The following is a 121,896-nucleotide window of genomic DNA, read 5'->3' as shown; positions in this document are numbered from 1 at the left end:
CACATTTCTTGCACCCATATTTTTTTTTTTTTTTTTTTTTTTTTTTTTTTTTTCTTTGGTAAAGCCAAACCCCAAAAGGACACAGCACACAAAAGAACCCAGGGCGGAGGAGCTTACTTATCCTCAGAGGATAACGGCATAGGATTGGAATTGTCACATAGGATTAAAAAAACAAAACAACAACAACAAAAAACAAAACACAACCCTCGCCTCCCCCAAACCCCACAAGTCACAAGAGTCCTGATCCACTCCAGCCAGCCTGCTGCCGCACCTGTTCCTCAGGATCTTAACTGAGGGTTGGTAGAAGGACTAGGCCCACAGGGTTCTCTTCATTTTGTTTATAATAAAAAAATTTAAAAGGGATATTTTAAAAGAAAAAAAAACTGAAATTCAAATTCTGAAAATATCTTGCCTTTTTTATTAATCATGTCATCTAACACCAATTAAAAAAACAAGTATGTGAATGTGATATAAAAATACGATCCCAAGATTAACACTTTGTTGCAGGCACAGTTATCTCACAGAATACATGTTTAGAGGGCCGGGAAAGGAGTCTGGTTCTGTTTCTTTAAAAAACCCACAGCAGTGCAAGTAGGGGGGGGAGGGGAGGTTCTTTAGCAGCAAAATGTCCGAGTTCTCTAGACACATCGAAAAACAAAACAAAACGTAAGCTCAGGGGGAAGCTGCCCAGACCCACTCGTCACTAAACACTTCCGCTTGCCACAGCCCCAGGTGGCGACAGGCGAAGGGCGCGCTTTACTACACAAGCCATGGTAAAACTCGTCCCTCACACTCTGACTGTTGTCACTTAAATATATGTACAGGAATCCTCTTCTCGTCTTGTCCCTCAGATCTCCACTGTTTGGTCACGCGGGGTGGCTCTCAGGATCTGGCCACACATGGTTACAGGTTGGAGCAGCCGCTTCCAGGCGGATGCTGCTTTGGCCTGGCTGGCTGGCATGGCGGCTTCCAGCTGAGGAGCACGATGGGGCCTTAGTGGTCACTGCTCTGCTTCTCTCTCATCCATGCCTGAATCTGCTCCTTCAGCTCTGGCACTGAGGGAGAAAAGACGGGGATTAACAGTCCAGACAGACTCTTGAGCTTGGAAGGCTGTCTAAGTGGAAGGAAGGCTGTTCGTTCCTGTGGACACTGCAGACTGTGGAAGGAAAAGCCATGGACGGGAAGACATTGACAGCGAAAGGGAGCCGAGTACGGTGTGGCTTTTCCATAGAAAGAGCCTAAATTGGGTGCTTTCTGGATCTGATGTCCCTTTTACTGGTGTTGGTGCTGGGGACTGAGCCTGGGGGCGAATACTCGCTAGGCGAGGGTTCTGTGGGTATAGGCCTAGTCATCTTTTCTTTTTTGTTTGAAACAGTGTCACAACTCAGTTGTCTGGGCTCGCCATGAGCAGGCTATCCCCTTCCCGCTCATCCAGCCCAGTAGCTGGGATTACAGGCCTCCAGGTGTCGAGCTTGCACTCAGTCTGGCTCATGGTCTAGCTGCACTCCCTGGCCCTGACATCAGCGCAGCAAGGCAAGGCGGCCTCCTTACCTGGTTCCAGCATGCTCTCAGTCAGCATCTGGCGGTTGAAGGGGTCAGTGGGGGAGTTGAGCAGATGCCGCAGGATGATAGAGCGGTCCATGATGGTACCAGAGGGCAGTCTCACGGGATCGGTCATCAGGGTGTCCATCAGAGGGTCTGTGGAGACAGAGGGGACAAACTAACCCAAAGGTGGAGGCTAATCCTGAAGAACAAAAGCAGATGGTTCCTACCAGGAGACACTCAGGGAGGTTGTGGAGGAGCAGCCCTCAGTCCCTACAGCTAAGAGAAAGTAGCACGCAATGAAAGGGGTGAAGTCCCTGCCTTCTGTTGTTGCTGTTGGGAGGAGAAAAGAGGAAAGATGGCCAGCCAGGCAGCAGGCTTCCAGAGCAGAACCCTTTGCCTTGGAACTGAACTCCGTCCTTATAATGGGAGAGCTGCCTTTAAAGTCTGCATGGTTTCTGATGAAACCACAGTAGGCATGGTCAATGTAGGATGGACACTGTCACTATCTTCAGACACACTAGAAGAGGGCACTAGATCCCATTACAGATGGTTGTGAGTCACCATGTGGGTGCTGGGAATTGAACTCAGGACCTCAGGAAGAGCAATCAGTGCTCTTAACTGCCGAGCCATCTCTCCAGCCCCAGATTTTCAACATTTTAATCTACAATATTAACTAAACTTGTACACGTAATTTTAGACAACTGTCAAGAATCAGCTATAGCGCCTTTAATCCCAGCACTTGGGAGGCAGAGGCAGGTGGATTTCTGAGTTCGAGGCCAGCCTGGTCTACAGAGTGAGTTCCAGGACAGCCAAGGCTACACAGAGAAACGCTGTCTCTAAAAACCCAAAAAAAAAAAAAAAAAAAAAAAAAAGAATCAGCTATAGCACACCATCAAACAATGAAAAACACAGACAGTGGTCACCCTCGCGGTTTGGATGAGAATGACTCCTCGAGGTTTGCATGTTAGAGTGCATAGTCCCCAGTTAGCAGAATGGTTTCAAAAGGATGAGGAGGTATGGCCTTGTGGGAATGGGTGTGGCCTTGACAGAGGAGATCTGTCACTGGGAGTGGACGTCGAAGTTTCAAACCCCTTGCCAAGCCTCCTTGCCCCCTCTCTGGCAGCCTGCCTCGATGCATGAGAACCAGCATGGAAGCTCTCAGCCCCATGCCTGCCTGCCTGTTGTCATGCTCCCTGCTACCCTGGTCATGGATTCACCCTCTGTAACTGTAAGCAAGTCTCCATTTAAATGCTTTCTCTTGTAAGAGTCGCCTTGATCGTGGGATAGCTTCATAGTGACCAAGACAGCCCTCTTAATGTCCCACACTCCAAGTTACACCAAAGACGTGTACACGAGCACTTGGACGAGCACTTGGACTTGCCTCTGAACTCGTCTGGGGCATCGCTGTAGTCTATTTCTGCCCGCGCATTCTTTGCCACGATTTCCTCCACTTTCTCTGCAAGAAGCTTAAACTTTTCTATTGCGATGGTGGATTTGATTCCTGCCTTCCGCATCTTTGAAATGACTTCTTCAAACAGTTCCTTGCTGTAGGATCGCTGCAGATGAAGAAAGGTCACATGAGATGAGAATACACTTGAGAAGAAAACAGGCCAAAAACGGCCAAGTGCGGTCTGCTTGCTCTTTCGCTCCTAACAGCTGGAATCATACATTCCGTACTCCCATCTTCCCCACACACTGTATCGTGTGCAATGTTGCACTGGATAGAGTTACAGATGCAGAGACAGAATCACATGTGACAAGGTCATGTATGGAGAAAGCTGCAGGACCCAGGAAAACAGGAAGTTTTTAGATTTTAGGAGCTAGCAAGCATTTATAAGAAAATTGGTCACTAAAAAGAGAAGGAAATGAGGTTATTTCAGTTTGTGTAGGGCACTGTGCCCTCAGAGCCCATGAGACAAGGTGAATTCTAGTTTTCTTACATAATGTGAGCACAGATGAAAACCAAGCATAGGCCACTGGTACCGTTCATTCTTAGGGTGAGCTTCGTTCTAGTCCCTGCCCGTTCCCTAGGCTCATGTGACCTGCGTACGGTGACCATCACATGTGTACTCCTACCTTCCTAGCACTCAGAGGCTAGAAAAGGAGGATGGGAAGTAAGTTCAAGCCCAGTGCAGGCTACATGGTGAGGCCAGACCTCTACAGAGGCTGAGCATCGTCGCTCACTCAATCCAATACCTCCACATTTCCCACGGCATTGGACCGCTCCTATAGGCAGGTGATTGAATCTGGTTGTAGACAACATTTGCAGGAGTGTGAACAGTGGATAATGAACCCAGACAAATCTGGACAGGAATTCAGGCTCCATCGCCTCCCACTCATGCAGTCTTACGCAAATCCCTAACCTGCTCAAGCCAGATTCCTCAGGTGTGACATGGACAGCGACTTAACTCTGAGGGACCTACTGAGTAACAATCACCAACACCACAAAATATGCAAACCTACGTGTTTTACAGTACCCCTTTGCTGACATAGGACACGATACAAATAGAGAAGAAGGGGACTGGGTCCCCTGAGGCCCTGGGACACAACCACAGTCTCTAATCACACCAGGCGACCATAGAACACACACCAACAAGTGAACAAATGTCCATGAGTTTGCTCAAGTGAAGATGCCTCCTTCAAATGCCATCTTTCCCTCTCTGCACACCTGAGACTCGGTGACAGCACAAGAAGGAGCTGGATGCCAGGCAACCGAATTCCATCTTCTCCGATGCTCCTCGACTAGTGTAAGAGCGATGGACCAGCTACAATGGCTTACAGGAGCTTCTGCTTCACTGTGGGGGCTCTGCAAGCCTACTGCTCATCTGGGACCTAGTGAGCATGATCCACGCCACTGACATCCACACAGACTCTTTCCAGTTGGCTGAAACTCCTTAATCAATCTCCCCCTGCCTCTCCTCCCGAGTGCTATACTTCAAAGCTTCCAATTCTAAATAACCACACAGGCCTGCTGCTTCTGTGTATCTGCCCTTCCCTTCCCTGCCCACACCTGTAACCCCAGCCCTGGGGAGGCTAACAGGAGGAAACAAGAAGCATCAACTCGTGAACAGTTGTGCAATAAGACTGTAATTAAAAAGGCAGTGTATGGTTGTACACACCTTCGAGCTCTAGCACTTAAGAGGCTGACACTGGAGGATCTTGGGTTCAAGGCCAGCCTGTCTCAAAAAACAAAACAAAAACCAACCCTCCCCCCAAAAAACCTAAGAAAGCAGGAGTAGATTCAACTCTTGTTTTTAACATTGGATTGGCTATAGGCAGTGACCTTGTGAGACTGTCTGAGGATGGGTAACTTACGGCATGAGTCATAATGGGATATGCTGTGCATGCAAAGATAGAGACATGGAAACCGACATACCACATTCTGAACATTCAGGTAGAGGGTGAGAATATGGTACAGGGTTAGACTGCCAGTCACACAATCTCCCTCAATCCTACACTGTGTGAGCCTGGACATGCCACTCGGCTCCTCCGTGCCCTGCATTCCTTACTTTACAACAAAGGGTTTAATAGAAACTATGCCATGGAATTAACGATTATCAAATGAATAGTCAGAAGTGGTACACAGGAAACGTGTGCCATTACTGTGCTGAAGAACTGCCCAGATGTCAGGTGTGGTGGCACACATCCATGTGTTCAAGAGGGGAGTTTGAGATTAAGAGTTCAAGGCCAGCCTAGTCTACATGAGACAGAATGTTAAAAGACCTGGGAAGAAAACAGCTTTCAGAGACTACAGAGGAAAGGAACCCTTTCTTTTTTCTTCATAGTCTTTGGCTGGACTAAGGGTTGAGCCTAGGGCTTTGCACGTCCAGGTGCTCTACCACTGAGCTGCACGCCCAGCTCAATTTTGTTCTCAGAGATGGTCTCAGTAAGTCCAGGTTAGCCTTGAACTCCTGACCATCCTGTTTCCAGCCTAAGTATTTGGGATACAGGCTTGTGCTACCAAGACAGGCAACAGGATTGCCTTCTGTGACATCACAGAAGGAAGGCCTGTCCTGGAGGCTGTGGAAGAGCATGAGCTGACCTGATCCCCAAGGCTCTCAGATAAAGGCACTGGCTGGAATAGCAGCTGGCAGGCAGGACACTTGGGAAGACCTTATTTCCAGAGACACACAAACAGAGTTTGGAAGCATCTGCTTGGGGGTCTGAGGGATCAGGGGCAAGCTCTGCTGTTTTCTCCCAAGGAAGCATCAGTGCATCTCCTGGACCAAATGTGGCCCTCTGCTTCATGGTTACTGCATCAACTTCTAAAAACAAGACTTTAATAAAAGTCCTGCTTTTACTGAATTTGAGGTGTGGAGAACTTACACCCCCCCCACACACACACCCCAAGGGGGGGAACGCCCACAGGGTCTGCTGTGAAGGTGCAGACCACAGATCCAAACCACACAGCTCAGTGCCAGGCCTCCCCCAGTGCTCACCTGGTCATCAGCGATGGCTTTAGCAAAGCGAGCACAGTCCAGCTGTAAGTAAATATCCGTCAGCTGGTCCAACAGCTTCTTTGGCTCAAAGCCATACTTCTCCGGGTTTTCAACCTTCAGGTCCCGGCACTTGGGTCCGCAGAGCTGCTGTAGGTTAAAGTTCAGCATGGCTGCTAATCGGGGACCAAGTTCCTAGGAAATGAAGGATAACAAGACAATTCAAGCTGCTGGGAAAGTTGAGGACCAGAAACTCCCAACTCGGTGGAGGCCTGGGAATTGGCTGTTTAATCTTCAGAAAAACCGCTGAATTGTGCTGAGCTGCACAAGCTAAAGAAAGCATTGGAATCAAACATTTTTCACCACCATTGATCTGAAAACCCCTATAATGGAGTGGTTCGTGCATGCAGACGAACACCCACGAAGTCTTCTGGAATGACACACTTGCACTTACATGGCTGTGAAGCCTCAGTTCCGCATTCCCCCATAAACGTCTCACATTCCTGACAGTCAAGCATACGCTATTCTAATCTACTTACTGAGGAGACAGAGGACAGTGACATTTGTCAACAACATAAGTTGTCAGTGTGATGAATTCAATAGCCAGAATATTAAGAACAATTCCCACAGAGTCTGCAGGACAATAGTCCCTGCTACAGCTGGGACAGACATGGCTGCTGAGCTCAGGAGAGAGCTGCTGTAAACCAGATATCAAATACTGACCACCAAAAACATTCTTTAAATAATGAGGTCCTCATAAAACCATCGGGTCCACACAAATCTGACACACACTCAGTGCTCCAGAGCTTCCTGCTGTGGAAAGCACAGCTTTATGTAGTCAGTGTTGGGAAGCTAGGGGCTGGGAAAGTGCTTAAGCAAGCAAGGAGGGTAGAAATGCAGGCTGAAGAGATGGCTCGGCTTTTAAGAACACTTGCTTCTCTTTCAGAGGACACAAGTTCAGTTCCCAGCACCAACATCAGCGAGCTCATAAGTGCAGATAACTCCAGCTCCAGGGACTCTAATTCGCTCTTCTGAGTGCCAAAGGCACGGGCAAAAAAAAGCCATTGTATACAGTGTCCCCAGTGTACCCATGCATAAAGACAAAACACCATGTGTGGCCAATTCCAGTCAGATCTTTCTTTTTGTAAATAAAGCTTTATTTGAATATGGTCATTCTTTTGTAAAGAAAGCCTTATTGGAAAATAGTCGGGCTTGTCTATAATATGTAGCAGCATATTTTCCTGCAAGTTGGAAGGAGTTAAGGTGGGAGGAGTAAGGAGAGGAAGAGAAGGAAGAGGAAGAGCTAGGGGAGAGAGGACCAGAGAAAGGGGAACATGGCAGCGGACGTTCACGTGTCTCTAGCAGTAAAAGGTAACTGATATATGTAGGTTAGGTATTGGGTTACACCTCTAATTGTGTGGGCATCTTGTTATTGAGCATTACCAAGTACATAAAGCCTTTGGATAATTTAAGCATTAGAGTCTCATTTCTACTGGGCACTGAGTGGATGTCGGGATGGTCTGGGCTCAGACCCCCTCCCCCCCCCCATTGTGGAGACAGCCTGGGAGACTGGCAGAGTCATCTTCTGGGTGGCAGGGCCAGCGTCTCTGGCTACGTGAGCTGCAGCAGCTGCGGTGAGAACATGCTGCTGCTAGTGACCTCAGGCCTAGCCTAGTCGGGGACATGGCGGCTCCGTAACTACAAGTCAGATTGGATGCCGTTGTTTTTAAATATTACCTCAACAGTCTATGTCCAGGCTATCGCAGAAGCACAGCCGAAAAGTTGTCAGAGTCATAGTCTCCAACATCTTTAACCGCCTTCTCTCTGGTCTTTGTAGGAAATGCTAGTAAACCCCTTTTGCACATCAGGGAGCAGGGCTGTGGACCAGGAGCTGCTTCCCTCTCATTCCCTTGCTGCTGTGCTTACATCTGCTCATCATGAAACAGGAGAAGACCCACGTCTCAGGCTGCAGACAGGCCCCTGTGTGACAATGCCTCTGTTGGAGGCAAGGCAGTGACTCATGTCACAGAGCAGGGAGGAGGCATGGAGAACTGGAGGGAATACACACGAAAGTTACTGCGTTCCAGGGCAAAGCCACACACGTGCAAATGCTGCCCACGGACCTTGGCTCCCCTTCTCAGATTCCTTGTCCCTGAGCACTGTCACCCCACAGGGTACCTCAGCTCCTTGCCAGGGGTGTCTCCAGTTATACAGGTCAGTCTCAACCTCAGAATAGGAGCAGGCCTTGAGTCTTGGCAATCAGGTTGAAACTGTGGCTGTCTTTAATCTACTGTGAGCCCAGTCATGGTTCTCAGGAGCCGTTGGCGCCCTCAATGTTGCTACAAAGCTCCTTTAAAAGCAGCAAAGGTCTTTTACCTGTTATTCTACTCAATGTCCTCCAAATCATACTTTGTTACCTTATACTTTAGGATATATAAAACACAGAAATCAGAAACAATGACTGTGTCACAAATCCTGATCCAAATGTGCTGAGTAATCAGAAAAGAAAGTGATCCTCAAGTGAGCATTTTATAGTATATATCAAGGGGCTTCATCTCAGTCCTGTGGAGTACCATGGAATGTGTATCAATAGATGGAAGAGAACAGAATTAGAGCTCACTCACTGGCTGTGGTGGTTACCATAGCCATGTGCGGAGTTGTAAGTTCTGCACACAGCACCCCAGTTTCTACTCACTGGCCTCAGGAATGGCTTCTGGACTTGCTTGGTGAGGAGATGGAACATGTCCACGGTTTCAGTCGCCAGGGCAAGATAAGAACGGGAAACACGCTCATCCTGGGCAAGCTGAGACTGCCGGGCCTGCTGCTGATCCTAGGAAACACCCAACAGTTGCCAAGGAAATCTCAGTACCCGCCGTCTACTCATAGCACTGGGCCAAGTGGAAAGGAAAAACGGTCGGCTCACAGCTGCAGAGGGTGACAGGCCAATGCACTCTGAGATGGAGGTAATAGCCACACCAGCACAAGGACCAGACAGCTCACGTTTGTTCCTTCCAGGACAGGTCCTCTGGTGGTCTTGGCACCTTTTGGTTACACCTAGCTGGCCCATGCTAAGCACAGACCACTGACCTACACCCCAGTCCTGGCCCATTACTGATCTCTCCTGAGCATCAGTGTTCTCAATGGTAATAGCCACAGTTAGTTCCTGGGAGGATGAATTAGACCGGTGGTTCTCAACCTTCCCAATGCTGTGGCCCTTTAAAACAGTTCCTCATGTGTGGTGACCCCAACCATAACATTATTTTCATTGTTATCACGTAACTGTAATTTTGCCACTGTTATGAATCACAATGTATATATTTTTGTAGACAGAGGATACCCATGCACACTCTGGAGCTACAGAGAAGGGTTCACTGCCTTTAAAAATGACTTCACTTAAGTCATCATTTAAAAAAAGATGAGACTAGGGCTGGAGAGATGGCTCAGTGGGTTAGGGGCACTTGCTACTCTTGCAGAGGACCCTGATTTAATTCCCAGCACTTACATGGTGGGTTACAACCACTTGTAGCTCCAGTTACCAGGGATTTGAAGCCCTCTTCTGGCCTTCCCAGGCACCAAGCATGCATGTGGTACACACCTGCACTTGCAGGCAAACACCCACACACATAAGTGCCTACAGATGGTTACTATGGTTACTATCTCCATCAGGCTGCTGCTCCACACAACTGCCAGCACAGTCCTGCCGCAGAATGGGGAAAGATCAGCAGAGCGAAGAAGACACCGCACTCATCAGCTGAGGTTTGTTTTTTGAGACAGGGTCACATGCAATACAGACGGCCACAAATAAGGTACATCTCGAAGGAAGATTTTATGATCTCCTACAAGCAAGCCTGAAGGATCTCATTGTTACCACCTCCTCAGCAGTAAGATTACAACTGTGTGCCACTACATCCGGCTTCAGCCCCTACCCCAGGGAAGGGCAAACAGCTGGAATGGCTGCTACAGCCCAGCGAGTACCCTCTGGGCTGGTGCTACAATCCGTGCCTGGTGGAGACTCTGCAGGAGGCTGGGGAACTGGCCACTTCTCCAGGGTTAAGAATGAGCCTATTGAGAGGAAGCTGCACTGGGAAGGGAAGAGGAACAGCCAGGCCTCAATGGCCTCAGTGTGAGTCTGAGTATCCCAGCCTTCATTTGGAGAGATTATGTAGGCTTAGTCTGAGGCAACACAGACAGGGAATATTAAGGGGCCATGGAAAGAGAAAAAAATGTTGTATTCTGGAATTGGCCTGAAACTATAACACAACTGATGAAATAAAATTTCCTATAGACACTAGTACTCTGGACAAAAAACATCTCAAAGATGTTAGAACAGCAAACTGTTCTTGCTTAGGGCCAGAGTGTGGGCTGCCTTGAGTTTAACTGTGTTTACAGCTTCTCTCATGTTTACAGCTAAGCAGTGACCCTCACAATTCTTTTAGGGATGAGAAACAAGCAAACCAGCTTGTGTGTGTGTGTGCACGCTCACATGTATATACAAATGCTGGGAAACAAACCTGAGTCCTCTCTCCACCCCTTCATCCATATATTTTATTTAAATTTTAAATATTAACCTTTATCCCTTGCAAATTACAGCACTATAATTTAAGCCACAGAAATGCACACACACAGACACACATATGAAATCTCCATTTTGAAAGTATCCAAGACTAAAGGATAGGCTCACAACTGAAAACAGAAAAACATCTAAGAGAGCCTTCTCTCAAAATGCTTGTGCTTAAATCTAAAGGATGTAGATAAAGCCCTTTATCTTAATAACCACACTAACTTTGCTTCCGGGTCGCTGATCTTGAATTCATCTCTGCACAGTAGCCGAGGCTCTGGCTCCTGTCCCCCCCAAGCACAGGTATCTGAGGGGAAAAGGAACACCTCAGGGTGCTGGAGGCTATGCTGAGCTATCCACCCCCCAACCCCACCCCACCCCCGTATGTCTTTATGCACGGGACTGAAACACAGCAATGGCCCAGAGAGACTCCCAACTCTGTTGGAGACTTTGCTTAATAAACTATCATAGCCCTTGAACAGACACACAGAAAGGCTGACAGTGACCTGGGGAGGCTTTGGGGAGAGAAGAGTAAGGTCAAGAATGATGTGGGGGTCAGTAAGCCCCAGCCAGGTTTTCAGTCTGGATAAATAGCACTATAGGAAGAAAGTCAGTGCATGCCAAAAGGAAGTGGGGGAGTAGCTGGAAAGGGAGTAGCTGGAGGGGAGAGTAGCTGGAGGGGGAGACAGGATGTTAGGAGCTAAGGGCAGAAAGTGCACACGCCTGCTGGGATACCTGGCCTTTGAGTGAGAAGGCATCCCCTCTGCTATGTGCTAGTAAGGGTGGAGGCTGGGAGGTCAAGAGCCATGCTCCTGTAATAATGTGGACAGCACAGAATGGTGACCTGGAAGTAGAAGGAAGAGGCCACACGCACTCCTCCTGACCTTCCTGCCTCCATACCCCAAGTACTGCCATTACAGGGGTACACAACCGCATCCAGTTGATAGGGTACTAGGGATTGAACCCAGAGCTTTATGCATGCTGGGCAAGCACTCCACCACGGAACTACAGCTTCAGCCCATGGCGATAAGAGAGTCTAGATGGGGATAGGAGACAGACTAATAATCATGGGCAACCCAGGAAATTGTAGAACGAAGCTGCCATTGATTAAAGTCATTGTGCGTCAGAGAGGAGACCTAGAGGACAATGTGGAAAAGTCAGGACTGAGGCAATTAGGGGACAGCCAAAGTAAAGCAGGCCCTACTGCTCAGGCAGGCAGCAGGAGCGCTCCACGCAGACAGCTATATTTTGCAGTCTTTAAAATACAGATATTTAAAGCCCTGGAAAAGATGAGATCACCTGGCAGTGACTTCAAGCAGAGGGTCAGGGAATGTGCTGGAGTGTTTGGCTGTGTGAGGAACAGGGGTGGGGGGTGAGGATGATGGAGACGGAACAGACTGACACACAGGAAAGACACACATTGCTGGTGTTAAATGAACAACAGTTTCTTACAGAGATCAGCTTCAGCATCCGGCTAGTGCCCCACTGAGAAATTACCCAGGGGCAGGGGCGGGGATACTGAGAAGCAGAGGACTGAGCTCAGGAGCTACCATTGCTCCGAGGCTGGAGGATGAGGAAGTAAAAGGCAGCCAGGAACCTCAGGGTCAAGGGTCAAGGAAGAGATGTATGTGAACAGACCTTAGAGTCAACTTGTGCCTTAAAAAAAATCCATTAAGGGAAAAATCAATAGTATTTGTCTCAAGTAAATGCCCTCGTGGTGACAGAGAGAATGGGCTTCAGGCCCAGAGCCCAACTTCTAAGAGCTTAGTTGTTGTGTCTAAACCACACAGGAGGGCTAACAAGTGCAGCAGAGGCAGAGTGAGGTGGGGCTGCGTGGGGCACTGGCCATGTGACGGTCTGGATAGAAGAGCAGTCCAACACACTAAGGATGGTTGAAGACTTTAGAAATGAACCCAGGGCCACAGGAGAAGAGACAGTGGGAGAAACATAGGACCTAGTAGAAAACTTCCATTATTTCAACAGCAGCAGAGGCAAGGGCTGTGGGGTCCTGGCTACAGGGAGAGCCAGGCGTTCACGGAGCCCCAGGCAGAGTGCTAAGGAAGGAGCAAGCTGTGAAATTCTTACCACAGCTGAAGGAATAGCTGTGATGAAACCTCTCTCGCCCAAGCTATGGGCCACACCCCTTAATTCTAGCAATCAGAAGGCAGAGGCAAGTGGAGATCTGAGTTCCAGGGGAATCAGCGTCACACTGGGGTGAGACTGTCTTAAGAAAAACTTCCCTTAAATGTTCAATGTCCTACAGTGAAGACTTAAAAAGATTTATTTCTGTATATGAGTACACTATAGCTGTCTTCAGACACACAAGAAGAGGGCATCAGATCCCATTACAGATGGCTGTAAGCCACCATGTGCCTGGTGGGAATTGAACTCAGGACCTCTCTAGAAGAGCAATCACTGCTCTTAACCACTGAGCCATCTCTCTAGCCCTAGTGAAGACTTTATGACTCAACAACAAGACTTCAACACTGCCTCACAGTGAGCTTAGCACTGCCCCCTTCCCACTATGTTCTCCCCATGAGGGCGGGACCCTGTGGAAAGCTGCTTTGATTCTGAGCTAACCCAAGCCCACTATGACATTCCCAGGAGTTGTCAGGGCATCCCAGGTTACCAGGAACCACCTGAATGGCTTCTACTGAGTCAGGAGAGGGCAATGCACTGTTGCTGGTACAGCGTGCATTGCTCATGGAACTTGGCAACTTTTCCTAATAAAAACCAAGATCAACAGAAGAAAAACAGCTCCAATAGGGTCCTAGGTGATCCTCAGACATCTATAGAGGCCTTGTGAGCAAACCCAATTCTTGCCCAGCAGACAGAAGCCTGAGACTTATTTCCTGGCTGCCACACAAGTCTTAAGGCATAACATATACAATTAAACATTTCTCTCAACTCCCTTTAAATTAAAAGGCAGAGAAAGGATCCATGAAACACTGGGAAAGGCTTCTTGTTTCTTGAATTTAAGATATTATTTTAAAAATATTTTGGTGAAGCCGGGCGGTGGTGGCGCACGCCTTTAATCCCAGCACTCGGGAGGCAGAGGCAGGTGGATTTCTGAGTTAGAGGCCAGCCTGGTCTACAGAGTGAGTTCCAGGACAGCCAAGGCTATACAGAGAAACCCTGTCTCAAAAAACCAAAAAAAAAAAAAAAAAAAAAAAAAAATTTGGTGGTAGTTTTAGAATCTAGGGCCTCCCCACATATTAAGTTTGTGTTCTACTTCTGAGTTTTACCTCAACCCTATGATGTGTCTATGTGTGTGTGTAAGTATCTATGTATGAATATATACACACACATAAATATATACTACATATATATGCATATATTTGTTTTTACTTATATGAATGTATGTGTGCATGAATGAGTTTATGTGTATTCTGTATGTGAAAGAGTCCTATGAAGCTATAAGGCATCAGACCATCAGAACTGATTTACAGGCAGTTGTGAGCTGCCTGATGTTGGTGCTGGGAACTGAAGCTGGGCCTTCTGGAAGAACAGTGAAGTGCTCTTAACTGATGAGCTATCTCTCCAGTTCTCAACACCAGACTGTTTTTGACAATGTGAATCTGGCTTTGAGGGGAGGCCTGATAGCCAGGCTTAGTAAAGTTAAGAAACATTCTTGCCTGAAACTCAAGCAGAGAGTGAACTTTTTCTCCTGGGGGTTGGGGGCACCACTGGGGACCATAAGCATGCTACAGAAGCACTCTGACCCTGAGCCACACCCTCGCCCCAAGTCTTAGCTTCAGATAAAAACCATGCAGGCGCAGAGGCTGCCCTCACCCGAGGCAGCTGGTCCCACTGCTCTTTGTTCTTCATCTCTTCTTGCACTTCATGGATCCGCTTCAGAGACTCCAAACTTTCGTCCAGTAAAAAGGTCGTGTCATTTATCAGCATATTGATATACCGAACGAACTGCTTTCCAGAACTGAAAGGACAATGAGACAGTGTGGTAAACATCTGGCTGGGCACTGAGAACGTGAGCCTCCTCAGGTATCAGCCAGACTTCTTGTGACACTGAAATCTTGTCACAGATGACTTAGCTGGAGTTTAAGGACTGCCAATCAACTCCCTCCTTAGATTTTCTCTTTTTGGTGGTTGTTTTGTTTTGAGAAAGGTCTTCCTCCTACCTAACTACTTTCCTGCTTCGGCATCACAGAGCTGGGACAACAGACAGGTACCACCAAGCCCTACAACTCTTCTTTCTTTCTTTTTTTGGTTTTTTGAGACAGGGTTTCTCTGTATAGCCTTGGCTGTCTTGGAACTCACTCGGTAGACCAGGCTGGCCTCAAACTCAGAAATCCGCCTGCCTCTGCCTCCTAAGTGCTGGGATTAAAGGCGTGTGCCACCACTGCCCGGCCTTACTACTCTTTTCATTCCCATTCTAGTGGCATGCAGGACCAACCATATGGCTGGTAGGAGCCAGAGGATAAATAGTCCAGACTTTCCCAAGCTGATTTCCTTGGCAGTTTACATCTGGCAACAATTTACATAGTTACACAGTGAAAAAGTAGCAAATGCTTAAATTCTTCCTGCTGAAGAGGTTCACAGCACAGAGCTGTGTGCTTTTAAGTAGAGGAAACTCTTCCAGGCTGGAAAAGGACCAGCACCAAGAATTACTCAAACACAGAAGACGGAGATTACTGATAAAGTTATCCCTTTCACAAGGCACATACACTGAAGGAAGGTAGGAACTCATTCTATAGACCCACAGCTTCAAGTCTAAGGGGACCCCTGCTGACAGCTGTAATGAAGGCACTTACTGGTGAACTATGAACTCCTGAAACTGACAGATTCGTGGCAAAAAGGGAAGGCCCAGTGTACCCAGCAGGTGTACCTAGGGGTGCAAAGCCCATGCTGGGAAGAGAGGGGCCCATGTACAGGAACAGAAGGACTCAGTCTCAGGAATGTGGGGACACCAGGACTTCCATTTTCAAAAAGCAGTGTGGACAGGTGCAGCTCACACTGCTGGCAACACTGACTGGTAACTGAGTTAACACAGGACAGCTAGACTGATAGAAGACCTGCTATGCTACTGGAAGAAACTTCCTTTGTGTTCATTGAACACAAGGGTTCAATGTTCACACCCATCTTTCCTAAGTACTCGCAAATAATTTAGAGGAATGACTATTGACCAGGCTTACACAGGCCCTGCAATTTCAAGCTTGCACATGGAGAGTTACTGACATGGCTTGGCACATAAGCATAGCAAATGAATTAAGTGCCAACTGTAACCTAAGTGCTTCTAAACCTCATGTTTTCTTAACATTTCTGAGTCAGTCAGATAACATCACTTAATAGGATATCATTCAGAGAAAACACATTAATCACTTCACATATGCATTTTTCTAGAACATTCCCCAGGTAAGCCACTCCCAGCGTCAACAACTGTAAAGTTAAGACAATTGCGTAGGTGTCCACGCTGAGAAGCGCCTTGTGGCTACTTCAGAAAGGCGGAAACCAAGAAACCAGCCACAGGAACCCACTGCGAAGGCCTGCTGCCTCCTACCTGTGATTTGCCAGAGAGCAAGCTGAGCCATCAGAGCCCCGTACTCACTTGAACTCCTCCATGAAGGTGCCGTGGTGAGCTATGTTCTGCCAAAGGCTTTTAAAAATAGTGCTAATGTGATAGCGGATTGTGAACTTGTCATAGAACTCGCTGGTGGCTCCAGTGTGCTCCACATCTAAGGGAGAAAGACAAAGGGACTCAGAAACACCCTCTCTGACCTCCAGATGCAGTGACAGCACAGGACAATGGAGCGGGGAAAGTGCTACTTGTATCTCAGATGGAAGGCACAGGAGAAATTGTGACTTAATTTTTCTTTTCTTTTTTAAAGACTGGGTGTCATTATATAGCCCTGGACAGTCTGGAGTTAGAGAGAGTTCTTCACCTCCCAGAGTGCTGTGGTTAATGTGCACTTTTCCCTCACAATCTAATTTTAAAGACCAAAGTTTCACGATAAAACTCTGCAATGGATACAACATCTGCAAGAATGCGCTAGAAAGCCAGTGTCTTTAGGACACTGTGACTCCCGCATCTGCTCCCATTGTCAGCTATTAACTTAAAGAAATTCCACAGCGACTCACATGTGCATCTCTGGGCAGAAAAAAAAAATTAGGTTAAATTTTCTATGTACCTCATACCTGACTATCATTTTAAGTGCTTTTGTACCAGACATGTTTTTCAAGCACATCCTAAAGAAGAGAGATGTACACTGACAGCTCACTCTCACGGCTCACGTGCCCACCAGCAGGCCTTAACTCTAAGAGAAAAACCAAACCTGGTTATGCAAAGGGATAATAGCATAAGCATGAGAAGTTCCAAATTTATTACAAAAAGGTAAAGGCAGTTACAGCTTAACAAAGACATACAGGGAACTAAAACAAGCTAGCTTTTTAGCACAGCACAGCGGTTACTGGCTGAACAGAGGTGAGGAGTCAGGAGAGCAGGCACACTGCACGTGACTCTCTCTCTGAAGACAACTCAGTAGTGGGTGTGTGGTTCATGCCTGTAGTCCCTGCCCTGAGAGGCCACTCTGGGTACATGCTAAAGTGTCTTAGCGGTCAAGCCACATCTACCAACAAGTCTGCCAACAGCAGCACAGCGACGAGTAAGCCTTCCACTGGCCTAGCAGTTCTGCTCAAGAAAATGCCCACTGGATGTCCAAAGACTGATTTCCAAGCATGACAAACAAAATACTTCATTTATTTTTATTTTTATTTTTACAATACTGGGAATTGAACTTAGGGCCTTGAGATGTTAGGCAACTGCTCTACCACTGCACCACACAGAAGTACTGTTTTCGACTAGAAAAATTATTAATAATCCAGATGTCTAGGACAAACTTGCTTTATGCACATAGCTGAAACCACAGTTATGTATGCAGGACAGTGGTGGTACATATCCGCCTTTAGCCCCACACTGCAGGCGGAAGCAAGTGGATCTCTGAGTTTGAGGCCAGCCTGGTCTACAGAGCAAGCTCCAGAACAGTCACAGCTACACAAAAACCCACAAATATGAAGATAAATGTACAGCTTGGATATAATGACAGCTTAGCCAGCAAGATGGCTCAGTAAGAAATGCTTGCCACAAGCCTGAAGATCTGAGTTCAATCCTCATGACCCACATGCTGGAGGAACAGAAATGACGTCTATTCATGCAAGACACCTGCACACATACACGCACACACAAATATAAAACAAATATAAAACTCACCACAGATATAAAGTAAATATTACACAGGCTCTGACACACAGATGCTACTCTGGGACATTTATACTCACTGGGTGCTGTCTGTCACAGTGCTGTGGGTTGGGCATTTATACTCACTGGGTACTGTCTGTCACAGTGCTGTGGGTTGGACATTTATACTCACTGGGTGCTGTCTGTCACAGTGCTGTGGGTTGGACATTTATACTCACTGGGTGCTGTCTGTCACAGTGCTGTGGGTTGGACATTTATACTCACTGGGTGCTGTCTGTCACAGTGCTGTGGGTTGGAGATTTATACTCACTGGGTACTGTCTGTCACAGTGCTGCGGGTTGGACATTTATACTCAATGGGTGCTGTCTGTCGCACTGCTGTGGGTTGAACCCAGAGCCTGGTACACATTGCACAAGCTCCCTAACCAAATTCTGCCTTTCTTCATATTTTCTGTATTTTCCAAAGTCTACATTTTGGGAGAAGAAAACCCAGTTGTTTAATTTAAAAAAAAAAAAAAAAGTCTAAAAAATTCCTAGCATGCTAAGACCTGACAGCATTTATGTAGACTTATTAAACCGACTCTTCTTTGGATGAACTAAGTGCAACTTTACTATGTAACAGTATGAATGCACCGGGCAGTGGTGGTGCACACCTTTAATCCCAGCACTTGGGAGGCAAGGGCAGGCGGATTTCTGAATTTAAGCCAGCCTGGTCTACAGAGTGAGTTCCAGGACAGCTGAGGCTATACAGAGAAACCCTGTCTTGAAAAACAAAAACAAAAACAAAAACAAAAACAAAACCCAAAAAGCAAAACAAAAAACAAACAAAAAAACCAAAAAACAACACCCCTCCCAAAAGTGTGAACACAGGTGTCAGCAGTGTCAGCAAAGCCTGCAGAGGACAGAAAACTGGAGCCAGCATAGCCATACTGTCATCTACGGCTGCCGCACTGTGGGCTGCGTCCCATCACACCCCACACTAAGCCACTAGTGTCAGCCCAGTGCCCCTCAGTACCCTGTCCTCACACTTCTGCTTTATTTGCTCCTAAATGTCCCTCAAACTCATACCGCTCAGGTTCCAATTCCCAAGTCCTCACATGGACTTTTGCTAATCTCGTAAGCCTCACCCTGTCCTGGAACTCAGCATGTAGACCAGGCTGGCCTGCATCTTAGAGAAAGAGAGATCCTCCTGACTCAGCCTCTTGACCACCATGGTCAGCTGAACAGGCTTCCTGCCGCCATCTCCCAGCTTCACCCCAGTGTTCTTTTCCTGTCATCCTCAGCTGAGAGCGACTGATGCTCATGCCTCCATCTCTCCCACAGAGCCCTGCCTAGACCACCTTTCGTGAAGTAATCCATTTTCTCCCACAGACTGTCCCATGTCTGCCTCCATGAGGATCCTGGTGTCCTCTCACAGTAGGCCTCCCACAGACATTTGCTGAATTAGTGATGGAGTCTGCCCTGCCTGTGCAGCCAGTCAGCTCTGGGGAAGGAGAAGGATGGAAATAAATCTTGATGCAGCCATAGCCTTCAGAGCCTCAGAATTCTTCCTTAGGGAAGAATGTTAGGATTCACCCTCTTATTTTGAAGTCTAATTTTATTTTTGAAACAAGATTGTGCGTAAGCACCCCCATGCTCCATGGACAGAGAGATGCTGGTCCCTGCAGTTGACCCTGGGATATACAACTCTAAGTCCTATCTTGGGGGCAGCCTACTGAGACAGGTTCTACTGGGCAGATCTTGGTGGGGTGCTGGGCAGGCCGTGGGAGACTGTGAAGCTTCTGCAGGGTCAAAGCTCTAGCAACCACGGAAGAACGGCAGAGCGGTCAAGCACACTTGTGCTAGAATCCAGCTGCCGGGCACCTGTCACTCACTAGCCGTTAACCTTCAACAAGCTTCCTGACCTTTCTAAGCTCGAGTTTCCTCACTTATAAAATGGAGGTATTTATAGCACCCATCTTTTCGATAGCTACTCGGATCAAGTAACCACAAGTGGCAACTATTATTAGGAAAGGTGTCACCTACTCATGACTATGGAGGGACTCAGGCCAGAGGGCACTGTGCTCCATGACAGAGAGAAAGGGCAGATGATATCCACCCACATGCTCTTCAGGCATGCCAGTGTGTGGGCTTGCTCTCCCTCTTACACACACACACACACACACACACACACACACACACTTTTTATTAAGCTACAGTAACAGGTCCACACCAACAACTGAATACTAATTACATTTAACAAAAATATATTTTTTTAAATATTAATACATACCTCCTGTGGAATGTGGCTATTACTTGGATTTTTCAATACATTTTTTTGTTGTTGTTTTGAGATAGGGTCTCACTAAGTATCTCTGACTGGCCTGGAACTCCTTATATAAATCAGGCTGGTCTCCAACCTGCAGTGTGTAATGTACCATACAGTTCCTGTTCTGAATACACACAAAGCATCATTTGTACCTAAATATCCTGAGCTCGTCCTGACCATGGCTAGGAGACCAATGGACTTCCTCCGCAAAAGATGTACAAGTGCACTGGACTGTCGCCAAAGAAAGGATGTTATCAAAATATTTAAGACAGCATGTGCTTACTTCAGACATGAGAGTCTAAGTAGGCAGAGGAAGAAACATCAGATGTAAGAGGGAGAAACTTATCAGATGTAACAAAGTAACAGTGACAAAGGGAAAAGTAGGTAGCCTTAGAAGGTGGGAGAAATGGCTACCACTGAGCCCAAACAGGCAGCAGGACTCTAGTGTCCATGAACACTGGGAATCCTCAAACAGGCCACCCTGTCTGTCAACAGCAATGGGCTGTCTTTTCTGTAGAGCTCGGCAAGGTCTACTAAATGCCAGACACTTGACTGTGTGGCCACAAAGTGCCAGATTCTACAGATGAGAAGGCGGGTGCATTCCGAGGAACCCACAAACCGGGAACTTCCACCAGCACAGTATCATGCCTTTGTTAGCAGACAGATTAACCTGACAGTTCAAAAGTCGAATTCTGTCAACTAGAAGAGGAGGCTCTCCTTGCAGCACAATCTCCAGGCCCCGTCATTTCCAAGTGTGACTGAGCACAGCACAATACGCAGCAAATGTCCAGAGCTCAGTAAATGGGATAGACTAACGGACGTGAGAGACTCCCAGAGGACCCCAGAATGTTCAGCTTGCTGGCGCGGTGAAGCCCAATAAACTTTGTTGTTGTTGTTTTCTTTTCAGAAACTGAAGCTAGCCTCAAACTTGCTGCGGTAGTCAAGGATGACGTAGAATGTTTGTATCAAACTTTCTCTTGTTCCTACTCTTTGAAAACTTGACTACAGGATGGTGTCATAATCAGATGCTGTAAACTCAACAGCAAATGAACCAGGTTAACAACTCAGGTGAAAATATCAGCTTGGACTAACAACAACAAATAGTGTAAACCATCGGAAGCCGCACACACAGTGGCCAGTATGAGCTCCGAGGCCGGGGGAGAAGGCTTGCAGCTCCTGTGCTGAGCTGGGGCTGGTAAGTGATTTGCATAAGCGGATGTCGGAGCCTTGATGGCAGGATTATTTATTTATCTATTTGTGAATTTAGGTCACAGATTTAGATTTACTCTGAAACAACCTTGTCTCAAGTCACGTTACCACATAGGAGGCACACTCTGAACCTACCTGTATAGAACTTCATAAGGGAAGGTACCAGCAATTTGGTAGAGAGAGGATGGTTCTCAATCATCTCAAAAAACTTCTGAGTTCTCGGCTGAACAGAGGGGTTGGTCATAAACATGACCTCCACCAGCTTGGCCACTAGGTAAGGGTTCCGGATGTAGTTCTGGTTGCACAGCATGACCACGAGGAACATGACAATGTCCTGAGTGCAGGGCTCGTACAGCACCTGAGGAGAGTATCTGCAGAGAGGCAAGAGCCTGAGGTGAGAGCTCCACAGGGAGAGAAGGAGACTCACAACACAGGAGAAAGATACTGGAGTGCATGGTTCAAAATGACGTGAACCCTGGAACCTCACAGATTTAAAGTAAACCTGAGTGCTGGCTGTACTATGCTTTAGAAAGTAAGCAAAGGCAATAATACCTCTACTTCCCAAGCACTGGTATTATGGGAATGCACGACCACGCCCAGCTTTGCAATGGACAACCTGAGTTCCAACTCTAGGACCCAACTGTTAGTAGGAGAGAAACAATTCCCACAAACTGCCTTCTGACCTTCACAGGAGCTCTGTGGCACTCAAGGACCCCATGCACACACAAATAAATACATGTAATTAAATTTTTTAGCCAGGCAGTGGTGGCACACACCTTTAATCCCACCACTAGGGAGGAAGAGGCAGGTGGATCTTTGAGTTTAAGGCCAGCCTGATCTACAGAGTGATGAGTTCCAGGACAGCCAGGGCTACACAGAGAAACCCAGTCTCAACCATCACCGGATCCCTGTAAATGAGTGCTCTCTGCATGTACACCTGCATGGCAGCAGGGGGCATTTGATCCTAGGATATATGGCTGTGAGCCACTGAATGGTTGCTGGAATTGATCTCTAGCCCTTGGGAAGAGCAGTCAGTGCTCCTAACTGCTGAGCCATCTCTCCACCCCCTGCCCCCAATTTAAAAATAAAGTTCGAATTTTAAGAAATTAAAAATTAGAAATAGCTGAGGAGTGTACAGACAACAGTCCAGGTGACCTTACATGGATAGTTGGTTTTCAAAATGTCAGAAGTCCATAGAATTGATGCTACAAAAATTTATATATTAATGTCCATTCTGATTAGAGACCTGTCTGCTCCTGACAGCTTCCTATTGTGGATTCTAAGAAGAAACTGAGCATCCTTGGAGTTATGCCAGTTGTGTGGTGACAGCCACTAGGCAAGAACTGCCTCTCTCCAGCTACAGACAAATTACTGTCCAGAAGAGGACACACATGCAGAATAGTCGACTGATTATATCTGCCTAGACAGAGTAATCAGCCCTTAATAATCCTGCATCACTAAGGTCTGTCAGAGGACTCTGGGCCAGAAGGCTGAAGATTTGATGCTCGAACGTTCGGTAGTATAGGGGCTTCTCAGGTGTTCAGCAGTCTCTATAAATTGGCTAAGTTTTAGAAGCTACGTTTAGTGCTTCCCATAACTTCAGTTAACTCAGTCATTCTGGATTTCTGACGGGGTTGAAGACCCATAGTCTCATAGCCAATCCTGGCTATTTACTTTGAGAGAAAAGATCTGAGTAGATAGCTTTCAGCTGACATTCATTCTAAAGACAAAAAAAAAAAAAAAAAAAAAAAAAAAAAAAAAAAAAAAAAAAAGCCAGGATCAAAAGTAAGTGTTTTAGTTAGAAGAGATGACAGAGGTGCTGGTTAGTCAACAAAATGATGGACTGGGTATTAGGACTATCTTGTACCTCACTGGTACAATTAGGAATAAGTATGCTCTAACTAACTGTATTTTGAGAGAAAAGTTTTACTTAAACAGGAAGAGTGATATGTACGAGGAGCTAAGTGGGAAGGAGTACTAAGAGGAAGAGATGGAACAAGGAGAGAAGATGAAGAAGAAGAGAAGCTAGGTGATGGGGGGGGGGGGGGGATGGAGGCAGATGTTCACATGTCTCCACCAGTCAAAGATAGCTTTTATATCTAGGTTGGGTATTGGGTTACGCTCCTGATTGAGCATTACCAAACTTATAAAGCCTTTGATTAACATTTTTAAAAAATTGTATAAAAGCAAAAAGGAAAGGGGGGCCATGGGACAGAGGTTTTCTAGGGAGGGGAAATGGGGAAAGTGGATGGCATCTTAAATGTAAATAAAATAAGAAAAAAAGAAGAGAAAGATCAGATAAATATCCTCATCTAGATCTTATGATAAATATCCCCAGTAAGAACTATCTCCACTTATCTCAGGTCTTATGAGAATGTGTAACCTAATTGACCAGGTACCTATCAACACCTTTCCGGTTGGTTCTTTTCAATAAATTTTAAGAGTGACTGAAAAAAAAAATTTTTTTTTTAAGTGAGTGTCTTTAAGTGTGCTTAGAATCAACTTTAAAATGTGATTATTGAAATTCTAACACTGGGTTTACTCAGCAATTGAACCTTTAATCACATTTAAATTTCTTGCCATTCCTGCACATCACCTAGGCTTCACAGCAGAGCTGGACCTGGTGGCAGCCAAGTAGGTGAGGTAGGTGGCTCTGCTGTGGTCCCATCTGGAGAGACCACCCCCGCCCCTGGGTGGCTGCAGCACTCAGGAGAGGCCCCTCCACCGCTGGAATGAATGCAGGAAAGTGGCAGGCAGGCAGGCTACCCGACTCAATCACCATCCAAACCCGTGTTGGATCGGCCCACCCCAACATCTACCTCATCTATGAACTGGTGGAGCATAGGAAAGGGCTGGTCCTGCAGACCCAGAGCTGCAGGATCTCCATGACACAGGGCAACAACAGGATATCTGAGAGGACCCTGTACTGACGGTGGAGAGGAAGCCAGGGGCCTCCAATCAGCCCAGTGACTCATTAGAATGAATACTGGCAAGTAAAGAGGTAAGGACAAAAGTTATACTGTGTGACACATTGTGACACAGTGCAGCTTCCATGATGATAAGTTTTTATGTTTTATTTTATTTTTGTTTTCTACTTCCTTTGGAAGGTAGGTTACAAGGGTGAAGGGAGGGTCCGAGGGGACAGGGAAATGAGCAGGACTGGAGTGCATGATGTGAAAATCACAAAGAATCAATAAAAAGCTGAGAAAAAATTTCTTGCCATTCAAAAATCCACATTATCACTACTGACTGGGCCTGCATGGGGATGGCTTGTCTGTTCTTCTGCTGAATGAGGGAGAGTCTCACTTGTAGACCAGGCTGGCCTGGAACTCACAATGCTCCTGCCTGAGCTTCCAGGTGCGGGAATTACAGGTGTGCACCACCAAGCTCAGCCGGGGTAGCTTTTAGGACATAACACAAACTTGTTTTTTTTTTTAACTTGGGATTTGTGTTGTTGCTGGCCTATGCCACTTTTGACTTTGAAACCAGACTTCACAAACATCCCTCTGCTAACCAGTGCCATTCCCAGGATGCTATGATGAGGAGTCACCTCTCTCGGTTCCAAACTGAAAAGTGAAGGCCTTTGTTTGTGCTTTTTGTCTTTGCGGGTACTGTGGGTTGGGTCCAGGCTCTTTATACTCTGGGCAGCTGACCTGAGGGTCCCACTGAGAGGCCAGGGGAGGCTCAAGGCCCTGTGAGCATTTTAGGAAAACAAAAAGCCAAACAAAAAGCCTAACTCCTCCCAAATATCAGACAGGATGAAACTAGTTCTTTACGAAGCTTCTCCAGTTTTACAAATGGTCACATTTTTGGTTCAAATACAGCAGTGGGTATTTTTGGTTTTGGACATTTACTGGGACATCTCTCAGGAACATATTCAATTATAAAGCACTCTGCTCAGGTTTCACAGAGAATTTGTCACCCAGATCCCGCTTCTGTCCTGGAGATGATACTGGAATCGGTTACTGCTGAACAGGATTTATGTCTCCAATTTCTAAGCGGAGTTCAGGTAAATGGAGTTACAAAACCTCAGACGTAAATGAAGCTGTGCTAACAACACGGCTCATGGTACCATGCACAGTAAATAAGCAAAAGAACATACAGTATGGGATGTACTTACTGAACAATAAAAAATAAAAATTCAGCAACGTCTTCTACATAAAACTCAGGCAATGCTGCAAATACCTTGGGGACTTCTGAATTTAAAGGCAGTGTTACGCTGCAGAGGAGAAAAAAAGGACAACTTACAAATGACATCATGGCACGTTGATTACCAGGGGCATTGTACTTCTAAATACCCCCATTTTAGAAAGAGTGGCCCTTACTGTGTAACACACCTGTGTAAAAAGTACATGGGCAAACAACTGTGACCTTTAGATGTGCAGAAAGGCTAAGGGAGACGTGGGCGTGCTTTGGTGAGTGTTTGCCTCATCTTGATTTCTTGCTAGACTTAAGGCAGTAGTTAAGATGGGAAAGAAACCCAAAGGTCATATTTGGTCACTTTGAGCCACTCATACTGAATGGACAAAGCCAGCATATATTTTATATTAGCTTCCCCAGTCTTTTAGGGACACAGACCAACCTCACCAATACCTGTGACCTAGGAGTTTCACAATAAACTTAAGAGCCATGACTTAAACAGCAGTGATGATCCTTGGCTCTCCTAGACTTGGTGTTAGGAGGCTCAGGAGTCTGTTATCTCTAGCACTTTGCTTCCAACTTATAAACATCTTTTCTAGCCATCCAATGTTACACAGCAAAGTTTTAAAATGACAGCCATTCAAAAACACATGGGAAATACTAATACAGCTTCATATGTATTACATTGAACTACAATCTGACAATTGAAACATAACTCCTTGGCAGGGTAAGGATCTGGCTTTAGTAACGACTGAAGAACAAGTACGACAAGGCAGCAGGCACAGTGGAGACGAGGCAGAGGAAAGCACACTCACTCAGGATATGCAGGGTCCAGGATGCGCAGCATCAGCTGAATGAGAAGGCCATAAAAATTCAGACATCTTCTTAGGAAGCTCTCGTCAAGTAAGCCAGCGTCAGCACAGGCCTTGCACCGTACCAGTTTCTGTGGAAGGAGATGTGCCCCCACCCGTAGATTAGCAAGTGAAAACCAGAAAATGTAGCTTGTCACAGAAACCAGAGACACACTTTCCTCTCTGATGCCACTAGTCAAGAGAACCCATGAGCAGCTGACATTCAGCTCTATACTCTGAACATAAACACAGGAAATGCACATATGTTTCTGTTTCCTGAGCAAGAGTTTTACCAGCAGGGATGTTTCTGTCAGTAGTTAGGTTCTTTGAACAGACCATTTTTAATTAGACATAAAGAACAAGGGGGCAGGTGAAGGGGATCTTTCTACGACCACGCACTGTGTCGCCTGCTGTGATAACAAGGTTGCATGTCCAGGGGAGCATGGGTGTGGCAGGGCATGAAGGTCTTCACGAGCTCAGGGAAGGGTGTGGAGGTTACACTGCAGCTGAGAACACTTACTAAAAATTCACTGCATACGCACTTTTATGTTCTCTGCTGAGATTGAAATAATGAGGTACAGAAATACACACGGTATCAACAAGTTTTAAATAGTTAAATAGTTGAGAGAAAAGAACAACAAAAAAATAACAAGGACATGTGTGCTCGCTCAAGGTGCTTATCGCTTATTCTGGTGAGATTACTGGTATGAAGCTGGCCATAACTACGCCAGCGGACAAACCTTCAGCTGGGTTTTACAGCGCTTCAACATCTCGCGGTGTCTGGTGGCCAGTGGGGAATCTTTCCACTGGCTTTCATTATTTTTCAAATCTTCCACGGTTCTGAAATTAACAAAACAAACAGAAATCCTAACAATCAAATGAAAGAAAACACCCAGGTCCATCCTATCTCGGACTCTCTAACATAACTGTTTCATACTTAAGTACTTTGCATGTTTCTACGTATGTATGTTTGTTTTGCAAGAGTTTCTCTTTATAGCCTTAGCTGTCCTGAAACTCACTCTGTAGACCAGGCTGTTCTTGACCTCTCAGAGACCAGCCTACCCCTGTCTCCTGAGGGCTGGAGAGGTGGCTCAAGGGTTAAGAACACTGTTGCTCTTGCAAAGCTTTGGTAAATTTCCCAGTTCTGGGTCTGCTGTCTCCTGATCTCCATGGGCACTGCACATACACGGTGCACAGACACACATGAAGGAAAAATACTCATACATATCTAATATAATTAGATAAATCTTTAAAAAAAGAATATAACAAATTGCTTCAAAAATTTATGGCCAATGAACTAAAACATAGAAGTATAAAAAAGAACAGACTAAGACACTATTATATGTGGAAACCAAACAATCTACAGAGTTGCCAAGCAGTGGCACATGCCTTTAACTATAGCACTCAGGAGGCAGAGCAGGCAGATCTCCGTGAGTTCTAGCCAGGACGGCTAAGGCTACAAAGAGAAAGCTGGTCTGAAAACAAACAAACAAATGGATGTACAGTTTAGGTTAGTGTACATGGTGAGGAATGTATAGTTACAGATATTCAATGTGACAGTTTTCCTGACAGCCCAACTAGACCAAATTGAAGTGGTTTTGGATGGCCTGGCCAGCAAAGGTCTGTTTTCATGTGCTGAGATGCTTGTTTGCTTGGAGAGGCTGACTATCCAGAGATGCTTAAGTTAGAAACAGCAATGGTGCCTTTGGGCTCCTTAGACACAAACACAGGCCAAAGGTGAATTACTCGTTTCTCTTTATTATCATAGGAAATCAGGGTTTGACGTCCAGAGCAAGATGGTACACCTAGAGGGCAGGCATTCTTCACAGTGGTCCCTGGTCATTTTCATACCAGCGGAAACCGACTTTAGTAATCACATACAGAGAAGAACACCAAGGGCTCAGAGATGGAGCCCTGGATCACTTTATCACCTGAAGAACACTGGACAAATGAGCACCGATATGGGAGTAGAGGCAGACAGCACCCTGCAACCTACACAGCCTGCTCTCAGATACACTGAACACAGCCAACGCCTTGTGCCTAAGAGGAAGCGGGCACAGCAAGTCAGGACAGGGAGCATGACACATACCTATTGAGCTCACGAATGGCTCGGAGTCGGCGAATGTAGCGACGACAACTAGGCAGAATAGAGAGGTGGTGAGCGTGCAGGGTGAGAAAGAAACATTCAGTAGGGAATTTTGGCTCAGAAAACGGAGGCTGATCGCCATCTACAAAGAAAAACAAACAAACAAACAAACAGGAATCCTTCTGTGAAATCAGTTACAAGTCTTTTTTTTTTTTTTTTTTTTTGGTTTTTCGAGACAGGGTTTCCCTGTATAGCCCGGGCTGTCCTAGAACTCACTCTGTAGACCAGGCTGGCCTCGAACTCAGAAATCCGCCTGCCTCTGCCTCCCAAGTGCTGAGATTAAAGGAATGCACCACCACCGCCCGGCCAGTTACAAGTCTTAAGAAAGAAGTTTAATTCTGAAGTAAAATAGGTTAAGAATATTTCTGTGTGCATGTGTGTGAGGACATGGTGTGCATGTATGTATGATGTGCATGTGTGTGGGGAGCTGATAGAAGGCGGCCATCATCCTTGCAGCCATCTTGAGCTATATACCCTGACAAGAGACTTGATTACAATAGCCTACAACAGCTGAGCACACTCTGATAACATCTTGGTTTAGATACCCAGGATTTTCCCTTGGGTGTGTGAGACTTAAAGGTGTGTGACTTAAGGGCGTGACTTAGAGATCAGATTTAGAGACAAGACCTAAGGGCATTATTTAAAGGCGTGGCTTAGAAGTGAGACATAAAAGAGAGACGCAGACAGAAGAAATTATTATTATTAAGTATTAGGCACTTTGAGTAGGTATTTGAGACTCGAAACAGGCAACTATTATTAGACACTTAGCACTTGGAGAAAGAACTTGGAACTTGGAGGCACTAGGGACTAGGGACTAGGAACTAGGAAATCAAGACTTAGGACTTGGACTAGGAAGAGAGACTGAAAAATAAATGGGACTGAATCACACTCTGGTCTCCATTCCTCGATTCCATCCTCACTCTCTCTTGCTGAACCCCGACCCACAGACCACAGCAGCTTGGGGCAGTGTGGGCTCTGACAACTTAGCCCCCAAGGTTTTTGGCAGTGCGGGTTCCAACACTGATAGAACGGTCCCCGACATTTTGGCCCCCAAAAGCAGGGCAGAGCGGCTCTCAACACGTGTCTGTGTGTAAGAACATGGTGTGCATGTGTGTGTGTGTGCGTGTATGATGTGCATGTGTCTGTGTGTAAGGACATGATGTATATGTGTTTGAGGACACGGAGTGCGTGCGCACGCACATATGTAAATGATGTGTGTGCTTGTGTGTGTGAGGACATGGCATGAATGTGTGAGTACATGGCTTTGCAGACATGAGGCTGGAGCTTGTGTCCTTATACACTTCAGTATTGGGACTGGGTATTTCACTGAACATAGACATCACGAGCTTGAAGGGGATGATACAAAGGTCATCCCAGCTCCTTCCCCCAGTGCACTGCCATGTGCAGCTTTTCAGAGGGCCATGGAAGCTGAGCAAAGGCCTACGCTTGTCTCACAGTGCTCTACTGATCAAGTGAGCCGTCTCCCCAGCCCAGGAAATATTATTTTGTGTTGTTTTGAGACAGGGTCTTCTCTATGAACTTCTGGCTGTCCTGTAACTCAGAGAGATCAGTGCCTCTCAGTGCTGGATTAAAGTATACATCACTAAGTGCAGCCTCCAAGAATATTTTTTAAATTACAAACTTATATGATGTTGCAAGAGAAATAAATTCCTCATGTTTTAGTTAATGTCCTATATCGTCTTTTCTGATTAAATGTTGGCATAAATCAATCTTTTATGATGTGTCTTCCTGATATACTCTATAAAACATCTTCATTTTCTAAGCTGAACATATTACTTTAGTCTGAAATGATTAGGCCACATTAATAAACTACAGCCATTTTCTTACATTTGTGTTTGTGATCTTCTCAGAAGAACTATGTACTAAGCCATCAATGTTGCGAGTGGAGGCAGAAACTAGAATCATGGAGAGTGTACCATTATATAGCACTTTTCAGTCAGCACACAACTGGGCTCACAGGGTAGAGTTGACATTCCACCCTTGTATACAAGTATGGTGGTCAGACCACTTCAAGCACTTACTGCTTTTTGTGTAAAACCATTCAAATAATCCCGAGTGTATATGAAATACACCGGAGCTGCCACTGAAGCCCATCAGGGTTTCTTCTGCACAGCTGCATCCTTAACCAGCTGCACCGCTGCAAGGGAAAAAGGTCTTGCTGCTTAGAAGACCAGGCAGGAGGAGTGCTTGAGTCTACGAACGTGAAGGATGGCTAGGCAACACAGGGGCTGAGTCTTGAACTCTTAAGCTACTCCTACCAGGGACACTGGGGCTCTAAGAACTGTCCTCCTTGTGCCTCTGTCACCTCGGCAACTTCCAGTCAAGTACTGCCAAATTATACTTTAGAGCGATGAAATGAATCGTTAAAAAGCATCTGCTGCTTTCTTTTCTTCTTGATCTTGGAGGGCAGGGTCTATGCTGACCTTGAACTCATGAGTCTTCTATCTCAGTCTCCCGAGTGGAGTGCTGAGGCTATCAGCATGCACTGAGAAAGGCTGAGCACTAAGTAGTCACTTTTCTAGAAGGTGTCCCTCTGATCGTGGCAGTTCCATTTTCAAGGAATTAGGAACTCATTCTACTCCACCCAGAAGCAAGATTATTGTTATCACACCTTAAAATAGGCACAGTTTCAACTATCAAGATATAACACAAGCCGGGCGGTGGTGGTGCACGCCTTTAATCCCAGCACTTGGGAGGCAGAGGCAGGCGGATTTCTGAGTTCGAGGCCAGCCTGGTCTACAGAGTGAGTTCCAGGACAGCCAGGGCTACACAGAGAAACCCTGTCTTGAAAAACCAAAAAAAAAAAAAAAAAAAAAAAAAAAAAAAAAAGATATAACACAAAATCTATAGAATATCAAGTTGCTGTTTTGGGGCTGGAGAGATGGCTCAGCAGTTAAGAGCACTGGCTGTTCTTCCAGAGGTCCTGAGTTCAATTCCCAGCAACCACATGGTGGCTCACAGCCATCTGCAATAGGATCCATGCCCTCTTCTGGCATGCAGGTACACATGCAGATCGGGCACTTATAGACATAAAATAAATAAATAAATCTTGTTTAAAAGATGCTGTTTTACGTTCACACCCATCTGTTCTATGAATCTTTGTGGAGTAATTTGAGGATGAATGTTTGCTATGCTAATTTTAACTATGTCTGTCTGTGTCTGTGTCTCTGTCTCTCTGAGCCAGGTGGAGGAGAGAGGGACACGGCAAGGACCAGGCAACTCACAGAGCTCTGTCAGCCACGTATTCACATCCTCCATCGTTGCATTTATCCGTGTCTCATCGTTCGGGAGAGTGATCCGACATCTCGGGTGGAATATGTAAGTGGGGTCGACTGTTTCTAACTTGATTTTTGTACTTAGCTGCTGCAGGACCCAAAGGAGATTCAGCATAAATCCATCTGTAGACACCAACCGATCATCTGCCTGTGACATAAGCCGCAAAGCAATTGAAACAACTGTTAGGCACACATTTCACAAATTCGGCACAGCTTTCTATGAAAGCACATTCAAATGTAACCAGGCCGGAAAACCAGTGACAGGACATGTGGCGACCACTGTCAATCAGCTAACAGGTGCTAGCCCAGCAAGGTTCCATCCACCCACTACCACAGACTCACTGACCTCTACAATAACCCCAGGGTCCATACAATACAATTCACATTTTAGAAAAGAACTGTAGACCAGAGAATCAAGTCAGTAAGTAAAAATACAGTAACTGTAGCTGCCTTTCTCTTTCTTACTGCTCAGTACTTCGCCCACGTGATAGCTTTCTCATCTTAAACAGTGAGCACGGTCCTGTGTGAGTAACAGAGGTTCAGAAGTCACTACACACTCCGAACTATTCTAATGGTTTACATGTAAAAGGCTCACAGGTTAGCTGCCACTCTTAACTCCACTTAGCAAATGAAGAAACTGAGGCATGGAGAAATAACTATCAGGTATGGCCAAATTACAGAATACACGCGGCAAAAGCCAGCTGTAGATGTGACCGAATATAAAACTGTAGACTTACATAGAACATGATGGGGTTTTTGCACATGACCTCTTTTGACTGAGTAGTTCTTGGCTGTTGAATTATGGGTGACACTGCCATGTGACAATGTCAACAAATGACATACCAGAACACTAATGAGCATCAAAGACACTGGGATTTTCCAATTCTGTATACTTTTATTCTTTTGCTTCTAAGACATTATTATAAACAATCTACAATTTAAATTTTCCATGAACACTGGAATCCTCATGAGTTCTTGGTGCCTCCTCAAGTCTGCTTCCAACCCTACTCTCTTTCATTTCATGGCTGACACATGCCTTCTTCTATGGATTCTACTACAGTCCTCATTGGTAAACCCTGGCCAGACTCAAAAGCATGGTTTCTTTTGTTACCTGCCCATGTCCCCCATCACAAAGGCCTGTGACTTGCAATAAAGCTGGCTCATTTCGAAGCTAACATGCTATCACCAAGAGGGCTCTTCTCTCAGTCTTGCAATGACCAGCGCTTTTAATAAAAGGCTGCTCTGCTACCTGATCAAAGTATGGCACTCTACAAGTCCTCCTGCATCCTTCACACTTCCACCACCAACTACTACTGTCTGGATGCTTATGCTTGCATGTCCACCCCCTGCCCAATACCTTGAGCAGGGTGCTTGCCTGTCTCATTCTGTGCTGCCTTTCTGACTCCCAGAACCCAGTGTGGGAGGTGCTAAGTCAAGTCTGCACTGGAGAAACAGGTTTAATGAGTAACTGAAAGGACTTGGGGACTCCTACCTGCATCTGGGCTTTCTTCATATTGGCATTGACAATGGCCGCCATGTAACTGAGAGCCGCTTCACGGGTTTCGCCGTTTAACAAAATACTATGTAGAATCTTGAAAAGTTCTTGCTAAATTATTTTCAAAATAAAAAAAAAACAATTGATTTCTTTTTAACTTTAAGAAGAGCCTCCCGATCCCAAATTCCTCTCCCATGTCCACTCCTTGTAGGGAACTCAAGTACAATCAACAAATAGAAGTGTGTGTATGCGCGCCTTCAATAGGAAGGGTGTTGAGTAGTCAGTGTTAATAAATAGCCTTTGCTAGATGTTGAAACTAATAAAAAGTTGTTTTAAAAAACAAAAAACAAAAACAAAACAGCCTTTGTATCTTCTCCCTCGCTTGACCAGTGTGGCCTCGATACTTTTCCAGTTTAGAACGGGAGGTATAGTAAGCTGGAGAGAGCATGGCCACCAGACACAGGAGCCCCAGCTCAGTCTGCTCTGTCCCTCTACAAAGTCTGCTCCTTCAACGTTTCGCTGAACTTTGTCATAAAGGCAGAACCATTGATTAACTCACTGGGAAATCACATTGAAAAGAATCTCGTTGGACGGCCTACCTCATAGAGCATACGTAAAGTTTCTTTCACTTGGGCATGACACTCCCTGAAAAGTGGCATAGCTAGGTTTCAGTCACTGGGAGACACTCTGACTGGCATGAAGCAGCAGCAGCAACAAGTGCTAAAAGCCTTGGGCGTAGGGTCTAGATGGAAAGCCTTGTTTTTAAATTGTCTGACTTCTATGACACGAGTGACCTGGGATCCTTAGACTTAAGGGACAGGCCCTTCTTCCCTAGGGAGGCGCTCTCTCTCCTCTCAACACCTACCCGTCCCAGCTCCAGGTAATGCTGTAGTGACTGGCTGACCACGCGGGTGTTCTCCAGGGTAATGGCAGGCCCTGAGAAGTATTTCTCAACCACCTTTGCCTAAAAGAAAAAAGGGATTCATGCAATCAGAAAGAGCACAGTGAGCATCAGGATGAGCTGAGCAGCTGCCCGGGGTGTACTTACATCATCCTCCGCGAAGACTGAGAAGCTGAAAAAGGCCCCTAGGTAGGAAAGTCTCTGCAGCTCCCGCCCAGAACCAGGGCTTAAGGATTTCGGCAACCACAGGGGTAAAGAGGCAACCTAGACACAACACAGAGGGGCCACTCAGCTGCTGAGCTACCTGACACAACAATCAGCGACAGAAGTGGCTCTAGCCACCCAGCACCAGAAAACACAAGGCACAAGCAAGTTGGGTTCCTTGTAATATTTCTGACCTCAGATAGAGGGTACTCTCCAACATCCATATTTTTATAAGATATATGTTTAAACTTTTATTTAGCCTTTCACAATTGAGTGCGCAGTCTGAAGTCTTTCTATCCCACTGTCCTATCTTATCACCGTCTCCCTCCCATTAAGACCCTCTTTCCCTCAGGTCTGCCTACTCTCATGTGCTGTCTGTGTAGGCCATCTGAGTAAGGACACTGACAGGACAGTGAGTGGGCATATGTTACTTCAGCAAGGTCACACTACTATACCAGTATGATATAGCACAGGGCACACTACTGACAACGAGGACTCTCCTCAAACCATTAACTCTCTGAAATAGGTCAGTGACATTTAAAAGATCCATTCTGATGCTACTCAAAGGCTCTATTCACTGTCCCAAGGCACTTGCTCTTCGCTTACCCGCACCCCAGAAAAACCAGACTTTATTGTAGAATACACTATATAATAGCAACGTAAGAGAGGAGAGCACCCCCGCCCACATACAAATGTCTTTCTCTTTAGCCGACACGACATTCAAACTGGCCTGTTTACAGAGGCCATGTACAGACTCACCAGGCAGGCACTTACCAAATTGCACATAGGGTGTGTCTTCCCAAACTTGGTTTCACAGAGTTCACCCAGTGCCTAGAAACAAGAAAGGAAAGAATCACTGTCATGTTTTTTTGTCTCATCCTGTGCCAAGTGTGACAGCAAGGGACAGCTTTCATTTCCACTACAAATGCGACGAAGCTCCCTGTGATGCCATCAGCCTCAACGGTTTTCCTACTTATACATGCATACATACTTGTGAACTACAACGGTTTTCCTACTTATACATGCATGCATACTTGTGAACTGCAAAACAACAAAAACAAAAAGTAAGCAAAGAACGACAAAACCAAACAGACAGGAAACAGCAACAACTTGGACAAGGAGAACAGCGCACAGGCGGCGGGTGCTCGCTCACACCTCACCTGCAGACAAAGCGCTGTGCTGGCCTGTCAACAGCCTTCCAAACGTGTGCACTTGGTTCTTAAGACTGAGGTTTCATTTATATCATTTCACAGCACAAAATCCATTAAACAGCCTATGTGTGCTAATACCCGCCGGCACCACCCAGGGCTTCACTCTGGACCCAAGAAGCGACCTAACAGCCACTGAGCCTGTGGACAGGCTCGCTGAAGTCAGGGATGTAAGTTCTCCTGGACGAGTGTAGGATATCACATTAATATCCAGGGAAAGCTGGAAACAATCTCAACACCAAACACCAGGCAACAAACTGTCCACAACTGAGGAAAAAACCTGAGGCTGGTTGCTTACGACGTTGTTGTGATTTATGGTTGCTGCTATTGTCATTGTGGGGTGTGGGGCGGAGTGTGCTTGCATGTGTGTGAGGTGTCGGGTGTTTGCACTTGTGCATATGTGTGTTCTCTGTCACGTAAGGCTTTGCTATGTTGCCCAGGCTGGCCCAGAACTCTCAGTTCTCCTTGAGCCTTAACCCCTTAAGTACTGGGGCTGCCATTTGCCCAGTAGCACCAGCATAAGAAACAACCCTCTGGAGATCATAGCATAGGACAAACCAGAGTCTGCCAATTATCAATCCACCACTCATCAAGTTATTTCTGAGCTAGCTCCAACAGTCCCCCCCCGCCCCCACGGTCCCTGTACTAACAGGTTATCATGTTATCCCACACAGGATGGTCTGTCTTCCACCAAGGGCATTTTGTGGATCCTGTCATCATTCTCTTCACTGAGACACTAAACTAAACCAGATGAGGACCAAAGTGCAGCAGCCCTGGCCGAGGGAGCTTCTCAGGACAGTGAGGAAGAGCATCCCCGCCGAAGAAACAGCGGGGTCCACTTCCTGCTCTCAGCCACAGTTTATAAGGAACAGCCCCAGAAACATGCTCAACTGTTTTATTTATCTACTGTGGGTGTTTGTGGGGGGGGTGGGGGTGGGGCTCACCATGAAGCACAGGCTTGTCTGGAACTCACTATATGTTGGGGGCCAACTTTTAGCAGAAAGCGGCTATCAGCTTTGCAGCCATCTTGAGCCATATACCCTGACATGAGACTTGGATTACAATAGCCTACAACAGCTGAGCACATCTTGGTTTAGAGGCCTTGAGATTAAAGGTGTGTGAGATTAAAGGTGTGTGACTTAAGAGTGTAATTTAGAGATAAGATTTAGAGACAAGACCTAAGGGCATGATTAATACATGCCTAAGGGCATGTGACCAAAAGGCGTGGCTTAGAAGTGAGACATATAAAAGACAGAGACAGATCAGAATGAGACATATCAGACATTAGGGAGACACAGAGGAGAGGACCAGACAAAGCAGAGAGAAGACAGGTAGCAGGCACTTGGAAGAGAACTTGGAAGAAGTAACTTGGAACTTGGAGGTACTAGGGACTAGGAACTAGGCACTAGGAACTCAAGACTTAGGACTTAGACTGAAGAATAAATGGGATTGAATCACACTCTGTCTGGTCTACATTCTTCGAGTCCGTCCTCACTCTCGTTCTTGCTGAACCCCGACCCTCGGACCGGAGCGGCTTGGGCCGGGATACAGTGGCCACCCAAACGTGGGTCAGCCCGGGCCTCAACATTTTTTTGGCCGCCCCAACGTGGGGCTAGAATCTCCTTTTTCTACTACTGTGCTTTGCTGCTCCAAGCTAGCTAGCCCACAAGCTGGCAGCCAACTGTCCTGTACAGCCTCTTATCTTACCCCAGATACGCCGTGACTACAGAGAGGAGCGAGCACACCTGGCTTTTAATGTTGATTCCCAGGAAGCAAAATCAGGTCACAGGGTTGGCAAGTGTTTTAACATGCTGGGCCATCTCTCTGGCCCAATAAAAACGATTTTGTCCCAGCTGGGCATGGCAGCACCAGCAGTAACCTTAGCACTCAGGAGAATGATGGAAGTTCATGATTACATGATTACATGATTACATGCAGCCTGGGCTACACGGGGAGATATTAAAATGATCTGGTTGGGGGATTTTTTTTAAAAGACTGATTTTATTTTTATTTGTGTGTACATGTGTATATGCCTTCTGAGCGCAGGCATTTGTGTAGGCCAGAAGAGGGTAACTCCTTCTGGCTGTTCTGCAAACCAAACTCCAGTCATGTAGAAGAACATCAAACAGTCTTGACTGCTGAGCTATCTTGCCAGCCCCAATCTGATGTTGCTTCCCATTTATTATGACTTTGTGTGTATGTGTGTGCGTGTGTATGTGCATGCGTCTATGGGGTAGGGGAGCACAGCATGTATGTCAGGTCTCTCCTTCACCCTTACATGGGTCCCAGCTGTCAGGTTTACACAGCAAAGCCTATGGTAACTCAAGAGATAGCTGTCTTCACCACCCTCCTTATTGCTTGATTTTTAAAATCCCAAGTAGTGTGCTTGTTGTTCTGAAATCATCCTTTGTGCCGGCTACCCAGAATGGCAAAGCACATTCCCATAGTGCCTCACGAGGTGCTGTTTAGGCAGTGGGAGTATAGAAGGCTGCCAATACACTCAGGCGGCTCAGGACACAACCACACTGTGTCTGACCTACAGCAGGGTCTCAAGTTTTACATCTGTAAGCAAGAGTGATCTACACCTATAATCTCAGCACTTGTGAGGAGTGGGCGGGGTCATGAGCTAAGGGTCATCTTCAGCCTGGCAGACATGAGACTATGTCTCAGAAAAAAAAAAAAAAAGAAAAGAAAAGAAAGAAAGAAAGAAAGAAAGAAAGAAAGAAAGAAAACAAGGTTAAACACAGATCTGATAAAGAAAAGGAACAAGCTTTTACCACGAGGGGTACTTATCTATCAATTAAAGCAGAAGAATTAAACTTTTACCATGAGGGGGTACTTAAAGTAGTCGCTATCCAAGGAGCACTCTTTGGCAGCAAGCGCCAGGCCTTGTAAAATGGGGATAAAGATCTGTAAGAAAGAGAAACACAAACATTAGGTATGAGGAAAAGTCAGCATGTAGTCTCGTCAGACAACCATCAATCTGTAGGCCCACACACTCGTACTCTCCCCTGCTCCCAAGACAAACCGTTTTTCCCCATGCATATAAAAACTTCTACAATTCTTTGGTGCCAGACTGGTCCATCAGGACGACTAACCTTTAAGTACAGGAGCTAAACTCTGACGGAAAGGATGCTGATAACCACCAGCACTCTGGTAGGGCACACATCCGGCAGGGTACACTGACACCAACAGCAGCCAGCGCAGACAGGGTTGCTATGGGTTGTGAGGAGTCCCCTGCTGCGCTTCCGCCAGCTGCACACCTCAGCACCACCCCACCGTATGGAAATTACATTAAGTGTTCCACTTTCTCCTCAAGTCCACCAACCTCTGTTGCATTCAACTGAGAGCAAGGAGACAGCTGGTGAATGTTCAAACTGAAAACTACACTTTTAGTAAGAATGTCTTGCTAATATAGTCACCTGACCAGGAAATTGAAGGGCAGGCAGACGCACAAGGCTGGCACTGATCTGTTGAGTGTGCAAGTCCCGCTGCTAAGTACAGCTCACCTTCAAACTTCACAGTGCCTTCTCACTGAGCCACACAGTTAGGAGTGGGCTTGCATCTAAGACTAACAACATCGAAGGGAAAGCATACACAGCAGCTGGCAACATGAACCACAGCTGTAAAGGGCGCATAGAATAAATCCACTAGAAACCTGCACCATCCCTCAGGCCACAAAGCTCATCCCGTCTCCGGGAACTTTTGCACAAGAGAAGGCACGGGATGGAAAGCCAGCGCACGCCTGTGGAGCACAGTGAGGCAGCCGAACAGCGCTGGAAGAGCTCATTCTGGTTTCTGTAACTCAAGTAGTCAGGGTGGGTGTAATTTGTGCTTTCGTAAGCAATTTGAAAATGGGGAGTAACACTCAGCATGGGGGCAGATGACAGAACTGCAATCAAGAAGGCAAAACAAAGTTCTAGAATCACACAGATAAATGCTGTTAACTGTCCATCAGAACAATCTTCAGAGATGTTTTAAGAAATACTTTATACTTTAGTCTTTTTAGAAGAGCTATCCTCTTGTGTAAGTAAGAGCTTAATTGATAATAAACAGGCAAAATATGAATAAGCATAAAATGCTTTTTATCATCAAGGTTTCTATTGTTTAAATTTAGTCTTACTGTGTTCATAAAACGTGTTGTATAAGTAGGTATGTGCAGACATAAATGTGGAGATGGGGAGAAATTTTCAGGCATTGGTACTCTCCCTCCCTTGTGGGTTCAGGAACTCAGGTCATCAGGCTTGTGAAGCAAGCACATGTACAGAGACAGCTTGCCTGCCTAGGCATCATATTATTTTTGTGACCTGCATATTGCAAGTAATTCTTTTATTTGAATAAGAACCTCCCAGTGCAGATAACAGCTTCAACTAACTACTAATCTTTGGCCCTTACATTAAGTTGCTATTTAGTTCTGTTTGTTCATTTGGAAACGCCACTCAACATTAAAGGAAGTGGAAATTCCAGGGGAGGACTTAGCCAAGTCATATTTGGTGCACACGTTAGATAAAAGCTAAGATGTGGTCCGGGGTCAGCGGGTGCCTTTCCTTAAGCATTCTCTCCAAAGAAAACTCCAACTCAGGAAAGACAACAGCATTCAAGTCCGCTACCCTGAGAGAACACCAGCTTTCTGTGACTCGGAGACATGTCTGTGCTATCAGCTGCCACTGAGTTCATGCCTTTACAAAGCCACTGAAGGTCACTATAGCCTCTGCATAAGTTTATCAATAAAATATGCATAAATGTCCCTTCAGTTGATTTTGGCCTGATTTTAAAATTACTCTGGGTTCTTCTTTGCTGACTTGTATGAAAAAAGAAAATTATTCTAATTAATGGTCATCACACCCAAAGGCTGTTTCACTTAACCCTCCTGAGACACTGACTTTTTCCCATGGGAGTTTACGTATTTGCCTAAAGATGAGGAGCTCAGGGTGCTACCTTATTGTCCTATGTGTCCGCAAGACCACTCAAGATCGAGGTTAACCAACTTCAGAGAGAGAGAGCAGCTTTACAGAGAATTTTCCTCTTGATTATTGAATTATTGTGTCCATCCATCCTTCTGTCTTTCTCTCCCCCCACTGAGATAAGGTCTCACTATTTAGGCTTGGCTAGCCTGGAACTTAACCATACACACCAGGCTGGTTTCAAACTAAGAGATCTACCTGCCTCTGAATGGCGAGTGCTGCAATTAAAGGCGTCACTATACTTCATGTGGCCTGGGCTGTGCTTTTACAAATATTTAAGAATTTAAAGGTCTTAAGAGTTATGAGTATACTAGATAGAAAACAAAGTGAAGGCACACTGCCACCTGACAAAAGCCACGGCGAGATGTGGGAAGAGATGCTCGCTGCCCACACCACCTTCTTATTTATTTCCTTTTTAGCATATTACTTATGTATGGATTTTATGATGGCCTTTTTTTTTTTTTTTAAAGATTTATTTACTTTATGTATATGAGTACACTGTAGCTGTCTTCAGACACACCAGAAGAGGGCATCAGACCCCATTACAGATGGTTGTGAGCCACCATGTGGTTGCTGGAAATTGAACTCCAGACCTCTAGCAGAGCAGCCAGTGCTCCTAACTGTTGAGCCATCTCTCTAGCCCTCATGATGGCCTTGTCATACATGCACATAAATGTCTATTTGTCACCCTCACCCTATTACATGTCGGCGTCTCCTTCTATTCCATTTATCCTCCTAACTAGTCACTTGGCTACTTTCAGGCCCTGACCCACTCCCTCCCTTCTTCCCTCCCTCCTGATGACCCAATGAGTTTACTTAGTGGCTGCTCACAGAAGCATGGAGAGAGGTTTTTCATAGGGGCATGGGGACCTCAGCAGTGGCTGTATCACTCAAGAAGGTATCTATCTCTGCAGCCTGCAGCCCCACTAACTTCATGGGAAGGGTGGCTTCATGAGTTTGTCCCCTACCCCATGACATGGTGTATCTAGACAGCAGAGAGGCACTTAGCTAAAAGCTGGAGTATACCTGCTTGAACACCTCTTCATCCTGGTGAGTGGTCCTCACCAGCTCTTGAATGAAGCCGTATGGGAGATTCCTGCAGAGCATGTACGGCACAAGGAAGGATGGCTGTTGCAAGGACCTGCAGGTGCAGAAAAAGCAGGGGCTATGACAGGAGCATGTGAATGCTAGGCCACAGAGGCCGCCCGACGTGTGAACACAAACCTACCAAACGTGCTGCACAACCATTACTTAGGCAAAGGATGACCTTTCTGACACTGGTGACATCTGGCCTTTTAAAGGAGACGTCAGTGGAAACTGCAAAGACAACAAGTCTTTCTGAATGAAGCATTAGGGCTGGGAGGCACTTCAGTGACAGGGCACTTGTTCAGCATACGCAAAGCCCCAGGCAGGATCCTCAGCAATGGAGATAAACGATGCATTAAAAACCAATTATGGGACCAGAGGACAGCTCAATGGTTAAGAGCACTGGCTGCTCTGGCAGAGGACCTGTTTGATTTGATACCCAGCACCGTTGTGGTGGCTCACAACTGTTGGTAACTCCAGTTCCAGGAGATCCATCATGTCTTTCTAACCTCTAAGCACACCACAAGCACATGGTATGCACACGCACACGCACACGCACACGCACACACACACACACACACACACACACACACACACACACACACGCAGAATGCCCACACACATAAGTGAATCTAACTTTGTTAAATAAAAAATAATCCTCGTTTATTTATTTATATCTCATCTACATTGAGGAGAAAAAATTAGCCATAATCTCTTTAAAATTCTTTTTCTTTTTCTGTTACTTGGTTTTGTGGGGATTTTGTTGTTGTTTGGTTTGGTAAGGTTTCTCAATTGGTGGCATCAGCAGCAGTGTCACATGCCTTTAATCTCAGCACTCAGAAAACAGGCAAGTGGATCTCTAAGTTTGAGTCCAGCCTGCTTCTACATAGTCAGGACAGCAAGAGCCACACAATGAAACCCTGTCTCAAAAAAACAAGCAAGCAAGCAAGTAAGCAAACAAACAAACAAAAAAACCAAACCAACAACAACAATTTTAAAAAAGGCCAAGGTTTTTTGGGTAGCCCTGGCTGTCCTGGAACTCACTGTGTAGATCAGGATGGCTTTGCACTCAGAGATTACCTGCCTCTACCTTCCAAGTGCTGAGATTAAAGGCATGCGCCATTACATCCAGCTTAGTTAGTTGGATTTTAAAGACAAGGCTTTACTATGGAGCCCAAGAAAGTTCAAACTAACACCAGCATGCAATCCCACCTCGTTGTCCCCAGTTCTGGGATTACAGACATGTGGTGCTATATAGCCTAATTTTCTTTCATTTTGAAAAAAATTAAAAAGCGTATCATTATAGTATAGGCAATAACCAAAATTTTAAAAATCCATTTTTTTCCATTGTTTCTTTAGCTATTTTTTACACGACAGACATGAAATATAGGAATGGAGAAAGGTGACGTCAGTAGGTAAGAGCACTGATGGCTCTTCCAAAGGACCTGGGTTCAATTCCCAGCACCGACATGGAGGCAATCATTGCTAACTCCAGTTGCAGGGGATCCAGTGCCCTCTTCTGGCATCTATGGCCACCAGGCATGCACGGGATACACAAACATACAAGCAGAAAAATACCCATACACATAAATAAAATTCTGTATTGTCTTGTTTGTGTTTTTTGAGACAGGGTTTCTTTGGGTGGCCCTGGATTGTCCTGGAACTCACCCTGTAAACTAAGCTGACCTTAAACTCATAGAGTTCACCTGCCTCTGCCTCCCAAGTGCTAGCATGAAAGGGGTGTGCCACCCCTCCACCACTGGGGAAAAAAAAAAGCTATACAAAAATTTCTGAAACAGACAAATTATAAAAAATTATTCCAAATATTTTCCCTTTTACTGTGCTTTGTTTTATCTTGTTTTTATGAGACAAGGTCTCACTACAAAACCCAGGCTGGCCTGCAACTTACTATATATATAATAGGCCAGACTGGCCTTGTACTGGTGGTGACCCTCCTACCTCGTATGTGCCTTCTCACCTGTTCTGTCCCCCGGCCTCCCCGACTGTTCTCTAATACCTAGTAACAGATAATCAATGCAGAAATACAGGAAATGTGGTTATTTTGTCAACAACAGCTACTACGTCCAAACGCTAGGTTTTAAATTAAATTATCAATATTCTGTCTTGGTTCTACATATTTCAAAGTACAGAGAACACTTAAAATATAAATAACTTCTTTTTAAAAATGTTCTGTACTACTTAGAAGATGAAGAAAACATTTTAGTTCCATAGTTTTCAATAGGAGGAAATGGGCCTCTACTCCTAAATAATGTGTCTATATCACACCACATGTATACAGTGCCCAAAGAGGCCAGAAGAGGGTATCAGATCTCTTGAAACTGGGGTTACAGATACTATGCCCCACCATGTGGATGCTAGGAACTGAACCCACCCAAATCCCTGGCAAGAGTAGCCAGTACTCTAGAACTGAGACACAGCCACAATGCAAGACTCAGAGTTATCAGCTTGGTGTACAACAACTGGCACCTGATAGGTACTGAGAGCTGGCTCTTCCTACCTACCTGAGGAGCACAGCAACGAAAGTGCCATCATACCTGGGCTGTGTAAGGGACCCTTGTAGTACTAGCGCGGTGTGGGAGATGCACTGCGAGCGGATGTTACTCAGAAGCTGGCTGACTGCTGGCTGGCTGCACATCTGAGAAGAGAGATAACAGTCATCATAAAGAACCGAAAAGGTCAGGAGGAGAGTCATGCCACAAAATGGCCTGCTTCCCTTGCCCTGGGCGCTAATGAGCAGAGTAAGGCAAGTGCACTGAGGCAGTCTTTCGTATAGTAGCCCAGGTGGATTTCCATTTATAGCAATCCTCCTGTCCCAGACTCCCAGGGTACACCCCTACACCTAGCATTGCTTTGCTTTTGCTGAGATTAAGAACAACAGTTTCTAATGTCAGACTGGAATTAGACCATGAAATGTGAATGAGATAGGGAATGAGATAGAAGAAGGTACTGTACATGGTTGTGCATGCCTCCATCCCAGCTGCCAGATCCAAGTGGATCTCTGTGAGTTCAAGACCAGCCAGGGCTACACTGTAAGACCCTGTCTCAAAGAGGGGTTGGGGAATGCGACTTCCTTGGCTTAGCATGGTCCTGCAGCTTGTCCAACTGCGGCTTCACCTCTGCAGAGTGTCTCACTCATGAGGGCTGCGGGGACTCACTGGGTAAGCACATGGACTGTAACAGTTCCTGAAATCCATAGCATAGGTGCTCTGTGATATCAGATGTCTACATAATAATTATCTCAGGCACCTGGCATTATATTTTCAATATAAATATGTCCCCAGAGGGCTTCTTCTGTTATAGGCTTGGTCCCTAGCTGATGGGCATTTTTTGAGGGGTGAAGGGTCACCAGGGCTTGGCTCTAGTTTCAGCAATGCACTGACTAACGATACAGTGGAGTCGGCAGATAAGGCCTCATGAAAGGAAGCAGGTCAATCAGAGTGTGACTGTGCAGTCTAGCAAGCTCATTCCAGGACTCTTCCACTGTTTTCCTTTGCTTCTTGGTTACCATGACAACATCAATTTAGCTGTACCACACCTGTCTACAAAGATGCTCACCATATCCCAGAAACAATGGACTCATGTGACGATGGATTTAAATATCTGTGAGCATAATACACCTTCCTTGCTTTGGGTTTCCTGTACATTCTGTCCTAGCATTAGAAAACGGACACAATCAGCAATTATCAGGACCATGGACAACATGGGCAGACAGAGGAGGAGACTCCTGAGCCAAGGGGCTCCGGCTCACAGTGCAGTTCTGGCATAACATCTACATGGAGATGTGAGTTCTACAGGACTGGATTACGTTCTCACAGACAGGGCCTAAGCTGCTCGCGCACGGTACCTAACAGCCGTTCCTGGGCAGGCAGGGATCAGCACTCACATAAGCAAGGTTGGCTTTCGTTTTGGTAAATTCACAGTACCTTTGGTGCTTTTTTTTCCTCTATTCCAACTCGGTCAAAGCACTCAATGAGGTAGTTCAGCATGTCTGTCTCTTTGCAGGTTTCAATGGTGAAATGGTCACTGTACGAATCCCAGTTACTTGCTCCACCAGAGGCTCCCAAACTTTGGAGAAGAGAAAACACATTGACAATACTTTCCTCTTCAGGACCACTTCCAGAGCACAGCTTTCTAGAGCACAGCTGGCCACTCTGCAGCAGAAAGCCAATTAGGAGCCTGCGACCACGGTGAAGCACAAACCCCCATGCAGCCACACTGCAGCTCACTGCTGCTTTGTCTGCTCCCAGGCCAACCAATGATGTCTGGTAAACATGTTCTAGCCTGTCAGGGGGGCCTGGCCTCTCTGGGGATGCCAACTTACAAATCAGAAGGACCAGAAACTGCTGTTGAGTGTTGAGCAGCTGGAGTCACCCAAAGGTTCATGAGTCAAAAGGAGTGGCATCACTCAGGCAGACACGCGTGGCCAGACAAAGCTTTGGTCTCTTCACTTCAGGAGAGACACTCTAAGTGACTACTAGGGTACCACTCTCATCCTCAGGATATCTACACAGATCTGAAGAGACTTCAGTCAGCATCACAACAGGCCAGAGAATGCCATATCGGAAGGAGAAATGAATGTTTTTTGTTATTGAATTTTCAAAAATTTCAGTGAACAAGGAAAAGAAGATCCGTGAAAACCAAATAAACAAAAATCTTGCACAAAGAGTAAGCTGACTCAAGGTGTGGTCTGAGCCTGTTACCTGCAACCAGAACCTCCACCACACCTGCAGGGGGCGGTGTGGAGCCCTGCTACTACTTGTAATAACTATTCCCAGACAAAGGCCAAGCATCACAATGGTGAGGTCCAAGGATACTGAACAAAGAAGCTTCTCCAACAGATCAAAAACCAAAATGAATGTTTCATTACCACACACTGATTTTTGTGTTTGTTTTTAACACAAAAATCACAAAGAGATTAAGACAAAGGAAGAAGCATGAAATGTTGAAATATAGGATAAAAGTTAGGCAAAATTATTACATATGAAAGATGATAAAGATGGGAAGACATCAGGACCTGACATCTCTCTTTCAACCCCACCCAGACACCCAGACAAAGCACAGGAACTAAGAAGCCCAACAAGAATAGAAGTAGCAACAATATACTACACACTCAGAGAGGCATGCATGACTAATTTTGTAAAATGTACACATAAGTCACCTTGGCATTTAAGGAAATGCACACATCGGACATGAGAATAGAAGCGGGGTGTGGAGGTGACAGGCGCAAAGGAAACCATGCTGCAAAGCCAAGGCTGGCCCCCAGGCTCTAACAAATCATGGTAATCTAACTCCAGTGTGATAAAAAGAAAAAAGAAAAAAGAAAAAAAAAAAGAATTTTTTAAAAAAGGAAGGAATGAGGCTAAGGGCAAGTGTAGGAAAGGGGCAGGCCACGGGCTGCAGAGCACCTGCCTAGACCCAGGACAAGGCAAGCAGGTAGCAAGGAGTGTCTGTGTGTGCCTAACTCATTCACAGCATACTCTGGAAGGTTCTACCTGGCTAGACAGCAGAAGCGTGAACCGTGTGACAAAGCACAGGTGACATGCACCCAACAGTGGATACAAACCTTCCCCAAGCATGCTGATGTAACAAGTCCTGGGGAGTTCTTGGGGAAAGCCTGCCTGACCCACAGCAGCCTGGGTTTTACCTGGGACTCCCTAATTAGGTTCACTGCCAATGCAGATGGACTTTGCTAATACAACCTTGCTCCTCTGTGGAATACACACCAGTTTTCCTTGTAGCAGCTCTCACATAAGTCAGAGAAAACATAATGAGGTGGTAAAAATCAATTTTAAACTACCTTCCTGATAAGCACACATTCAAACACTTTCTGAGGTTTTTTTTTTTTTTTTTTTTTAAGCATCATTTGATGCCAGTGGCTCCTTGCCACCTGTAAGGAGTGTGATGAAGGACACAGATGAGCACGAAGCTTGTGCCTGACAGAATGCAGCTCACAGGTGCTGCCTCCCGCAGCTGTGGCTGAAGTTACAAACAGCTCTCAGCAAGACACTCCACTTAATCTCTGACACTCCAAGTGGTCCACTGGAATGTGAAGTGGCAGATGACGGATGCACCGGCATACACCTGTGACCCCTGCACTCAGGCAGAAGGGCAGATACCCGAGATCAGCCTAGGTTACACAGCCAGACCTATGACTGAGTATACAGAAGTCTGTCCATCATATGTGAGACAGCACAAAGAGGGAAGGACCTAAGGAAATTATCAAGGGATTTTCAAAGCTAAGAGATGTTTCATGAATCAGACAGCAAGCAATCAGCTGATTTACATCAGAAGGGACATAAAGGTGAGATGAATCTTTAACCCAATACAGAAATATAGAGAAGATCCTAGATCTATCAGATACTCAAGGTGCCAAAGGAAACCACGATCCCAGTCTTGGAAGGGCATTCCCATCAATGCCACCGCGTCAACAGTGTCAGAGGTGAAAAGGACTGTAAGATTCTCAGCACATCAGTTCACCTTAGGAACACAGCAGAGGGGACGTCAGCAGCAGGGGGTGATTCATGACACTTGCACATCTCTGACATCCTAAAACCCTGGAAATGTTTCATATTCAAGTCCCAAGAAAGGACGGGTTAAAAACTTACCCAGCATTTAAGAAAATGTAAGCCATTTTCTAATAACTACATGTGAGTTAATCAGGGAACTACATCATACCTCAGGAATGTAACAGAACAATGAAAATATTCTCAGAAATAACACGTACCTCATCCTCAGACTGTATTACATTTCAAATGTACCAATAACAAACACCTGCTTCTTAAAGGGCCCAGTGTCTTTCCTTCTCTAACAGGAATACTCACATCCCCATTTACCTGGCTTGGTGTTCTCTCTCTGTCTCTCTCTCTCTCTCTCTCTCTCTCTCTCTCTCTCTCTCTCTCTGCGTGTGTGTGTGTGTGTGTCTGAGTGTGCTCACCACTGAGTGCTGTTCCCTCAGGAGCTGTCTGTCCACTTTGCATCTTGAGACAACCTCCCTCACTGACCTGGAGCTCACTGAATGCATTGAACAAATAAGCCAGTCCTCCCACAGCCAGTGTCTTCCTCCTCAACAACACTCAAACCATAACCATGCACCACATGGCCACACCAACTTTGTTTTAAGCAGATCTAGGGTCCAAACCCAGGTTCCCAGGCATGCACCCTGACTCAGCCATCTCCCGAGCCTCCTGTTTACCAAGCTTTTTAACTACAGACCTTGGAATTCTGTATTTTCTCAAGCTAAGGCCCAGAGCTAATCAAGTTCAAGCAAGCTGAGTCACTCTACAAATGTGCACACTGGGCCTGCTGTGTTCTGTGCACCATGGATGGTCCAGGGGCTCGACAATGAATGACACAGATGAAAGCTGTCAGTCTCGAAAAGTGGAACAAGGAAAAACAAATCAGCATCTAAGTGCAACACAGTGAATAAAGACAGAGACTGGCTGTGGCAGCACTTGGGAAGCTATGTGGATCGGACAAGTACACGAACAGGCATGGGGCCATGGGACCGTTGTGTCGTGTGTCTCTTATGTTTAACACACTGGGTCAGACAGTAACCCCTGAGGAGATGGCACTAGAGCCCAAGCCTGAGGAAAGCTGAGGAAGTTAGTGGCAAACTGCACAGCTCTCTGGGACAAGTGGCTCAGAGAGGACGTGAGTCCTCGAGAGGTGCGACAAGACAAGCCTTCCCTTACCGACTTCCCTGAGAGCAGCAATTCTTTCCACAGAAGAAATTTTCCTTGCCCCACCCCCTTTCCCGTTTTTTTAAAAATTACATTTATTCATGTATTGTGTATTTGTGTGTGCGTTTGTGCACATGTGTGAGCATGTGTGTGTGTGAACATGTAAGGATGTGTGTGCATGTGACACAGTGCAAGCGTGGAAATAAGAAAATTCTCAGAAGTCAGTCAGTTTTCCCTTTCTCCTTCCTCTAAGTGTGTGGGTCCTTGGATCAAACTCAACTTGTCCTGCTGGTCCTTCCCAAGAGTGGTATGTTCTGGTAACTGCTGAGCCAAGACCCCAGCCAACAAGTCTTTAAGTCTAGAGTCTACATATGAGGGAAAAAGTGGTATTTGTCTTTTTGGGCCTGGCTTACTTAATAAAATTATCTGTAGGTATTAAAGTCCTTCCACAGCGTCAACTCTGATGACCCTCCAACAAGGAGTGTCTTCCAAGTTGTCACATATAAGCCCTTTAACCGAGAGGCAGTTCTAGCCCAATATGATTTATTTCTTACCTCTGTAAGACTCTGAGGGACTACTGTCTAGCTTTCTTTCTTAACATGATCATTCTATTATACAGAAAAATGACACATTTCCCTGTATCCCACGACTTCACTTAAAGTGCTAGTAAACCTTACAGTTTTCTGGTAGGGTCCTTTAACATTGATCACAGAGATGGAGAGATTGATGGTTGGTTGGCTACTCACAACCATCCCATTTCCAGAGTCTCCAACAACCTCTTCTGACCTCTAAATGCACCTACATGCTTGTAAGCGCACATACATACACTCAGGCACAAACACATAAAATAATAAATATAGTTTTAAGAAACTACAGAATCAGGCTAAGGAAATGACTCAACTATTGACAACTGTCTATAAATCTAGACCCAGAGGGTCCAAAGGTGCCAGGCATCAATGTGATACACAGACACAAATGCAGACAAAACAAGATATAAAATATATCTTGAAAAAAAAAAAAAAAAGACATACAACCACATCTCCTATACATAAAGATAATCTGACTTCAGGGAACAATGATGGCGCACACCTGTTATCCCAGCACTGAGCAGGAGTTCAAGGCTAGCCTGGTCTACAGAGGGAGTTCCAAGAAACCCTGTCTCAACAAAACAAAACAAAGCAAAACAAAAAAGATAATCTGACTTCTTTCTTATTCCCAGCCATTTATTTGTTATCTGCTTCAGTTCTGATTGCTCTGGCTAACAATTCCAATACCAAGTTACAAGACATTCTCAGCTACATAAAGTTATCCCACAGATAACTCAAAGCAAAACATGTGTCTGCTGTGTGAAATATAGTTACTCGGGATTTTACAGGCACAAAAAAAAAAAAAAAAAAAAAAAAACCACCAACCCTCCCTCCACTCAACAATATAACAAGTTCGTCTGCTGTCTCCTGCTGTGCTGATTTACATATATCCTATTTCTATTTATTTCTATTTGTTCTATATATTTCTATTTGTTTGGTGTTGTGTGTTCTGTGACCATCTTCATACACTTTATCTGGAATCTACTCAGAATCTACAATAGATAAGCCAGATCAGCTCATTTCCATGTAGCCAAAGAAGCTCTTGCCAACTGATAAAAATGTAACCTTGTAACTTAGGCTAAAAAGGCTGGCCCTTCTGTCCAAAAATAGAATAGAGTAGGGTAGAGGTGCGGCACCTGAGCTCTGGGCTCCCACTTCTCCAGTCTAAGCCCCAGCACAGAGAGAGCACAGGCCCGATGCTGGATAACCATCCTTACACAATCACACTGCAGCTAGTAAGCACAGACCCTGGAGCTCAGGCAAGGCTGGACACCAGGAACCTAGAAAGAGATGTGTTGGTAAAAGCAGCACGTGATTTGTTAAAGAAAGAATTAAACAAAACATTTCCCCCACAGATAGCTCAAACCAAAACAAACCAAGTCTTTTACCATGTATGGAAGCCACTCCTGTGGACATCTGCTGTCATCACACGGACTTCACAGGCACGAGAAAGACACAGTTGCCCTTTGGGAATATTTGCTTGGGAAAAGGTAATAAAATATTCAACCTAATACAAACATCAATCTTTTGGGGTCCATAGACACCCTGCATCAACATTCTTCTCTCTCTCCAGGAGCTGTCAAACTTAATGAAGCGCACCCAGCTCCTACTGCAGTCTCTATTCATACCTGGTGAACAATGCTGGACACAAACCCTGGTTCCAGAGGGAATTTCAGTTGAAGATGTAGAAACAAAGGGTCATTAAATTTGTGTGACCAAAATCATCTAGAAATGCAGTTTTTAACCCAGTTTTCGGGTTGGGGGGCATTCAGTGGCCCCAGAAACAAAAGGCCACTGCTTCATTGAGACTCAAGGTCAGATGTTAAAGGAGAATCCCAGTTATACTGGAGAGTATGAAGAAACACACCCAGATCCCATTGCTGCTCTTCAGTACCTACAAGCTGCCCAACCAAACCCAAGAACACGCTCGCAATGGATCGATGGTGTGTGTGTGTGTGTGTGTGTGTGTGTGTGTGTGTGTGTGTCTGTGTGTGCTTAAGGCTGAATGGTAATCAATCTCTTGGCAGGCTTCTGACAGATGACTCAGCTAAGTTTTCTTACCAGTTTAATGAACTGTATTACGTGTCACTTCTTCCCAGTGTAAGGTTCTCCCACTTGAGTGCACGCTTGCTAGCCTTCCTCGGTTAACACTGCCCTTCTGGACTCAAAGCAGAGAGAGCCTGAGCAGCGCTTGCTGACGTTAGTCCCTAAGCACCTAAAGCACATGCAGGGTAAGACTCCATTCTGCTGATACCTGGACCCAAACTGGACACAAGAAAAATCATCATCCTCATCACCACCACCTTCATCCTCATCCTCCTCATCCTCCTCTTCTTCTTCTTCATCACTACTGTCCCCAGAAAGTGCGAGGAAGAGGAAGGAGAAAGGATTGTCGTACATACTACCACAACAAAAGCAAAAAAAGGTCATCAGGGAACAGAGGAAAGAGGGAAACGGGAGGAAGCTGCTGCTGCAGGCTGTCATTTAAAGTGAACGTCACACTCAGAAGCTGTACGCACTGACATGCAGAAACACAACTGCCTGAGTTACAGAAACACGCAGGGACATTTGAAAAAGGGGGTCACTGGATTCCTGGGCTGCTGCTGCTTTCTGAGAGACTGGAACTACATGCACTCAGACGTCAAAACATAAACGTGTGACTAACAGAAAGAGCAGACACTGGCCCAGTCCAAAAAGGCATCCTGTGAGCCCCGATTCTCAAAACACTGACCACAGTCTCCGAGGAAGGACCCATGGACCAGATGAGGGAAGAAGATGCAGTTCTTTGTTTTTTTGTGCAGACGACAGAAGGGGTGATGAGAGGGAGAGGGAGGAGGATACAACACTGCAGTCTTCACTTCCTCGTGGACCAAAGCCTGCTAGGATCATGGAGGCAGGGCACATGCCCACCGCAGCTAGTGAGCGACACAGGTTAATAACCCAGCGACTCCCAGAATTCAACTGAGGTCAGTGCCACACAGCAGTTCTTTCCAAACCATGTTAATTTCCTCTCCCTGCACTGCAAACACACACGCAGCTCTCCTGCAAATAAATACCTAGGAGAGATCCGCAGGGAGGTGGGACGTCTGCTGGCAGCACTGGGCGAGGCAGGAGGGAAGGCAGAGACCCTGCTGCGAGGCCTCTGTCTGGAGGAGCTGGCAGGTACTGCCCGGGGACTACTTGCAGGGAAGCCTGGGGAGTTAGCCAGAATGGAGGATCGTGGGGTGGGGCAAGGTGAAGACCCCCACGGGTGCGTGACTGTGTAGGGCCGATACCTCGGAGATGAGGGCTGGCTTCCGGCAGCAATTCCAGAAGCTGTGCTTTGAGGGCTGAGGGTTGGGGAAGGCACAGCCACCTGTGGGGCTACACCGTGGGGGCTGAGGGTTGGGGAAGGCACAGCCACCTGTGAGGCTACACTGTGGGGGCTGAGGGTTGGAGAAGGCATAGCCGACTGTGGGGCTACACCGTGGGGGCTGAGGGTTGGAGAAGGCATAGCCGACTGTGGGGCTACACCGTGGGGGCTGAGGGTTGGAGAAGGCATAGCCGACTGTGGGGCTACACTGTGGGGGCTGAGGGACTGGGAACTTTGCGGGGCTACACTGTGGGGGCTGAGGGTCTGGGAACTTTGCGGGGCTACACTGTGGGGGCTGAGAGACTGGGAAGGCACAGCCCTTTGCGGGACTGCGTGGGAAGGTGAGGCAAAGGATGGGCTGAGCACTGGCACAAAGCTCCATAAACTGGCAGAGGGGGCAGGACTCGTTTCATAGAGGCTGAATTAGTTGAGAGAGGGAGGGAAGAAAAAAAAAATCAAAGAAAAACTTGAGATAACTAAAAATGGATAATGTCAGCTTTTAAAGGATAGCACATTTATACTACACACCCTAGGAATTTAAGTAGATAAGCATTTAAAAATGCCAGAATCTAATTGCTCTTTAAAAATGCCAGAATCTAATTGCTCTGCTCATATAGGTGACCCCCTTCAAAGAATACTGTAGTACATATAGCCATGTGAGTCTAAAATTTAACCAAGCAACAACCTAACCACAGAAAGCTAAGAAAATCAATCAAGGAATGGTAAAGCCACTCCAATGACCACGCCCCGCTCCACCCGCATGTCTGCAACACAGATCAACACTGTGAATCCGTACCCCTCAGCATCTGTCACAGCTGTTTTACCACCAGTGAGACAGCAGAGAATCGCACTGACCTAGACAAGGAGCTAGCGCTGAAGGAACCCAAGTTGCAGAACATGGGGCTTGTTCCTGAACTGGAGCCAGTGTTCAGCACGAGATTTCTGTCTGGTGACCGAGCTGCCGTGGCAATGGGCTGGGATGTGGCTGTCAGACTGGCAAATGGGTTTTCATCTCGTGTCTGGGTGGACATCATCAGCACTTCCATTAAAATCTGCCCAATCAGATCCTTAAAGTCAGAGAACACTGTTGGGAAGGCAGAGTAACAGACAGGTTATTCATAGGCCCTCATTTACACAGTCCTCTAATAAGCCAAGAGCCAGAGTCTGTGTGCTGTGATCCTGACTGGACTCTCAACAGTGGAAGGATTAGCTGAAACCAAAAAAGTTCTCGTGTGCTTCCCGTAACTTAATATTTACTTGTGTCTCTGTGTAAGTGCACAGCGCCGTGCGGAGGAGGAGGAGGACTTTCAGGAGATCCCTCCGTCCGCCCACATGGGCCCTGGGGATGGCACTCAGGCCACCAGACCTAGAACAGGTGGCTCGACTCACTGAGCCATATCACTGGCTTGGCGCATGGTACATGGTACTTTCTAGGTCTGAGCTAGCACACTGTAACTTAACTGTATGGAATGGGTTACATTAGAGGAAACTGAGGGAAGCTTATGCATAAGCAACTTGGACTTCACCTTTTGTTCTATAAATATAAAACTATCCCAAAATTAAATCGCATTTAAAATCAAGTTAGAATGCAGTCAGGGAGTCACTGCTGGTAAACGTTCACTGTGAAAAGGAGCCAGTCCCCACTAGAATTGCACTCCCTATACCACAGCCTCGGCTCGTGTTTCGCAGCCAGCACACACTTTAGAGTCCAAGGCTCCACACTGAGCCACCATCTGGTTTCTGAAGCAGATTCCACAGTCTAGTTCCCTTCTCATTCTTTGCAGATCTGCTGTTAGTCTTTGGACACATTCTGGACCAAAGCCCTGATCCATAGCAGTTTCACATGGTTAGAGCCTGTCTTAGTCAGCGTTTCTATCCCTGCACAAAACATCATGACCAAGAAGCAAGATGGGGAAGAAAGGGTTAATTCAGCTTACACTTTCCACATTGCTGTTCACCACCAAAGGAAGTCAGGAGAGAAACTCACCCAGGTCAGGAACTTGGAGGCAGAAGCTGATGCAGAGGCCATGAAGGGATGTTACTTACTGGCTGGCTTCCCCTGGCTTGCTCAGCTTGCTTTCTTAGTGAACTCAGGCCTACCAGCCCAGGGGTGGCGCCATTCACAGTGGCCCCTCCCACCCTTGGTCACTAATTGAGAAAATGCCTTACAGCTGGATCTCATGGAGGCATTTCCTCAAGGGGGCTCCTTTCTCTGTGATAACTCTAGCTTGTGTCGAGTTGACACACAAAACCAGCCAGGGCAGAGCATTAAAGATCACCACTGATGTGAAGAAGGGCGTTAGAAGACATAAGGCCCTTAGACTGGGAGCAGGTCTTTAAAACCTACGGCTGCTCAGCTCTTCACAGCGAGAAGCGCTAAGAGGCTGTTCCATCAGAGACCCACCCACCTTCCGGGAACACAGAGATATCACTCCCTCACAACAGACAGGCCAAATGGAAAGGGGAGAGAAACCACCAGTGACTGCCTGCCTCAGTGAAAACACATCTTATACAAAACACCTTTGTAAACACCAGGCACATACATCAACAAGCAGAAAGGCAAAGTTCCCACAGTCAAGACAGCTGTATTATACGTCAGTGATGTGGAAATCAAAGCACAACCCTGCAGCACAGACTCCCTCCGCTACACACAACCCTGCAGCACACTGACTCCCTCCGCTACACACAACCCTGCAGCACACTGACTCCCTCCACTACACACAACCCTGCAGCACACTGACTCCCTCCGCTGCACACAATAAAGAAGCAGAAAGCCACAGTGCTCAATACCACTGTGTCCTACAAAACATTTTATTATTATAGTTCAGCACAGCTAACCTCTTATAATGGAACCCTAGGAGGACCACAAAATACAATCATATTCTATTTTGCTAAGTAATTTAATAAAAGGATCTCACTTGACTGTCTACAAATCACCTGGTAAGCATTCAGATCCTAAAAGATGAATGACGTGCAGAAAGAAGCTCGCTGCACTGCAGAGGTCAGCTCACTACAGATGCAGGCGGGCACTGTCTTAGGACCCTACTCTACAGGAGCTGACGGAGCGTCTTCTACCGTAAAGCAAAACTCCCCGCCCAACACAGGGAAAACCATTCATTTATTCAGTTTTCTTCTGTAAAGTCACATGTTGGGGCTGGAGAGATGGCTCAGCAGTTAGAAGAGCTTGCTGCTCTTCTAGAGGACCCAGCGCCCATACTGGGTGCCTCACAACCATGAGAAACTCCAACTCCCTCCAGGGAGGGATCTAATGTTCTCTTCTAGCCTCCAGGGGTACCTTGTGCATATCTATATCTATATCTATATCTATATCTATATCTATATCTATATATATATATATGCATGCACAAGACACATACACAGAGACAAAAACAAATTTAAAAAATCATTTAGCAATAAAATCAAGGAAGAAAGTGACAACACACACAGCTGTGTCCCCACCAGAAGCAGCCCCATAAGGGGCACTGAGTCCCACAGCAAGAGGACAGAGATCCACACAGCCTCACATCCTGTGTGTAGTTGCGCTGACAAAGAGTCCCACCTTCTTTTGGGTTCTGTTTAAACTGCGCAGAGAGAGAAGAAAGAAAGATGACATCTCTGTCGCGGTCCTTCCAGGAGACACGGAAGATCTTACAGACCAGCTGTAAGGCCTGCTCTTCAGACACCTCAGGACCTGAAGAAGGCTCCTAGTGGGAAGAATAAGAGAGTTAAACTGTAGTAGAAGACATGCATTAAAACATTTTATTCCAATTTAATTCATTTATTAACAAGGATATTTTTAAATGCATAAAACCGTCCAACCGGGTTGGTGACACAGTGAATGCAAGGCCAGCCTGGTCTACACAAAGCAAGTCTCAAGCCATGCGGAGTTCCATGTGAGATTTTGTGAATGGAGGAAGTAAGCCACAAACTCAGTGTCTCATGAAGCTGATGTCCTCACTCACAGAACAGCATAAACAAGCGAAGGCATGAAGAGGGATGGCCAGGAAAACAGAGGCGTGGCCGTGTGTACATCCTAGCCACTTGCTGCTGTACTGTGCGGAGGGTTCACAGAGCTCTCTAGAGAGAGCCAGGGTCGTGGTGTTGGTATAAAATCACTTTCCTTCAAGGATTTTTTACAAACATTAACACTTCTCACTGATTACATGACGGATATGTTATCACATAAAAGAAACATGAAGAACTCTATGAATAGAGACCACCTGGAGGCTAAGATCCAACTTCTAACAACCACCAGCACGTCGCCTGAATGGAACATGGTGTACTAACTATCGCCACTGTGACAACCAAACCCAAGCCACCTGAGGTTAGGGAACAAAGCTCAGATGAAAACAAACAGAAAGGGCTCCCTGAGTTTTTACTTGCTGGGGTGTGTGTGTGTGTGTGTGTGTGTGTGTGTGTGTATATCTTTGCTTTAATTATTTCAGAATACACCAAAAATGCGATTTACTGTCTTAGTAGAAGAAATACAAAATTCAGTTTTAGTGATGAAAACATGGACCCAGCCAGTCATGGGCGGTGTGTCTTTAATGCCCACACTGAACAGACACATAGATCAGGGAGCAGCCTGGTCTCGGTAGGGAGTTCCAGGCCACCCAGGGCTAAACAGTAGGATTCTCTCAAGAAAAGCCCAAACTAACCACAAAAACATGCAGCCAAGCCAAGCAAACTGAAGGGATTTCACTGCACAAAGGGGCTGAGTTCTGCTGCTGCAGACGAAGCAGGAATGTGGCAAGGCTCTTCAGTTCCAGCACCTGAAGCCTACACGGGTGGACTGCCAGTTCCAAGCCAGCTTGTACAGATGCTCCGGCCAGGGCGGCCTAGCAGAGCTACAGCACTGAGAAGCGAAGCACCGTTTGCCCCACACTGACCTTGTCACTCAGGCTCCGTTTTTCTCTTCGGTCGTTCTCGTCCACCTCCATATTCTCAATTCCTGAATCCACATCCACCTGGGACATGCTTTAAAGACAGAAGACAGACATGGCTTTCACCTTTTCTTGAGCTGCAGCACCAAGGATCCGTGAGCGCTGGTCAGGAAAGCACAGACCTCTGGCTCCCCGACCCCATCTTCTGTAAATCTGCCCGTGCCTCCCACACTGGCAGCACCCTGCTCACTATGGGCTGCAGTCGTTTTTCCCAAGGTATCATTTCCTTGGGCTGGCTCACTTTCAAAAATGGAGAAATCAGCAGAATGGATTTTCAGGACAAGCTATTTTTACACAATGCAGAAGGTAAGCGTCTTCACAGCACTGACTGTCCGGCACATGCACTCGGACACCCATCACTCTGACACTGAGAGCACTGTGACGCCATGTCTCACTTTCACAGATGTGTGGGGTTTGTGGCAGTCACTTCTGTCTACGGCATCCACCGTGGCACCAGCTGACTTGTTTATGTTTCTGACTCTGGTGGCTTTGGGCCTGTAGGGTATGCAAAGCTCTGTACTTTTCATTGGGTCAAGAGTGCTGGCTGCACTGCTTCACCTGTATGCTTAGTCACCTTCATTCATCCTCTCCTCCATCGATTTCTGGCTAAAAGAGGCATGGCTGAAACCCTCAAGGATGCAATGGCTTCCTAGAGATACATGGTAGGGCTCCAGGATGAGAAACTGTTAATTTTTTTTTTCCAATAATAAAGAATCTGAGGGTGCCTGCAGTAATCACACCCTTCCTGGCTTCCCTGCTATGGCTGTTCAGTATTTCAATACAATCTCATGTTTTTGACTTCTGTCAGATCCCACTACCGTTTCACACACTTGCGGTATCTACCATTTATTCACGAGTGTCTCGTGTTCATTATGAGACCATTTATTTTTTTTATTCACTCATACCTTACATCTCATAAAAGACATTTGGAATTAGAATAATAGAATTAGTTCTATGGAAAGACGGTACCTGCTATAACTGCCAAGCCACCTCTCTAGCTCATAGACACTTGGCACTAACAAATATATAAACAACGTTCAGAACAGAAAATACTTCAACTTCAGACTGAAGTTTGGATTCAGTCTGATAAGAACATGGCTCTCTGGGTTATTATTTCAGACAGCTAGGCTAGAGACTAAAGAGTGAAGACTTCCCTTCCTGCAAACAGGACAGCGACACCAGGGAGCATCGAGTTACCTTTTCTCACAGGAGACACCATCGATGTCCATGCTCTGGGAGCGTGACAGGGATTGAGACTGCGTCTCAAGGCTGTTGGAAGGGGAGCTGCTCAGAGAACTGACACCCTCGCTGCTCTGGCTCCGATGGGCAACTCCTGTATAGGCAAGAGAGAGGGAGAGAGAGAGAGAGAGAGAGAGAGAGAGAGAAGCCATGTGACATGTGACACAATGCAGGCCCAAGAGTGAAGGCAGCAGTGGTAACATATGTGCCTTAGAATGCTTGTCAAGGAGAATTTCTGTCAGACAACCCCAGGACTGTTACAAAGAGATCAAGATTTATCACTGTGCATCAGTTAAGGCCAGCAACAGAGCTACATGTGATGCCGGAGACAACTCACCACCTCTCCTTCAGCAGCTCCAACTGTAGCCTGGTCTTTGCAACTTTGTGGGGCTTTCCCTACCCTTTATCTCCCTGGGGTTTCACCCCCACCACTAGATAGTAGAGAAAGGAGAGAGGGGGAAAGAGAGAGATCTCTGAATCCAATTTCTTTTGTTTCTTCTAGTAATAAAAGGCATCAACCCCGCCCCTCCCAAAGACCAACCCCCAAAGCTGCCTCTCAGGAGCCCTCACATATATATACCCGCTGACAAGTTCCCAGAATACCAAATATCGTACAATCACAGAAACTATCCATAGCTGGCAAAACCACGCCTCTGCTAGAGCATGAGGCAAATCACAGTCAGTGCCTGCAGACAGTCTGAAGCAGCCCTACAGATATCTCCACACCTGCAATTCAAATGAAAGCACATTCTTATACTATTTCTATGGTTTTTTTTTTTTTTTTAAAGAAACCACGATCTCAGAATTGTTACTACAATGCCCCTGAACACAAATTAGGTTTTGTGACAATACAGTAAGTTCTTGTTTTTTATAGTCACTAGGGTTTGTGGCTGATGTCTTTACCCTGTTAAGCCATTTCACTGATCCAACAGTACAGAAAAAGTCTTGAAATGGACTGAAAAGGAAATACACTATAGGACTGAAAGACATACAAGTCGATGGCAGAATCCAGATGGTGTGGATAATACAGGTGTTTGTGGCCGGTCTTTCCACTTTGCTACAACACTGAGCTCAGACATGCTGAAGATAATGCAGGCTGGCTTCACTGTCCCATCTCCTTCTGTGCAGATCCAAGGGTCTGTGTTGATGGAATGTGTTGGAGGGAAGAAAAAGCTGACAACGCCATTGTCCCCACAGAGCTTACAGTGGCACAGAGCCAGCATCGAGAGGAAGAACAGATTACTTCTCAGAGAACTTTGCTCAATGCCTTTAAGATATGTTTGTTACAGAACTTTAAAAATCATCAGGTGTGACAGCTCACGCATGGCATCTCAGCAATAGGGAGGCATAGGCTACCTAGGTCTCTAAGTTTGAGGCTACCCTGGTCTATACAGAGAAACTCTGTTTTAAAGCAAAAAAATAAAAATAAAAATCAAAGAATGAAAAAGGTTGCTAGGAAAATATTCACAGCATTTATTTATATTTGTTCGTAAAAGGAAAGTGAACTGAAATGCTTAACAATAACTAAGTCACCACCTACTGCTGAGATAACTAGTAACTGGGGTAAATGAAACTGTCTTAGCATCCTGAGAAAGAAAGCCTGCCCGTCTCCACTAGGATATCACAAAAACACACTCCTCCGCCATCTTCAAACTCATACCAATTTGTTAAAACTCTACAGGATTCACCAAAGAAAACAGCAAGGCTGGGCAGTGGTGGCACATGCCTTTAATCCCAGCACCTGGGAGGCAGAGGCAGAGGCAGGCGGATTTCTGAGTTCGAGGCCAGCCTGTTCTACAGAGAGAGTTCCAGGACAGCCAGGACCACACAGAGAAACCCTGTCTCGAAAAACCAAAAAAAAAAAAAAAAAAGAAAGAAAGAAAGAAAAAAAAGAAAGAAAGAAAGAAAGAAAGAAAAGAAAAGAAAACAGCAAGCTAGTCACTATTCCTAACAAGACTCAAATAAAACATATAGAGCAGTTCACACCATCAGGATTTTGAAATAAGACTTAAAACTCATTCACTCAAGGGCTGGAGAGATGACTCAGAGCACTGACTGCTCTTCCAGAGGTCCTGAGTTCAATTCCCAGCAACCACATGGTGGCTCACAACCATTTGTAATGGGATCCGATGCCCTCTTCTGGTGTGTCTAAAGACAGCTACAGTGTACTCATATACATAAAATAATCTTTAAAAATAAATAAATAAATCAAACAAAAAACCTCATTCATTCAAGAGGTATGGACGAAAAAAAGATGAGGCAGGATCATTTTACTGATCACAGAAAAGGCAATTTTGAGACTAATTAACAAGGAACTTAACTATACAATTTGCATTATTTTTTTAACCCTGTGGGTTGAGTTGTTGTCTCTGTTGGTAATGCCCTTGCTGCACAAGCAGAAAAACCTGCCCCCATGTGAAAGGCACCTGTGATACCAGTTTAGGAAGGCAGAAGGCAAGGAGATGCCCGAGGCCGGTCTAGTTAAACTGGGCAGCTCTAAGTTAGGCAAGAGACATCGTCTCTAAAAAATGAAGTGGACAGAGACTTAGAAGACACTTGGTGTTCATTCTGGCCTTGACTAGGGTGCACACATGCATACTAAACATAGGAACTTTATTTAAGACAGAGTACTTGTACTGGCTGGTTTTGTGTGTCAACTCGACACAAGCTGGAGTAAAGGAGCCTCCCTTGAGGAAATGTCTCCATGAGATCCAGCTGTAAGGCATTTCTCAATTGTTGATCAAGGGTGGGAGGGCCCCTTGTGGGTGGTACCATCCCTGGGCTGGTAGTCCTGGGTTCTATAAGAAAGCAGTCTGAGCAAGCCATGGGAAACAATCCAGTAAGCAGCACTCCTCCATGGCCTCTGCATCAGCTCCTGCCTCCAAGTTCCTGACCTGGGTGAGTTCCTGTCCTGACTTCCTTTGGTGATGAACAGCAATGTGGAAAGTGTAAGCTGAATTAACCCTTTCCTCCCCATCTTGCTTCTTGGTCATAATGTTTTGAGCAGAAATACAAACCCAAAGACTGTATAATATAAAATACATACCATAACAGGTATGTATTTTATGTATACAGTGCCAGGGCACACTGTAAGACAGCAACTGAATCCACTTTGTTCTGTGCTTCAAACCTCTTCACGTCCCAGTTCCCCCTACAATCCCACGCCCACTGCCTCCCATCTCTACACGTCACAATGATCTACCTGCTTTATAAATTTACCAAGCTCAGTGGCCCCTTGCTTTACTTAGACTATAACTCATCAAGACGAAAACCGCTGAAAGCAACAACCAATGGCGTCACTTTCTTCTGAAACCACACTGTTGTTATCATTCTTCCACTTCCTGCTAGAGAAATCACAGCCGGGGAAGTGAGCCTCAAAGATTAATGTTTTGTTTCACCCCCCCATTTTCCTAAGGCCAGATATTAAAAGCCTTGTTGGGTGTGGTAATGTATGCCTTTAATTCTAGGAAGGTACAGGCAGGCTGATCTCTAATTTTGAAAACAGCCTGGTGTACAGAGCGAGTTCTAGGAAAGCCAGCGGGCGATACACAGAAAAGCCCTATCACAAAAATAAGATTTAAAAAAAAATGTAATTTAGGGTTAGAGAGATGGCTCAGAGGTTAAGAGCAATGGATGCCTTTCCAGAGGTCCTGAGTTCAATTCCCAGCAACTACATGGTGGCTCATAACCATCTGTAATGGAATCTGATATACTCTTCTGGCATGTAGGCATACATGCAGGCAGAACACTGTATACATAATAAATGAAATAAATCTTAAAAAATTAAAAGAAAAAAAGAAAAAGAATTAGAAGTAGGGGAGGTGCTGGAGAGACTGCTCAGTGGTTAAGAGCTCTTCCAGAGGTCCAGGGATAGATTCTCAGAAGTCACATGGCAGTTCATAACCATCTTCAGCTCTGGTTCCAGGGGATTTGATGCCTTCTTCTGGCTTCCAGAATTACCAGATATCTACGTGGTACACAGACATGCATGCAAATAAACCACCCACACACCCAAAATAATAAAAGTTTTATAAATGATGATAGGAGAAGTGGGCTGGCCATAGAAATCTCATCCAGTCATGCATTCGTCTGCTTTATAGATAAACTCAAGATCTCTGAAGCCATGGATGGTGCTGCAACCCTAGCACTCAGGAGGCAGAGGCAAGAGTGCTGTGTTTGAGACACTTGGCAAGACCCATAAAAATCTAAAGGAATGGAAGGGGCTGAGAGGATGGCTCAAAGTCAAGCCCTTCCTGAATTCAAACTCCCAGTGTCTGTACTTTAAGAAGAAATAGCTGGGCATGATGCTTATGTGTGTTCTCATGGATGGAAGATGGACTCAGAGACAGGTGGATCTCTGGAAGCTGGCTCCTGCTCCACAAAGTTCTAGGTCAGTGGGAGTGCATCTCAAAACAAAAAGGAGGAAGGTTGCTAAGAAATGACTTCTGAGGCAGTCCCCTTACCACCTCACACAAGCAACACACACATACATACGCATGAGCACACACAAGTGCACATACACACAACACACACATACACACGAACTCTAATGAACACACACGGCACACACAAGTGCACACACTGAATACATACACATGAGCACACGTACACACACTGTACACGCAAATACACATACACACTGGCTTTGAGAAATATTTTCTAAATGTATGACATGGGATCAAGCAGGTAATTTTTGTGAACGCTGTGATCTGTCATTTAAGTTTAGTGTCTCAGTTTATCTGTACAATAATGGGACTAAAGGAGAAAATTCTCTAGGCCCTCTAGTTCTACTAAAGTTTAAAATGTCATCTGGTGTTCGTGAATGTGCACACATAAAGGAAAGAGGTTTTCCAGGAACTGGTCTTGTGCTCAGAACTGCTCTTCTGCCTGTGAGGCAGGTAAAGGGACCACAGCAGTACTGAGCAGGGCTCTCAGGTCAGGCTGGAAGGCTGCGAGCAGAGGAGATAGCAGGACTATGGAACCACTGGTACAGACATGCCAGTCACTAGCAAGACACTGACACCTGCTCCAAACTCACAGGGAATGACCAGAACCTGGGAGTTAACCAGTTCCAACCAAGAGAAAGCTCGGGCTGTGTGGGGCTCCACTGCAGCTCCCAGGCCTGGGGCTTCTGCCTGGGTCTCTGCCCCTAGCCAGTATTTGCCTTTGTTTGTGATTTGTTTTCTCAGACAGATCTCACTCCGTAGCCTCCACTAGGCAAAAGCTTGTAGAAATCCTCCTGCCTCTGCCTCTCAAGCCTCTCAAGTTTACAGGCATAAGACCGTGCTGGATGTTTGTTTTTACCTATTTGCCTATTTGTTTAGGCTGTTTCTACTTTACTGGGTGGAACTCAAGGCCTCCTGAATACCAACAAACTCTTCCACTAATTGCATGCCCAGCTGCAAAGCCAGTTTCTAAACCACATACAAACCTTTCCCTGTCCCAAGCCTATGCCAAGCATAAGAGGAAAAAGGATTTTAGTATAAGCAACTGGTAGCAGAACAAAAGATTACAACTCTGCCGTCGCCCCTGACACCATTCTTAGGCAAAGGCAGTGTACCTTCCCTTACTGAAAGCCCTGAAATGCACAACCAGCCTGTTACAGATTCAAAACCAGAGGAGACAGGCTGGACTTCCCTGCCCCTGGCATCAACCACCAAGGCCACTTCTGCCCTAAAGGACTCTGCCTCTGACTTTCCTGTCCACAGCCTTGGTCCCCCACACCATTCTGGACCTTGCTGACCGCATCTTCTACCACTGAGGCTCAGGGCTGTCACTAGAACAAAAGTCTATCTTGCTCCCCAAGTACTTTATACCAACACCCTGACTCTCAATAAACTATAAGCACTGAGTTTAGACCTGACCTAAGATCTGGCATGGTTTAAATACACACTACGTGGGACTGCACGACTTTATAGCATTTAACACATCATTGTAACAAACTAGAGACACTAAATAGTAAGATGAAACATGACAAGCAAATCCAGACAAGTGAGAATAATACCTGCAACCAACAGACAACAAATACCCCAGTTTTCAAAAGCAATAATGCTTTTTTTGTTTTGTTTTGTGGCTGGGCATGGTGCCCTTTATCTCAGCAATGGAAAGGTAGAGGCAGAGGATTCTGAACTTGAGGCCATCCTTATCTACATAGAGTTCCAGGCTAGCCAGGGAGAACACACTGAGAACCTGTCTTAAAAACAAAACTAACAAAAACAAGAACACATGTGCACACATGTGTCCGTGTGTATCAGTGAGTGAGTGAGTGAGTGGGTGAGTGAGTGAGTGAGTGAGTGAGTGAGTGAGTGGAGGGGAGGGGAGACAGAGATACAGAGACTAAGACAAGCCAGGCTTTGCACAAGCTAGGCAAGTGCTCTTCACTAAACTACACCCCTAGCCCAAGGCAGACTTGAAAACACTCACAGTCCCAATTCGACACAAGGTGGATGGCACCTGAGGAATGACACCAAGACTGACCCTTGACCTCCACACGTGCACACACAGTAATCAGCTGCAGTAAGAACACTACAAATACACATCAAGTTTTAAGAGAAGGAAAAGCAGTGTCAATAGCTGTCAGTCTTCAGTGTAAGACCTAAATCAGTGCAAGGCCACGAGGTCCTGAGGAACGATCCTATGCATTCACACGGTAACAAAACCCAGTAAGACTCCATGTCCCTGCTGGAAAGCCAGTGTAACCTTCCGTGAGGACAGCTGCCTAGCAACCCAGTCAACCTTGCATCAAGGCCTCCCCTGTTATTGATCTTTGTGGCCAATGATAATTCAAAACAACTTACATAAGCTCTCTCCCTTTACCTGGGAAACCAGCTTCCTGTCTTCACACACGACCATGACCCCCTACAATACACAAGTCCCCATACAGCCCTCTGTTCATCTCCCAATGAACTCGTTTCCTCAGAGGGCTTTTCTCTCCATTGTTATGTTTAAAGGAGTAGCTGAGTGTAAGCTTTAAGCAGCTTCTGGGAATGGTGGATGAGGTAGGACTTTAAGGACCACGGTGGTGAGGGAGAGGTGGAGCATCAGGGTCTCCAGAGAGGGAGGCTCACAGGCACTAGTTATGTCTCCGTGCTCATCACAAGTACTTTGTCCTTTTTTATTTTTTAATTTTAGAAGAAAATGAATGGTACAGAGATTATAAAATTCTCTTCAGGAGAAACGACAACGCAGACTTGCTGGTTTCAGGGGAGGGAGTAATCTTCATGAACTTCACTTCGTACGTTGCTTCTAACACTTGTAACAAAAACCACTGCTCTCCACTGTCCAGCGTGAGTCTTGGAACAAGAGGATAAACCCCGTGTCAGGGAGCTGGAGACAGGGCAGTCTCTCACTGTCAGGTTAGCAGAGAGAGCTGAAGGGGTATGAGGGTGAGGGTGAGGGTGACCTGGTTTTCTCTTTCCATGTAGTTCCCAGGATGGAACTCAGGTCATCAGGCTTATAGACCAGTGATTTTATCAGCTGAGCCTTCTTGCCAACCCACAGCTTTTCTTTCTTTACTTTATACTTAATTATTTGAAACAGGCTTGGCCTGGAACTCACTCCAAAGACCTGACTGACCTTGAATTCATAGATTTATCCACTCCTGACTTCCAAATGCTGGTGTCAAGGGAGTAAGTCATCATACCTGGAATCTCTTCATTTTTAAAATGACAATCATTTGAAATGTCTTTAAGCTACACAAGCCTGTGTCGATATGGTCATTTCCTCTTTGTGATTCACTAATTCATCCCATCTTAGATCCAACGCCAGGCACGGGGGACACAGGAGTGAGCGGAACAAACACTAGTTCCTGACTCCATCAGGAGAGGCACATAGCCAGACGTGGTGCCATATCTGGCAGGTAAAGTCAGCACTGAGGAGGTGAAAGCAGGCAAACCCCACAACTGAGGCCAGCCTGGGCCTCACACAGCAAGATTCTGTCTCAAAATCAAACAAAATCAAACCTGGAGTACAAGGAGCACAACGCCAGTAAGAGCCGAGCAGCATGGCACTGTGTTATGTACGTTAGACAGTGGCCAAAGACAGCTGTTCTAAGAAAGGGAAGCTAAAAACATGTTGTTAGCTTCGTCTGGGATTTCTTCCTTTTAAAAATCATCTTCATTTATTTATGGGAGGGGGGAGCCTGCTACATTCATTCTCTCTCTCTCTCTCTCTCTCTCTCTCTCTGTGTGTGTGTGTGTGTGTGTGTGTGTGTGTGTGTGTGTGTGTGTGTATTATATAATCTAGCAGGTCAAAGGACACCTTATAGAGGTTGCTTCTTTCCTGTCACCCTGTAGGTTTAGGTCATCAGGCACCTTTGCTTGCTAAGCCGCCTTGCCACCCTGGTCTTGGTTTTCTAAGACAGGGTTTGGGGCTACACTTGGTGCAGCAAGTGTAGGCCTGGGATAAGAGATGAGGAAATATCAAAGCTTGACTTTAATTTATTATTACTGTGGGGAGAAGAACTCACACAGCACAGCACGTCTACGGTGGTCAGAGGCTCTCGTTGTGGAGTCAGGTCTTTCCTCCCAGTCTTACCTGGGTTCTAGAGTATGACATCATCTCTTCACATCTGTGCAGCAAACCCATTCATTTACTTGCTAAGTCATCTCACCAGCCCCCAAAACGGCTGGAGAGAACGGCTCACTAAGTACAGTGCTTGCCACAGGAGCATGAGAACCTGAGTTCAGATCTCCAGCACCCACATAAAAGCTAGGTGTAGCAAGGCACACCTGTAATCCAGTGTTGGGGAGACAGAACCAGCAGGATCTCAGGTTACTGCTGGCCAGGCAGTTTAGCCAAATCAGCAAGCTGGGCTCAGTAAGACACTGTCTCATAAAATAAAGTAGAGCACAATCAACAGAAACACTTGACACCTATTTCTGGCCTCCACACAAAGGAACAGACATATGCACACATACCTGCACACAGCGTGTACATGGGCACGGGTGGACATACACGTGGAAACACACACATATTTATTTTTAAGATTTTAAGTGTACAATGCTGATGTGACAAGAAAGTAAAAGTCAAATGGGTCCTAAGATTATAAGTCTAAAGTTCAAGATGCAGGTCTGAACTGGAAAGGTAAACTAAGGAGTTATCGAACCGGAAGGACTCATTAAAGCCAGGAAACTAGATGACATCAGTAAGCGGATAAACACAGAGAGAGAGACAAGAGTTTAAACACTGAATGCTGGCATGCTGCCCTAGGGTCACTAAAGAGGAACAGGGAGGATGGGGACCAGGACAAGACTGTTCTGGAAGCTAAATGGAGAGGGTGAAAGGCACCAAGTGAGGAGACAGAGACTCAGAGCTCGTTCAGCTCAGCACAGGGCGCAAGGGCGACAGACAGAGGAGGGAATTAGTCCAGAAGGCTTGCAGGGGAGAGATGGGTGGGAGCTGCAGGGGAAATGGGATAAAGGAGTTCCTTTTCACAGGAGTCACAGAGAAGTCCCACACAGTATATACTATGATGTCTCAGTATAGTTAACAAGGATTCACCTGAGGTAGAAAACCTCACACATATGCCTGGAAGGAAAAGGGAGCTGTGGGAAGCGAGGCTTCGCACAGTGGCACTGGTTGGGTAGGACAGTAAGTCCTAACAAGAACTAGGTGCGTACACAGGAGCCCGATGGAAGCAGTGACAAAGGCTGTACAGGTTCCCTTCTGTGTGTGTGTCTGCTCCACCCTGAGAGTATGCATGGAGAACAAGGTGCAGCACACTTGGTAGCAGACTAAGAGTGGACAGGGAAACCCCAGAAAGCTGCCTACGTGTACTGGGTACTACTTGAGTTTGTGATAGTGGGCTTGAGCGAGATTGACAGACCACAGGCTGTGTGAGTTCTCCTCCAGCCTGGACCAGGGCAGGGGACAAACAGCAGGTAGGGAATGGATGGCCCCAGAACTGTGACACAGCCAGTAAGAAAAACAGACAGGAAAGGCACTGCCCTGAAAACATCCCAGGGCTGCAGGGAAACTGCAAAGCTGTGACCATGCTTCCCAAGGAAAGAGACTCCTGAACACAAGAAAACTGTTTTTTTCTCTAAGAAAACTGCCACAGCTACTCAAATCATGCCTTCCACAGATGCTGTTCCCACCAAATGATGCTTTGTTCTGAACTTCTGTTATCACTAACAGGATGGCAGGTCAGCATTTATCCACACAGGGAGAAGCCTACACGAAGGGCTAATGACTTAAAGCAACAGAACGCTTCTAACTCACAAGAGAAAGAGCACCCAGAACTGGAATTAACAGTCATACATCAGATTTTTACACATGATACACATGGCTCTTGTAGCTCCTACTTCATAATTTAACTGTTACATAGTAATTATGAAATTACCATGTTTGATAGAAAAATCATGAAGGACAATATTTCCAGGTACATATGTGAATGGACATCATTGTTTAAGAAAGACAACCCTGAACATCACCTATATGCTCATTTAGTTAAAAGGAAAGAGAGAAAGGCCTTTTTACCAGGGTTAAGTAGCTCAGTGAGACAGCTACCAAGCCCACACAGGCAGAGTTGATTCCTGTGGTGCTAGGGACTGACCCCAGGGCGCATGCATGCAGGTGCGTGCTCTGCCGTCCACAGCGCTCTTGATACTCAGTGTTCATTCTAAAAACTGCTGTGCCAATATAGCCCAAAGACAAGAAATCTGTAACCGGGGGCTTGCCATTCAACCATTTTCTTCAATCTTCCATTTACAGATTATTTTTTGCTTGTGTGTGTGTGTGTGTGTGTGTGTGTGTGTGCGCGTGCGCGCACATGTGCATGCAAGCACTCAAAAGATGGTAGTGGGTCTCTTCCTCTTGTTTTTGAGACAGGGCCTCCCTCCCACTGAACTAGAACTCACCTATTTGTTAGACTGGCTGGCCAGTATCCTAGAATGCCCTCCCTGTCTCTACTCCTGAGTGTTAGAGTTACAGGCATGAACTCCTGAACCCAGGTCTCACATGGTTGTGGGAACCAGAATCTGGGTCCTCACTCCCCTGCAGGAAGCACTTTATCCACCATGGTCTCTCCCTAACCCCTAGATAGCATTAGGAGAAGGCAGAGCAGTCTTTAGGAGAGCCCAAGCGTATAGAAAGGAAGACTGAGGTTTGGGGGGAGAAGCACCAGCCAAATTCACAAAATCAGCAGAATCAACTCTGTCCTTGCTAGACCCAAGCCTGGCTTGCAGAAGAGCTGGAGCTGGAGAAGGAGAAGGAGAAGGAGATGGGTTTGCAGAAGTCTTCACGAGTCACTATCAAAGGAACAGACAGAAGCAAGACACACCACAGTGACCTTCAGGCCACTGATTGCTTTAATCTGTGAGGCAACATCAAGATGCTGAGACCAAAGTACAACAGCTTCCAGGCTGGAGGCTGAGGCTCACCTGCTGCACCTATGGGGGAGGTAGCTGGGGTCATGTTGTGGACATTGAGACCAAGACTCTGGGAGGGGCCTGGGACTGATGCAGCTATTGGAGGTCCCGGAGGGTTCTCTCTCTGGGGAGATGTAAGTGGGGTGGTCGGCTGGGAGGTCTGTCCACCAGCAAGTCGTGCCAGCCGCCTCCGTCGAATCTACAGAAGGAGAGAGAAAGAACACTCTGTCACTGAAGGCAGAAACACAACCTGTAACAACAATGACATCAGTGTACTAAAACCATCAAAACCATCCCCAAGCTTAGGAACCAAGGACACCTAAAAAGAATGTGTTCAGGGGCTATAGAGATGGCTCAGTGGTTAAGAGCACTGACGGCTCTTCAGCAGTCCTGAGTTCAATTCTCAGCAACAACATGGTGGCTCATAACCATCCGTAATGGGATCCCATGCCCTCTTCTGGTGTGTCTGAAGACAGCTACAGTGTACTCATATACATAAAAATAAATAAATTTTTAAAAATGTATTCAGAAGTAACAAGGCAGAGTATTCTAGTTGTGTGTGTGTGTGTGTGTGTGTGTGTGTGTGTGTGTGTGTGTAAGCCTGACTGTGAAGTCAGAGGACAACCTCGAGTTTAGTCCTTACCTTCTGCCTAGTTTAAGCCAGCTCTCTGCTGTTCCCCACCACATAGGACAAGCTAGCTGCCCTTCCACCCTGCAGGGTATCAGTTAGGTCTTAGCACCCACCTCCCTCCATCAATGTCTAGAAATGATCTTAAGCAGGACTTCAGGCTGCAGAATTTCTGGAGCTTAGAAAAAAGCTAGCATTCCTCAGAAACTTGTGAACCCAGTTTTCTATCCCCAGAAGTCCTCCCCTCCCCTAGGTCCTCAGCCTCCTCACAACCCCCATGATCTGTCTGCCCCACACTCATGCTCTAGCTTGCTGCTCTCTGTACTCTGGCTAGACTCTCTTGCTCTCTCCCAACGCACCCCCTTCCCCACTCCCTTGCTTCCCTAGTGTTGCATACAAACAGCACCCTAGGCCTGACCAAATCTAGTCTGCTTTCTCCTTTTCTCTCTGCTCTGGACTCTTCCAGATGCCCCGGATAGTTTCTCTCATAAAAACCTTCCCCTAACAGAGTCAGCAGTTCCTTTACTGTGCCCCTCCACAACAGTCTCTTCTCTGTCTTCCACCTCAGCAGAGAAGCACTGGCAATAGGGTACTGCGCCTGGCTCTCTGTAGGTTCTGGAGACCTGAAACCTGGTACTCATGCTTGGTCAGCGACTGCTTTACTTACTGAGCCATGGCCACAACCCCAGCTGGTGCTTAGAGGCTGCTACCTTACTCTTACAGTGCAGTGACTGCCTCACCAAGGTGCTCTATGTCCTTGACTGACACTGTCCAATATACTCACTACCCAACACTAAAACCTGTTTTGGTTGGGGGGCAGGGGGAAGGTTATTTGTTCAAGACAGGGTTCTCTGTGTAGCCTTGGCTGTCCTGGAACTTGCCCAGTAGACGAGGCTGGCCTCAAACTCAAGAGACCCACCTGCCTCTGTCTGCCTCTCTGCCTCTCTGCCTCTCTGCCTCTCTCTGCCTCTCTGCCTCTCTGCCTCTCTGCCTCTGCCTCTGCCTCTGCAGCACTGGGATTAAAGGTGTGTGTCACTGTAGCCCATCAAAACCTGGTATTTTTAACAAAATGGTATTGCGTAGTCGTCTCAGCTAGGTGAGATGTGGAGGCACTGTGCAGTCGTCTCAGCTAGGTGAGATGTAGAGGCCACATGACTCAGCAGGTAAATGACTTTGTTCTTACAGAAGACCAAGTCTGATTCCCAGCAATCATCTGTAACTCCCGTTCCGGGGAACCTGATGCCCAATTCTAGCCGCTGTGGCGGCCAAGCACACATATATATACCAGGCAGGACAACTCATACACATAAAGTAAAAACAAATCTAAAAAAATTAAAAGAAAAGTCTATTTTGGGCTGGAGAGATGGCTCAGCAGTTAAGAGCACTGACTGCTCTTCCAGAGGTCCTGAGTTCAATTCCCAGCAACCACATGGTGGCTCACAACCATCTGTAATGGGATCCGATGCCCTCTTCTGGTGTGTCTGAAGACAGTGACAGTCTACTCATTTACATATAATAAATAAATCTTTCAAAAAAAAAGTCTATTTTATCCAATAGGAGAAAGAAACAAAAGGTACACCAAGACACAAATGTTATGTTAGGATGATCTTTTTTAATGTGATCAAAATGAAAATATAATCTGCCATTTTCTGAATACTCCAGTTACCAAGTGATTGCACATAAACATAGAGTGAATCACAGCAGTGTTTCCCATTTCAGTCATTTTGTGTCTGTCTGTCTGTCTGTCTGTCTGTCTCTCTCTCTCTCTCTCTCTCTCTCTCACACACACACACACACACACACACACACACACACACACACACACACACACACACATACACACACGCACACGCACAGGACCAGCACTGTCCAGTCCCTCAGGCTATGCATATATAACAAGACACGGGCTTCACAGAAATGAGCTCACCCTGGACACACTCCTTCTACCAGGAATGAGGAGGGTAAAAGCCCAATGACAGCAAATCCTAACAAGGACACATTCCAGGAATCTTCGTGCCATTCTCACACTGTGGGACACCTGTTCCCTTTACTGTTCTTAGAACAAGGAAATGTCCTGAGTCCTTGTCCCAGAGTGAAGAAGCTCCTCCTTCTGCCTGTGCTGCAGACATGCCAACCAATCACTTCACCTGAAACCCTGAACATGTCACATGGGTCACTACCCCAAGTTTTCTTAACCATATTAAATCTTTTGAAGAAAGGATTAGGAGAAGCTAGGGAGATGGTTCAAGTTCTTGCACGAGGACTGGAATTCAGATCTCCCACACCTGTCTCCCTGCACAGTTGCAGCTGAGCCACAGCCACACAGGCTTTGTCAGGGTGCTGGGCATCTGACCTCTGGTCCCCAAACTTATACAGCGAGCATGGTATCCACAGAGCAACCTCCCCAGTCCTGACTTCTTTTTTGCTTTGTTCTGTTTTAATTGCAGCAATCAGACCTGAACATGGGGCCTGTCACATTCTCAGCAAGCACTCAGCTCTCGGCTAACAGCTCCAGCTCAAGGTATAATTTTCTTTGAAAATTAAGAGATAAAATCTGCATCCTGAAATTTAAGTATGCCAAGTTTTGATGTACTTAGTCTTAGATATTAATGACGGGGCTGGAGAGATGGCTCAGCAGTTAGGAATGCAGACTGTGCTTAGACAAGATTTGCATTCAGTTCCCTGCATCCATGATGGATGACTCACAACTGTCTGGAACTTCAGGCCCAAGGGACCCCCTCATCTGGCCTCCACTTGCTCAAAAGCTCACAAACACCCGAATAAAAATAAATCTTTAAAGTTTCTATTGTTATTTTATTATTTTGTGTGTATGGGTGTTGTGCCCACATGTTAAGTCCATGCACCACGTAACCCATCAAGAGTACTTAAGAGGCCAGAGAGGGATCTGCTGAGACTATAGTTACAGTTAAGCCTCTGTGTGGATACTGAGACTGAACTCAGATCCTCTGGAAGAGATCTAGTGACCTTACCACTAAGCTATCGCTCCAGCCTGAAATAAAAATAAATGTTTTTTTAAAATTTTTTCATGACATTACTGAAAACACCTATATAAACACTAATATGAACAATCCCCATTCTCAACGATTCCCTGATTTTCATTAGTGACTCTTACACAGTTATCTTCCTGTGTTTTTGTGACTTCTGCATCTGGCTTTACAATACCCAGTATTCTCAGTACTAGGCACTACGTTTCTTCAGAACGTGCTAACACTGCAGCTTCTCACCATGGCTGCCTGCTGCTTTGCAGTCTCGGGTGTTGGCACTGTGCTGTGCTTGCTATGACTTCACTAAAGGGCTAGGCATACCCAAAAACAGTGGTTTGGTTTGGCTTGGTGTCTAAAGACAGGGTCTCACATAATCAGGCTGACCACATGCTTATTATTTAACTAAGGCTGGCCTTGAACTTCTGATTCTACTGTCTCCACTTCACAAGTTCTGAGATTATAAGCATATGTGACCATGTGTCAATATGCCGTTCAAAAATAAGTTTTACGTTGCTACAACCAGGCAGTGGTGATGAAGCACGCCTTTAATCCCAATACTTGGGAGGCAGAGGCAGGCAGATCTCTGGTCTACAGTTTGTTCCTGGATAGCCAGGACTATACAAAGAAACAAAGAGCCCCCGCTGCTCCTGGACCTGGGTTCGACTCACAACACTCATGTATGGAGGATTATAACCATCTATAATAACTCCAGCTCCAAGGATCCAACAACCTCTTCTGTCCTCAGAAGACATCTGCACAGTGCCCGTACCCCGCTAACACACACACACACACACACACACACACACACAGTGATACCAAGATATACATAATAAATACCCCCAGCATTCCAAATATTACTAAGTTCCTTTTCTTTACTCACACTATCTTTTTACATTAAACACAAATGGCTGATTATCTCCTTTAAGTTAAACTAAAGTTCTTTTTAGAAGATTTTTTTATCCATATGTCACAGAGCAAGAGCACAAAAGCATGAAAGGGAAACAGCTGTGGCAGTTCTACAGCCATGACTGGGCCCCGCCCAGACCCTGAGCAGGAGCTGCATTCTGCCCAATGCCTGGCTCACTTCAGTTTCTGGGTCTCCCCCTAACGGCTCTCCTGATGCTGTATGCCCCTCCCCCTGCTCCAGCCGTCACTAGACTCAAGAGGCAGGCAGATCTCTGATCTGAGAGCAGGGAAAGCCAGGATGGCAGGTCAGACACACCAGGGTAAGGAGAGCAAACCGCTCCTCTTATTTTTAGCAGTTTGTGGGGGGTTGGGAGAGTCCACAAAATACTGCTTTAAACTTAGTAAAATACAGTCTGCTAAAATGCCTTAAACTAAAATTTTGCACAGTAAAATTCCAACACACAGAGAAATATCACTTACAATTTTTAATCTTTTAGGATGGTCTCCTAAAGATATTCTTCGCATTTTTCAGTCACACAAGACTGCCCAGGTCTCTGTGTGGACCTACCCCTCCCAGGTCTCAGCGCCAACCTACCCCTGCTCCTGCAAAAAGGAAGGGGATGGGGCAGGGACAAGGGAAAGACAGTAATCTTTCTGGTTACAATGTCACTTCTGGAGGCTCCTGAGGATCCTGACACAATAGAATCAGAGAATAATTAACTAAGGCAGCCCTCCACTTCCTGTGGGCCAGATGCAGTTCTAAAGCCCATGTTTAAGCTCAGTTGACAACCCAGGGACCAGCATACTCCACTACTATTTTACAGGCAAGGAAACCACCTTCAGTGAAGTGACTTGCTCAGGGACACAGCTCAGGGGACACAGCACAGCGTCTCAAGCTGGACTGTGACTTCCCACATACTACCTGTCTCCACACAGGACACTCCTATGGTAACAAGGTGGCACTGCTGCTGACTAGTTCAGGAAGTCAGCTCTATATAGAATGGTAGTGTCAGGCACTGCCTCCCCCTCTGATCAGCAACACAGAACATACTGACCTCTCTAGTGAGGGGTGCACAATGGAACACAGAACATCCACCCGTTGTTCTAGCTATAATAGGACAGGAGCATCCTGTCTTATCACAAATCCCTTGTGGCATGTTTGGTAAGTGCCTACTATGTGCCACAAAGCTGCAAAAGATGTTCCACTTGAGTCCTAAGGCCCACCCTCAAAGATCTCTAGATATACCAGGAAAGGAGAAGCAAAGTAACAGTCATGACGTAACGTCAGGAGCGCACAGGATGAGAGCAGAGGCAGCATGGAAGAGAAGCACACCCACCTGAAACACACCCACCCGTGCCTATGTCACAGCCTCACAGGGAGACTGGTCCACAGAGAGCTCAGCATCCTGTATCTTCACCAGAAATAATACGAAAGTAGGATGCGCTGTGTTCACTTTGATGTCTTCTGTTTTCTCTCTAAGATTTATTTTTATTTTTTGTGTGTCTGTGTGAACCCTTCATATTTATACAGGTGCCCATGAAGCAGAGCACATCGGGCAAGGGTTACAGGCAGTTGTGAACTACCTTATACGAGAACTGGGAACTGCCCTGGTCCTCTGGAATAGCAGCGAGAGCTCTTACAGACTGAGCCAACGCTCCAGCCTCACATCCATGGCTTTTACGACGGAGTGTATTTCTATGCTTTTCACAGTTTACTATAGACTTGTAGAAGCTGAACTAGAACTCAGGTTGGACACGACATGCACTGATTTCCTCTGTATTCACAGTACTGCTAGTGCCAATCTCATACAGCATCTCTAAAACCTGGAACCCTTCGGTGTCACCCGCTGCACCCCACCTCCCCTCCAAGGCCAGATGACAGGGCAGAAACACAACTAACTACAAGTCACCGCAAACCCTACCTAACCTGGAAGTGATGCCTGGAACTGGTGATAGCAGTGCACAGGGAAATGCAGCCCCCACCCCCACAGGGAGGCTATGTGCACTCCTAGAGAATTCATCTCCTTCAGTCCACACACCTGCTGCCAGAGCTGCTTCCTGCAAGCTGTCCCTTCTGATATGCTCCTGCCCACATAACTGCTCTGCATCCTACCCTGCTCCTTCTGGTTCTGTCTCACTTGTTGTAATATCTCAATGAGACCTTCAGCACCACTGCCCAGTCCCCACATCTCTATGGCAACCAAATCTGCAAACGGTTCAGCATAAGCCAAATGTGTCTGTGTACACTAATTTATACACTAAGAGAAAATGTGAAAAAATTAGCAGCTGATGATTCAAAGCAATTTATTCAACCTTTCTGTAGATGTAAAAATCTCCAGATTAAAAAGTCAAAAGCTGATGGGGCTGGAGAGATGGCTCACTGGTTAAAAGCACTTGCAGAGGAGCCTGGCTCAGTTCCCAGCACATACATGGTGGCTCACAACCATCTCTAACTCCAATTTCAGGGAACCTGATGCCTACTTCTGATACTGCAGACATGCATACGGTACACATACATACATTCTGGAAAATCACTCATATACATAAAATAAAAATCAACAAATCTCTTTTATTTTTAAGTTGAGAACTGAGTTTTGCAGCATACACTATAAGAGGAGCATGAGAGTAAGTTCAAGGCTAGCCTGTGTCTCATGGCTAGACACCATGTCTCAAAAAAACAGGTGGGGGGGAAACTGAGTCTGTCTCTACTCTAGCCAAGCTCAGCCACACATGATGGACATGAGGCAGGATGAGCCAGGCTGTCTGGAAGAGGGCAGGAGTGACATGGAGGTGAGGCAACAAGAGGGCAGGCAAGTCTGTGACAACAGGAGATGAAGGCGCCCCGGAGCGTGACTCAGCTCTCTCTGTTCCTGTGACTCAGCCATCTTTCTGTTTCTAGTTGCAGAAGGCTACTCCTGTATCCCTGAAATAACTCCCATCTTTGATAAGCTCAGTAAGCTGTGCTCTAAGTTACAGTGGTCTGCTTATAAATACTCCCACTCCCCAGGATGCTCAGCACTGTGTGGCCAGCAGCACCTTGCTTCCTTTACTCCTGAATTTTCAGGATTCAACTCTCTTATGAGTGTATTAACTGTGAAGACTCAGCACACTCAAGTGCTTGGGCTGTGTTCATTGCTGACTTGGTTTTGTTTTTCAGAGCAGGTAGAAACCAGCTGGGGTGAGGGACAGAGGCACACTATCAGAGGCATGCGGATCTGCAGGAACCCACACAGCTTCCATGACAGGCAAGACACAAGTCAGGGCCGCCAGGCTGAGACTCGCCTGCTGGCAGCACCACCCTGATGCCCTGGACTTGCTCACAAAGGCAAGGACCGACTGAGACAGATGACCACTGCAGCCACTGTGAGGACAGAGCACGAAGGTGGACAAACACCAGCCTGGCATAAGGACATGGAAGAGAGAGGTCAAGTCCAGAGACATTTAATTAGTTCAACAAAGAACTTGGTCATTCTTTGAATTGAGCATGAAGAAGTAGTGGAAAGTGTAGATTTCAGGCCTGGCTATCTACATAATATAAAATTCTGTAAAGCAAGAATATAAGAGACTTCAAGAAAGCAAGGAAGCCAGGCATGAGAAATGGGTCTGCAGTACTAGCCCCTTGGGAATTGTAGGTAGAATTGTTTGAGCTCAAAAGTCGACGGTGGCCTGCATCTGGGAGGCCAGAAAAAGATGATTTCCAGAGAGGCTCTCTGACCAACCAAAGGTAAATAAATAACTAAGTAAATAATTAATAAAAGGATACAGACCATAGGAGAAAAATGATTTCAACCTTTGGCTTCTATAGGCTTCAAAAAACACACACACACACACACACATACACACACACACACATACACACACACACACACAAATATGCCGGGAATATGGCTCAGTTGGTGGAGTACCTGCCTACAAGCATAAGAGCCTAAGGTCAGGGGAGTGAGCTTAAAAGTGAGCTGGGAGCCACGTAAAACCTGGACTCCTGAGGCCTAATACTTAGGGAGGGAGTGGAGACAGTTATATCCCTAGAGCTCACTGGTCAGGCAGCCTAGCCAACCAATGAGTGCCAGGTTCAGAGACACTATCTTAAAAAAACATGACTTACAATGAAGAGTGAAAGAGACACTGGACTTTGACCTGGCCTCCAGAGGCACTTGCACATCTGCACACAGCTATAAGAAACACACAGATAGCCCATGTGTGCCCGCGCACATACACACACACACATCACATCAACAGCTAAGCTTCTATCTTGCTTAGGCCATTATTATTCTAGACTGTCTGCTCTATCAGCTAAATCACCATCATAACTACCATATAGATCTTGGAATCTGGATGTTATTATATATATGACCCTGACTTGGGTCAGCTTGTGGGCACAAATGCAGCAGAACAGAAAGCAGGTGACCCTCACTAAGCTTCAATAAATAAAAATAAAATAATGACACCTGGGCCGTTAGGATGGCTGAACAGGTAGAAGTACTTGCTCCGTAGCTTGCTTCCTGGCTCCCAGAAAGTAACAGAAAGAACCAACTCTAGCAAGCAGTCTCTGACCTCCACATGTACGCCAGGCCATATATCATGCCCCTCCCCAGGACATCGTAGAAAACAGCTGACATGCCAACACCGCCCGTAACTGGAAGGCAACCGCAGGAACGATTCAGTTCTGATTATTTCCTGACTTCACGCAACTGTAAGGAAGTAGTTCTAAGCATGAGACCAATCAGCGTTCAAGTATAAAAGGAAGTGCAGATCTGCCTAAAGAATGCCCATCGAACAATGCAGGTGCACTCAGAAGGAAGTGCGGATCTGCCTAAGGAATGCCCATGGCACAGTGCAGGTTTACTCAGACCAGGAAAACCAACTTCATCAGAACTCAGGGGATAGACGCTGGAGAAAATGCCATCTCAGAAAGAGGGGGTGTCTGGGCTAGCTTCAGACAAGAAAAGAGACAGTAACAAGTGTGCTGGACAGTGTTAGTCATCTGAGAGGAGGGAACCCCCACTGAGAAAATGCCTCCATAAGGCTGGGATGTAGGGAAGCCTACAGAGTATTTTCTTAATTAGGGATTTATTGGGAGGGAACAGACCTTTGTGGGGGTCCTGGGTTCTATAAGAAAACAGGCTGAACAAGCCATGAAGAACTAACCAGTAAGCATCGGCCCTGCATAGCCTCTGCCTCTAGGTTCCTGCACTGTTTGAGTTCCTGCCCTGACTTCCGTCAGTGATAAACCATTACCTGGAAGTGTAAACTGAAATAAACCCTTTCCTCCCCCAAGTTGCTTTGCTCCTGGTGTTTCATCACAGCAGTCGAATAACTAACTAAGATAACCAAGGACAAGGAGGTGCCACCCAGAAGCAGGGCTGCTGACTGGGATATCAGGAACCCACACCAGAGCAGAAAGCCTTCACAGGCAGCCCCGGTAGGACCGGAAGGGGTTTGTCTGACGTGCTACACTCTATTCAATGGGCCTCTTTACGTCCAACACCCTAGCCCTGCACATGAGGGAAGGGCGGTGGTAGAGAGAGAGGACTGGTGTTTTCACCCATCTAAGGGTCCTGGACTTTAAAGTTTCCTTGGGTTTTCTTCCTCAGGAGGGTGGGGTTTCAGATCTGGAAAGAAGGGTCTAGACAGGAAGGGTCACTGTCTTCCCTTTTAACATGAAAACTTTTGGCTGAACAGACCACTGCCCAGTGGGAAGTATTTCTCAGCCTTCCCAAAAGCAGCCATGGCTGAGTGGCTTTGGCTCTGCCCGGTGAGGGACAACCAACCAAAGACGTGTGCAACATCTAGGCTGGGCATAAAAGAGTCTGGCCTCCCTTTTCCTCTCCTGACTAAATGCAGATACACATTGCCACAAGATGAAGCCATATGTTAGGAACATACGAGCCAGTGGCTAGGAGCAGAGTTGCCACACCAGCCTTCAGCCTCCTATCCGGACTTGAAGAGAACCCACAGCCATCTGGCTTAAGTATCTCTGTTATAATAACCACCAACCCAGTAATGAGCCGATTCCTCTGGCACCCTCAACTCAACCCCACAGCCATCCTGTTTCCACACCACTGACTGACTCGCACCTTCTCCACCATCAACCCTGACTACCCCCACATCATCTCTCCCTGGTACTTCCACAATGGCCTCCAAACCTTTCTCTCTGATATCCCTATTTCCCTGTTGATCCATTCTTTTCATAGAGGAGAAAACAGATTCTTCAGAAACATAAATCAAGTGTATGCTAGCTAGTTTTTGTCAATTTAACACAGCTTAGAGTCATCTGAAAAGTCTCAATTGAGGGGACTGTCCTCAACAGACTGGTTGTGGTAATGTTTGTAAAAATATGTCTTGATTGACCATTGACAGAGGAGGGTTCAGCCCACAGTGAGCAGCAGCATCCCTTAGGCAGGTGGGCCTGGATTATGGAAGGTTAGTGACCAACCCTGAGAACAAGCCAGTTATACATGCTGCTCCTCTATGGAGTCTAGTTCAGTTCCCGACCTGACTTCTCTCAGTGGTAAAATGTGAAATAAGAGTTGTCAGAGGAAATAAACCCTTTCCTTTCCCCCAAGTTACTTTTATCACATCAATAAAAACCCTGACTAAGACACACTACATGTATTAGTATACAACTTTAATTCCAGCACTGGGAATGCTGAAACAGGTGGATTTCTGAATTCAGGTCCAGCCTGATTTACATAGCACATTCCAAGCCAGCTGTGGCCACATAGTTAGACCTGTCTCAAAAAGAAAACAAGACCAAGTATGAGCTGTCACAGGCTGCAAGCTGCACCAATCATTTTTGTATCAGCAAGAGGAAAAAAAAAAAAAAAACAACTGTTCATAGAACCACAGCAAAGTGCTTTATGAAGGGATGGGGGAAAGTAGGGCATGGTGATTTATGCCTACAACCCAAGTGTTTAGGGGCTGAGGCAGGAGGACTGCCCTAGGCTCAAGACCAGGGTGGAATACAGTGAGAGCCTGTGCAAAAAGGAGATATGAACATAGCAAGTCACTTTGCTTTGAGATCTTTCTCAATAACGTAGAGCACCCCTACCTTCAGTTGCAGCGTCTGGGGACTGAAGCAAGCAGACCTCTGTGAGTGCAAGGCCAGTGTGAGCTCCAAACAAGCTCAATTCTAACTATACGTTCAGTTGCCAAGTACAGCACAACGTCAAGAACCAGATTCCTGCCCTTGTGAACTCGGCTAAGACACTTGGCTGTTGCCTTATGACAAGAGTTGCTGACAGGACTCCAACCACAGACAGCCCACTGCTATTCCCATCCCTCTCTCCATACAAAGGAACAGTTGCTTATGGAGCTGAGGCAAAGCACAGCGTGTGTGTTACAAACTTGTGTGCAAGTGCACACCCTCCTGTAGAGGCCAGACGCCTACCACTGATAGTCACTTCTGCTGCTGTAGTTTTTGAAACATGGTCTCTCCCTGAACCTGATGTTCCTGGACTCAGTTGACTGGCTGCTGTCCCTCAAGTCTGGGGGATCTCTCCTCTCCACTGCTCAGCTCTAGGACCAAGCCCTGGCACCACGCAGCTTGCTTTCTGGGTGCTGGGGACTCTGAACTCCCGAGTCATCAGGTCATCATGCCAGTGCAGCAGACACTTCAGCCTCTGGGCCATTTCTCCAACCCACGGCATGTTTGTTCTTTAAAGGCGACTGTACGTAAGAGAGTGCTCAAAGGGACATCAACAGGTGTAACCAGATTTGCACTTGAGCAGGAAATGGCTATGTCACACACCAACTGGTCAACAGTAATGACATGTGCCACAGTGAGAAGCATCCGACCCAAATACTAACACTCAGAAAGGACGGGAAGGCAGCCCAACTGAAAGAAGCATGGAGGCACACAGTGAGACTCCAGCTCTCACCACTGTGTCCCTCAGACAGCAAGCCCCAAGGTGGCAGAGTTCTGTGAATAATCTGCTCCCTATTGTCCCTGAAACTCTTCTCAAAGTTCTGGGCTTCGGAGACGGCTCTAAGATGAAAGTGCTTACTGTAAAGGTGTAAGGACCTGAGCTCAGTTCCCCACCATTTTTTTCTTCATTTGAAGTGGGAAGCTCCCCTTCTAATCTGCATCCTTGAGGTGGGCAGATCCACCTGTAATCTGGGCCACACCTTCTGCTGGCAGCCTATAGAGAACACATGAAGAAGGAAACTTGCTCTTGCTCTCCACAGCAAGTCCACTCCTTCACTGGCACTAGTGCTGCCTCTTCAGGATTCCAAGTGTATACGGAAGCCCAGCTGAGACATCCAGCCTTGTGCACCAAACAACTACTGGACTCTTAGACCTTCTTGAGGTAGACTGCCATTGGGGGACTAAATGGACCACAGCGTGTACACCATTCTAATAACTCCTACAGGTAGGTAGGTTTTAGAGATTTATAAGTTCTGTTTCTCTAGAGAATCCTGACTAATGCACCATGTACGGCAACACACCTTTAACCCCAGTGCTGGGAGGTCACAGACAGAGAAAGCACAGGGTTCACTAGCTGGCTACTTTAACTAAAATGGTAACTTCCGGGTTCCATATGGCGGTTTGAATAAGAATGCCCCTATTTGCCAGGATGGAGGCAGTGTACACCTTTAATCCCAGCACACAGGAGGCAAAGATGGATGGATCTCTGATTTCAAGACCATCCTGGTATACATGGGGGATGGGAGGGATTAATTAAATCTAATAATTATTTTAATTCTAATATTCCCCTCCATGGGTTCAAATATCTAAGTGCTTAGTTATCAAGAGGTAGCACTATTTGAGAAGGATTAAGAGGTGTAGCCTCATTGGAGGAAGTATGTCACTGCAAGTGGACTTTGAGGTTTCAAAAAGCCCACACAGGCCCAGCATCTTACCTCTCTCCCCACTTGACTAAGACAAATGAGAAATCCTATCTCAAATAAAGGTCGAAAGCAAGCAAAAAGGCACCTGACATCTATAGTTTCTTCATATATACACACACAGGCATACTCACACACACACATGCATGTGTGCACACACTCACATATACACATGTGGGCACATATGAATAAAAGACACCTTCTTCTAAGACAAGTGTAGTGTCTCATGCCTACAGTCTCAGCTACTCAGGAGGCTGAGGCAAGATGATCTTCTGAGCTCAGGGATTTGAGGCCAGCCTGTGTTATGTAACAAGGCCTCCCTCCCCTCAGAAATGCCAGCTGTGATAATGACTGACTTGAATCCCAGCACTCAGAGGCAGAGGCAAGTGGATCTCTGTGAGTCTGAGGTCAGTCTACGATATACAAACAGTTCCAGGCTTGCCAGAGCTACATATTGAAACCTTATCTAAAACAAAAAAAAATTTTTTTAATTTCTCCTAATGTTTTGGGGCTAGAGATGGCTCAGTGGTTAAAAACACTTACAGCTCTTATAGAAGACCAGGGTTCCGTTCCTATCACCTACATGATGGCTCACAATCACCTATTAATATCTACACTCAGGCATACACATAAATAAAAAATAAATAAAAAGCCACCCTGAAACTGACCAGTTTTTTAATCCCTTCAGGGTACTGTATTTTCCTTTATAGGGCATATCATAAAAAAAAGAAAGAAAGAAAAAGAGAGAGAGAGAGAGAAACCCTCATGTGCCTATGTATTATCTGCTTTCTTTGAGGAAAATGACCACCCCGGAAGCAGTTCTCAGTGGTACTGGAATGCAGTAAGCAAACTATCAGCTCACAGAGTTAAATGCCCCAAAGTAGACATGTCACTGGCTCACTACAGATGCCTTCCTGCCTTCATCAGTATCCAGGGCTATCTGAGGCCTGTACCCTTGCCTATATGAACTGGAGAATAAAAGTCTGCTGGTTTCCACTGCCCCTCTTCCCTACTCACTAGGAGGTTGATTGAGGGTGGAGGTTCCTTTGTTTGTTTGTTTGTTTGTTTGTTTTTCCGAGACAGCATTTCTCTGTGTAGTCCTGGAACTCTGTAGACCTGGAACTCTGTAGTTCTTGGCCTGGAACTCAGAAATCCACCTGCCTCCGCCTCCCAAGTGCTGGGATTAAAGGCATGTACCACCACCGCCCGGCGAGGGTGGAGGTTCCTAATGGTGCTTTAGCAAAGGGACTGAGAACTCCACAATGAGGCTCTAGATTGGAATCCAGATCCCACATGTAACTGGCTTATGCCTTGGAGCTGGAATGTAGTTTAGCTGGTAAACTGCCTGTTTACATGCCTTTCGGCAAATAACTAATTTCTATTAACCTGGATTTTCCTATCTGTAAAATGAAAATAATGGCAAAGGTGGTAGGGGAGTTCAGAGCTTACAACAAAAAAGTCCTTGAGTGCCGGGCGGTGGTGGCGCAAGCCTTTAATCCCAGCACTTGGGAGGCAGAGGCAGGCGGATTTCTGAGTTCAAGGCCAGCCTGGTCTACAGAGTGAGTTACAGGACAGCCAGAACTACACAGAGAAACCCTGTCTCAAAAAAAAAAAAAAAAAAAAAAAAAAGAAAGTCCTTGAGTGTCAGCTAACGACACCATTATCATTGTGTCTCATCTCTAAGAAGATGTAAAAGGGCCAACAGGATGGCTCGGTGATTAAAAGCAAACAGTGTTCTTGCTCAGACCTGAGTTTGGCTCCTAGCACCCACATCAGAGGTCTCACCATCTGTAACTCCAGGAAAATCTCCAGTTCCAGGAAAATCTGTCTCTTGTTCTGAAGGCAACTGCATGTACACAACACCCCTACACACACACACACACACACACACTCTCTCTCTCTCTCTTAAAAAATAAAATAAATAAAAATATCTTTATTGAGGGGAGATAAGAGATGAATTAGAGGACAAAAGCTAGAAAAGAATTAACCAAGAAATTCACTGCATGCGTGTGTGCGTGCGTGTGTGTCTTTGATAAAAGTTTCGTGTGTGTGTGTGTGTGTGTGTGTGTGTGTGTGTGTGTGTGTTTGATAAGTTTCATGTATTCCTGGCTGTCTTTGAACTCTTACGTAGCTGAAGATGACCTCAAACTTCTTTTTCCCCCTTCCCTTCTCCTGCTCTCTCCAGCCAACCTCAAACTTCTGGTCCTCCTCTGTCTCTTCCCAAATCTCAGATGCAGGCAGGCATCACCACATCTGATCACTAGGTCCTGGGGATGGAGTCCAGGGCCTCGTGCATACTAGGTGAGCACCCTACCAACAAAGCTGGACCACCAGACTGACTTAAGTTTTCAACAATCCTCAACAATTCACCTTGCCTCCTCTAAAATCTGTTCACGTCCAATCCCAAAATCAGCCCTGCCCCTAACTAGAAACCTTCTTCCCTCCTGTTTCACAGCTGGTATAAGAACTGGATTAAGTTAGTCAAGCCTCCAAGCATGGGACATGATAACATAACCTGTGGCCCCAGCACTTGGAAGACAGAAGCAGGAGAAATCTGCAAGTCTGAGACCTACTTCAACTACAGAGTTCTAGGGCAGCCTGACAGCTAAGGCTACCATAGTGAGATCTCATTTCAAACAAAAAAGATAAGACAAGACAGACAGACAAGAACAAGACTGACTTAGCGCCTCAGTGCTTATTCCCAATGTGCCTCCTCACCACCTTCTCGCCATCGAGGCTCAATCTATGCTGTAACTGCAGCAGCCTCCTGCTCTGTCTCCCAGTGTGCACCACTTTCCTTCCCCAAGCTTGTGCTTGCACCCCAGTCTTAAGCCCTAAGTCTCCCAGCAGGAGAGAGATCAGTCTCTCACATGGGCAGAGTTGAAACTCCTAAACTTTCAGACAGCTCTCCAAGACCTGATAACAGCCAGTGCCACAGGCAAACCATCTCCCATGATTAAGCCCCACGACCTGGTGCTATTTTCTGAGCCCCTCTGTCTCACACCCAGCTCCCAGAACCTTTCAGGAGGATAACCACACAGCAGAACATTTCCCTAAAGTCTTAATTAAGACCTTACCCCACGAAGCATCCCTTCTTATGCTTCTGAGTCTCATGTACACCATCACAACAGCGCTCGGCACAACATCTACACTGTACATTAAGATAATTCTTATGTTTCATTTTATGTGAGCGGGTGTTCTACCTATACAGGAATATGTGTACCACATATGTGTCTGGTGCCTGGAGAAGTCAGAAGACGGCACCAGGTCCCCCAGAAGTGGAGTTACAGTGAGAACCATACCTGGATCCTCTACAAGAACAATCGCTTCTAACTGCGAAGCCATCTCTTCAGCCCCTATATCATACATTTTAGATTCCTATCTGTATCACTCAACCTGACCCCCAAACTTATGGAGTAAACCATCTGAGGCTGGGGTTGGGAAGAGTTGGTACAGGAACATCATTACACATGAGTCAATCGGTTCCATGAACAGATCACATCATGAATGAACTCATACAAAACATCATTTGATAGAAAACTCAGCATATAAGAGGTCAACATCAGCAGGATATTTATGCAGATGCTATGGTCAGTCTACAACCAACTGTTGAACAGTGAAATGTAATAAAGAGGGCTTTGGAATCAGGGGTCCTGAGCTTGAATTCTAACCAGGTGACTTCTAAACCAGGTCACTTTTGCCAAGTGTCAACTGAAATCTGATTCCTCACCTATAAATACACAAAGCAGTTCTTACTTTATCACATTGTTTTACCAAATGGGACAATGGCCACACCACGACTGGCCATGTGCAGGGTTCTAAGACTGTTAATCCCGGGCGGTGGTGGCGCACGCCTTTAATCCCAGCACTTGGGAGGCAGAGGCAGGTGGATTTCTGAGTTCAAGGCCAGCCTGGTCTACAGAGTGAGTTCCAGGACAGCCAAGGCTATACAGAGAAACCCTGTCTCGAAAAACAAAAAACAAACAAACAAAAAAAGACTGTTAATCTTTTCCCATTTACAGAATACATCTGTAATCCCAACACTTAGGAAGCTGAGGCAGGAGGATTACAAGTCTAAAACCAGCCTGGAACATATAGCCACATCCTGTCTCCAAAAAAAAAAGAGAGAGAGAGAGAGAGAGAGAGAGAGAAGAAGAAGAAGAAGAAGAAGAAGAAGAAGAAGAAGAAGAAGAAGAAGAAGAAGAAGACGACGACGACGACGACGACACTGTATTAGAAATCAATAAGAATCCAAGGTCATATATGCTGCATTTGGGAAGAATATTGAACACTCTTCTAAAACTCTGAGCACACTCCAAGTCCCAGCCAGCCACCTCTTAGAAGTAGGTCATAAAGGTTTAGGAGAAAAAGAGAAAAGAAGTGGGGAAAGGTACAAATCATTTCAAAGCAATTTCATCAGCACTGTTGAGAAGAAGTTTAAACCACCTGCCCTCCTTACAGCACTGCCTTGGTCCACGAGAACAACACACGAGTAGCTAGCTAGCTAGCTATAGCATGAATACTGTGTAAACACAATGATGCTGTGGAATGTAAGTTCTTCAAGGGGTTGAGCTTAGTCACAGCTCTGTTCCGGAGGAGGGAAGGACTCACTGTAAAGCACTACGTAAATAACACATCCATGCAGATAAACAACCCCTTCACATACAGAAAGAAGTAAAGGAACTCAAGGTGACCCATGAGAGAGGGACCTGATCTGGTTAAACCGGTTTTTATCCTGTATTCACAAATATTTTCATTTTCTTAAAATATGAAACTCTGATCTAATCCAAGTTCCTAACTTACAGTAAGCTCACTTTAGTGTTTTGTTTTGTTTTGTTTTGTTTGTTTGTTTGGTTGGTTTTGGTTTTTCGAGACAGGGTTTCTCTGTGTAGTCCTGGCTGTCCTGGAACTCACTCTGTAGACCAGGCTGGCCTCGAACTCAGAAATCCGCCTGCCTCTGCCTCCCAACTGCTGGGATTAAAGGCGTGCGCCACCACCGCCCTGCACTTTAGTGAGTTTTAATCCTGAAACGTATCCTTGAACTGTCAATAAGACGTGTTTTTTTAACCAAATCAACATCACCTACAATATCTGTGATACAAGTTTCTACTAACAGAATAACAAAAAAAAAAAAAAAAAAAAAGGCAAAAACACCTTTGGAAACATCTTTGTAGAGAAATGCATACCTAATTCTTAATTAAAGAAACTGGATTAAAGCTAGGCAAATTGGTACACACTCATGGCAGAGGCGGGTAGGTCTCTCTATGAGTTGGAGGCCAGCCAGGACTACACAGTAAGACTCACAAAAGGAAAATTTAAAAAATTTTTTAAAGAGATTTTTGTTCTGGCTGCTAATGAGAATAAAGTGACCAGTAATTATACAGCCACTGTGGTCAAGCCAACTAATTTCTTGACAATACCTTTATACTAATCCTGCTTTAGTGAATTTGATTTTTCATATACATTTTAGTGTTCTGTTGACCTTGAAAAAAATTTCTTCCATTTCTTACACAAAGGTTATACATGTTCCTTTATGGTCACTAAGAGATCTCAAGAACCTGATCTCAAGAAATGTAGAGATAGATCTTTCAGATTATACAGTCTGTACACTTTATTGATTTGAAAAAAATAATTAGTGCAGACCAAATCCGTAAAGGTCTCTAAACCAAGAACTATTTACAAATCACAGTACTTTTTAGAAGTAAAGGGCTACTGAAAAACACAGATTGTGTCTCTTTAGAATAAAAGGAAAACGGGAAGATATTTTTAAAGCTACATAAAACCAAGTATTTCTAAGTCAATCTCCGGATATTTCCTGAACTTGCTCAGGGCTTTTCTGATGTAAGATGACATTCCTGCTGTAGTTGAGGAAAGCCAAGTTTTTGACTCAAAATTAACAATTCTGACTTAACTAAAGTATCACAATCCACAGAATTGTGTTTTGTTTTTTTTTTCCCCTACCTGACCCTTCACCCACGTATGTGCATACTCCATCCCTGGAGAATTTTAATGACTAAGTAAACATGAGGAGACCATAGCCAAAAGTGGAGCATGGGCCTCTTCCAACCGACCTGATGACAGATGACGACTACTTTTGTAATACTGCAGGGGAAGCTTGCAAGAAGCAGTGGAAGAAATTAAGCCAGCGGGGGTCTTGAAAGAATGCCTTCAATTTGTAAAACGACAGGGAAAAGTCAACTGAGTCACAGAAATCCCTAGTTCCCTAATTGTCTCTGATTTTCTGACAATCCAATACAGTACAACCCAAGTTTAAGGTGAAGGGGTCCTGACAAAAGTAAAATAATATAGAATACCAGAAGTCATTAGTAATCTGTTACATTAGTATAATTTAACTGGAATCTTTTCCACTATTAAGGATATACATTTTGTTAATGTTAAATATCAAGGAATCTATAACTACCTCACAAAGGTACCTTTGATCAATTTATACAATGAAATGGCCACATGTATTTGGGATTTTAAATCCTTGCTTTTAAAACAACCATTAAACAATATGATTTTATGCAAAATTGTTCTTCAACACCACTGAAGACACAGGCACACACAATATACCACGATCTAAATCGTGCCCCTCTTTCTTGAATACCCTTTTAAAAAGACTGAAGACCTTTCATGATGCTCTCCCCGTCTTCAGACCCTAAAAGAAAATCGAGTGGAGTTCCGAATGAAGAAACATGAGAGAATAAAGGAGAATAAAACGAGAGACCCTCTTTGGGCTCTTGCATTCTTTATCTCTGGAGAATTTTAGTGATCGAGTAAACATACAGAGACGGTAGCCCAAAGTGGAGCAAGGGCTTCTTACAATACAACCAACCTGAAGATGAACGACCACTTTCATTATATTTCATTATTCTTGAAAATGCCATCTCCGTTGCCTCCCCAATCCCAAAAGCCCGACACCACTAGGGCAAAATCGTCCCCGTCCAAAGCGCCAAAGAGTTGCCAAGTAATCCTTTCAAGGTGCCCCCCCCCCCCCACGCCCCAGCCTCCTCACCTCGTCAGCGCTCAGCTCCTCCATCGCTTTCCTCTTAATGGTGAAAGGCGTTAGAGAGATCCTTCAGTTCTTGAGACCAGGGCGGGAGCAAAGGAGAGTGGAAGGTATCTATCGGGCTGTCTGGTCCCCCAGTGGGGGAGGTTTCAGAATTGCATAGTCAGAGGTTAAAAACTAAGAACACGAGGCACTGAATCGCCTTGGCTTCGGTCGCTCGGACCGCCCCAGCCTCCTCCAGCTGCAAGCGCCCAGAGCTGCCGCCTCTGGCCACCGCCACTGCTACGGGGTCCTCTCCAGGCGCCACTGACTCCCCTCAGCTTCCCAGGTTACCCAGAGCGGGCGGCGCGGTCTCCAGCTCGGCTCGTGCCCGCTGCGCGCCGTGTCTTCGTGGCGGTGACGCGGCAGCTGCGTTTTTCTCCCGCAGACCCTGCTCCGGGTCCCACCCCTGGCCCCTGGCGGGAACGGCTCCACTGCACACTGGGTGCCCCCCGAGGCGCGGCGACCCTACAGCAGCCCAGGCAGAGCCCAGCACCGTACCGGGAAGCCCCTCCCCTCTAAAAGCAGGCCAGGCTCGCCCCGCCTCCACGCAAGAACCCTGGAAGGGGGGAGGGGAGGGATGGGACTGGCGAAGCTCTCGCTGTAAGCGTAAATCCTCCTACCCCTCCAACCCTACTCTTACCCCCTCGCCCCACCAAGTATTATTCATCAAAACAACAGGGCGGCCATCTTTGAAAGGGATCACGTGACCCCAGCTAGGGAGGCGGGGCTTCTGGCTCCCGGACTCCCCAGCCAATAAGCAGCGGGCGTCGCGCCGCCGATTTCCTCTTCGCTTTCATCCTGTCCCCGCCCCCTGCCCCACCCCCTCTCCCCTAAGCGGCGCCAGGCGGGGGGAGGGGCGAGGGGGCAGCTAAGCTAAGAAGAGAAGGAGGCGGGGCGAGCAGTCACCATGGAGACTGCGCGGAGGCGAGGGGCGCGGTGGGCGGGTCCCAGGTAGGATAGCTGAGGGTTGGATGCGCCAATCCAAAGATGGCCCTTCCAGGGCCCTGGTCTGCGCCTTGGGTTTTCTGCTGTGCTGGTTTGTTCCCAAGTGGCTCCTGCTGTGTAGCGACTTGGGAATCTTCCAGGATGCTGCAAGCCCCCCACAGACACTAGGAGAAGAGAGGACTCGGAAACACATTTGCTTTCTGCAGGAATCATTTACCACCATGCTGCAAATACCTTGTTCCACTCTTCCCCTCCTCCAGGAAAACCCTTAGAAGAAAATTAACAGGAACTTACATTAATTTTATTTTACCGTGTTCTTTTAGAGAGGCGCTCTGCGTTAAGTGTGTTCCAGAGTATTGATAAAATCTGAAAGTGCTGGTGAATGAGAGACTCAAATTACTGAGAAATGTGTTGAACACCGATTTAGTAGGCCCTTTGTAATGACAGCTCAGCTGGACAACCAAAACTTACTTTACACTCAATATATAAATCTAAATTGAAAAATCTAACAGTACCATGAAAATCCAGATTTTACCACAAAGTATATATTGTATGGTTTACAAAAGCCATAATCATCTTGTTCTTAATTGCTATGTATGACAAAATCTTGCTATGTATTTCAGATAGCCCCAAATTTGAAATCCTTCTGCCTGGACGCTGCACTACCATCACAGATTACCCAACTATATCATTAATGTATGTATATGTGTATGCATGTATGTATTTGAAACAGGGTCTCCCTGGCTCAGAACTCACAGAGATCTGCGTGCCTCTGCCTCCCAAGTGCTAGGGTTACAGTACCGGCTACTCCTAACTGAACAATAGTCTTAAACATTCCACTGTTGTTTAAAAGAGTTACATTTGATCTTAGCCAAGGGGACAAGTGACTAAAATAGTTACAATTTGTTTGCTACATGCTAAAAATGGGAACTTGACTACTAGATATGCAAGAATCAGTGAGTAAAATTAAACACCTGCAGGCTTTTCAGGACTGCATTCCACTGTCCAGGAAAGGAATTTCATGTAAGCCATTTTGGACCCCTAGTTGCACTGATGTCAGTTGCATTGTCTTTCTAAAAACATCATAATTCCCGGGCGGTGGTGGCGCACGCCTTTAATCCCAGCACTTGGGAGGCAGAGGCAGGCGGATTTCTGAGTTCGAGGCCAGCCTGGTCTACCAAGTGAGTTCCAGGACAGCCAAGGCTATACAGAGAAACCCTGTCTCGAAAAAACCAAAATAAATAAATAAATAAATAAATAAATAAATAAAAATAAATAAACATCATAATTGCCATGTAGCCTCAGATTAAATCACACATTTAAAATATACAATGGCTTTAGGGTGGTTGGAGTTCTTTAAAGTCACTGCTTAGCCGGGCGGTGGTAGCACACGCCTTTAATCCCAGCACTTGGGAGGCAGAGGCAGGCAGATTTCTGAGTTCAAGGCCAACCTGGTCTACACAGTGAGTTCCAGGACAGCCAGGGCTACACAGAGAAACCCTGTCTCGAAAAACCACAATAAAATAAAATAATAATAAAGTCACTGCTTTTTGGCGCACTTTAATCCCAGCACTTGGGAGGCAGAGGCAGGCAGATTTCTTAGTTCAAGGCCAGCCTGGTCTACAGAGTGAGTTCCAAGACAGCCACGGCTACACAGAGAAGCCCTGTCTCGAAAAACCAAAAAATAAAATAAATAAACTGCTTTTTAATTTCAGATCATTTCAGTCACCCAAGAAGGAAATCATCCAGCACACTAAATGGCCCTTTTCAGTCTCCCATTACTTCCTGTAGCTGATCTGCCCTCTGCTCTCTGCACTTACCCCTTTCTGCACACTTCACATCAAATAACTCAAACATTTGGTAACTACTCCTGCAGTGCCTCAGCTCCACTGCTTTTAATGCATCAGAAAGGTAGGTTTTCCTCCTTGAGGCCTTGACACTTGCTGTCTCCTTTGTCCAGAAAACTCTTCTCCTGGACTTGGCATGGCTTATTCCTTCTTAGTTTTTAGGTTTTAGATTAGATGTAGTTTCCTCACTGGTGTATGAATTAATTCAATTAATCAAGTATACATGTGGATATGTTCCTGTATGTGTAGGTGCATCTATGTATATGTGTGTATGTGTGTGGAAACCAAAGGACAGTCTTGGGTGTCAGCTCAGGAACGCCATCCACCTCTACTGAAACAGGATCTCTTATTGACCTGGAGCTCACCAGTGAGCCCTGGGGATCCTCCTGTCTCCACCTCCCCAGCTGAGGGCTTGCAAGCCTCCAAGCCTGGCATTTTTCCATAGGGTTTGGTGATGGAACTCTGGCCCTCATTCCGGTGAAATCAGACATCAATTTGTAGAAACTGGTTCTTTCCTTCAGCTATGTGGGTTTTGGGAATCACACTCAGATCAACAGGTTTGATGGCAAGTGCCTTTACCTACCATGCTGTCCACCAGGAGAACTTATCTTTTTCCTTTGCACAGGATTGGGGATATAAATCACTGGTAGAATTGTCTAAGCATTCATGAGGCACCTAATTCACTTCCTTAGGACAGATGATGATGGTGATGATGATGGTGATGATGATGATGATAAAAGTCTTCCAAATATTGCTCATGATGTCTCTCAAGCCTTTTTTTTTAAGAAATTATTTATTTATTTTTACATATATGAGTACACTGTAGCTGTCTTCAGACACACCAGAAGAGGGCATCAGATCCCATTACAGATGGTTGTGAGCCACCATGTGGTTGCTGGGAATTGAACTCAGGACCTCTGGAAGGGCACTCAGTGCTCTTAACCACTGAGCCATCTGTCCAGCCCTTCTCAAGCCTTTTTGATATGCAACTTTATCTACCACATATTCTAGCTCTCTGTGTCTTCCCCCTTGTCTGTCTGTATGTCACAGGCAAAGTCATGGCTAGTACACCTTAACTGATCAGCTCACCTGAGTCCTGTGTAGAGCTTAGCCCATGATGCTGTGTTAGTAGTTCCAAAATACAAGAACGGAGAAGGACTTGAATCAACCACACTGGCTTATATTTCCTGGGTTTAGCAACCACATATATGTATCATTAGGCATAACCTCACAGTCCTGTGGAGATCAAGCTGAAGCCAAGTAAGAGGAATTCAAGGAGTTAATACTCCAAGGCTTGAACTCCATCAGAGGTGTTACCACCACCAGAGGTGACAGCCAGAAATCATGACGAAGTGTCCAAAAGGCTCTCTTGTTCTTTGACGAGCATGCTGCCTTATTTTTCTGTAAGAAGATATTAAAAATCTAGAAAGAAGAGCTGGTATGGTGGCTCAGTGGACTGGAGCATTTATTACCCTTGAAGAGGACATAGGTTAAAGTCCTAGTACCAACATGTGGTGGCTCACAGCCATCCATGGCTCCAGTTACGGGAGATCTGGTGCCACATTCTGACCTCAACAGGCAGCCAATATGCCTGTGGTGCACAGACAGACAGATATTCTCATTCACATACAAGATACGATATGATTCTTCCCAATTTCACTGTGGGCCGGGCAGATGGCTCAGTTGGCAAAATCACTAGCCTTGCAAGCCAAACAAGCTGAGGCTGATCCTTAGAACCCATGGGAAAAGATGTGGTGCTACTCATGTATCCCCTCAGGACTCCTGCTGTGAAGTGAGATGCAGAGACAGAAGAGTGGGCCAGAGGCTGCAGGAGCAGCTAGTATAGTAGCCAGAGAAACAAGAAAGACCCTACCTCCTCCACAAGGTCTAAGGTGAGAACTGACTCCCGAAAGTTGTCTTCTGAGCTACACACATACACAAGGTACACAGATGTGTACACACATACACCATACGCAGCAAAGAAGTAATTTTTTTCAAGACAGGGTTTCTCTGTGTAGCCCTGGAACTCCATCTGTAGACCAGACTGACCTCCAACTCAGACTCAGAGGTCCCGCTGCCTCTGCCTCCCGAGTGGTGGGATTAAAGGGGAAGCACCATCACTGGCTTTAAGTAAAAAAAAAAAAAAAAGAAAAAGAAAGAAAGAAAGAAAGAAAGAAAGAAAGAAAGAAAGAAAAGAAAAGAAAAAATTAAAAATTAAGAAACATTTTTATGGCTGGGCGGTGGTGGTGCACGCCTTTAATCCCAGCACTTGGGAGGCAGAGATAAGCGGATTTCTGAGTTCGAGGCCAGCCTGGTCTACAGAGTGAGTTCCAGGACAGCCAGGGCTACACAGAGAAACCCTGTCTCGAAAAACCAAAAAAAGAAAAGAAACACTTTTATTTCTTCACCCAACCTGGATCCTGTTTCTCTGTGTTCTCTTTCTCTTCTTCTCCCTGAGCCCTTGAGACAAGCTCTCATGTAGCCCAACCTGGCCTCAAACTCTGTACATATCTGAGATGAGCCTTGAACTCCTAATCCGCCTGCTTCAATCTCCCAGGTGCTGTGGTTATAGGCATACAGCATTGTGCCTGGCTTTCTCTGCTTGCTTTTGCCACAAACCTCTTCAGAGACTTGGCTGTACTTGACAGGTTAAGTCCAGACCACATATAAAACCCCACTCCCTATCTCTCTTCCAAGTCCGCTCTATCTGTAGTCTCTTCACCTCAACAAGGGGGACAGAGCTTTGTCTGTCTTGTCAGCTAATTCATAAGAAGACAGGTAACCCAGAACCTCCATTCCTTACTGACAAGTGAGCCTGTGAGACAGAGTACCAGGGCATCACTGTCAGAGAGAAAAGAAAAGATGTCAGTGGCATCTAGTCTGCCATTCTCAGTTTCTACTTCCAAGGTCAAGAGAGAGGCAGGAGGCTGGGGCACATGCACAGTAAGAGAGAGAGAAAGAAAGAAAGAAAGAAAGAAAGAAAGAAGAAAGAAAGAAAGAAAGAAAGAAAGAAAGCCAATTACTTCCGGTTTGGAAGGCATAGCTTCTAACAGGCAAACACTCTTAAGGAAATGTACCTAGCAATTTTCTTTGTAGCCATATTTTCCAATTTCAAAACACAGGAGTTTGTTTTTTCTGGTTTTTCAAGACAGGGTTTCCTCTGCGTAGCCTTGGCTGTCTTGGAATTCATTCCCTCTGACGACCAGAGATTCGCCTACCTCTGCCTCTCGCATGCTGGGATTAAATGTGGGCACCCACATCACTCAGCTGGGAACTCATTTTTCTAATCCCTTGAAGGTGGGAATTTTTTGACTCTGCTTTCATTTTATAGCCAAATGGGCTGTGATGGTTTGTATATGCTCGGCCCAGGGAGTGGCACTATTAGAAGATGTGACCCTGTTGGAGTAGATGTGTCATTGTGAGTGTGGGCTTTAATACCCTCATCCTAGCTGCCTGGAAGCCAATATTCTGCTAGCAGCCTTCAGAAGAAGATGTAGAATTCTCAGCAGCTCCTTGCCTGCCTGGAAGCTGCCATGCTCTCTTAATCTGGTATCTTCTAAAACATAGGATTCAGCTCTATTCTACTTCCTGGTGTCCCTTTAATTAAATCCTTGAACCATATATTTTGAATTTTTCCTTTCTCAACTTGCTTCTTTTCCTTAAAATGTTCTTCATAAGAGTGAACTTTAGTAACCACACAACAGAATTTACACCCAGAATGTTTTTGAGACTTCTTGTTTGTTTGTTTTTTGAGACAGGGTTTCTCTGTGTAGCCTTGGCTGTCCTGGGACTCACTCTGTAGACCAGCCAGCTTCGAACTCAGAAATCTGCCTGCCTCTGCCTCTCAAGTGCTAGGATTAAAGGAGTATGCCACCACTGCCGGTCTGAGACTTCTTTTCAAAGCAATTAATCTAAATCTCTTCACCTTAGCCTCAGACAGACTCTTCAGACAAGGGCAAAAAGCAGCCACATTCTTCATCAAAATATCACAAAAACTGTCTCTAGGCCACATACTGAAATTCTTCTCTGAAACCTCTTGGGCCAGGTCCACAAAGTTCAAATCACTCACAGCAACAAAGTCTTCCATATTCCTACTAGGATGGCCCATTAAGCCCCATTTAAAGCATCCCAGTGCTTTCCAAATCCAAAGTCCCCAAATCTACATTCTTCCAAACAAAAGCATGGTCAGACCTACCACAACAAACCCCACTCCTGGTACCAAATTCTGTCTTAGGGTTTTACTGCTGTGAACAGACACCATGACCAAGGTAACTCTTATAAAAACAATTGCCCCAGCATGCAGGGAATTCTATGAGACCCTAGGGAAGGGGTTGAAAGATTGAAGGGACAAGAGACACAAAGAAAGAGACCAAGTCTAAGGTTCTGATCAAGCTCTCTAATTTTAATTTCAGGCGACAGATTATAAAGACACAGCAAAACGGGAAATTTAGGCGAGGGTCATTGCTTAGGGCGATCCCACTATTGAATCCTCGTTGCTCAAGACCACCCTACTGTTGTAACTGGCTCACAGGAAATACCAGATGTTCTTTGAGTTCTTGAGACCTGAGACCCAAAAACATCCTTTCTTAACCTTGTACTGACTAGGCTTTCCAGAACAGCAGGTAATTTTCTGGGTTTGGCTCCCAGCAGATAATATTTAATTGGGGCTGGCTTACAGGTTCAGAGGTTCAGTCCATTATCCTCAAGGTGGGAACATGACAGCATCCAGGCAGGCATGGTGCAGGAGGAGCTGAGAGTTCTGCATCTTCATCTGAAGGCTGCTACCAGAATATTGGTCTTCCAGACAGCTAGGACTAGGGTATTAAAGCCCATACCTACAGTGACACACCTACCCCGACAAGGTCACACCTCCAAATAGTACGACTCCCTGGGCCAAGCATATACAGACCATTACATAGACTCTGAAATTCTCCCATTCAGATTGTATTTAAAATTTAACATTTAAACATTCTGTCTATAGAGTTAATCCCACTTCAGTTATGTGGGTAGAATGAAATAAGGAGAGGCTAAGACATGCAAGCGGGCAACACAGTGTCTCCCCTGACATGCACAACAGGATAAGGTTATACATACTGACTGACAATAAGGAGCACCCACTGTCCTCAGGGTCCCAGCCCGCATCTCTAACATCTCCACTCTAAGCATAATGAGCAAAATCTCTACCTCGTTCCAGAAAAGAAAAGGTTTCCTGGAACTTTATTATTTTTTACATTTATTCTGTGTGTGTGTGTGTGTGTAGGAGCATGTGCATGCATGCCTCAGCGTGTGCCTGGAGGTTGAAGGACTTCTTTCTGAGGGCGAGGCTCTCCCTCCATACTGTGGGTTCTGAAGATTGTGAGACTGATGGCAAGCACATTTTCTACTGAGCTACTCCCGTGGCCCCTTCACTATAACTTGGTTTCCTGATCCTCCTGCCTCCACCTCACAAACTCTGGGGACACAGGTGTGGACCTCTATGTTTATTAGTGAGAGCATCTTTACTTTTAAACACAGTTTTGTAACCTCGACCAGTCTGGAACTCATTATAAAGCTGAGGATGACCTTGGAGTCCTGATCCTTCCACTCTTCCTCCCAAGTGTTGGTCCTCCTCCTCCTCCTCCCAAGTGTTGGTCCTCCCCCTCCTCCTCCCAAGTGTAGGTCCTCCCACTCCTCCTCCCAAAAGCTGGGTCATACTCTGATTAATGGTAACATTCTGAATCAATGTATAGATCAGCCAATTTGGCTTTGTTGTCACCATGGTGTAGTATGATCATATCAGTTCCATCAATGTCAATATCACAATATAAATTAAACACAAATTTAAATCTTCTGTTTTACACTCTCTTATTACTTAGATTATGAAAAAGTTTAAAGAATTTACTCATTGTGCCTATTTGTAATAAATTATTGCTTTTGGTGTGACCTAAAAAAATTTCCTTTCAGTGTCAGAATAATATATATTGAATTCATCATTCTTTTTATGGCCCTTCTCTCATATTCTAGGAACTTAATAATGATTCATGGCAAACCCCTACAAATAAATGCAGAATTGAATCCAACCTAAGCAATTGTGATAAAATAGCTTCACAAGGCTGGGAATGTAGCTGAGTTGGCAGAGTCCTTGCCATGCACACAGTCCTCAGGCCACACAAAGGATGCACAGGTCTGCAATTCCAGTACTCAGAGGGTAGAGGAAGGAGGACCATAAACTCACTGTCCTCTCTGACTATAGCAAGTTCAATGACACTTTGTGCTATGTGAGACCTTGTCTCAGAAACAAACAAACAAACAAACAAACAAATGGAGAGATGGCTGAGATGGTTCAGTAGTTAAGAGCATGCAAGAACCCAAATTCCATTACCAACACCCGTGTCTGGTGACTCACAACTGCCTTTAAGTACAGCTTCAGGGGATCCAACACACTCTTCTGACCTCCATAGGTACTCATGTGGGACTCACACATGCACTTACACATACGTGCATTCAAGTTCATGTATACACAGAGAGGGACATGAATATGTTTATTTATTATAAGTATGTGTGCTTGCCTGCGTGTATATGTGTACACAGTGCTCATGCCTGGTGCCTGCTGCCAGAATGCATTAGATCTGGAACTGGAGTTATAAGTAGTGGAAAGCCAGCCTCCATGTGGGTGCTGAAAATTGAACCAGCTCTCTGGAAGAGCAGACAGTCTGTTTAATAACTGAGCCATCTCCCCAGTACCTGAAAATATTGAATTAAAAGAAAAAGGTAAGCAGGTGAGGGGGGTGCACATTTTTAATCTAGCCTGGTCTACAAGGCAAGTTCCAAGACACCCTGGTCTCCACAGTGAAACCTCTCAAAAGAAAGAAAACACTAAAGCCATACAGTTCTCTTTTTATCTGCAGACTTCCTTTTCTCTTCCTTTTTCCCTTTGGGAACTGAAGTGTAGCCAAGTAGTGGATATTTGTCTAGTTTACACGAGGTCTTGGGTTTGATTTTGAATGCATGCAGACTATCTAAACACACACAGACACACACACAAAGAGGAAGTAACTCTAATGTTGAAAATAGGAACCATGAAGCCCATGGTAAAGGGACTTGCCATGAGAATTTGGCATCCTGTGCTCAATCCCCAGAACCCACATAGAGGAGGAAGGAGAGAGCTGACCTATACACATGCACACACACACACACACACACAGCCCTCACACGCTTACCTTATACCTCATATACATACATATACCTTACACATATCTTACACACACACCCTAACACACCCCTCACACACATAACTTACACACACCTCACATATATACATATACCTCACACATACCTCACACACACACACACACACATCACATACAAACATACCTCACACACACCCCTCTTACACACATACCTCACATACATATACACACATCTCACCCCCACACACGTGTGTGTGAACACACATTCTTACACACACACCTCATACACACCTCACATATACACCTTACACACACCTTACATACATATCTTACACACACAAAAATGATAGTGATGATAAAGGAAAGGTTAAAAACATATATAAAACTCAGAAACTGCTTTTAGGACTATAAATGGTGTGAGAATCGTGGGAAACAGGCTTCCAACCCCTTAACAAGTTAGACACAGAGTTACTATGTAACCCAGATTTAATTCCTTGGCAGATATCCCAAATAACTGAAATCAGATATGCAAGCAGAATTTCATACATGAATGCTCACTGCAGCCCTGTTCACAACAGTAGAAATGTGGAAGTCATTAAACGGCCATCAACAGATGGTGGACCAGCCATTTGTGGCCTAGCTGTAAAATTGTAATATTACTCAGACATCTCAGACATACAGGGGACTGGAGGGCCGATGCATGCTACAGTGCAGACAAACCTTGAAGATGCTATCCTCAGTGAAAGAAAGCACATGTTTCTCCTATGATCTCATTTATTCAAGGAGCCAGAATAGGCAAAGCCATAGACAGACAGCAGGTTGGGGTTGGCAGGAGCTCTGTGGAATCCTATTGGGTATGAAGTTCCCATTTGAGACATTGATAAGTTCTTGAAGCCTGACGTGGTGGCTCAGGCCTATAAACCCATGCCAGCATTCCAGAGACATGCAGAAAGATCTTGAGGGAAGTTTGCTTTTTTAGATTTTTTTTTTTTTTTTTTTTGGATAGTGTTCTTCTGTGTGTCCCTGGCTGTCCTGGGAACTCACTCTGTAGACCAGGCTGGCCTTGAACTCAGAGATCCATCTGCTTCTGTCTCCCAACCACTAGGACTAAAGGTGTGCACCAGCATGCTTGCAAAATCTTGAGTTTGAGGGTACAGTTTAGGATGTGAGTTTGGTTATATGGTAAAAACATATATTAAAAAAATAATAAGTAGGGCAGGCATAGTAGTACATGATTTTAATACCAGCATGAGGGAGGTAGAGGCAGGTTGGATCTCTGTGGGTTCCAGGACAGCCTGGTCTACATAACAAGTTCCAGGCCAACTAGAGCTACACAGTAAAACTTTGTCTCAAAAACAATACAAACCAAACAAACAAACAAACAAACAGAAACAGGCATGGTGACACATACCTCTAATGCTTTAATCTCAACACTGAAGGCAGAGGCAGGTTCAAGGCCAGCCTGGTCTAGAGAGGGAGTTCCAGGACAGCTAGAGCTACACCAAGGGGGTGGGGGAGAAAATCATGAGCCAAGTAGAGTGCTCAGGCTGTGTTCCTAAAAGGCAGGAGGGGGCAAACATTTTAGATCAACTTGGTGCCGGGCTGTGGTGGCGCACGCCTTTAATCCCAGCACTTGGGAGGCAGAGGCAGGTGGATTTCTGAGTTCGAGGCCAGCCTGGTCTACAGAGTGAGTTCCAGGACAGCCCGGGCTACACAGAGAAACCCTGTTTCGAAAAACCAAAAAAAAAAAAAAAAAAAAAAAAAAAAAAAATCAACTTGGGCGCCATGTAAGCAGTTCCAGTCTGGCCTTAGCTATAGATGGAGACCCTTTCTCAATAATAATAACAACAATAACGGGCACTGGAGAAATGGCTCACCATGAGTACTTTCTGTTCAGTTTCCAGTACCACACTGTTTGTTTGTTTGTTTGTTTGTTTTTTGTTTTTTTGAGACAGGGTTTCTCTGTATAGCCTTGGCTGTTCTGGAACTCACTCTTTAGACCAGGCTGGCCTTGAACTCAGAAATCCGCCTGCCTCTGCCTCCCAAGTGCTGGGATTAAAGGCGTGCGCCACCACTGCCCGGCCCAATACCACACTGAGTAGCTAGCTTACAGCTGCATATGACTCCAGGGAATCTGACATCCTCTTCTGGCCTTCACAGACAGACAGACAGACAGACACACACACACACACACACCATACACTCACACGGATACACACATGTAAAGAAGAATAAATCTTTAAGTAATACACACAGAGAGTGGGTAAACAGAGGGTGGGAGAGAAAGAGAGAGGCGCTGGGGGGGGGGGGTCTCACTGTGTAGCTTTGGCTGCCCTGGAATTCATTATATAGACAAGGCTGCTCTCAGACTCACAGAGACCCACCTGCCTCTGCCTCCCAAGCACTGGGATTAAAAGTGTGTGCCACTATGCCCAGTAATAGTTTTAATGCAAGAGAGAAGTTATTGAGTTAGACAGCAGTTATGGTTGACGGTGTTGTAAGTGTATTTGGTGCACTGAACTGTGTGATTTAGTTTAAAAGGTAACTTTGGGGGCTGTAGAGACAGCTCAGCACGTAAGAGTGCTTGCTGTTATTTCAGCGGATGCAGATGCAGTTCTCAACACTCATAGCAAGTAAGCCACAACTGCTGCCATGTCCAGCTTCAGGAGAGCCTGACACCACTTCTGACCCCTGTGGACACATGTACACACACACACACACACACACACGCACACACACACACCCCTATCAGCCCATGTACATAAATAAATCTTTACGAAATAAATGAAGTAGAAAGGTAACTTTGTTTTTTCAGTTCTGGGCATCAAATCCAGGGCTTCACACATGGTAGCCCAGTGTCTTACTACCAAGCTGCTTCTGCAACCCTTAAATGGTCAGTTTGATGTATGCTATGTAGATTTTACCACTTTTTTTTTTTTAAAGTTCATTCACAGGGATGGGTACTGTCAAAAGCCAGAGATTGACAGTTGTTGGTCAAAAGGGGAAGAAAGCCTCTCTGTGAGAATGTCCACTGGTAACGTCAGTGTGGAGCATTTTGGCTGTTCTTCCACAGAATTACCACATGACCCAAGAATTCCACTTCCCAGCCAAAGGGATTGAGGTAGGAATTCCAGTGAGATTTTTTTTGTACACTATTTTGTTTGGTTTTGAGCCATATAGTGTTCCACCAGGCTGCTCTGAAACTCCCTACGTAGCTCAGGCTGGCCTGTAACTCCCTTAGATAGCCCAGGCTAGCCTTGAACTGTGATGTCATTCTGCTTCAGCCAAGCAAGGGCTGGATTGCAACTGCTACATTCTAACACTCTCCCGCAGAGCAGCATCTTTTACACAATGAGCCAGAAAGCAATGGAAGAAAGGACAAGCAGAATGTGCTCTAGCAACACAAGGACTAACAATTCAACCGTAGGAGCTGGAGAGATGGCTTTGTAGTTAGGAGCGCACACTAGCTCACTCACAGGACCCACGGCAGGCAGCTTGCAGCAGCCTGTAACTCCAGTGGGATCCCATGCCTCCAGCCTCCACCAGCCGCTGTACTTGATGCAAGTACCATCCCCAAGTACACATAGTTTAAAATAATAAATCTTTAAAAAATAATAATAAAAGAGGGCTGGAGAGATGGCTCAGAGGTTAAAAGCACTGACTGTTCTTCCAGAGGTCCTGGATTCAATTCCCAGCAACCACATGGTGGCTCACAACCATCTGTAATGGGATCCAAAGCCCTCTTCTGGTGTGTCTGAAGACAGCTACAATGTACTCATAAACATTAAATAAACAAACAAATCTTTAAAATAATAATAATAATAGCATGCACTGCTCTTGCAAGAGAACAAGAGTTCAGTTTCAAGGACTCACACTCGGTAGTTCACAGCCACCGTAACTTGAGCTCCAGGAAGTCTTCTTAGACACCTGCACACACGTGGCATACACACGTGGCATACACTGACACATCTACATACTCATTAATAAAATCAAAATCTTTATGTAACGCAGCCTTAAAAAGAGAGAGAATTCTGACTCACTCTCAGATGAACTTTAGAGATTAATAGTATGTGGAATAATTCAGACATTGGGGCTGGGGAGAGAGGCCTCAGTGCAAGCATGAGAACCAGAGTTCAAATCCCAAGCACTCACATAAAAGCCAGGTGTGGTGGTGCACGCCTGTGTATGCCTGTAATCCTAGCACTGGGTGTGCAGGAGGGTGTTGAGACAGGCAGCTGCCTCTCCCTGGAGCTCACTGGCCAACCAGGCTACACAAGCAAGCTCCAGAATCAGTGAGAGATCCTGTCTCAAAAAAAAAAAAAAAAAAGGGAAAGCAGTCAAGGAAGACACCTATGCACATGTGTATATATACACACACACCTCACAAAATGCAACTCTGCAAATTTTTATCTGCAAATAAAAACATTGCAATATCTCCCTTATCCAAGGTCCCTAGAGTGGTGACTTTTTTTTTTTTTTTTTTTTTTTTTTTTTTTTTTTTGGTTTTTCGAGACAGGGTTTCTCTGTGTAGTCCTGGCTGTCCTGGAACTCACTCTGTAGACCAGGCTGGCCTTGAACTCAGAAATTATCCTGCCTCTGCCTCCCAAGTGCTAGGATTAAAGGCGTGCACCACCACTGCCCGGCTGAGTGGTGACATTCTTAAAGACAGATAGCAAACCGTGGTTCCAGGGTCCGGGGAGTGGTGTTTAATGGGGACATAACATCCATGTAGAATTGGGAAAACGCTCTCCAGGTAGAGGTATTCGCACAGCAATAGGGACAACATCCTTTGTTTTGTTTTGTTTTTTATTTGCATGCTTGAGACAGGTCTTGTGTAACCTAGACTGGCCTTGAGTTCCCTGTACAGACCTTGAGTCCTGTACTTCCTGGCTTCCAGTGCTGGGGATCACATAAATGTCTCCATACCTGACAGTATAAATACTCTTATTTATTTATTTATTTATTTAGGGACTGTGTAGTCCTGGCTGTCCTGGAACTCTCTCTGTAGAGAGACAGCCAGGCTGGCTTTGAACTCACAGAGGTCCACCTACCTCTGCTTCCTGAGTGCTGAGATTAAAGGCTTGTGCCACCACACTCAGCAGTATGGATGTTCTTCATGCTCCCCATTTGTATTGTTTAAAGGGGCCAACAAGGTCGATTTTATGTGGCTTTTGCTGTCTGCAATGCTTGCCTTAACTCAGGGCCTCTGCATGCTAGCCAAGTGTGCTCCGGGGAGACAGCACATTTCCACTTCGGCAATATATCTCTAAGGCTTTATGCCGCCTTATGTGCATTTTATTTGCATTTATTTATTTATCATGTGTGTGCAAGTGTTAGCACAGGTGTGGAGAGCAGAGACAATCTTCAGGACTCCGTTGTCTCCTCCTATCATGTGGATTCCAGGTATCACAAACTCAAGCTGTCAAGCTTAGTGACAAGTGCCTTTGTGTGTTGAGCCACCTCCCTGGCCCTCATATGTGTACTTTTACCACAATTAAAAGAAAAAAAAAAGCTGGGTGTGGTGGCCCACATATTTCATACCAGCTCCAGGAGGCAGAGGCAGGTGGAGCTGTGTGAGTTACAGGGCAGCCTGGTCTTCATACTGAGTTCCAGACCAGCCAGAGCTACAAAGTGAGACCTCGTCTCCAACCCTCCAGAAAGTGTGTGTGTGTGTGTGTGTGTGTGTGTGTGTGTGTGTGTGTGTACTAAGGCTAATTTAAAAAAATTATTTCTGTTTGCTTGCTTTTATTAATTATTTTATTTTTTTGTTTTTCAAAATTGTTTTTTTTTTTTTAGACAATATTTCTCTATTCCTACTGGGCTGGAATAAATAAAAACTAACTAAAACCAAGGACCAAGTGTCCCCTCTGCTTCCCCTCGGGTGTCCACGTGCAGAACTGCAAGTCACCTCCCTAACCGCAGACTTCCCATTGTTCTCCTGATCCCCTGGAGTCCACACTGTGGAGTTGGAATTCTTGATCCTCCCAGGAATGCTGGCTTGATTCGGATACCTTGCAGAAGCAGCGTCTCGAAAAGCTTCCTCTTTTATTCCTTAAAAATCTGCCTTTTCTCCATGTCACTACACCTTTGCACAGACAGCCCAGCCCTTGCTTTGGGGAAGGACCGAGCCTCCTCGGTGCCTGCGGTTCCCCGCAGCCCTCATCCGACACGTGGCAGCCCTCCTCTGCTCTGCACAGCGAGCTCCTGCAGCCTCCCCCTGGTGGACGCTTCGAGGTGAAACCCAAAGTGGCCGTTCGTTCCAGTCTGAGCTCCTGAGTCCTGCCAGCTGGCGCCAGCCTGCAGAGAAGGAGCGGGAGTCGGGAGGGAAGTTGCATCCAGAACCTGGTGCAGCTTTCACGTCATTGGCTCCACGGAAGTCCTTCCTTAGGCTCCTAAAAGTATTAGGTTATTTCCGGGCATAAACTGTGGGGGCTTAGGCCCCAGACACTTGAATCCTAGTCTGTCTGGTGTTCCCCTAAATCTCAGTGTTCCACTGAGGCAGGATAGAAAGACAAGAAAACCATCCTGATAAAAGATATAAGGAGCTAAAAGGATGATAAAAGATAAGGGAGATAAAAGGAGTCCCTAGTTGAAGCCGCAGCTTCTACAGCTGCAGCACAATTAGCATTCGCTGTGAAGGTGGCCAACATAATGGTTCATATACATATTTTTTTTTTCACATAAAAATGTTAAATGAACCGTGTTTCAAGCCTAAGGGTTACACTGTCTCTATGTTGGCCACCATGACAGGGAATGCTACTTGTGTTGAGATTCCTGATGCTGGGATTTCAACCGCGCTTCCAAATGCTGTTCCCATCTGGGTGGTCCCATGGGCTTGAAAACCGGTGCTCGGCTTCCCGCCATTCCTCTGTCTACTCCCCTGCTGAGCAGCCCCCGCCCCTTCGCGGAGCTGCAGCCCCACTTCCGGCTTCCACCACATTGCTCGCTCCCAGTGGGCTTCCTCCTCCTTCTGCTGCTGGAGGCCAAAACGGTCATCTTGCCACAGCCCTCACCTTGCATCCTGCCTTACTCACCAGTTGAACTGCGGATTCCTCATCTAAAATGGCTGTTTCTGCTCCAGACGCAGTCTTTGCCTGTTAAGGGGACTTGCCCCGGGCTTTCTACCGGGACTTTCTTATCTACATCTTCAAGAGCCTTCCCCACCGGCAGCCTTATCTCCTCTCTGATCTTGCAGGTCCCCTACTGCCTAGATTCCATTCTACTGTTGTGGAAAAATACCCTGAGGATAGCAAGGTAAAGAAGGAAGGCTTTGTGCTGACTCAGTCCCAGGTTGCAGCCCTCCTCCGAGTCTCGCAGCAAGGGCTTAAGGACCTTTTGTTCAGTCCACCGCAATGGTGCCTCCCAGTTAGGGCCCGTTTCCTCACCTCAATTAACTAAATTCAGATATTCCCTCAAAGGCATGCCCAGAGCTTGTCTCGGGCTAGCCTAGCTCCTGTCAAACGCACTCTCGATCAACGTACTTTCTTAGTGTGATCTTCCTTTTACACTGGAGACAAGTCTGACCAGTGCGCGGATGCATGCGTGTGTGTGTGTGTGTGTGTGTGTGTGTGTGCGTGTGCGTGTGCGTGTGCGTGTGCGCGCGCGCGCGCGCATGCGTGCACATATGCATGCCATAATGCTCATATGGACGTTAGAGAACAGCTTGTGGGGAATCAGTTCTCTCCTTCACCAAGTGGAGATTGAATTCATGCTGTCAGAGGAGAGCAAGGACCTTTACCCACTACGATCTTGCTAGCTCCTGATTTTTATTTATGTGCATGGAAATTTTGCCTGCATGTATGTCTGTGTACCACATGCACATCTGGTGCCCACAGAGGCTAGAAAAGGGTGTTGGATCCCCTGGAACTGGAGTTGAAAATGCTTGTTAGCTGACATGTGGGTTCAGGGAATTAAATCTGGGTCCTTTGGAAGAGCATCCAGTGCTCTTAGCCATCTATCTCTCCAGCCAACCAAACTCTGACTTTTAAAACTTGTCATTTAAGATCTTAAGATGATAGGTCTTTGATCACCTCCCTATTCCAATTTCTTCTCACCTACCCGTGTATGCCCTGTGCTCAGTTAACTGGAGCACCAGACTGCATGGGCCCATATGAGCCAGATATGAAGTACCTTGTCAGTAACTCCCAGCAGCGGGAGGCCAAGGTAGAAGGGTACAAATTCAAGGCCAGCCTCCGCGTGAGACCCCATATAAGAACAAGCAGCTGAATCCCTTGAAAGACCTCCTGGCCTTCCAGCTAAAGTACTTCCTGTTGGCATGTGTATCAAGGCCACCTCTACAGCCTTGCACCCAGCCAGTGCCACCACCTGTCCACCTTCAGAAGCTATTTTTGAAATCTTTCTGACTAGCCTCAAAGGCAGGAATTATGCCTTGTTCCTCAGTATGTATTCTGCACACTGCTTTCAAACATTCTTTAAAATAGTAGGTTGTGGCCTGGCCCTTTAATCCCTGCACTCAGGGGGCAGAGACAGGGCAGTGTCTGTGGGTTCAAGACCAACCTGGTTTACATAGTGAGTTCCAGGTGAGCCAGGGTTACACAGTAAGAACCTGCCTCAAATACATATATTTTTTAGATTTATTATATATTCAGTGTTCTGCCTACATGTATGCCTGTAGCTCAGAAGAGGGCATGGGATCCCATTACAGATCCTTATGAGCCACCATGTGGTTGCTGGGAATTGAACTCAGAACCTCTGGAAGAGCAGCCAGTGCTTTTAACACCTGAGCCATCTCCCCAGCCCCTCAGATAAATAAATTAATAAACAAATAAATCATGTTAAATGTAGAAAGAAAGAAAAAAATCAGCACCATTTGAACTGGTTTATTGGAGCAGAAAATGTCCTGAAATCAAGTTTCTAGAACAGGCTGTGTGACATCATTCCAATTACAAGGCCCTTCATCAACCCAAACCAGACAAACTTATCTTCCTTCTGCAAGATAATTTGGCACCAAGCAGTTGCCCCAAGTGGGCTCTGTTGCTGGACATGGATCAGGCTCTCTGGAAGACCTGTTTGCACACTTGGCCTTCACAGAACATTTCCTGGGACAGGAAGGGAAGGAAGAAGGAAGAAAAAAAGTTAATGTACGTTTTCAACAGCTCTGATACCAGATGTATGATCTTCTCCATCCCTCTCAAGCTGACAGCAAATGGGTGTCCAACAATTTGACCCTGACAGTCTCTACTGGAGTTAGTGTAAACCTGCACACACAGGTACAGTTATACATATGTATGTGCACGTGTATGTATAAACACACATACATATAGACAGGGTCTCTCTGTATAAACACACATACATATAGACAGGGTCTCTCTACATAGCCTTGGGTGTCCCGGAACTCACTGTGAAAACCAGGAATGGTCTCAAATTCACAAAAATCCACCTGCCTCTCCCTCCCAAGTGCTAGGATTGAAGGTGTGTGCCACTTTACCCAGCCCTGGTTTTATACTTTGTAGATTTTATACCTTCTAGATTGTACTGTAGAAGTATTGACTGCTTTGAGCTGTGACCTGTAGTCACGCAGTTCTGGCTGTGAAACAAACCAGTGCCCCACTGTGAAGGAATAAGGCCCCGAAGCAACCAGAAGCAGTGAGCTGTACCTCCGGCCTCTCGAGGTAACAAGATGCACCATGGACTGAGTTTCACTGATCTCAGAGACCACCGTGGAACACTATTGTTTTCCGGATCTCATAGTGTTGGGCCTTGGATGAGGTAACTCCATTTAACCTGTGCAGGGCGTGATTAACAAGTCTCCACTTCCAGAGATTTAAATATTAATGAGTTATCTAAAGGCCAGGGGGTGTAGCTAATTAAGTTATTCCCTCCCTTTTCCCCCCTCCCTATAAAAGTCAGGCTCCCCTGGCTTTTGGCGGGGAAGCACATACCATCTGTACCCATTCATCACACCATAAACAATAAAAGCTTTGCCGGCGGTGGTGGCGCACGCCTTTAATCCCAGCACTTGGGAGGCAGAAGCAGGCAGATTTCTGAGTTCAAGGCCAGCCTGGTCTACAGAGTGAGTTCCAGGACAGCCAGGGCTACACAGAGAAACCCTGTCTCGAAAAACAAACAAACAAACAAACAAACAATTTTAACCTCTTCTCCCACCCTTTCCCCAAAATGTTTTCAAAAGAGTGGGATGGATCAGTACCAGGTAGAGCCGGTCCCCTTCGATCCAGTGGCTCCAGCCTCTGTTTTTCTTCTCTCCTTTCTGCACACAAGTAAGTTTGTCGTTCTCCCAGGTAACCAGGCTCTGTGTGAAGGAAGAGGCAGTGCTTCACTCTGGCAGGATCATTAAACATCACCAGGTAGACTGCATGCTGAGTTAACTGTGAAATCTGAAGCCTATGTTACATTTTTTTTTTTTTTCAAATTTTATGTGTGTATGTTTTGCCTACATGCATGTATGTGTACTGTGTGCATGTCTGGTGCCCATAGAGGTCAGAAGAGGACACCCCTGGCATTACAGATACAGGTGTCTGTGAGCCACCATGTGGGTGTTGGGAACTGAATCCTGGATTCTCTACAAGAGCCCAGATGCGCTTAACTCCAGCCCGAAGCCTACTTGCTTTCCTTTTCTTTTCCTATGGTGCTAGAAATCTTTCCTGGGCCTCATGCTTGCTAAGTGAGATCCCCAGCCCTTAGGCGCGCCCTAACCCCTTACCATGCATTTTCTGTTATCCAGGCCTTTGTTATCCTCCTCAAATTCTTCTCCAACTTTGAATGTAACAAGGTAGTTCCTCAGGCTGCTGCACGTGTGGATGGTAAAGGAATCCCCATTCTGCTCGATCACTTTCTGTGGCTTCAACAACTTGGCAATCTTACGAGTTGCAAAGTCAATACCTGAAAAGTTATTGTTCTTATTATATTTTTTATTTTAATTATTTACGTTAACGTATGTGTTGGCATGCATGTGTAAATCAGGAACAGCTTGTTTTAAAGCAGGATTTTACATAACACATGCTGTCTTTGAACTTGTGTAGGCAAAGGCGACATTAAACTTCTGATCTTCTTGCCTGCACTTCCAAATGCTGGATTATAGGTGTGTGCTACCATACTTGACTCAAAGAGAACTTTTTATACATTTTATTTATTTAATGCGTATGTATGAATACCTGCACAACATGTGTGCAGTGCTCACAGAAGCCAGAAGAGGGCATCAGATTCCCCGTAGAGGGCATTCAGTTGGTTGTGAGCCGCATGTGTGTGACTGAGTCCATCTCTCTAGCCCTTAAAGAACAATTTTTTTTTTTTTTTAAATTGCTTTTACTGGAGGTTTGGAGCAGGTTCTATGGTAGCTTAGGTCTCTAATCTTACTTAGGAAGCCGAGAGAGGAGGATTTCCTGGGTCTACAAAGTGAGGTCCAGGCCAGCTTGACTTACAAGGTAAGACCAAGACCTTAATCTCAAAACAGACAAACAAAAAACCCAAACAAATAAATGCCAACACAAGTCCTGGCAAACAGACAAGAGTGCTCTGTACCCCAAAACAGCTGCCCAAATCTGCCAAATTTGCAGAGCCAGAGCAAGCTGTTGGGGCAGCGCCGTACCGAGAGTCTTTTAGGAAGCAGCGACAGTGATTAGATCCTCTCTCGTGGACCCACGCACCCCACCGGTGGCTACAGCCTTCAGGAACTAGGGCGCAGCTCTCCCATAGCACACATGGGCAGCTCAGGCTGACTCTACCCGTTCATCTGCAGGAGTCGCCTTGAACTCCCAACACTGGTCAAGCAGGTTCAGCTCTTGCAGGGAAATTGAATTCTCATGCAGACTGCAACTGCTGCCTGCCTGGTTTGGAGCGCCAGGACCCGTCCTGCCCCTAGGAGCCCCAGCCCCTCCAACGTACTCACTCAAAGTTGGATAGACAGGAGTACAGGCGCACCTGAGATTAGAGGGACACAGAGGGGCATCGAGGGACAGAGAGGTGTGGGCAGGGATGATCGACAGGCAGACAAGACAAGGCGGTCAGAAGAAAGAGGATGGACAGAGGAGCAGGGACTCTGGGACAAGGGCAAGCGCTGACCAGCTGAGAGCATATAACCCACAGGAGACAGAAGGGCCTGGAACAGACAGGACAGGCTGCCTTCACTCAACCCTGGAGACCCAAGGCCTTGCTCCCCACCATTGTCCCCTTGGCTGCACAGCCCTAGGGTCCTACCCAGGGCCAGCATGTAGCCCTCGAAGTTGTCGCTGCTGAGAAGGTTCCAGGTACCGCTGAGGTTTGTTGGCATGGCTGGGTGTCTGTCGGCATCCAAAGACTGAGAGTCACTGGTAGTGGTACTCTGTATTGTCAATGGGGCAGAGGTGGAGCCAGGATGGGGCCCGAGGGGACCAAAGGAGGGGACAGGAAAGCTGGGGGTGGGGAGCCCTGGAAACACCCGGTTGGCTATCCCTCCTAGCTTCCTTTCCCACGTGCTCCTGGCTCCATCCCTTCTCCTGCCCCACCCTACTTTGGCAATCTCTGTTTTCCTTGTAACTCCCTATGAACCCAGAGTGTGTCCCAGGTCATCTTTTATTCCTCTGCCTCGATGTTAATGACTAAAAGGAATGGTTTTCAGACTCATGGCATCAAATACTGTGTCAGCACAAATAACAGTATATGTGTAAGCCCAAGGCAACACCCACCCAGCCATCCTAATAAATAGGAACTCATTTCTTTTATCCTGTTCAGGTTTAAATATCCATTTTTATTTTTTGTTTATGTGCATGTGTCTGTGTGAGTATATAACATGTGTGTCAGTGCCAGAAGAGGGTATATCCTCAGGAGATGGAATTACAGGCAGACTGCAGTCTTACCCACTCCCACTCCATATATGCTGGGCACCGAACTCAGGTCCTTTGAAAGAGCAGCTAGTGCTCTTAACAGCTGTGCCACCTTGTCTGGTGCCTGCCTAATTTCTGAGACAGGCTCTCATGTAGCCCAGGCTGGCTGCTAACTCACTATGTTTGTCTTGTGATTCTGCTGCCTCTGCTAGAATTGTAGGTGTGTCCCACACCTGTGTACCACACCTGTGCAGCACATCTGTGTACCACACCTGTGTGCCACACCTGTGTAGCAACCTGTGTACCACGTCCATGTGCTATACTTGTTTTATATGGTGCTTGTGCTTTAAGCAGAACCTCATGGGTTAAACCCAGCCTCTTGCCCAGCATCTCTATAATAAGTAGACACCTAGGTGACACAGAATGGGTTTCTCCGTGGTCCTGGTGACCCTTGCCCCTGGTTTTGACCTCACTGTCTTGAGTTGGCTTTCAGATGTCAGCCATGTGGGACAGAGTAGGCAGTGTCACACACCATTAACTCTGCAGCATTAACTCCCTCAGCACAACAGTTCCAGTTACTTCTCATGGACCCAACATGTCAATTACTACTGCTAACTGCAAGGGAGCCTGGGAGATGTAGTCTCCACGATTTAGCCTCTGTAGCAGAGAGAGCCAAAGAAGGAGGGAGGAGAAAAAGTAGACTAGTCTACAGTTTCAGCCATAGACACCACCCACACACGATGTCTGCAAGACTTACTACTGTGACATTCTTGTAATCCCTTGAAATTATTAACTCCAACCACCACATTTAAATTAGTTCGTTTTGTTTTATGTGTAGGAGTATTTTGCCTGGAAGTATGGATGCTCACTACATGCATGCAGTACCCAGAGAGGCCAGAAGAGGGCATCAGAATACCTGGAAGTTACTGGAATTACCTCTAGGTGCTGGGAACAGAATCCCAGTCCTTCACAAGAGCAGAGCATGCTCTTCACCGCTGAGCCATCCTCCCAGCCCACACACCTGTTTTATGGTTAGTATTGGTAAAGATGAAGCTCTCATCCTATTCCAGATCTTTGCGGAGGGGCACCCCTCTTCCTGTGGTGGCTTACCTGGTCTTTGCATGGTTAGTGCCACCACCGCCCGGCTTCCACTGAGCTGTTTTAATCAACTAGACAGAATTAACTTGAAATAGAAAGACTTCTAAGTCTGGAGTTCTAAGTCAGTTGCTAGAGTATTTGCCTCTCATGCAGGAACCCTGGGTTCATTCCCTAGCATTGTATAAACAAGGCACAGTGATGCATGCTTATAATTTCAAAGGTCATCCTTAGCTATCAGCAAGTTTGAGGTCAGCCTGGGCTACAATAAGACACCATCGCCGGGCGGTGGTGGCACATGCCTTTAATCCCAGCACTTGGGAGGCAGAGGCAGGCAGATTTCTGAGTTTGAGGCCAGCCTGGTCTACAGAGTGAGTTCCAGGACAGCCAGGACTACACAGAGAAACCCTGTCTCAAAAAAACAAAAAAACAAACCAAACAACAACAACAAAAAGACACCATCTAAAATTAAAAAAAAACAAAAACCACAAACAAATTAAAAAACTAAAACTTTAACTTTGAAAGCATCTATCTTGCTGATTCATAGCTTTTCCTCAGGCAAGTTGCTCCAAAGTCAACTAGCAGAATTAAAGCTGGGGTTTAGGTAGCACATAAGGCTCTAAGTTCATATCCAGAAGGGAGTGGGGAGGGGAAGAGAGGAGAGGAGAGATGTGTGGTTTGGACACTACTCACTGGGGACAGTTCCATGTCACTTTAGCCACAGTAGGTTGACTTGAAGTGGGAGGGGCTAGAGAAGCCACATCCAAACTTTAGTCCAAGCTCATGACTAGCTGATCAGACTTGACTGTATGTCAGTTAGCTGGAAACCCATCCAGGCTTGAGAGCTGAGGGCTGCATCCCCCCGTAAGTTGTAGGCTCTTTATGCGGTGTTAGGGTTCCTGGCTAGCCCGGGAGGTCGAGTTCTCTGAGAGTCCCAAGAGAAACACAAAGCTGTTGCCCTGTGTCCTACAAAGCAGACTCAGAGCTTAGGTGATATCACTTCCACCAGAGTCCCAAGTCTTCCAAAACTCAAAAGAAGAAAACTGGAAACCAGGTTGGGGACACAGCTCAGTGACAGAGAGCCTGCACTGAGGCTCTAGGCTCTGTGTCTGCGCCATAAAAGCAAACGGGTGTGTTTTGTTACCTGTTGCTGTGAAGAAATACCCAGACAAAAGCAACCTATGGGGGAAGGGCTTATGTTAACTCTCCATTCCAAGTTATGATCCAGCCTCACAGGGAAGCCAGGGCCACAGGAACTTGAAGCTATCAGACATTCACAGTCAAAAGCAGAGAGAATGCCCGCCTGGGCCCACTCATATCTCCTGTCACACACTCCAAGATCTAAACTCTGCCAATGGTACAGGGCCCTTCCACATCAGTTAACAGACATCTTGATCATGCACAGTGACACAGTTAACATTGACACTAAGTCACAACTTCGTTAACTTTTTAAAAGATTTTATTTTAATGTATGAGTGTTCTGCTGTGTATATATCTGCCTGCCTGAAGAGAGTACCAGATCCCCCTATAGATGGTTGTAAGCCACCATGTGGTTGCTGGGAATTGAACTCATGACCTCTGGAAGAGCAGCCAGTGCTCTTAACCACTGAGCCATCTCACCAGCCTCAACACTTGTTTTTTAAGTTGGCTGTTGGCGCATACCTTTGATGCCAGCACTCAGGAGGCGAAGGCAGGTGGATCTCTGAGTTCAAGGTCAGCCTGGTCTACAAAGTGAGTTCCGGGATGATCTGGACTACACAGAGAAACCTTGTCTCAAAAAAAACAAAAAAACAAAAAAACAAAAACAAAAAAAAAAAACAAAAAAAAAAACTAACAAAACAAAAACAAACAAATAAACAAAAACTTATTTATAATTAATTTGCATATGTTGTATGTCCTCTCCCTCTTCCTCTCCCTCTCCCTCTTCCTCTCCCTCTCCCTCTCCTCCCTCTCCCTCTCCCCCTCCCCTCCACTCCCCTCCCCCTCCCCCCCTCTGCTTCTGGCTTTCAAGATGTGGTCATCTCTCCTCTGCCATGCCCTCCCAACTTTGATGGACACCTAATACTGTGAGCCAAACTCTTACTCCTTTAAATTGTTTCCCAAAGGCATTTGGCCACAGAAATGAAAGCCTAACTAGTACCTGCCTCTGTTTCCCTGTTTGGTGACCACAAGGCATGACTGAGGGTTCATGTCACTCACCACGACAGTGTCCCCAGGTCTTGTACTCTTCCTGGCAAATGCTTGACTGAGTGAATGAATGAATGAATGAATGAATGAATATGACCTTTTCCAAGGGAAAAATGCCCTTTTTATTGAGAAGCCACGATGGGATCAACTTGCCCAGAAAGGGCTGCTGACTATCTTACATCAATTGGCCCAGGCATTTCTTGACATTTGAGGGCTGCATAACTGTGAACTCTGCCCAGATTTCTGGAGTATGGAACAGGATGCAAAAAGAACAGTGGCTACTTCCTAATCTAAATGACCACATTGTTCTAAAGCCTGGCCTCAAAATGAAGAGCACAGAAGTAACTTTTAGCCTTTGTGCCAGTTGCCCTGGCTTTGGGCCAGCTTGAGTAAAGGCCACCTAGACAGGACTGAACTGAAGCTGAAGGGGACAGAGGTTTGACTGGCTCAAAGGCTCTGGAATCATGTTTCTCCTCATCAGTTCCAAGAATTTCCCTCTAGGCAGAATCAGAAACTATCACTGACAAGGAAAGAAGAAAGGTATTTGCCTCCCTACCATGTGCTTACCGTTAGTAACTCAACCACGAACCTCTAGACATAGGTGAGGCTCTGGATCTGTGTACAGAACTTCTCAACAGACACTGGATGGGATATGATGAGGTCACATGGATGGGAACTCTCTCTCACTTGATGGAGTTTGATGCCAATCCAAGAAGGATCCGGGAGCATGAAGGTGATCTTCCCACCATCTCCACCTCCCCTCCTACTGTCAGGAGACAATACCTTCAAGGGAGCATCTTTCAATTCCTTAGATAGCCCCAAACTAGTTGAAGGCTAACCCCATCGCTCCAACCTCATCTCCTGTACCAAGAATTGGTTTTAAGGACATGGAGTCGTAAATGATGATGGGCTGAGGGAAAGATGTCTGATTTGAAGGAAGAGCTGTTGGGGACCCAGCCTTTCTCCACTTCTGAACCCAAGCAAGCCGATGACTCACTCGATTTCTGTGACCAGAGCACTGGTCACTCCCTTGCAGCTCACCAGGCACAGAATTAGGACACAGTGACTAGCAGGGACCTTGCTAACTCTGGTGATTCATTCACACCAGCCCTGAATCCTGCCCTACATCTGTGCTTATGAGTACAAAGGTCTTTCTTGTTTAGGCTGCTTAGGGTTGAGCTTTCTACAGTAGAAAAATATGACACAGACAATACATAAAATCCAGGTATTGTCTCCCTCAGCTGCTGTCTTGCCTTTGCTTACTACCTTCAGCAGGGCAAAATTCTGATTCAGGTTTGACTTAATGTGTTGTGGATCCACAGAGGGGAAGCTGAGCGAAAAGCTAGTCCATAAATACTGTTCTCTCAACAGCATCACGGTGGCTGGAAATACATGAGCTCAGTTTTGGGGACACTGCCACTTTGAGCAGCACCCCTGTGAAGTTTGTTTGTTGTGACAAAGTTTGAACCAAAACAAAGAGCCTTGAACCCTCAATCTGGCCATACTACATAAGAAAGACCTCAGGGGAGCACATAGGGAGCACCCAGGGAGTGCCTCTGGATCCCAAGTGCTGGGATTAAAGTGCACCACCACCGCCAGGCTTATTTTTATTTATAATGAATACATTATTTATTGTAATGAATACATTGCAGCTGTCTTCAAACACACCAGAAGAGGGCATGGGATCCTATTACAAATGATTGTGAGCTACCATGTGGTTGCTGGGAATTGAACTCAGGACCTCTGGAAGGGCAGTCAGTGCTCTTAACCACTGAGCCATCTCTCCAGCCCAGCCTTGGACTTCTAATCCTTGGAACTACTGGGATGACAGCCATGCGCAGCCACATCTGACTGTGTAAATTTTAAGTGCTCAACATATTACTGCTGACTACAAGTGCAATGTCGCTCAGGGACTGTCTAGATCAGCAGTTTTTAACCTGTGGGTTACGCAATCCCTTTGGCGAATGAACAACCGTTTCACAGGGGTTGCCTAAGACCCTCGGAAAACACAGATATTTATATTATGAGTCATAGCAGTAGCAAAATTGTAGCGATGGCATAACAATGAGAATAATTTTATGGTTGGGGGTCACCGCAGCATGAGCAACTATATTAAAGGGTCACAGGAGTATTCATGCCATAAGATTCTTCTATTAAAAAAACATTTAATTCGTTGGGTGGTGGAGCACACCTTTCATCCTGGTGCCTTGAAGGCAGAGGCAGGCTGATCTCTGAGTTTGAGACCAGCCTGGCCTACAGAGGGAGTTCCAGAACAGCCGGGGCTACATAGACAAACCCTGTTTCAGAAAAGAAAACAACAAAAATATTTGTAAAATTGTGTGTGTGTGTGTCTGTGTGTGTGTGTGTGTGTGTGTGTGTATGTTGGAAGGGTTTGTGCACAGGCAAGCACATGTGCCATCAGAGTCCAAAAGATTTTGTCAAATCCCCTGGAACTGCAGTTGCTGGCACTATGAGCCACCATGTGGGTACTAGAAACTAAACCTAGGTCCTCTAAGAGCAGCGAGTGTTCTTTACCACAGGGTCATCTCTCCGTTCTTGTAAGATTCCTTACAAAGTGCCTCTCTCTTCATGGTCCTTGCCTCTCATGACCCTCCTCCTCCCAGTCTTCAGTAGAATTGCTTCAGTGTACAAATGAGACTCCAGCATCCTCACTAAGTGGTACTTACGGGATTTCCTTCAAACACAATCGATGGTTGGGGATGAAGCTCGGTTGATAGAGTGTTTGCCCAGCATGCAGGGAATCCTAGGCTCTGTCCTCAGCACCGCCTAACCCAGCATGGCTGTGATCTCATGCCTGCGGTCCCGGCACTGAGTAGGTAGAAGCAGGAGGATGCCAAGTCCAAGCTTATCCTCAGCTCTATAGGGAGTTTAAGAGCTGCCTGGGCTAGAGGCCTTGTCTCAAAGCAAAACAGATTTGAAGAGAAAGCCAGGCATGGTCTCTGAGTACATCTGTAATCCCAGTACTCCAGAGACAGGCAGGAAGATCTCGAGTTCCTAGCATGCCTAAGCAATGCAAGACTCTGTCTTACAAAACTATAAAATAGCCAGTAATGGGAAACAATGGGGATTGGGACACGGGGAGACATGTTGTTAAAATATTCACTGAAGCTGGGTGATGGCTTTCTGTCTTATACAATGATTCGTTTGACTGCTGTTGGCTTTGTGTACAGCATGGCTGTTAAGGTTACCATGAGTTTTGAAACACTCATTGGATAGCTCACCTTGCTTTGGGAAACATAGTCCACTGTAACTCATCAGACTCAGGGAGACTCACAGGCAGAAAGAGTAGAGAAACGAGGTGATGTTGGGTGCAGGGCATAGGAAAGGACCACAAGGAGCTGTCAAAACAGGATCAGGACACTTCCCCCAGCACATGCCAGGAACCAGGGCATTAGGGCAGGGCTTACTGGCTCCTCCTTCCTCCTATGCCAGCACATGGATCCCACTTTACAGGCTGTCAGATGTCCCTGTGACAGCACACGGGTGAAGTGCCAGCCCTTCTTCATATCCCCAAACACCCAGGTTGTTCCACCTATCCACAGCTGCCAGAGTTGGTAGCAGAGCCAGGCCAACCCTAGGCTGTGGTTTTGAGCATAAGGACTTTTTCTGGCTTCCCAGAGGGCAGGCCTTCCTGTTTTCTGTCCCCCTGGAGCCCAGGCCTTTAAATAGTTCTAGGAGGTCCTGACTGCTGCACTAGATCTTAAGAATCATCTACTCCAACCACTGTCGGAAACTTGGCCAGATCTCACACTTCCATGGCTCCTGGCATAGAAACAGTGGTCAAGGAGGAAGGAAGTGCTGGTGGCAGCTCCCAGAGGAGAGAAGCCTTTCTGAGTAGCAGTCCTCCAGTGGAGTGGCTAACATTTTAAAACTGAGAGGGACTTCGGAGACCATACAATTTCAAAGAAAGGGACTCTGAGGGGCCAGTGAATGACAGACTTGGACATCTGGCACTAGAAACCCACCTTCAAGGCAGACACTCTCCCCACTAGCAGTCTCATAGGCATGTGTGTGGGCATCTGGGGTATACCCCTCTCTCCCTCACTTTGTTCCTCTTTTCTCTCTCCTCTCTTTTCCTCTCCCCTCTCTTCCTCTTCTCTCCTCTCCCCTCCCCTCCACTCCTCTCCTCTCCTGCATTATAGAGATGGCCCTGGTGGTGCAAGCCTCTATCTATAATCTCAGCTATGTAGGAGTCTGCAGTGGAGGACTAACCATGAAAGTTATGTCTAAGCTCCAGAATGAGTTTGAGGCCAGCCTGGGTGACTCAGACCCTGCTTCTCTCTAAACAAACATGTGAGGATTAAGCTTAGTGATCGAGCACTTGACTAGCATGCATAAATTCTGGAACCTTAATTATATATATAAAAAAATTCGTGTGGTGAATCAGGAGTTCAAGGCCAGCTTAGGCTGCAGAAGATTGAAAAAAAAAATGTGTAATAGGACTGGGTTGGGGTGTGACGTAATGTAGCAGAGCTTGTGTTTAGCATGCACAGGGCCTTGTGTTTAATTCTTAGCACACACAAACAGACACATAAGTCGCACACACATGCACAGGTACGCATGCACACATGCACACACATGCATGTAATAATGCATGCACACATACACACATGCACACATATGCATGTACTAATACATGCATACACATGCACACACACATGTACTAA

At 46.0% G+C, this 121,896-nt stretch overlaps 2 protein-coding genes across 5 annotated transcripts; both read right to left on the bottom strand.

Annotated features, from left to right (window-relative positions):
* Positions 1-269: 269 nt before the first annotated feature.
* Positions 270-91,897, bottom strand: Ube4b (ubiquitination factor E4B). Of its 3 annotated transcripts, XM_076933728.1 has the most exons (29): positions 91,151-91,320; positions 70,762-70,948; positions 59,339-59,474; positions 58,088-58,175; positions 56,758-56,902; positions 54,054-54,282; positions 52,903-53,616; positions 52,101-52,247; positions 45,504-45,645; positions 44,115-44,215; positions 41,500-41,614; positions 38,336-38,419; positions 35,076-35,132; positions 34,245-34,361; positions 34,062-34,160; positions 33,194-33,307; positions 31,651-31,849; positions 28,349-28,487; positions 27,000-27,099; positions 26,224-26,351; positions 25,389-25,487; positions 21,404-21,639; positions 16,106-16,232; positions 14,332-14,476; positions 8,677-8,811; positions 5,985-6,176; positions 2,927-3,101; positions 1,552-1,698; positions 270-1,055 (listed from the first exon to the last, which is right to left on the bottom strand). In XM_076933728.1, the coding sequence occupies exons 1-29, from the start codon at positions 91,172-91,174 to the stop codon at positions 994-996; spliced, it is 4,383 nt and encodes a 1,460-aa protein (XP_076789843.1). In that variant the 5' UTR covers positions 91,175-91,320; the 3' UTR covers positions 270-993. The 3 variants fall into 3 exon arrangements, with proteins under 3 accessions (XP_076789843.1, XP_076789842.1, XP_034357766.1); XM_076933727.1 differs by lacking the exon at positions 52,101-52,247; XM_034501875.2 differs by lacking the exons at positions 52,101-52,247; positions 52,903-53,616 and having other exon boundaries at positions 91,151-91,897.
* Positions 91,898-109,972: 18,075 nt separating this feature from the next.
* Rbp7 (retinol binding protein 7) lies at positions 109,973-113,482 on the bottom strand. Of its 2 annotated transcripts, XR_013110313.1 has the most exons (5): positions 113,322-113,482; positions 111,829-112,007; positions 111,316-111,417; positions 110,765-110,891; positions 109,973-110,206 (listed from the first exon to the last, which is right to left on the bottom strand). XR_013110313.1 is itself a non-coding variant. In XM_034503569.2 (4 exons), exons 1-4 carry the CDS (start codon positions 113,392-113,394, stop codon positions 110,156-110,158), a joined length of 405 nt encoding a protein of 134 aa, XP_034359460.1. In that variant the 5' UTR covers positions 113,395-113,482; the 3' UTR covers positions 109,973-110,155. The 2 variants fall into 2 exon arrangements, 1 of the variants encoding a protein (XP_034359460.1); XM_034503569.2 differs by lacking the exon at positions 110,765-110,891.
* Between the last annotated feature and the right edge of the window lie 8,414 nt (positions 113,483-121,896).

The sequence above is a fragment of the Arvicanthis niloticus genome, chromosome 5 (assembly GCF_011762505.2).
Source record: "Arvicanthis niloticus isolate mArvNil1 chromosome 5, mArvNil1.pat.X, whole genome shotgun sequence".
In the NCBI taxonomy this organism is placed as follows: domain Eukaryota; kingdom Metazoa; phylum Chordata; class Mammalia; order Rodentia; family Muridae; genus Arvicanthis; species Arvicanthis niloticus.
This window is presented reverse-complemented; position numbering and strand designations above follow the sequence as displayed.

What these genes read in the sequence shown, in the direction of transcription:
- Ube4b (XM_076933728.1), bottom strand. Translation starts at nt 91,174, where the DNA reads ATGGAGGAGCTGAGCGCTGACGAG. An exon ending in AGCGCTAGCTCCTTGTCTAG is followed by an intron (nt 53,617 to 54,053) that starts GTCAGTGCGATT and finishes CAACTAATTCAG; the next exon opens with CCTCTATGAAACGAGTCCTG. An exon ending in CAGTCTTCGCGGAGGATGAT is followed by an intron (nt 34,161 to 34,244) that starts GTAAGTACACCC and finishes TTTTTCTTTTAG; the next exon opens with GCAAAGGTGGTTGAGAAATA.
- Rbp7 (XM_034503569.2), bottom strand. Translation starts at nt 113,394, where the DNA reads ATGCCAACAAACCTCAGCGGTACCTGGAACCTTCTCAGCAGCGACAAC. An exon ending in GGGCTACATGCTGGCCCTGG is followed by an intron (nt 112,008 to 113,321) that starts GTAGGACCCTAG and finishes ATAACTTTTCAG; the next exon opens with GTATTGACTTTGCAACTCGT. An exon ending in AAGGGGACCGGCTCTACCTG is followed by an intron (nt 110,207 to 111,315) that starts GTACTGATCCAT and finishes TTCCTGTCCCAG; the next exon opens with GAAATGTTCTGTGAAGGCCA.